The sequence below is a fragment of the Sciurus carolinensis genome, chromosome X, assembly GCF_902686445.1.
Source record: "Sciurus carolinensis chromosome X, mSciCar1.2, whole genome shotgun sequence".
Lineage (NCBI taxonomy): Eukaryota > Metazoa > Chordata > Mammalia > Rodentia > Sciuridae > Sciurus > Sciurus carolinensis.
Genome location: NC_062232.1, coordinates 113,069,204 through 113,203,042, shown reverse-complemented (window position 1 = coordinate 113,203,042; position 133,839 = coordinate 113,069,204). Strand labels below are relative to the sequence as shown.

Below are 133,839 nucleotides of genomic sequence, written 5' to 3'. Positions count from 1 at the left end.
GCACCACAACCAATTCCGGCTATGTTTCTGCTCCACAAGTTTCTTGATAAAGAACATGTTTTTATCATGCTGCTGTGCTCCTCCAAAATTTGTATTTCTACGAAAGTTATCACCATAAAAATACTTATCATATGTTGAATTTTAAAACTGAATTGACAATAGCTGTCTTAATAACGTCAGAGGTTTTACCTTCATCAGAATCAGTCTCCATAGCTTTGAAAAATAGAACCATTATTGGAATTAACTGAGATGATTCATTATGTGTGTCAACTTGGCTGACCACTGGTGCCCAGATATTTGGTGAAACATTATTGTGGATATTTCTGTGCACATGCTTTCTGGATAAGGTTAACATTGAAATCAGTGGACTTTGAGTAAAGCAGATTACTCTCCATGGTGTGGGTGGACCTCATCAGCACAGGGCCACTACAAGGACTGACCTCCCCTGAGTAAGATGGAATTCTGCCAGCAGACTGACTTTGGATTGGAATCTCCAGCCTGCTGCCTACCCCATCGAATTTAGGACTCGCCAAACCTCCACAACCAGGTGAGTCCATTTTTAAAAATCTCTCTCTCTCTCAATGTAGAAATAGATATATCTAGGTATGTATGCGTATCCATCGTGTTCTGTTTCTGTGGTAAACTTCAACTGATAGAACTGATTTTCTAAATGAAGTATCTAATGATATCAATATATAACTGGCACCATTTAACTGCTTGTAAAGTTCTTCTGCTAATAGAGCTACTCATTAAAAATATTGTTTCACTTTTGTCATGGGCAAGGATTATCACAGAAGTGATTCACAGAGCCATAGAGAAATGTCCTCTCTTGAAATCATCATCTTGGCTGGGTGTGGTGGTGAAGTCCTATAGTCCAAGCTACTTTAGAGGCTTTGGCAGGAGGATCACAGGTTTGAAGCCAGTCTCAGCAACTTAGTGAGACCCTGTCTCAAAAATAAAAAATAAAAAGGGCTGGAGATGTGACTCAGTGGTTAAGCACCTATGGGTTCAATACCCAATACCAAAAAAAAACACATCATCTTTGGGTATGGGTTTCTTAAAATAACTATAGACCTTTGAGATAGATGCTGATGCTTTCTTTTCTCTTGGAAGATTTATGTTTTCTGGTTTTCATGTGGTTGGTGACATCATTGTGCCCCAAGAGTAGATGATAATGCTGACAAATGTTTTATGCACATTACTCATCCATCACCAACTTTCTTAAGAAACAGATTCGGTGGTTAATATTTCATTAATTATGCACTTCAGTGTTTGAACTCATGTGCTGAAAGATTTGACTGCAAAATTAAAAAAAAAAACATTACCAAACAATCAAATATTGGAATGTAGGTTTGCACCATATAAATAAAGACATGACCATTGATTGAACTAAGAGCATTCAGACTCCCAGCTATATGTTCTATGGTCTGACTCTTCTGCCTGTATTTCCTGGTAATATTTTATGTACATGTAAAAATTATAATTTCCTGCATCCACTGGCCTACTGCCTAGTGGCCTGGCAGTTTTATCTTGCAGGCTTTGGCATGCGTACAATTGGCTGGTACAGCAGGTATTCAGCAAGGGCCACAGTGGGCAATATTCCCTCACTCCCTTCTGGAAATGGAATGAGTTACTTGTCCCTCACCCCTAGAGTCTTCAGTGTCCTTGTTCTGTTATCAGTGAACACCCAGCTGCTGTTCTTGAGAGGGAGGCATTACACTGTATTTGGAGATTAGGAAAAGGGAGAAGAATTATCACTATTGTCTTTGTTTAACCCTGTTGTGAGAACTCTGGTTCTCTGTCTATGTATCTCCCAAGCCAGCAGAGAAGACCAGACCAGAAACTGGAATTAAAACATTGTGATCCTCCAGACCCATCCTGGCTTATTTCAATATAACCATTATATTAATAGTTAAATTCTTTAGAAATCAAAAAATCTGTGACAAATGCTACATATGACAAAAGGCTGGAAAAAACAGATATAAACTGGGACCATCCCAGGAAAACTGGGATGCATAATCCTCCTACAGTGGTATAAGGTTGGGATGGGGGATGTTTTCCAATGCTGCTCATGGCTACTCTTAAAGTGCAGGATGCTAATCTGATCGCAATTTACTTCCTCTCCATTTCTTACTGACCACTCTAATTGTGCTTTAGAGTCATGGAGACCTCCAGTTCTATGGTCTACCACCCTGCTTCCAGTTTCCTTTACTTTAGAATTGTGTTTGGATCCCTCCTGAACCACTGTCTCCCCATCTCCTGGAAGTCCTTTGTACTCCTCTGAGTCTGCTCTGCCAAGATGGCTAAACCACACCCTGTCTTAACTCCACAGCCTGTTTTGTCTACTAGGCTACTGAGCAATGTTGGAGAAAATCCCACAAGCATGGACATTGGTAACCTCTACAGATTCATAGTCTTCAATCTTAACTGGGTCCTCAACACCCCTCCACAGTTCTTTCCAAGTCCCTGGTCAGCCCCCTCACTTACTCCCCTCAGTAATGCTCTGAGTCTTCATCCTCATTCACCCCACTCTCAGCACTTAAAAAGATCAGGACCATCAATGTCCAAAGAGATTGAAGAACTCGTCTTGAACCACATCCATTGGCGTCCACACTGCTTTTTTCCCTCTTTACTCCAGGCTCAGAGGCAAAGTGTTCATAAGGAGTAGTTGTCACTTTTGGGTTGGTTAGAGTTAATCTGGTTGGTAAAACAGGAGGTGATGGCATTTGGGGGCCACCACTGGGTTAAGTCAATTTTGTTTTTCCCCTGGTGCTGGGTCTCAAACCCAGGCCCGACATGTGCTTGATGCACTCTACCACTGATCTGTAGCTGCAGTCCTCTGAGAAGCTCCTTTTGATCACAGCTGAGTTCATGCTAATAGATGACTCAGGGTGGTGCCCCTAGATAACCTCAGGATGGGGCTAGTTACCAAAAAGACCAAGTTATTAGAAGGTTAGACAGTTGGAACTTTCGCAGCTCCCCAACCAACCAACCTCTGGCAAGTAGGGAGTTTGAGCTCTATGAAAACTTTTTTTAGGCAGTGCTTGGGATTGAACATGGGGCCTCACAAATGCTAGGCAAGCACTTTACCACTGAGCCACATCTCCAGTCCCTACAAAATCGCTTGAACAATAAGATTTGATGAGCTTCTGGGTTGCTGAACACTTGGAGGCACTGGGAGGGTAGTGTGCCCAGAGGGCATGAAAGTTCCATGTCCCCTCCCCTATCCTGCCCTGTACACCTCTTCCATCTGGCTGGCTGCATCCTCTGTAATATCCTTCATAATAAACTAGTAACGTAAATGTTTCCCTGAATTCTGTGAGATGTCCTAGCAAATTAATTGAACGTGAGGAGGGAATAATGGAAACTCCCCATTTGCTTTTGTTGCTGAGAAGTACAGGTTATAACCTGAGACTTGTAATTGGCATCTGAAGTGGGAGGGGGCAAGCTTGTGGGAACAAGCCCTTAATCTGTGGGGCCTGATGCTATCTCAAGTTATGGACCATCCAGCTGGTATCTGCTACAGAATCTCTTGATATATGTGGGAAAACCTGCATGTATCTGGCATCAAAAGTGTTCTATGTGCTATGTTGAGTGAGAAGGAGAAATTGTTTTTTTCCCAGTACAATATCTTACACTCAAACCATCTTTAGTGCTCTCCTAGATGGAAGCTAGTACCAAAGACTTGCTTCCTTTCTTTGTGACCCACATTATAGAATCACAAGCAAAAACCAAGGGATGGGTCATGGCTTAGGAATAATTAAGTATGGTCTAGGGATGTTAGCTCAGTGCTAGAGCACTTGTCTAGCACGTGCAAGACTCTAGGTTCCACCCTAGCACTGCAATAAAAAAAGAGAAGACTTAAGTATGGTAACTATGCTCCATATATTCTTAATGAACAGTAGACTTTACCTATATAAAACTAACCTATAGTTTTGTTTTTTGTTTTTTGTTTTTTTGTTTTTGGTACCAGGGATTGAACCCAAAGGGGCTTAACCACTGAGCCACATCCCAAGCCATTTTTATATTTTATTTAGAGACAGGGTTTCGCTGAGTTGCTTAGGGCCTCACTATGTTACTGAGGCTGACTTTGAACTTGCGATCCTCCTGCCTCAGCCTCCCAGGCTGCTGGGATTACAGGCATGCACCACGGCACCCAGCATTAACCTATAGTTTTAAAACAATAGTTTATTAACTATAATTTATTGTGTTCTTTTTTAAAACTATAGTGTTTTTTTTGAGGGGGGTTACTGGGGTTTCCACCCAGTGGCAATTGCCACTAAGCTACATCCCCAGCCCTTTTTATTCTTTCCTTATAACTTTTTTACACATTTTTAATGAGTGCATTATAGTTGTACATAATGATGGGGTTTGTTGTTACATATTTGTACATGCACAAGGTATAACAATATAATTTGGCCAATATCCCTCCCCAGCACTTCCCCTCTCGCTCCACTCTTCCAACCTCCTGGTCCCTTTCCTCTGCTGATCTCCCTTTGTTTTTCATGAGATCCCTGCCCTGCCACCTTTCTTTTCCTTTTTCCTCTTTAGCCTCCACATATGAGAGAAAACAGGACCCTTGACCTTCTGAGTTTGGTTTACTTCATTTCACATAATGGTCTCAAGTTCCATCCATTTTCCTACAAATGACATAATTTCATTCTTCTCTATGGCTGAATAAAACTCCCTTGTGTATATAGGCCACATTTTCTTTATCCATTCATCTGTTGAGAGACACCTAGGCTGGTTCCATAGTTTGGCTATTGTGAATTGTGCCCCAGTACTTCTTAATTTTTATTTTGAGACAGGATCTTACTAAGTTGCTTAAGCCCTCACTAAGTTGTTGAGGCTGGCCTTGAACTTGCAATCCTCCTGTCTCAGTCTCCTGAGCCACTGGGATTACAGGGGTGCCCCACAGTGCCTGACTACAGGTTAGTTTTATATAGGTAAACTGCTATTGTAATGAATTATATCTTTTCAAGCAGGGCAGTGACAAATTCATGTTCATGTGTAAGGGTTAACAAGGTAACAGTTAACAAAATGATTTGTAAGGAAGATTTTATTGCTATGTTTACAATACCTCTATTGTTTGACAGGCACTTATAGCATATACTGTACATGACAGATTTTAACACCCAGGAGATTTATGATGCCTTCTCTGTTGATAATATTTTCTAGCCCTCAGGGTTACCACACACTAAATAGTTACAGGCAGGGCCATTAACTCATGTACTATTTCCTAGTAGGGTATTCTACTTTCCTCCATTCTAATATTTTTGGTTATCATAATTAATGAGCCAGAACCATTTGGTCTTTTTTTTTTTTTTTTTTTTTGCGGTGTTGGGGATTAAACCCAGGGCCTTGTGCTTGCAAGGCAAGCACTCTACCAACTGAGCTATATCCCCAGCCCCCATTTGGTCTTTCTATAGGTGGCCTTTGCTCTCCCTTTACAATTGACTGAAGGTCCCAACTACAAATTAGATAGAGTTGTGCTGTCCAAGATAGTAGCCACTAACCACACAGGTGGCTATTTAAATTTAAGTGTGAATTAATTAAAATTAAATAAAATTTAAAATTTGGTACCTCAGTTCTACTAGCCACATTTCAAATGTTCAATAGCCACTTGTAGCTAGTGGCTACTGTACGGGACAGTGGTAAACAAAACATTTCCATCATCGCATAAAGTTCTGTACAGCTCTGGGTTAGAAAATTAGTCTTCTGGAAGGAATGACAAAGAACAAGCTCAGAGCCTCAGAAGGAAGGGTTATATTAGAATCAGGCTGCTCATTGTAAGCTGATCCTGTTGCCAGGTGCATAAAACTGACAGACTGCTTCAGACTGTTTCTTAGTGCACCTAAGACTAGGGATTTCCAGGACTGTTTTAGCCCAGAGGCAGATGGCTTTGTGAAGATAGACTGCTATTACACAAGGAAAACAAAACATGACTGAGAAAAATTGATTGATAGGAGGAAATCTAGTTGTGGTGATTTGTCTGAGAATCTTATGGGAATTATTTTTTATGTTCTATTTTCCAACAGTCATGGACAAAGCCCCATTTTTTTTTTTACTCCACTTCCAATCCTGGGTTTACCATTATATGTCAAAGCTATTATGGCTATTTATTTATATGTTTATTTATTTATTTGTGTTTTACAGTGCTGGGGATGGAACTCCAGGCCTCACTTAAGCTAGGCAAGTGTTCTGCCACTGAGCCCCAACCTCTCAAAGCCATTGTGAGAACAACATTCTCTCAAAAATTCATTACCAATGGACCTCCAGCCTAAACTTAAAACTTCTAACCCAGAAGCATGATTTAGTCCTTGGTCAGTATGTTTATTTTGTGGAGAGGGTGCTCTTAAAGAAAACTTCTAAGGGAGAAAGATAGGGAAGGGGAGAGAGCTGAGCAAGGTTATGGCTTCAGGTAAAGTTTAGTCTTGGCCTGATCCACAGTGGGACAATCTATAGTAGCACTGCCTTGAGGCAGGGACTGGGAATTTTGTAGCCTAGAATCATTGCCTAGCCAAGAAGAGGGGAAGTGTAGGAAGAGGGGGAGCATAGGAAGAGGGAGAGTATAGCCATTAGGCGAGTGGGAATACCCAAGTCAAAGGGTAAAGTGCACTTAAAGCAAATGTGGGCCAGGGACAGTAGCTGGTTCAGGGACCTGAGGAGGGCACCAACAGCATTTAGTACCCTCAGGTCCATAGGCTACATGAAAGAGATACCACTGCAAGTAAGTTATGGCATTACATTTGGGAATACCTTAATATAAGAAGCTAGTTTAGAGGAATAACATCAGCATGAATATAAATAATGCTAATAATGACTGTATGTACTGTATAATTGTGATTTGTCTAATTTCCACCATCTAATAGAAATTTAAAAAACAATCAACTAGGGCTAGGGATGTAGTTCAGTGGCAGTGTATGTGCTTCGCATACTTGAGGCCCTAGGTTCAATCCCCAGCGCCAAAAACAAAGAATACAATTGATTAGGCAACTCATGAACATTTGGCCTAATTCCTTTTAAAGTAACTCAATTGCCAAATAACTTGTTTAGCTAAATACAGATAAAATTTAAAAAACATGACACAGGAATGTTTCTACTTCTATTTTGTGTGTGTGTGTGTGTGTGGTGCTGAGGTTGGAACCCAGGTTCTTGTACGTGCTAGGCAAGTGCTCTAACACTAAGCTGCCCCAGCAATCCTATGTGTGGACTTTTAAAGGCATAATATCCGATCATTTTTCTAATAGTTTAGAAAATGTATTTTATTTCTATTGTTTTGGTTGTATTTTTCAATATTCTTAAGTGTTTTAGATATGATTACATTAGTATAAAACTACATTGATGAGTTGGGCCTGGTGGCACACACCTCTAATCCCAGTAACTTGAGAGGCTGAGGCAGGAGGATAACAAATTCTAGGTCAGCCTCAGCAACTTAGCGAGGGCCTAAACAATCTAGCAAGAATCTGTGTCAAAATAAAAAATAAAAAGGGCTGGAGATGTGCCACAGTGGTTAAGTGCCCCTGGGTTCAACCCCTGGTACCAGAAACAAACAAAAACAACAAAAACTCTCTAAAACACCCAGATTAATCAACATATTTGTTTTTAGACAGTCTATTAGAATTGCCTAAAATATATGCAGCATATAATATATAAATAGTAATTATATATAAAGTGCTTTGACCTCAAGATGATTTTCAACAAAGCCTCATGGATATGTATTTATGCTCTCCCATCTGTGCAAATTTAGTTAATAGCAAACAATTAATAGCATTTATCATTGCAGAAATTTAAACTCTGCATGTTTTAAAACAATCAGGGACTATTGTTAAAAATCAGAGGGCTCAATAATAGTATTGTGATTGTATTTTTTTAAAGTCTGTATTTTAGAGGTAAAGGATGAATGATATCTTCTGGGGATTGCTTCAAAGTATATCATGGTGTGTTGGGGAGGGATAAGCAGGGGTACATCTGAAACAGGATGGGAAAATAACTGATAATTGTTGAAATTGAGTAACATGTTCATGGTAAAAACTTTCTACAGAGCATTTAGCAACATGAAACAATGGGCTTTTTAAAAATGTGCATAAAACTCTCTGACTCAGGAATTTCTGTCCTAGAAATTTATCTTAAGGAAGTAAATAAGAGGAAGAAGCTGTAAGTACACCAATGGCCAACTCAGCATTATTTTTAGACACTTACTATCCATGTGTATGTCTCATAAGGGAAAAAAGTGTTGAGCCAATGCAGTGCACATACCCATAGCCTCAGCTGCTTGGGAGGCTGAGGTGGGAGGATCACTTGAGCCCAGGACTTTAGGGCCAGCCAGCCTGGGCAACATAGCAAGACCCCTGCCTCTTATTTAAAAAAAAAAAAGAAGAAGAAAAGAGGAATGTTATTTCAACAAAATAAAAAAGGAATCTATGATGCAGACATAAAATACAAAATAAAAGAGGCAGCTGAGGAGTAAAATAGCTCAGAAAGTCAATTTCCTCTATTTTGGGCACGTTTCTGTGGAAAAGGTAGAGAATAACCCTGAGAACTGAAGAGGGATAGAGTTTTCTCTGACCTTTCTGATCCCAAAATAGTAGTTTATACTCTTACCTCCAGATGTGGTTCTTTATATGTCCTGATGGCCACCCAAGGATTACTCCTGTTCCTTAAGTCTGCTGACCCTAGGTTTGGACCTTCTTCAGACACCCTGGGGAAGTACTGCTGTTTCTGCTGGTATATTTAACTTAAAAAAATTAGGATAACAGAAATAAAATATCCCTTTGTTCTCTCTTTTTTTTTTTTGTACCAGGGATTGGACCCAGGGACGCTTAACCACTGAGCCACATCCCCAGCCCTTTTTCATATTTTATTTAGAAATAGGGTCTTGCTAAATGGCTTAGGGCCTCACTCAGTTGCTGAGGCTGGCTTTGAATTCTCTATCCTCCTGCCTCAGCCTCCCAAGCCACTGGGATTACAGGTGTGGACCACCACACTTGGTCATCCCTTTGTTCTTAAACACTTTTGTATGTATTTTCTAAGAACAAGGACATAATTTTTTTTTCTTTTCTGTGCTGGGGATAGAACCCAGGGCCTTGCACGTGCTAGCCAAGTGCTCTCACTGAACTACACCCCTAGTCCAAGGATATTCTTTTATTTAACTACAGGACAGTGACTACAACCAGGAAACTAACACTGACACAATATTATCTAATATTCAGTCCACATTTACATTTAGCCAATAGTCCCCAGAACATCCTTCAGCAAAAAAAGAAATTTATTTCCTGAATCAGGATCCATTTCAGGATTGAGCATTACTTTTATTTGTTGTCTCTTTAGTCGCCTTTAATCTGGAACAGTTCCTCAGTCTTTCTTTATTTTTCAAGTCTTTTTTTTCTTTTTCTGAGGAGTTTAGGCCAGTCATTCTGAAGAATATACTTCAATTTGGGGGGGGGTCTCTGCTGTTTCTTCATGATTAGATCAGTATTACTTCCAACAGAAAAATAACAACATAAAACCTGGAAACTAACTGTCCAATGATAGGGAATAATTAAGTAAAGTATGATACATCCACAAAATGGACTATTATTCAGTCAATAAGAATGACAGAGTATATTTACTGACCTGGGAAGATAGTTCTGTTTTTTATAGTTAAATTTTTATAAATTTATAGTTAATTTTATGTGGAAAAAATTAATCTTTATAAGAGTCCACCTTTAAAAAAATTACATATAGTTATATATAGGTGGAGAAATGTAAGAAATATTCTACAAAATGTACAATAGTGACCTTTGGTAGTAGGATTATGGGAGCTTTACTTTTTTGTAAAAAACACTGTTATCTGCCGTGAACCAGCTAATTTCACTTATAATCACTTTATCTTCTATACTAGGTTAAGACAACCGAGTGGTTTACAGGATATTGCCCCCATTTTGACAGATGGTTGGGGACTGAGGCTGAGAGAAGAGGAAAGATGCCTTTCCAAGAGTTACTAGCTATTAGTATAAACAATAAAATTCAAACCCAGGTTTTTAGACCATAAAGTCCCTTTTTCCCGACCATACATTGCTCATGTGTACCCTTCCTGGAGGGCAGAACCAGGAGAACAGGTGAAATTTGCAAGGACACTTTTTTAGTTTTTGTTACTGGGTATTGAATCCAGGGGAGCTTTTATCACTGAGCCACATCCCCAGACCTTTTTATTTATTTTGAGACAGGGTCTTACCAAGTTGCTTAGGGCCTTGCTAAATTGCTGAGGCTGGTCTCAAACTTGTGATCCAAGGAGGACATTTTTTGAAAACTATACTGGCCAATCCTAAAGAGGTCGTGTTCTCTGTACCTAAAAGTGTTTGAGTAGAAGGCAGATGTCATTCAGGGATGTGGCAGAAGGGGGTCCTGGAGGAGAAAGATGATGGGGCTTGGAATGTTGAATACAACTCCCCAGCTTTTGGTCTCATTAATGTTTATTTGGTGATTTTCATAGGTTTTATACGTAGGTATGATTTTTATCTTTTTTTTTGACTAGGCAAGAATTACAAATGTATACATGTACATAAATACATTCTGCTTTCACATGTGCTTCACGCTTTGAGTTGTCTTTACCACAGAGTATTTTCCATAAACAATTTGGTTAATCAACTCCATTACTCCTTTCCATAACTGGCCTCAACTTCCCATTTCTCTATTTTCTTCCACCCTTTTACCACCTGGACACCTACAGTTCACCCTTGTCTTACATCTGGGAGGTCTTTCCTTTGCCAAGAAAGTATCAGATTGTGGGAAGATTCCTATTAAATCTCTGCTAGAGGTTAAGGGTATAGATAGATAGTCCATATAAAGTTCCATCTGAGGGGCCGGGATTGTGTCTTAGTGGTAGTGCGCTTGCCTAGCATGTGTGAGGCACTGGGTTTGATTCTTAGCACCACATACAAATAAAAAATAAAGGTTCATTGACAACTAATAAAAATATTTTTTAAAAAAGTCCCATCTGGGGCTGGGGAAATAGCTCAGTTTGTAGAGTGCTTGCCTTGCAAGCACAAAGCCCTGGGTTCCTTACCCAGCACCGCCAAAAAAAAAAAAAAAGTCCCATCTGAAAGAGGAACTCATCAGTATTGTTCCTATCATCTGATGTGTTCCTTCTATTCTTGGGTCACTTGTAAAAGCAGATAAGCAGAGGACCAAGTGACAGCACTTGGACCGTCAGGGTCATCAAAGAGAGTTCAAACGGAGACCTGTTGGGTTTTGTAATCTTCATGGCAAATTTTATTGGAGCAGTTTTAGTGTAGTTGAGAAGTGGAGGTGGCTGGATAGAAGCAAGAACAGAGGGTGAGGAACCAGCAATTAAAAAAAAAAGTGGAAATGTCAAGTGGGACAGGCTTTCAAGAAAATGAGAGAAATGGGGTAAAAGCTAGAACTGGGGACACAGGTACAAGGGAGAGTTTAGGGGATGGGAGAGTTCTGAGTCTGTGTTTTTTCCTCAGATCCTCATAAGTCTGAGTAAAGTCGGGTTTTTGTTTGTTTTTTTTTTTTTTTTGGTTGGTTGGTTGGTTTTTGTGGTACCAGAGATTGAACGGATGGTCTCATGCATGCTAGCAAATGCTCTACCACTGAGTTATATTTGCCCAGGATGAATTCTGTTAAGTCCAATTTTATCTGCATTTTATAAATGAGATAATGGAGGTAGAGAGGTTCAATAAATCAATAAAGCTATGTGGAATTTGAGCCCCAGTCATCAAATCTAGAGTCTACATACCTGTGTTTGTAATAGTTTCTAAGTACAGTGGGAAAGGCAAGTAAGTAAAGGACTAACGACCCATGTGGAGAACCTAAGACTAAACACCAATTACTTGTGGCATTAGTCTGCATTACTATTATTATTATTATTATTAGTCTGTGTTTCCCTAACAAGTTACCTTCCCCAGATGAAAAGGTAGGCTGAACGCTAGGAATAGGGGCGGTAGTGTAAAAGGGGAGAAGAAAATTGAGAAAAGTGAGAAGTTGAGGCCAGTAGTGTCAAGAGGTACTGGAGAGTCAGGTGTGGTGGCTCCCACCTGTAATCCCAGCTACTCAGGAAGCTGAGGCAGAAGGATTGCAAGATCAAGGCCATCCTGGGCAACCTAGTGAAACCCTGTATCAAAATAAAAAGAAAAGCTCTTCCAGTCTCAACAGCTCTGGGAGCAGCGGCTTACGGTGCAGACATGGCCAAGTCCAAGAACCACACCACACAGAACCAACCCAAAAATGGCACAGAAATGGCATCAAGAAACCCCAATCACAGAGATATCAATCTCTTAAGGGGGTAGACCCCAAGTTCCTGGGAAATATGCATTTTGCCAAGAAGCACAAGAAGGGCCTGAAAAAGATGCAGGCAAACAATGCCAAGGCCTTGAGTGCACGTGCTGAGGCTGTCAAGGCCCTGGTAAAAGCCTAAGGAGGTTAAGCCCAAGATGCCAAAGTGTGCCAGCTGCAAACTTGATTGCCTTGCCTCGCTTGCCCATCCCAAGCATGGGAAGCGTGCTCTTGCCCACATGGCCAGGGAGTGCAGGCTCTGCCGGCCAAAGGCCAAAGCCGAAACCAAGACCCAGGCTACAACTCCAGCTCCAGTATCAGCATCAGCTCCAGCTCCAGCTCTGACTCCCACACCGAAAGGTGCCCAGGTCCCCAAGGGTGCCCAGGTCCCTGCAAAGGCTCCATAATAAAAACCTCTGTGAATGTGAGAACAGAAGGACTGGCGTGACCTCTGAGCCCCTGTCTATGGGGATTTATAAATAAATCCAAAGGCAGGGGAAAAAAAAAAAGAAAAAAAAAAGACTGGGGACGTAGTTCAGTGGTTGAGTGTCCCTGGGTTCAATCCCTAGCACTGCCAAAAATAATAGCAAAAAAGTAATGGAGGTGATTTACCATTACATCCAGACTGAATAGATAAAGAAGGGAGTCCAAGAACTGCCCAATAAAGCAAAACAAAAAAACAAAAAAAAAAAGTGACTAAAATTCCAATGAACACGGGCCCTGAGAGAAATTAGGAAGTTAGGCCAAAGGTTAAAATAAGAAAGTAGAATCTACCCTCACTTATCAGCAGTAATAGAGAGGATAGATTCAATAGAATCTGAGAAACCTCACAGCAAGTGAATGTGGAGATCAAAGTAGACCAGTTGTAACCTTATTGACCAACAGTGTCACTACTGAATAGCTAAAACTCAGATCAGGAAAATTTAGTTTGGGACTCATGCTTAGGTAGCCAGTGGATTGGATAGAAATGTCCTGAAGGAGTTGAGACTTAGCTTTGGAGCTTCAGTAAGTGAAGAATATCCATGTGGAACACACAGATTACAGCTTGTAGCAGATCATGGTGATGGATGAGAATATAAGGCAAAGATCAGAATACCAATGCTATGGCCTGGCATTCCCTTAAGGGGCCACATGTTAAAGCTTGGTCTCCAGGGTGCTACTGTTGGGAAGTGGGGCCCAGTTGGACAAATTAAGTCACTGGGGGTGTGTCCTTGAAGGGGACTGTGGGACCCTGGTCTCTTCCTCTGCTTCCTGGCTGATTGGCTGGGCAGTTTTGCTCTATCATGTACTACCACTGTGGTTTGCTGCCTCATTAGATGCCCAAAGCAATGTGCCACTTGATCTTAGGTTTGACCCTCTGAGCTCTGAGCCACAATAAACTTTTTTTTTTTTTTGAGGCAGGGTCTTATAATGTTGTCCAGACTGGACTCAAATTCCTGGGCTCAAGTGATCCTCCCACCTCAGCTTCCCGAGTATCTGGGACTACAGGCATGCATCACCATGCCTGGTTACCTTTTCTTTTTATAATAGATGTAATTATCTTTGGTATTTTGCCATAGTGATAAAGATTGACTAACACAACCAAGGAACACTTAGATTAGGGGTAGGGACAAGTCAGAAAAAGGGGTGTTTTTTTTTGGGGGGGGGTAGTAGGGATTGTACTCAGGGGTATTTGACCACTGAGCCACATCCCCAGCCCTATTTTGTATTTGATTTAGAGACAGGGTCTCACTGAGTTGCTTAGAGTCTCACTTTTGCTGAGGCTGGCTTTGAACTCGTGATCCTCCTCCCTCAACCTCCCAAGCCACTGAGATGACAGGTGTGTGCCACAAGGAGTGGTCTTAAAGGGGTGGAAATTGATGTAACAGTTTCCAGGAGGGCATTGAAGAAAAAAAATGAATAAAGAAGTGATTGTTTCAAGTTTTGTGCTGATCTTTCTAGGAAGTGACCTATAAACTATTGGCTACATTTCCAAGTTTCATGGAATAGAGTGACCCAGCTATTAAAGGTGTTCCAAAGACCATAGTAAAAGTTCCTAAGGCCTGTCTTCTACCCTGCCTCTTCCCAAGGGAGAAAGAAAATCTGTTGAGCCTTCTTCCTAAGCAACATGTGTTTTCTTTAACAATCTCTCCTTGCGATCCCAGCACACTGGCTAGCTGCCCTAAGCCACTGGGGTACATGGGGTAGGTTGACATGCTTAAGAACCACTCTTCTAAGGGATGTTCAGAAAGAATGTTGTATTTGAGGATAATGCCAAAATTCCAGCTCTCTGATCTGTAAACTTTTCAGAAACCACTTATCTTTTGTGCTTGCTCTCTAATCAAGAACATATGAGACCAGAGTCCAAAGAATTATTACTTCCTGGTAATACTAAATCAATCCTAAATATAGAACATAAGCCTATTGGATTTAAGGATCAGGAACATTTGAAAATAAGCCTTTGTGTTAAATTGTCTAGCTGACTCCTAAAATGAAAATGATAGCAGTTCACATGACTACTGCAGTTCCAAGCTACAAAAAGAGCTCTCTAATGAAGTCACCCTACTTTGTTGCTCCTCCTTAAAGACTTAATCATTTATCAAACCTATGAAGAATCAGTGGAACAAAACACGATCAAAGGTTGGGTTACGAGTAAAACATTAAAAATTATTTTGTAATGTTATACATCTGTCTTTTTCAAAATAGTTTCACTAATGTTACAAATATTAATTAGCACAAATGTGATTTTGAGAATTAGGGAAAATTTTTCATGTGACATGATTCATCCTTGACTACATTCAACTTATTTTTTTAGAAACTTCCATGCTGACCAGCATAATTGAGTATCCATGTTATTTTTACCAGTGATTTCTTTTCAGACATGCAGGCAACTGTTGCTTGAAATTTCTACCTGAAAAAAAAAAACATTTCCTAGCAAATGAGCCAAAAGCATCAAATCAATTTTTCAGGTTAGTCTTAGACTTTATTCATGTAAGGCCAAAACAAGTAGTTGAAAAGAAAAGCAAAAAGTTCAAATGATTTTTTTTCTTGTTTCCCAGAATTGACCAGTTGTTAGACAAGGTCATAATTGTGGGGATAAGAGCCATTGCATGACAGATAAAGATCCATAGAAGTTCTGCAACAAAACAGTACATGACCCCTTCAGGTGTACTGACCTGAGCCATAGATGGCCCTGGACACAGAGAAGCAGGTTCACCTGGCATCAGTGGACAATGATGAGCAATCTCTTACTTTTCAGAAATCAAGAGGAAGGGAAATGATTGCCCATTGACTACTGTTCATCATACATATGAAACCAAATCTTTTTTTAAAAAAATTTAAACTTTTAAAAATGTTTTAATTTTTTAATATATATATTTTTAGATGTTGATGGACCTTTATTTTATTCATTTATTTATATGTGGTGCTGAGAATAGAAACCAATTCTTCACACATGCTAGGCAAGCAATCTACCACTGAGCCACAACCCCAGTCCCAGAACCAAATCTTTTGAGTGAACTTTTTTTTTTTAACAGATGAAAGATACTGCATAGTTTCCCAAAGATAGCTCATATATCACTTTGAGATAGAGTCTATATGAGTTTCACAATAAAATCAAAACCCCATGGAGTGTGTATGTTAAAAAGGGATCATACCTCTTTTCACTAAGAAGCACTCTTCTGAGGTGGAGGAGCAGACAAGCTTAATCCCTGTGGATGGACTGTTGACTTGGTACAAAATTTTGTGGATGGCGATTCTTACTAAAACTTTAACTGTACATACACTCGATTTAGCAGCTCCACTTCTGGAAGTTTAGCCTAAGAACTTACTTGCATAAGAACATAGGGACATATGTGAAATTAGACAGGCATATGTTAAAATACCACAGAGCTGCTTAAAAGAATGTGAGAAATCTAGATATACTGGCAGTTTGTAATGTGTTCAAGTAAAAAAGAAAAGGAACAGAACTTAATAGCATGGTAACATTAATTGCATGATCTTATTAATGTTAAAGAAAACTATGTTATAAATGTACAGAAACATGTAGAAAGATACATGTACAATACTCCTGGGGAGTAGGCTTGTGGAAAAGGGGGTGTATGAGTGTTTTCACATTTTGCTTTATATACCTTTGTGTATTTTTAATTTTGGGCAATGGCCATATATTAGTTTTTTTTTAAATTGAGGTGAAATTCATACAAGATAAAATGCACTCTTTTTTTTTTTTTTTTTGCAGTGCTGGGGATTGAACCCAGGGCTTTGGCTTACAAAGTAAGCACTCCACCAACCGAGCTATATCCCCAGCCCAAATGTACTCTCTTAAAAGTGTAAAATTCATGAATTTTAGTGTCCTCTCAAAGTTGTGTGACCATCCACAACTATCTAATTCCAGATAGTTTATCATTCCCCCATCTCTGTAGCCTCAGGCAACCATAATCTGCCTTCTCTCTCCATGGATTTGTTTCTTTGGAAATTTCAGAAAAATGGAATATCATATGTGATCTTTTGTGTCTGACTTCTTCAAGGTTCATTCGCATTGTGGCATTCATCAGTAAAATTCATCCCATTTAATGGCTATATACTACTTTTATAAATAAAATCCTGTGTATAGTTCTGATGTTAAAAAATACTCAGAAACATCTTCCCCTTATGTACAAATCACTTTATAAAAATTCAAAGACAAAAGCTCTACATCCAGCATCCATATTATAGTACAGTCTCATCACTTTTTTTTTTGCGGTACTGGTGATTGAACTCAGGGCCTTGTAGCTTGCGAGGCAAGCACTCTACCAACTGAGCAATATCCCCAGTCCTGTCTCATCACTCTTAACACTTTCTTAAATATCTAATCTTTGTGGTCCCATTTAAATGGTTACTCCCTCAAACAGCGTTTTTGTTTTCATGTATGTCTTTTTAGTAGAATATTTTCATTCACATAGTAGGCCTTGTTAGCTCTTTGCCCTACTGCCTTTTATTTTCCCTATCTCCTCACCACTGTCATAAAAAACCCAGTCATAGGAGAGGTATGGACAAAGGCACAATCTAGAAGTTTGAGGTTCAGCTGCCTTTTGACAAGGACCTAGGTCTGATTGATTGACTTTAGCATTGCCCATATGCAGAACATGTCTCATCTCCAAATATCTTCAATAACTTTCACAGACATTGGTACTTTAAAATTTTCATCTTCTGAATATAAATCAAGAATACATTTTTGCCTTACATTCTCAATGTCCAAAACTTCATTATCTGAACAAGGCTAAGCTATATAACATTAGTTGATATACAAAGTAATACTTTGTCTCCATTATGGAAAACTCTAATACATAAATATAAGAAGGACTGTAGGGACTTTTTTTCTCTTAAAAAAATGGACTGGCCATTTGCTGGCCATAGAATTTTCCTAGGAAGTTCTGCCAGGTTTATGCTTTGGAATGACCTTGGCAATTGCTAGGGACTGCAGCTGGAAAAACAAAACAATAAACAAGTTGTCAATAGTTTCAATTAACTGAAGAAAACCGCATAATTCCCCATCTCCATATTTTTTATTATGGTAATTAAAATGTGACTTAATTATAATTTTAAATGTACATACACATGTATGTGCCAGGTGCTACTAGGTAGCATTTTCAGTAAAGCATGCCATCCTATGTTCTATGTTCTAGCGTTAATCAGAACCTATTACTTGATTTTTCCCCTCGGCCGAGTAAGAATGCAGGTTAGGAATTGTGTATGCAATGAGCATATTCCACTAATTAAAACTTTGATTTCTACCTGGACATGACCAATCTCAACACAGGTGCACTGTACCAGCAGCAAGCTGCCCATGGTTCATGGGAGTAAGTGTAAGCCTTATGAGGTAGAATTCCTTTATGATGAGGATATTAATTCTTCACCCCTGCAACCTGTTGGATAAATTGTACTTGGAGTTTTGGTGTGTTTATTTTCAAAATCATCTTCTGACTAGGTTCCAGAGGACCTATTTTAAGCAGTAAGAATCTGAATCATGTACTAGAAGAACCGAGATGTAATGCAGTTGTATTGTACTTAAAAAATTGCTGTTTCTCTCCATGAAAAAAGCTCTATATTGTGAAAGTTTGAACTGAATTTGAATTCACTTTTTTTTTCTTCCCATATTTTTCCCCCACAACTGTTTTTTGAGGTAGGTGTTCTCTCTCTCTATTTTTTTTTGGTGGTACAGAGGATTGAACCAAGGGTCTCTGAGCTACATCCCCAGCCCCTATGGCATTTCACATTGAAATAAAGCAAGACTAAAAGGAACACAATATTATAGCTGTTATCAAATAAACTTCATGATACATGTTCACAAAAAAGACATACAAATATGAAAGTCATAACTCATTTATTGAATGAATAGTATATGCAAGAATACCAATAAAAGGAAACTAATACTACAAACTACAATTTTGAAAATAAAGCCAATATAACAGGAACAAAATATACATAACATGAGAGGAATGTTTGATTTTTGACCCATGATGCATTCCTTATCTTTACAATTAACCTAAATGTCTGTCAGAACAAAACTATACCTTGGTCTAACTTTAGTGCTTTTTAAAAAAGCAACAACACTCTAGAACACTTTTTCTTTTGCTTTGAGACATTTGTGATTCACACATTTGTTCAAGTACATAGATTCTGATTCAATAGTAGAACTACAGATCTTGGTTATTCTCTTAATATCTTGAGTAGCATGTACTTCTGAGCATTTACTATCTGAAAGTCTAAAACTGTTGATCCTTGAAATAAAATTTATTTCAGTTGTGGGTTTTTAATAAATTGAGATGAAAGTAAAATTCGCCCCCCACCCGCCTCCCCCCAGGAACAAAGAGCTCTTATTAAAGTATAGAAACTCAAGTCTATCTTTCTACTCTAAAGAACATTTCTTACTAACATTTCTGGTAAGGCAATAAATGCTCCAGAATAATCTTCAATATACGCTTGCAAAGATTACACTGTTTAATATCAATAACAAAAATAAAACAAAAAAAAAGAAAGAAAAAAGGAAAGAAAGAAAAAGATGCTTCAAAATTTCAGGCTAAAATATGCATAAAAGACAGTAATGGCAGTATTTTTGGAAATGATGTAAATGTCATATACTTATCAAATAATGTCATGCTTATTAAAACTACAGTTAAGGACTTAAGAGATGTACAGTAAATACACTGCTGAGGTCCATTTACCTAAATATTAATACCACAATGGAATTACTACCCAGAAGATGATGATGCTACTTGGGAACATAAGTACTGTACAATTTTTACATTGTAAGGCACTTTTACTCAGCATGTGATGAAAACATGGATAGAGAATCAAAATATTGGAGGTTCACAACCCAAGGTGATTTTTCATGTGACTGCAATTTACATTTCAATTTCTAATGAAAGATTATTTAGCCAATCACACCACAGTGAAAAAAACAGGTAGTCAGCCACTTATCTAGCCAACCAAAAGGTAAAGTGCTATTCTGGTTGCTAGTGGCAGAGAAAGGGCTGAAGAAACCCATACAAAGTCTTACATTTTACTACATAACAAATCCATCAACTGACAGCTATAGTATTTGAAGTCCTTTATATAATTATTGACTGGCCATGATTACCCCTGGCACCTTCCATTTTTCCTAAAAAAAAAAAAATCATTACAGTAGTTGTCCAAAAATGAAGGAGCTCTGTTTCTCCATGGGTAAGTTCTATGGCACACAATGTAAAAATGATCTAGACACAGTGATTTAAAGATTTAAAAAATAATGGTTTTCAAGCCGTTGTAAGGAAATAAAGTACAGATCCTTTGGGAAAAGTCACATAGCTTGGTAAACAAACATTTAGATCTGTCCTTGCACTTCAAGTCATGATGAACTTTGAAAATTAATCACATACACATGATGGCAGATTAAGAGCAAAAAGAGAAAACATGTAGGGCAATCCACTACTAAAGCTAGTTTCCTTCTAAAAATAACAAAGATGGTTAAAATAAAGCACGCGTAGAGTCCCTTGATTTAAGTAAATGTGTAAAGACACACTTGACAAACATGATCTTAAGGGACTAGCAGTTTAAAAAATTCAGTCATTAAGCACAGTGTAATTTTCCACCTGTTACATTTTCTTAAATGCTGATCTATCAGCTGCAGAATATCTCAATGTACAATCAAGTTAGCATGTTATTTCTTATTTGAAAATCTGCTTTATTGTGGTAAGTTAACTAATAATTCAGAAATCAGAATCCCTACCCTTGGTATTGAGGTGCTATGGTAATATCAGGCAGACCACAACTAAAGGTTTTTTTTTTTTTTGGTTTTGCCATAAAGAAATATATAAATGTGCTTCAGCAGAGAAGTGGAAGAAAATATCACTAGCTAGAAATGCCAGTGTAAAAATCCTTTCTAAAAAGCTGGGTTCTTAGGCTTTCATCAACAATTGTGATGATGAATAAAAGAACACTGAGCCCTGCCAGAAAAAATGCAGGGCCCAAAAGCCTATTTAATAGATAACAAAAGCAATGACTGAAAACATTACAAATATTAAATAAAGTTTCTAAAATAGTGGTCACAAAATTAAAAATAAATACTGTTTTATGCAAAGACTGTTTTTACTCTTACAACACACGAGACCTCCTTACATACTTTGGGCCAATATGTGAAGTGTTCACACAACAGGGCACTTGGGAGGAATGGGTTTCAGACATGGTGTCTAAAGTCCTTAGCGAGTAGTAACCCCTTAAATCTGAAAGAGGTTTAATTTGCTGTTGCCAAATATTAGTTTAAACGTGAAAGGATTCAATCACTTTGCCAGAAGCTCTTTGTATGACATGGAAAGAGAAGAAGTGTATTGTCGAGAGAATTTTGGCATAAGCACTGGAGCTCATAGCTTATAATCACCAGTTGCCCGAGTCCATGCTGGTCAGTGAGAACAACGTTAACAGGAACCAAATGAAAAGCTTCAGCACACTTCTTGGAAGAGATTTTTAGCATGTGCTGTCAAAGCCAAGAGAAAAAGAAGGTTCTCTTCATTTCTAGCCTCCATTACTTGAGTGTGAAAAAAAAAATCCACAAATTACCATGTGTTGCCACCAATGGCATGTTTGCATTGTAAAGTAAAATTTGCTTATAGTTTCCCTTGAGCATGAATTCACTAAACAAACTTAAACACTCTAAACAGTAGACCTTTGTTCAGTCCAGAAATATAACTTACTTCATTTCAATGTCTGCTTTAACTGTTGACACTATACACAGGGTTAATAGTGTTTCAATTGCTTCCCAGAGACTGCAAACTACATCTACGTAATACCAACATGTCAAACTCGCCGTCTAGTGAAGGCTCATAAAACAAACAAGATGTTTTTAGGCAGTTCAATGAAGGATCTAAGAGTTGGGCAGTAAAAAGTTACAAACCCTTTTTGATTTTAGAAAACATTGAAAAAAGAATAGTAGTTATAGATGTCTTATTCATTCCCAGTTTTCTAACTCTGTCCCATGAACCTGTTTAAAAGATGATAAAAATATGTAAAATATGATGCTTGAGGGGAATACAATCAACATAATGTTATTGAGGAGTGAGAATATCTTACTAATTTGACATTATAACTACATTTATTGATAAAGTAGATAGCTTGTTTTTATGGTTACAAAATTGGCTAGTTAAAAAAAAAAACAACTATGCAAGCCTACACAATCCTCAGCATTCCAGTAACATGCTCTTAACTAAACATAATAGGATTAAAATATCTTACTGCATACCATTACTTGTGTATTTATTTATCAAGTGTGTATTGTATCCTGACAACAGATCCCATATAATTAACATTCATACCTAGTTTCCATTAAGTTGCTGCTGAGTTAGTTGTTGCTGATCAGTTTCTACTTTTCCCCGGCTTTTACTCTCTCGTTCCTCATCTTCTTCATCTCTCTCATCATTTCCACTATGATTTTTACAATACAGTCTACAACGACAAAAGACAAAAATCTCAAAATTCTTGTCATTGTCAATGAGAATACACTCATGTCATTTTTAGCAGATAAGGTTTGCGCCCATATAAAGCACAAGTTTCCTCATTCACACTTAAAAATACCCCACTATTTACAGGTCTATTTCTATCTGCAAAGTAGGAAAGTACACTGTTATTGACATAACAAATTCATCTCAAAACCTTTAATTTATGATGACAGTTATCATAAGGCAATTCCTCATTTTGACCAATGAGATTAAAAGCAAGGTGTTTGATCAGCTCAAAAATACAACTTTTGGGTATGTATATAAGGAATAATCAAATTCTATGGGTATGTTTCATATATATAAGTTGCAGTCACATTTCAAGAAATATTCTATACTTACTGATATTTTCTGCTCACATATAATAAAACAATTTTTCTCAAAATCTTCAAATGCCTTTTTATCACTGGTGTCCTAGACTGCACTAGAATACTTTCATGGATCATCCAACAATTTTCCTCCATTGATTTAGGCTATGTCTCTCTTAATCTAGGCTGATCCCTCCAACTTCTTTTTGTCTCATGACATTGACTTTTCTGACAGGATCAGACCAGACAGCTTGTCAACTTCTCCACACTGATCTATACTATTTTACTTGGTTCTCTCACCCTATATTTCATATTAAAGTGGGAATCTTAGGATTTGGTTAGCTTTAGGTTTAACTTTTGTTTTTCAGTCAAGACACTTTGGGGGTGATTCCGAATACTGCAGGAGGCATGTAATTTCAAACTGTTCCACTATTAGTGATGCTAATGTTTGATCATTTGGTTAAGGTGGTGGTGAAGGCCAGATTTCTCCACTGTAAACCCTTCAGGTGATTCTTTGGTATCATGCTGTTGCAACAACCTTTTACTTGGATATAATATGCTATGTATTTGAAATTTTTATTTATTTATTGATTGATTGATTGATTGCACTGCTGGGGATTGAACCCAGGCCCTCATGTATGCTAGGTAAACTCATCACTGAGCTACATCTCCCAACTGAAATTCATTTAAGTTTTTATTAAAAACAGTAATATGGGGCTAGGGAGATAGCTCAGTCAGTAGAGTGCTTGCCTTGTAAGCACAAGGCCCTGGGTTCGATCCCCAGCACCACCACCCCCCAAAAAAAAACAGTAATATAAGTGTTGGATAATCAGAGAAATATGGGCTGATTTGAGCTCAGTTTTAGGTGAATTACACATAACATGACAATGGAATAATGGTTAGAAAATGTTCACTGGATGCCCTCTTGTGGTCAATAATGGATAAAAGATTATATTGGAATTCACATGTCAAATAGATGGTCTAAAGTAGGTCTAATATTTAAGTACAATGAAAGCCAAGAGTGGGGTTTGAAGTACAACATTAACAAATTATTTCAATCTATTTTCTTATTTTTGAGTCTTATGACATTTTCAGTAACTTTCAAAGAGCTATAGAATTTTTACTGTTCAAATAATGCACATTGGAATCTACCTCATTTATTTTTTAATCACAAGTTCAAATGTCAAGAATAAGATTCCTTATACAGTGCCCCTATGAAGCACCTTGCCTAAAATATAACCTGACTCAAATTAAACCTATAACTTATAATTTACACAAAATATGTAGGGAAAGGTTGGAGAAACAAGTTAAAGACAACATGAAATAGCAAGCAGACATCTAGAATGTGGGACTTTGGCAGGATAACTTATTGGGGTTCTTCAAGGAGATGGAGAAAAGTGGGAGTGGGTAGGGACTGCTCCATTTTAAGACAGATTTAGCAGACAGGTCAAATGCAGTGAATGGACCTTAAATGTATCCAAGAGTTGAACAAATCAAATCTAAAAAGACATTTGCAAGACAAGTGGGGAAATGTGAAGATGGACTAGGTATGAGATGATACTAATAACGAGTTGTTCATTTTATAATATGTGATACTGGAATACTGATTGTGTAAGAAATACCCATATTTTTAAGAAACGCATACTAAAGTATGTAGAGATCAGAATAAGAGAGCTGGTATTCTGCTTTAACATATTTTAGGAAAAAAACAATAGAAGAAACTGTGGTAATAACTTGATAATAACTGCTGATAGGAAAAGTTGTCATACTTTTCTATTTCTGTGTACATTTGAAAAATCTGTTTTTTTTTATTTTTTTAAAATTTTTTTGTTGTAATATGGACAGAATGCCTTTATTTTACTTGTTTATTTATTTATTTATTTTTATTTTTTATTTTTTGGTGCTGGGGATCGAACCCAGGGCCTTGTGCTTGCAAGGCAAGCACTCTGCCGACTGAGCTATCTCCCCAGCCCCTTACTTGTTTATTTATATGTGGTGCTGAGGATTGAACCCAGTGCCTCACACATGCTAGGCAAGCACTCTGCCACTGAGTTATAGCCCCAGCCCTGAAAAATCTTTTCAATAGAAAGTTTCATATAAAAGAACAAGTCCTTTGTTGTCAGAAAATTTTTAATCTTTTTTATGGAATTATTTTATATTTGTAGAGTATTGTCCATAGTCCCTTAAGTGTCCTTTACCAGTCTAGGCACCAGGGTAACAGGTGTCAACTGGTCAAACCAGAACCCTGCTGTCACAGAACTTACTTTTTTTATGGTGAGAGACTGACACTTTAAAAAATTTATATTAAATCATTTTAAAGACAAGACAACAAATATACTTCTCCTTTGCCTTTTTAATATGAATATATTGTCAGAATCCAGAAAGGGCTGGTAAAGGAAGGAAAGCCATATTTAAAAGTTAAGGAAGCCATTTATTCAGAAATATCCCTCTGCATTTCTTCCTATTTTCCCATTCCTTTCTCCCCAAACTACTTGCATATAGATTCTCATTTGAACTCAAGTCTCTGTCTGCAACCCATATTCAAGCAGATTTAAGAAATGCATTTTAATGTGAAAAATTCAAATCACCATGGATCTTTGTGCAAATACTTTCACTTAGAAATGGTCACTGAGACATAGTTTTCTAATAATTAAAAAGCTTTTAAAAAACCCTAAATGTCTAAAAAGGGAACCAATGAAACAAAATGATATACCCACACAATGGAATACTACACAACCATTAAAATACATATAAAACTCTTTAATGTCACAGTATATATAAGAATCTTGTTTTTTGGGCTGGGGATATAGCTCAGTTGGTAGAGTGCTTGCCTTGCAAGCACAAGGCCCCGGGTTCAATCCCTAGCACTCCAAAAAAATAAAAAAAAATTAAAAAAGAATCTTGTTTTTATAAATATGCACGTTTACACAATGACAGAAACTTCTAGAAGAAAATATTCCAAAAAATTTAAAATTGTTGTTTCTGGGTGGCAGAATTAAAGTTGATATTAATTCTGTTTTTCTTACCCAGTTTTCCATTTTTTAAAAAATGAAAATGGGTAATTATAATAAAAATAGCTTAATAAGGTCAAAATGTAAATGTAGTAATTTTTCATATATCGGATTTTAGATGTTTAAAATGGGCTTGTTCTTTTAAAATGTTAATGGCTGCAGGGCACAGTGGCACATGCTGATAATCCCAGCAGTTCACGAGGCTGAGGCAGGGGGATTTCAAGTTCAAAGCCAGCCTCAGCAACTTAGTAAGACCCTGTCTCAAAATAAAAAGAGGGCTGGGGATATAGCTCAGTTGGTAGAGTGCTTGCCTTGCAAGCACAAGGCCCTGGGTTCGATCCCTGGCACCACAAAAAAAAAATAAAAAAATAAAAATAAAAAATGAATAGGACAGGGGATGTGGCTCAGTGATTAAGTACCCCTGGGTTCAATCCTAGGTACCCAAAAATAAAAAAATATTAATGTCTACTTAATAGTGCACAGTTCATCATACACCACAGAATCAGACAGTGGAAAATGTAAAACCAGCCTCTTCTCCTCTATCTCTTTGCAATTAATGGTAGATAGTAACCATTAATTTTGCTGAATGTGTTCTAGAAATCTTCCTGTACATACAAAAATATATACACACATATGTGGAAGGACGTTCCAAGGATGAATAATAAGCAGAAAGACGATAGGTAACCTGGATCACTGATGAGACTGACAAACTGCTCCCAACATCTAGACTTCTTTCCTCTGCCCACCTAAGAAACAACTACCTTGTTGAAGCTGATATTTTTTTCCCGTTATATAATGTAAACCTAATGATTAAAAGTAGAAAATTTTAAGACACTTCTTCTAAATAAAACTGTCAAACATTTTGGATTTGGTTAAAATTAGATTACATGCCTTGATTAATTTGGTGAAAATAGGTATCTTTCAATGCTGTTCTATGAAGGAGCATAATATATTTTACCATTTATCTGAGTCCTTTGTAAAATGCATTTTTTTTTAAAGCTGGAAAAGTTAAGCTGGGACACATCTGTGATCTCAGCTACTCAGGCAGTGGAGGTAGGAGAATGGCAAGTTCCAGGCCACACTGGCCAACTTAGGAAGACCCTGTTTCAAAAGCTCAGTGATACAGTGCCTGCTTAGCATGCATGAGGTCCTGGGTTCAAGTCCCAAAAGAGGGAAAAGATACACCTTTAATTTGTGTCTACGGGTGATGAACATAATCCTTTGCATTTTCTAACTGGAATTGCTTTTAAAAGTCATTTCATATCATGCATTATTGAGCTCATTAATTTTAATAACTTCAGAATTAATTCCTTTGGATTTTCTTGGTATACATGAATAATTGATACTGATCATTTTACTTATTATACATTTTTCTTTCTTTTTTTGCAGTGCTAGAGACCAAACCCAGGGCCTCTTGAATGCTAAGCAAGCACTCTGTCACTGAGCTACACCTCCAGCCCCTCTTTCTTTTCTTGTTACATTAGCTTAATCCATGAGAAGAAAGTTGAATGTAATGGTGGTTAAGTAATTCCCTTGTCTCCTCCTAATCTGAATAAAAGTGCATTTAGTCTAACGGTTTTGTTAGAGATGAAGATAAGAATCACCCACAAAGGGCTGGGTTGTGACTCAGTGGTAAAGCACTTGCCTAGCATGTATGAGGCACTGGGTTTGATTCTCAGCACCACATACAAATAAATAAATTCAAGTCCATCGACAACTAGGAAAAATATTTTTTTAAAAAAGAATCACCTGGAAAGTTACCAAAATACAGGGTTTGTGCCTTAACACAGACCTAATGAACTTCAATCTCTGTGGGGTGGGGCCCAAGCATGGATGTTTTCAAAGAGAGCTCCATCCATCCCAGGCAATTCTGAGGATCACCCTTGCTCCTTATTTTAATTCTAAATTATTTAGGTTTTTTCCCTAATCACCCTATTAAGATTCATAGTTTGCCAAGAGCACTCTTTTCATGATACTTTTTTTTTCATACTTTAAAATTCATAAATTGGGCTGGGCATGGTGTTACATGCCTGTAATCCCAGCAGCTCGGGAGGCTGAGGTAGGAAGAGTGCAAATTCAAAGCCAGCCTCAGTAACTTAGTAAAGTCCTAAGCTACGCAGTGAGACCCTGTCTCTAAATAAAATATTTTAAAAAGACTGGGGATGTGGTTCAGTGGTTAAGCGCCCCTGGGTTTGATCCCCAGTACCAAAAAAGATTCATAAGTTGATACTGAATGTTATCAAATGTCTTTTCACCATCTATTGGGAAGGTCCAGGATTTTTCTTACCCTTAGTTATAATAGATCACATTGACATATATCCTAATTTTGCACATCTTTAAATTTGTAGATAAAGCTGCACTTGATTTACTAGTATTTTATTTAGATTTTTGTATATATATTTATAAAAAATTAAGTTTGGTCTACAGTTTGTTCTTTAATGTATCTTTGTCAGGTCAGGTCTGGTATCACAGTTAAGCATGCTTTACAAAATGAGCCAATCTCTTGCTATGTGTTAGGTCTTTTCAAATAACACTAAAAGTATCTGTTTCTTAAAGGCTTGATAGAACTCCTTTGAAAATATTCATGCCTTTATTAAACAAAATTTGGTCAATTTTATAATACAGCATTAGTACCTTATGGAGGCACCCAAAATGACCTGATGACTGCTTACTGCTTTTTACACATAATACCAGACCCTGAAGTTATTGGTTTATTGCATACTAGGCATGTGAGAATACAGAAGTGTTTTACAACTCTCAAAGGCAAATCAAAGGCTGGGGATATAGCTCAGTTGGTAGAGTGCTTGCCTTGCAAACATAAGGCCCTGGGCTCAATCCCCAGCACCGCGGAAAAAAAAAAAAAGGCAAATCAAAAGTTCAGGTATCCCTACCAAATTATTCTATTTGATTAATCAAATGGAATCATTATAGATACCACTAGCCCAAGGAAACACAGTGGAAGACTCATAAACAAGTTAGTGATATTGCAATCTCAAATCTCCAAATCCTACTTTTCTTCCCTAGCTGTGCTGGGGACTGAACCCAGGGTCTTGTACATGCTATACCACTGAGCTCCATCCCAGCACCCACTCATTCATCATCTTTTCAAGATAATCTTTTGGCTTCTATCTTCAATTACATCCTAGTCTAAGTTATCAACAATATCACCTGGATCATCAGCAATAGCTTTGTAACTCATCTCCCCATCTCTCCTTTGGCTTCTTTCCCACCCAAAAGTCTTGCACGCTTACTTTTCCCTCTGCCTAGAACACCATCCCTGTGTTCACCTTTATCCTTCATATCTCAGCTCAAGTGCTGTTTCCTTCAGACAATTCTTAAACACTCCCTACTTCAGACGATGTGAGCTCTCCTGTCTTATATGTTCTCATAGCACTCTGTAACTTTAGAGTGCTTACACAGTTTGTAATTGTGTACTTATTGTCTGATCATGTAATTAATAGGGTTCTTCCAATAGACTGTAAGCTTTATGAGGACATGGTCTGTGTCTGTCTTGATCACTAGTGTATGCCCAGCTCCCAGCACAATGCTTGGCACAGAGTAAGCATAATACTAGATGAATGAATGAATGCTAAACTAGGGATATATGGTCACAGGAAAAGGTCAGTTGCAATTCTCATTCCTTATATAATATGCTCAATATTCTATCCTTGACTAAATGCCACCAAAATCAGAGATAGAGGTAACTAGTATCATCTACTTAAGTGCAGTTACTTACTGACATGTTTAGGAAAATGGACAAACATTGCTTTCTTACTTGTAAATTCCTCGTGACATATTTTCAATGTATTTAGCTTTGTCTTGTACTCCACAGTGGTAATGGTAGGTCTTAACACAGGCTTTTATTTCACATCCAATAGTAGCACCGGGCTGACTACAAAGTGTACATTTCTGTTTCAAGAAAGAGAAAGAATGATCATCAGAATTTGAAAGTGTAGGCAATTTTATTTATTCTATTTTAGTCATATTTCAGTCAAATATTCCAGTTTACAAAGAAAATAGTAGCAATATTCTATTGAAGAAGAGAGCACATTGTACTTATTACACAATACATAATTAAAACAATGCTGTGGCCAGGTGCAATGGTGCACACCTGTAGTCCCAGCTACTCAAGAAGCTGAGGTGGGAGGATCACTTGTGCTCAGGAGACCCTGTCTCAAAACAAACAAAAAAACCAAAGAATAATACTGCTGCAACTTAAACCTTCTAATTAAGTCATCCCCTGATAGTTCCATTATTTAACAATTAAAAACTGCCTGCTTGTCAGAAAAACTACTAACCATGGTCTTTTGACACTCCTTGATATTGCCAAACACAAAAGAATAATACGGTATATTTCAGTGGCCTGACTTCTTTTCCTCCTTGAGATCAGACCCATTCCTATTACAACTGGGAGAAAGAATGAGGAAACAGGAAAGCAATCCTTTCAGAGATCACCACCAAGTAGACAAAAGGGCAGAGGGAAATTAAAGGGGCTGAAATCTTTCCAAAACTCCTTACCTAGATCAACCTCACCTAAAGAATGTTCTGAGATAAAGTGCTTCTTGCAAAAGAACTTTCATACTCAAATAAGTTTGAGAAACAGAGGGTTAAACAGATTGCTTTATTGCAGAACTTCTCATAGTGTTTTCTCCAGGAATGGGTATATAGTAGATGGTTTTCAAATTTACTGAACTCTAGATGCCGTTTTAGTTTCAGAGCAGTGAGGAGGAGCACCAGGGGGAAATGCTAGGATAGCATCTCCCCTACCTTTCAACAGTGCAGGAGTAAACAATAAGTTGATCAAGAGAATTGAACTGTTGTCCTACTCACTTATTTGGATTTTTTATGACACAACATTGCTGCATGATAGGATAAAGTGATTTTCTCTTATTTCTTTTTAGGTACTGTGAGTTCTCTTTATTACTAAACTGAACTGGATCTAAATGGAACAGATAACAACAGTTTTCACACCTCAAAAGAAACTCCACAAAGAAAGGGTCAATTCTAATGGAGTAAGACAAAGATGATAAATGTCTGAAACCATTACACAAAAGTCTAAAGGGGACCTTCACAGTAGAGGGATCAGACTCACCACCTGAATCTAAGGGTCATTCATTATGACCTGTCTGATATGATAGGATACGGATGATATAGTCCTACCTTTGAAGTATTCTCACCCCCCAAAAAAAGTTGAAACTGAATCTAATCAAGCCTTCAGATGCATCTCCTACTTTAAATGGAAATATGGAGGATAGAGACAAATATTATCATGAAAAGGCAAACACATAAAATATTAGGACAGTCTAAGGGACAATTAATTCATTTTCTTCAAGCCAATAGCATACAAGAAAACCCCAAAACAACAGTGAGAGGGAGGAGAGATTGCTGTATATTATGTAAAGGATATATAAGAACCAAGCGTAGAGCTGGGCATGGCGGTACACACCACCCTGCAACTCATAAGGCTGAGGCAGGAGGATCACAAGTTCAAGGCCAGCCTCCACAACTTAGTGAGACCCTGTCTCAAAATAAAAAATAAAAAAGGGCAGGGATATAATGCTCAGTGATAGAGCAACCCTGGGTTTAATCCCTAGTATCGCAGAAATAACAACAACAAAACAAGAAGAAGAAAACGTAATGCACGGACTTCCTTTGGAACCCAGTTCACATAAATCAACATTACAGAGAGTTTGGAGACAGGTGGGCAAATATAAATATGAAGTGGGTATTAAGTAACACCAAAGAATTAATTGTTAGTTTATAAGATGTAACGACATTGTTGTTAAGAAACTGTATAAATTAAGAGATTTATACTGCACTAGGTAGAGGTGAAATGATATGTGTTCTGATTTAAAATACTTCAAGCAACAAGAATTAAAGGCCCAGATGAAATGAGTACAGCAAATCCTTGATAACTGATGAATCAAGGTAATGGATGTTACTAGTCTTTCTAATTTTGATGTCTGAAAATTTTTCAAAACAAAAAATTGTCATTAATTCATTTTTGGAGATAACTGCCGTCTTAAAAGACCTCGTGTTCCACTGACATTCCACTTTCCAAAGTTTTAAAGGAATAAGTGATCAATAAAGATGCCAATATTTCTCAAAGTTCCTTATTAGTAATTCAGTAGGTTTAAAAACAGACTAGCCAGGCACAGTGGCACGCGCCTGTAATCCTAGTGGCACAGGAAGCTGAGGCAGGAGGATCTCGAGTTCAAAAGTCAGCCTCAGCAACTTAGTGAGGTCCTAAAGCAACTTAGTGAGACCTTGTCTCTAAATAAAATATAAAAAAGGGCTGGGGATGTGGCTCAGTGGTAAAGTGCTCCTGGGTTTAATCTCTGGTACCAAAAAACCGTTAAGACTAAAGCATACTTTTATAAAGGAAACTTTAAAGTTATCACAAACCTTTTAAGAGACATAACTGTTTATATGTACATTAAAGAAGGCCCTAAAAATCCTTTCATTAAAAAGAAAAGAAAAAGTTATTAACAACACAGGTAGGTTTTCAATGCTATATCAGGCTTATGGAATTTTTCATTAAGCAAGATTATACAATATAACATCTTAAACTTAATAAAGTTGTCACATTCATATCTTCATTTATTTTATTAAGGAAGAACTGAATACCCTGAAATGTAAACCTACTCCATGTAATCTTTGAAAAAATGAAGTTACATAGAAAGAGTAAGTTTCAGTAACATCAGCATCCTTTATTGTGTTACAAATAAAGTCAATATATACTGTGCTTTAACATATGAACTACTTTATATTAAATTTCTTGATGACTGGATAAATTTGAGGTGTGTTCTTAATTTAAAGCAGAGTCAAGAGTAATGTTGCATAACACAAATATAAAAATCACAGACCATTCTTTTTCCTCGCTTAATCTCCTGAAGTACAGTTTTAATATCAAAATCTCCAAATTCTGCTCTCGATGTTGTTGTGAGCTGGACTGTGCCAGAAGAAAACAACTAGAGAAGAAAAACGCAGGAACATTACCATTCAGAGTTTTTGTGACAAAGAAATTAGGTAGTAATAAATGTATTGCATTAATTTCCCAGAGAAAAAATTATTTTTCCATAATAATCAAATATCAACAAATATTTTAATATATTCATATATTTGATTAAAACACAATGCAAGGGTTGGGGATATAGCTTAGTTCATAGAGTGCTTGCCTATCAAGCACAAGGCCCTGCTGGGTTCAATCCCCAGCACTGCAAAAAAAAAAAAAAAAAAAAAACAACCCAAAATAAAGACATTGAAAAAAAAACCCTAAGACCCTAAGAGTGCCACTATGGAGCCAAGATTAAATACCCTGCTTCAAACAATGAAGATGTCAACAATATCACCCTGTCATCTCAACCTTTTTACGTTTTCACAGTTTTTTTTTTTCATGGACCAGTGATGCCTTATTTAGCAATGGAGGGTCACATCTTTGGTGGGGGATGGCCCATTTCCACAGTTTTAATAGTTTAAATTGATAAATTTTTATCAGTACAGATCCAATCACCAGGTTTTTTTTGTTATTGTTTTAAAACAGACATGTGTGGGATCTATTCCACAGGGGTCCAAGGTACACTTATTTGGAAAATGCTCTCCAGGTAAATCTGATATGCACTCTAGTCAAGAACTTCTGATATAAATAATATAATTTTTTAAAAAACTAATCATATAATGGGATGAATAATTCAACACAATCTAACTCACATTTGGGTGCACTAAAAGTCAGGCCTGGATCTAAGCACGTAAAGATAAAGACTTGTCCTCATCTTATTTTTATCTTCTAGACATTTCAAAGTTTATTAGGGAAGATAGGCTCATAAATAAATAGTTGCAATATAGTGTGTTAAGTATAACAGCAGTATTTATTAGGCTATAGTAAAGAACATGTTAATACAGGCGAAATTCTTATAGTTGTGAAATAATAATGGATTATCTTGCAATATAACTATAATTAGCATACTTCAACTCCTATTAAAACATAAAAACTACTTTTTAAAAATCTAAAGTTCATTAAGATTTGAGATTATAAGATATTACTATTCATAACTCTAAAACATAAATCTTGGGGGGAAAATATGCCGCATTTGGTTATTAGCTAAATTATTTTCACAAAAGCTTGGGCTTAAATTAGGCACTTAAAAAGAACCCCGCTTACCATGCACTTATAATGTGCAGCTGCCTTCTTGGCATTAAATATATGCAGTTTTCCTCTTGCTTCATTTTCTTCCTCCCCTACATGACAAAATCCACATTTAGGCCTGGTGTCACTAGGGCTGCTTCTGTGTGGAGACCTATCTCTCTGCAAATGTAAAAGAAAAAAAAAACCACTTAAGAAATGCTATCAGTATTTCAAGATTATTTAACATTTCAACTGATAAACCTTACCTATTTAAAAAGTTTAAATGAAATATTCATGGTGCAACATAAAGTAAAAATCCAACAAGTTTTCACTTACATAGGAACTACTTTCCATTTCATCTGTTCCATGGGAAGATGTGGACCTTGTATCTTCTGACAGCCCTTTAAAATTAGTTTTTCTTGGTCTTCCTTTGCGACTTTTCTTTTTACTTTTTGGGGATGAAGGCTCCAGTTCATGTTCATTAAAACTTTCTTCTAAATCAGCTGCTGAAAAATGAACAAAAGCTTTATATGGTCTGTCTTAAAATGAGCATAATTTGAAGGTCCTTAGGACACAAACTTTTCCTTAGACTAAAACTGTATCCAGAAATAAGGAGAAATGATTTATGCTATATTCAATATAGTAACCTACTGTTTCAGATAAATTCAACAAAAGAATCAAACACAAAATATAGTTTTATGATAATCACTATAACCTTATTTATTTCCTTTCAATCTGTAATCCTGCAAAAATGAGTTTTGTGATATTTATTGTATGGCTTTTAAATACTTTTAAGTTCATTTTAACAAAATTAAATTAAAAATTCCATTTCTTAGGTACACTGACTTCATTTGAAGAGCTTATCAGCTATATGTATCTAGTTGCCACAGTATTAGAGTGCACAGGTTTGGACTGTTTCTGTCACTACAGAAAAGTTCTACTGAATAGCACTGTTCTAGCTTTTCAACCATTATGAAACCAAAAGAACAAATTCAGCAAAGAAGTTCTCTATAATTGAACTAACAGATCAAGTAATTAAGTGAATATTAAGTACAAAAGAAATTTCTGACTAGCTATGTTGCAAGTTAATTGTGTATACTTTAATGGATTCAGCAAAACTTATGTAGAAATTTTAGAACTGCACTGCCCAGCAATTTGAAAAGAATTTCTACCACTAATAGAAGATGTTTCTCTTTCAGTTATTCACTATAAATATTTTATTAAGGACCTTCTGTATATAAAATAATGCATTTAGTGTTCGAGAAGATATAAAAACCAAATGTTAATTTATCTTAAGATCAAACTATATGTTTCAAGCAGCCTTCTAATTCCTGTATTGAATCTTCCTTTACCATGTTACTGGTTATTATTCTACAGACTAATTTCTCAATGACAAAGCACAACTGCTCCTACTCTCAGATGATGTCTTTCTAATACCTTAAAGGATTTTTGGTTTTCAGAAATAAAAGCACATTTATTTTAAGAAGAGGGCAATTCAATTATTATGCTTGAATATATATAAGCTCAGGAAAACTATAAGTATAAAATAATCAATAAAAATACATATGAATACAAATTGACATAACTGTGATTGGATTGGAAGGAGTAAAAGGGAAGAGGTACAAGTTAATAGGGAACAAATTCATGCAAATAACTTCCTGTGAAGACATAAAAGTCCATTTAAAATGTTTTCTGACCTTAACACTATATCAAATATCACATCAGAGCATATTGCCTACTTTATATATTCAAACTAACAATTTATAAGATATGGAATTTCATTAAAGCTGCTAGAATTACTTGTACTTGCCAAAAATTAAAATTCTTAAAATGAAAAATCATAACCAAATGTTCCAATCATAGATATATTTGTGTGTGTGTATATAAAACATTTGTCATGTGCATACATATATATACATACAACATATTCAGTTGTCTATAATGAAAATGAATATTACTAATATCATAATACTATATTATTAAACATCTACAAAGAAACTATTTAAGAAGTGATTCTTTTATCAGCCCAATATGACTAGTTTTCCAAATCCCGTATTTGTCTTAAATATGGAATATTCAGCAAAAAATTTAGGGAACTTTCTAACAGCAATATTAAAATCACAAAGGATTTATAGACGTAACTACATTAGGCTTTCAAATCTCTGGGGAGTAAAAAGAAGTGGTAAGTTAAAAGGCAAAGTTGGAAAAATATCTCCTGTATCTTTGACAAAGGATTAGCATCCTTATGATACAATCAGCTCATATGATTAAGACCCCAATGGAAAAAATGGATCAAGGAGCTGATGAAAAAATTCATAGAACATAGGAAGTTAATAAACATACTTTAAACATATTTATCTTCTCTAGAATCAAAGTACAAATTAAGTGACATATCATTTTCATCTATCAACACAGCAGACTTCAAATAGTTATAAAAATTAAAATGAACCAAAAATGTGTTTGAAATAAAAATATGAAAGTTCCCTTTAAATGGAGAGAATAGACCATGCTTCTGGATGAACAGGGTCAACATTAGAAAATCAGTTCTGGCTAAGCTAATTTAATGAAATTCCAATAAAATAGATCTTAAAGTTGATTTCTGTGATTTTTCTGGAAAAGTAAATAGACAAGAATACAGAAGGATATCCTTAAAAAGAAGATCTAAAAATATACTATAAAGCAACAGCACTTGAAAATACCAGTACGAGAACAGACATATATCAGTGAGAGAGAACAGAAAGTTTCAAAACAGGTCAGTATGCATAGTGAGAATGAGAATATGTTAAGAGTGGTGTCATTTCAGATGAGTGGGGAAAAACATGATAAAAAAAACTGCCTACCCATTTTTTTAAAAATGAGATTCCTTTCCTTATACAATATAAAAAATTACAAATGTATTAAAATATAATCATAAAATAAACTACAAATGTGAATAGAAGAAAACAGAATTTTTTTTTTCCTATGAGGGGCCAGGGATTCGAACGGCGGCCCTTGCGCATGCTAGGCAAGTGCTCTCCTAAGTAAGCTATTTTTTCAGCTCAAGAATTCTTGTTTATAAACTTGAGCTTGGGACACCTTAGAAGCCATAAAGGAAAAGATTGAGAGATGTGACTAAAAATTAACAACTTTTGTATAGCAAAAGGCACCATAAACTAAATTAAAAGACAAACTGTGCTGAGGGTGTAGCTCAGTGGTACAGTACTTGTCTAACACGCATGGGGCCCTGGGTTCCATCCCAAACATGGGAAAAAAAGACAAATAAATTGGTAAATCATTTGCATATAGTGATGGAGAATTAACACCTAGATTATAGAGTGCCTTCTATTCTATTCTATTCTATTCTATTCTATTCTATTCTATTCTATTCTATTCACAGTACTGAGGAGTCAAACACTGAGCTAAATCCCCAGTCCTTTTTCATTTTTTAATTTTGAGACAGGGTCTCACTAAAAATTGCCAAGGCAGGCCTCAAACTTGCAATCCTCCTGCCTCAACCTCCCTAATCACTGTGATTAGAGGCCAGTGCCACTACACCTGGCTATACAATTCAATTTAAACAAAAAAACAATCCCAAGAGAAAAATGCACAAAGACAGGAACAGGTCATTCACAGAAAGAATAAATAATGACTAAAAATTATGTACAAAAGTCCAACCTTAATAGTGATTACAGAAATGAAAATTAAATGAGATTATCAGGTTGACAAAAAGTACAGATTGATAATATCCAGGCAGGTATATGGCGTTAGACACTGCTAATGGGAGTATAAACTGGAAAAATGGTTTTAGAAGCAATGTAACTATACTTCTTTCAATGTTAAAAGCACAACTTTTGACCTGGTCACCCCATTTCTAGGACTATCCCACCACAGTCACTTGTATTAAGTACATAAGTATATTTGTACAAGGAAGATTGTTACAGTATTATTTATAATCATGAAAAAGTAGACAGCCTATTTTTATTAATAGAAAAATCTACAAACTATGGTTCCACTTATTCTGTGGAATATAACTATTAAAAAGAATGAGGTAGGACTGGGCACAGTGGTGCATGCCTGCAATCTCAGTGGCTAGGGAGGCTGAGGCAGGAGGACTGCAAGCTCACAGTCAGCCTTACCAACTTAGTGAGGCCCTAAGCAACTTAATGAGACCTTGTCTCAAAGTAAAATATAAAAAGAGCTGGGGATGTGGCTCAGTGATTAAGCACCCCTGGCGTCAATCCCCAGTACCAAAAAAAAAAAAAAAAAAAAAAGAAAAAAAAGAGACAGATCTGTATGCTGACAAGGAGGGAGGTCTGTAATGAATCACAGAATGAAAAGAGCAAGTTGTATAATATTATGTGCATATAACATAATGCCAATGTATTAAAAATGTGCAACTGCATGTATATGTAAGTTTGTATGTAAAAATCTCTGGGAAAATATGTATAAGCTATCATCACTAGCTACTCCTAGAGAATGTGATTTGAGGGCGAGAAGAGAGCTTTTGAAACTAATTTTAATAGTACTCTTTTATTATTTAATTTTTAAACAATAAGCACTGTGTTACTTTTCAAATTACAATAATTTTTAATACCCAATGTGGTAAGGAGGGGGAATGTTCATCCATCACTGATGAGACTATAACCCAGCACAATTTTTCTGTAAAGTGATATGGCAATGTGAGTCAGGAACCTGAAATAGTCTTCTTCCTCTGACCCAGTGATTCCAGTTGTAGGACTTTATCTTAAAAAGTAAATGAAAATTCACATGAAAATGTGAATAAAAAGGTAGTCACAACACCTCTTTTAAACTTTTTCATGGTTGCAACCTACTGCTTCTTTTGCTTTTCTCTCCACAATTCAAAATTGTTTAACTTTTTTAAACATTTAAACAAACTATTGTTTTCCTTTCATATTGCAAAAGATTTACCTGTATAAAAGAAGTCAAAATCCTCCTTCTACTTTCTACTTCCACCTGCTCTCTGCTTCCAGCTGACCCCCCTAGTCATCCTCTCTCTTTCCTTTTTTTTTTTATTTTTTTTTGGGTGCTGGGGATCAAACCCAGGACCTTGTGCTTGCAAGGCAAGCAGTCTACCAACTGAGCTATCTCCCCAGCCCCCATCCTCTCTCTTTCCTTCCCTCCCTGGGAGGCAACCACTGTTGGCAGCTCCCTTTCTCAGCCTAAGAAGTCAAGTGCCTTAGCTTGAACTTCATACCTGCAACATGAAATGTCCTTCAATCTGAGATTTACCTCAAAAGGTTCTGGAATAAACTGCATAAGTTAGTTCATGTCAAGTACTTAGAACAGTGCCTGGCACATAAGAAGCTCTCAATAAATGTTAGCTATTATTTTCTCTGAGTGCAAATGTTTTTTAAAAATATACAACAAATAGCCAGTCACCGTGGCACACACCTGTAATTCCAGCAACTTGAGAGGCTGAGGCAGGAGGATCACAAGTTGAAAGCCACCCTCAGCAATTTAGCAAGGCTTCCTAAGAAACTTAGTGAGACCCTGTCTCAAAAAATAAAAAAGGGGTCTGGGGATGTGACTCAGTGGTAAAGCACCCCGAGGTTCAATTCCCAGTACCACCCCAAACAGACATGCAATAAATGGCATCCCAAACATAGTATTCTACACCCTTCATTTTCTACTTAATGTAGCTTGATAACCTTTCATGTTAGTTTGTGCAAATTTACTTCTTTCCTTGCAAGAGCAAAGAATAATCCATTGTATTTAACCAGCCCCCATTATATGACCTGTGAGTTATTTTCATTAGTTTTGCTATTACATATGTTGTAATGAACATCTTTCTCCATTTATCTTTGTTCACTTGTACAATATCTTAACTTTCATTTGTAAAAAAATCTATACACACATGCTAGAAATACAATAAGCTTTTCAGTTCTTACTATGCCAGATGTGCTCTGCAGTTTACATGCATGAGGGTCATTCAAACCTCACAATCCTATAAAGTTCAATCAGTCATCTTCCATCCCCCCATTTTACAGATAAGAAAGTTCAGGAAGATTAAATAATTTTGGCCAAGGACACAAAGCTAGAGAGTGAAATAGATATATGTCAATGAGTAACTACAGATATACTTTTAAAATGGTAATACTCATCAAAGAACACATTTCAATATGCTCCTGAAATTAGAAAAATAACTGTTTATGAATGCTTATGTATGCATAGAATCTCTCTGGAAGGACATTGGAGAAACTGGAAGTACTGTTTGCCTATAGCAAAATAATTTGGAAACTGAATTTTAAGAGCCAGGGAGGGCAGAAGACTCCTTGAAGTATATAGTCATCTGTACAGGTGACCTTTGTTCAATGTTGATGTATTTATCTACTCAAACAAATGAATGTGACACAGCTGTAATTTCTAAAAATCCAAGTTGATAAGGTAGGTGACAAGATAAGACTGTTTCTCCTGTGTCATCCAACTTTCCCAGCCTCTTATGAGCACAGCTCTCAAATGTCTATGTGACTTTAGAATGGCCAGACCCCTTTCAGTTTCCCTTTGGTTTGCCTCTGGTATGGTGCAGAGGAGAGGCCAACTTACCAGGACACCAACTCCCTCCTCTTCCTAGTATTGTAAAGCTCTATATGTCCTTTTACTGATTTATCTTTTCCTCCTTTTTAAAAATTTTTTTGGGGCGATACCAGGGATTGAACTCAGGGGTACTCGGCCACCGAGTCATATCACCAGCCTGATTTTGTATTTTATTTAGAGAGAGGGTCTCACTGAGTTGCTTAGCACCTCACCATTGCTGAGGCTGGCTTTGAACTTGCAATCCTCCTGCCTCAGTTTCCCAAGCCACTGGGATTACAGTTTCTTTTCCTTCTTAATCAGTGTTTCCCTCATGTCCTTCCTGGTTTATGCTCCATTTCTGTCTTCTGTTCTCACATCAGTTAACAGTGTGGAGCAGAAAAGACCCCTGGACACAAAGTCTAACTGCCATATACTAGGTCTTAACTTGTTTAAGTTACTTACCATTTGCAAAGCAGTTTCCTCACATATCAGATGGGCCTAAAGCTAGTAACTTCCTCACAAAACTGCTTTAAGAAATTAAATGCAGGGCTGGGGTTGTGGCTCAGTGGTGGAGTGCTTGCCTAGCATGTGTGAAGCACTGGGTTTGAGTCTCAGCATGGCATATAAATAAATGAATAAAATAAAGGTCCATCGACAACTAAAAATATATATAAAAATAATTTTAAAAATTTACTTGCAAAAAATGTTTTTTAAACTACAAAGTTTTATTCATTTGTTACATATTACTCTTATTGTATAGTGCCTAGATACCAAGCTCTTTGCCCAAAAAAGGATTCTTTTCTAAATTCCCTAAGGTGCAGACACTCAATAAATGTTCACTGGGATTAGAAAAAAAGAACAAGGAAGGCATTAATTAATGGTTGGAGCATCACTACCTCTGCTGTAAATCTTCATGGCTACTACAAAAGGAAAACTAGTGGTCACTTGCCCTGCCTCTCCAGTGGAACTATGATATGCATTTACTCTGCATGCTCGGTTTGGCTAGTGAACTCAGCTTTCTGTTTTTTCAGGAAAGATATCAGATAAATTATGTGTCTTATGCAAATGCATTAGGTACCTACATATGCATATACAAATATGTAGCATATATCCAAAACATTATTCTTAATTAAGTATGCTAAAATGAAATATGATGTCTGAGATTTAATTCAGAATAATTCACATGGGAGGTAATGAAACAAGATTGGCCATGAGCTGAAGATTGCTAAAGCCAGGTGATGGGTACATGGGAGTTTGTTATGCTGCTCTCTCTACTTTCATGTACTTTGAAATTTCCTATAATGCAAGTCTGTAATGTACTAAATGAAAATGAACATATATAATGCCTAATAGTACTTTGCACATGGGTGGTCAATAAATCTGGTGAATACAAAAGAATATGGAGTGAGTTAGTTCTATGTGGTACAAAGATCATAATATGAACATGTTACTAAGATTTTCCAAGTTAAATCAGAAATACAATTTAAATTCTACTGTCTTTCAAGGAAGAACATATGAAAAGATGAGTGGTAATAAAAGTAGGCAGTTTTAAAGGAATAATAATGACAACGAAGATACAGAACATAGTATCTGGCACTATTAGGTGCTAGGAACACTGCTAAAAGCTTTATGAGATAGGTGGGGTTTGTTTTTACAGTGCTGGGGATTGAAATCTACCACTGATCTATATCCCCAGTCCTGTTTTTTTAATCTTCATTTTACAGATATAATATCTAAGGCTCTCTTTGAGAAACATCAATTAATGTGCCCAGGATCAAGTGACTAGGAAAAACAGAGCTAAAATTCAAATATAGATCTGATTTAAAAGCCCACACTGTTAATCAGTATGATACGTCTTCCCAGTACTTCATAAACATATTCAATGGTACTAAAGATTTTTTAAAATATTTTTATTTTTAACTGACACACAGTAATGACCCATATTTATGTAGCCCAGCGTGACATTTTAATACCTGTATTAAATTTTCCCTAAGTTTCCATTTAATAAAAGTACTAGGCACTAGAAATTACGGTGCATTCTAGAGAAAAAAGAAAAAAGAAAACACTAAGTGAATACTACAGCAGGCAAAGATTTCAAATTTATATAAATTATAACACTATTACAACTTAATTCTGATTTAACTACAGTGACCTATTTCCTGAAACATACATGTAGTTACAGGATTTAACAGGCAATCTCTAATATAAAGTTGCAGACCTGTCCGTCAGGAAATACACAAGTCCCTGAATAAAATCAAGACCACAGCCTCCAAGGTTAGACACCAAAGATTCCTTCACCCTGTCTCAGAAAGCATGGGGTTTTATGGTCATTGTAATTCTAGCACTTATTACTACTGTATCTTTTAATTTCGGACTTAATACCTTTCAGATTCCACAAATGTTAACATTTTACTACATCTGTTGTATCATTCATTCTCTATATACATATACCCTTTTTTATGAAAGCTTTAAAATACAGACATGATGCCCAATTTATCTCTAAATAGTTCCATGCACCACCACTTTATTGAGTGAATGACTGACTGATTATGGCACTTGGGATTGAAAATAGGGCCTCAGGCATGCCAGGCAAGTGCTCTATCACTGGGCTACATTCTGGCCCTTTTTATTTTGAGATAGGCTCTTACTAAGCTGCTTAGCCTGGTCTTGAACTTGTGATCTTCCTACCTTGGTCTCCCAGATTGCCAAGATTACAGGGATGCACCACTGTGCTAGCCAGTCATATGTCTGTCATTTAATTGTCTTTTTCCAAGCCCCCATAACGGAAATTATGTTTGGTTAATTCATCTTGTTTTACTAATGCCTGATGTAAGAGAAGAAATGTCACTCAAAAATAAGTGACGGGCTGGGGAGATAGCTCAGTTGGTAGAGTGCTTGCCTTGCAAGCACAAGGCCCTGGGTTCGATCCCCAGCACCGCAAAAAAAATAAATAAATAAATAAAATAAGTGACACATTAGATATTGTGTTTACTTTCAAGTCAAAGAAACCGAAGATGCTATGAACATTTTTTGAGTACCTATCCCATATAAGATATGCTATATTGGGTTAAGAAAAATAATATGCCAGTCATGGCAGTACATGCCTATAATTCCACTGAGGCAGGAGGATCACAAATTCAAGTTCAGCCCCAGCAACTTAACGAGATCTGTCTCAAAACAAAAAATAAGCACCCCCCCACCCCTGTCTTCTCTGCACTGGGAGCAGCTCTCTTGCCATGGTCCCTCACCCTCTGAAAATGTATGCCTGCTCCAAGTTCCTCTCCACCCACTCCCTGGTCAGAAGCACCTCTCAGCTGCTGAGTCGACCACTATGTGCAGTGGTGCTGAACCAATCAGAGACACTGACATGAGAGCTTCAGCAGCTTGGCAGTTCCATGTCCCCTGACTTCACTTATCCCTAGCTGCAGCTTCCAAACCAGCACCATTTCAAGGGACATCGACACAGCAACCAAGTTCATTGGGGCTGCGGCTGCCACAGTTGGGGTGGCTGGCTCTGGGGCTGGGATTGGGACTGTATTTGGAAGCCTTATCATTGGTTATGCCAGGAACCCCTCTCTGAAGCAATAGCTCTTCTCCTATGCCATTCTGGGCTTTGGCCTCTCAGAGGCCATGGGGCTCTTTTGCCTGATGGTGTTCCTTCTCATCCTCTTCGCCATGTGAAGGAGCAGTTTCCACCTCAAATTCTTTCTCCCGTATCTGGTCTGCCTTATATGTCCCTTTTCCTATACCTCCCCGGGCAGTCTGGGGCAAGTGGTTGGCTCAGGGTTTGACAGAGGGAAGACAAATAAATACTGTATTAATAAGAAAAAAAAAAAGGGCTGGGGATGTGGCTCAGTGGTTAAGTGCCCCTAGATTCAATCCCCAATACCAAAATAATGAAATTGATTTTAAATGAACCATTTTCATACCTAACCATGGTTCCTTGCAGGTGCTCAAATGTTTAGTGATGATAAGCTACCCTAATAAAATACTGGTACAAAACAAAGACTGGTGTAAGTAATAAGTTGGAACAATTTAGCAATTTGCTAATATCAATACTAGATCTTTTAAAATACTGCCTTAAAATGGTAAGTAATGTAGTTATTAACTACACATATATGGGGAAAAACACTTAAAATATAGGGGTTTTTGTTGTTTGTGGTGGTGGTGCTGGGGATGGAACCCAGGTTCTTGTGCATACTAGGCAAGCCACTGAGATACACCCAATCCCCAAATGCAGGATTTATTTCTGGTTATTCCTGCCCATTTTTAAAGTATAAATTTTCCATTAAGACTAGAATGGCATGACACCATTTAAGTCACAGTACTCAATAACCACATGTAGCTAGTGGCTACCACATTGGATGATGCAAATAAGGAACATTTCCATTTTCAAGGAAAGTTCTACAAGACAGTGTTGTCAAGCATTCATTCTCTACCTTCTTACAAAAAGCCCCACCTCTTTGAGGTCCATGCCATTCAGCTAAGCCACTGCTTCTCAAACTTTAAAGTGAATAAAAACCATCAGGGATCTAGTTAATATGGAGATTCCTATTTAGTTAGTAGGGGTAAGGCTTGGCATTTTTAGCACGCTCCCAGAGAATGTCAATTCTGCTGGTCCACAGACTGACTACACTCTTGAACAGAAAGAAGCTATGCTACTTATTTCCCCTCCTTGTTGCTAACAATTCTCCATCATTTGACCTTATGAATCAAATTTTCTTTAGCACAGCTCACAAATGTTTTCTGTCTCAAATCCTGTCTTCATCTAGGTGATTTTAACTGTCCGTATGGACAATCCAAGCCACACAAGTCACTCAGTTCCTTGATCTTCAGTGACATCTCCTGTCAATCACTCACTTACCATACTTACACCCTGATACCTTACAATCACCTTAAATGGTTCTACCTCTGAAATCCCTATATCACACTTTGGGACCAAAATGTTTGCTTTCAAAAGTATTTTTATTCTCATTGTTCTTTAATCTTATCAGGACCTCTTGTCAATTGATTCCTTCCTTTTTCTTCTTATTTCTTATCTCCACTTCCCTCCCTATCTAGCTCAGATTTCTCTCCATAAATATACTAAATTCCCTCATTCCTTTACTTCCTCGTTTGAACCCATTTGTCAAAATTCCAATTCTAAATTAACCAGCTAACCACTTTCTCTGTGCTACACCCAGGACCCTGAATTGCTGGAAGAAAAGTCACATGACCTAACTATTGGGTACCATTATTTAAATTCATGAATACCAGCCTCAACTGGGCCCCCAACTTAGTCTGGAAACATTAAGTTTCTCTAGGCAAACTTCCTCTCTTTGTATTCAAAGTTATTCTTTTACATTTTCTCTCCTTCAATTTTCAGATCTTATATCTCTGCCTACATTTCTCCAGAGAAAATCAACCAGATAGGAGCCACCTATCTTCTTCCTTCCCTCCTGTTACAATGGAAATGTCTTCATATCAGAAGTCAGTTGATTTACTTGTATGCTGAATCCTCTTTTCTGTCTTTCATCTCTCCCTCATAAAGGTAAACAATTAATTGTGCAATTATTTATTTAATGTACATCACTCAAATTAGACTTTAAGCTTTTGGGGTACAGAAACCCATCTACTTTATCTCTACATACTTGATCATATAACAGGCTTCACGCACTGTGGGTGAAATAAGTCTATCAACCTGGGCATAATCCCAGAGGGACCTTGTACTTAGTCACCTGTCACCATTTATAGGGGAACTATTTTAATCAGAAATGCTTTCTTGCACATTTCAAGTCATTTTACAGGCAGCCTATCTAAGGCCATCCCATTAAGAGGTAAATATATAGTTCTTCGGATTGGCATTTCAATAATCTAGTGACATAGTGATATCTCAAAACTCCATTCAAACAGCTAAGCACACTGGGCTATAGATTAAAGAAAAGAATTGCTTGTGCAAACTCACAATCCATTTTTTCCTGAATCATACTGATGACATGGGTTTTAAGTATTTAATAGTAAATAATCTTTTACTGAAGATGGGAAAATTAAATTGCCATATTATTCTTGAATTTAATATTTCAAAACAGTTCATATTATATAAAGTTAACATGGCAGACGAATTTATATAGCATTTATCTTATATTAAATATCAGCACTCTTGAGCCACAGATGGCATATAATCAAGAAATTTACCACAGGTATTGCTCTAGAGACTAGTGTAGTACAATTCTCAAAAATAGTCCCTGAAATACAATCCTATAAACCCCATCATAAATCACAATCATAAAGTAGAACATATGTTTCCCATCAGAACAACTAGAAGTTCTGTTTCTGACAAAACACTCAATATAAAATAAGTCTGAGGCAGACGAATGTGATAAAAGCCAAAAGACAATAAAAATACACTCTGTACTATTTTAAAAATATTAGATTACACTTCAAGTTCAACAGTACGAATATAAGCACACTTTATATGCCTATGATATAAGAAGTTCTAGTATTATACAGAAGTATACATTGAACCGTAAACTCAAATCAATTGTATCATGAGTTTGAAAATGTAGGTAATTCTTCCAGTTACATTAAAAGTTTTCTTGAAAAATATAAAATTAGATCTCTCTCACTAATAAGTTTGACAGAGCAAAAAGGTGGTCAAAATTATTCTACGTACTTTATATAGTCTGCAGTGATTTTTCTCTACCACTAGATGGTACTATCAGCTTCAGAAATCTAGGGAATAAAATGGGAGCCGGCTATATTAATCAGTATATATTAATCATCCTTCTTAAATATCTCAAATATCCTGTCCCAGTATGTTCATATATTTATATTAATTAAATCATGAGTCTTGATCTTCAGATGTTGACATATGGCCACTACAATCTCAAGAGTACTGAATAAATACACTTAAAATCTGAAGTAATGAAAGGTAGAAAGACTTGCTTACAACTTTTTTGTTGTTGTTGTGACAGGGATGGAACCCAGGGCCTGTTCATGCTTGACAAGCACTCTACCACTGACCTACAACCCCAGTCCCTACTTGTAACCATTCCCAAAAGATTTCTGGATTCAATTCTAGAATTAAGAAAAAACAGAAGGAAAGAACTATAAAGGTTTTTTTTTTTTTTTTCCAGTCACACTTTATGGTCTTAAAAGCATTTTGATCTTATTATTTATCCAGTCTATTTACCTTAGAGTAGCTTTTGCTAAAGACTTTAATTTTTATTTTTAAATAATTATTTTAATTGTACATATGTATTGGGTTCAGTAATAACTTGATACAAGTATGTTATGATCAAATCAGGGTAATTAGCATTTCTATCTCCTTAAACATTTCTTTTAAAAATGTTAGATTAACCCATAATATTTGTACATATGGAGTACAGCATGATATTTCAACACATGTATACAACATGATTGTATTTTTAACCAGAACTTTAAAGTATTCAGATTAATCTGGAGTTCAGATGTGAAATCAATACTATTTTGTATAATAAAAGACCTAAGAGATCAAAAAGGGTCATTTTAATATGACCCATTTAATATACTTTTAATGTTAACACCAATAATTAATTCTTTGTAAAAGAAACAACTTCCTAAAACAACAGTTCTCAATCCATTTTAAATTTAAGCAGTGTGTTCTCAGAAGCTAACAACAATTTTAAAGATCTCTAAATGAAGGAATAGAACAATCTCAGATTAAATCTAAGCCATTTTATACTGCTAGTAAAAGTATCAAAACCATCTGTTCAAAAACTTGAAACAAGTCAGAATTCAACCTAAGAACTTCTTCATGACTTTTAAAGAAAAGTACAACTTGGCTAACCATATTTTATTTACACACACACACACACACACACACACACACACACGTATGTATAAACATGGCTAACATGGTTTTGCACAAATTTAAGCGGAAACAAAGTATGGAATAACTTTAAAAGTTTCTATTTTAAAATTGGTTACTTATAAACATGTCTGTATTCTTTTTTAAAAAAGTACAGTAGTCATGTTCCAAGACTCTCAGTGTATGCCTAAAACTGTGGATAGTATATATGTACTATTTTTTCCTATATATACATACTTATAAATTTTAATTTATAAATTAGGCACAGTAAGAGGTTAACAATAATAACAAAATAGATCAATTATACTGATATAATAAAAGTTATCAAAAACTTATGAATCATTTATTTCTGTAATTTTCCATTCAATACTTCTGGACCAAGGTTGATCAGGTGTAAGTAAAACTATGGAAAGTGAAATCACGGATAAGGGTAACATAATGTGAGTAAAAATGTAATAGAAAGTCTATTTATCATAACATGTACTAGTATTCCTAAGATCACATTATCTGTAATATCTCATGGAAGCAAGTATTCTAATTATTACCCTTATAGAAATATGTCACTCCTAGCATTATTTCTTTCTAAAGAGAAAAAAAATTTCAGTGTATACTTTATAAGAACTTTGCAGTAAAAGTTTTCATAAAAATCTATTTTTCTAGCTGTGGTGGCACACAGTTCTAATTTCAGCAACTTGGGAGGCTGAGGCAGGAGGATCACGAGTTCAAAGCCAGCCTTAGCAACTCAGCGAGGCCCTAAATAACTTAGTGAAACCCTGTCTCAAAATAAAAAATAAAACGGGTTTGGGGATGTGACTCAGTGGTTACGTGACCGTGGGTCTGATTGTATCTTTTCCACTATTGTACATTAGTTTGTCCTAATGCTTTCCTCGATTCACCTAAATGTTATTTAATATTGATATACATCAACTGGCAAAAATTAATATGGGACCCGTTATGCATATTTTACTTGTATTCCTTCTTGAATTGGAAAATGGCTGAATGACGTACCTTCAGAGTTATGTGCGGTTTTCTTGTGTTTTCGACAATACACCCTATGAAAAAAATGAAATAATAAATTATCAAGTAAGCAAATTTTCCAGATTAAGAAAATGAACAGTACATTTCACTCCACTCACAAGCTGGATTCAAAAAATCTTATAAAACTTCCTACACCATTTCTCTAAGCATTCCTTATCAAAAACACCCTTATGAAGATGATGAAATGCTCTGAAACAGGAAAAGTTTTTTTACAAAAGTCTAAAAAAGAATGACTATGAAAACAACTTAAAGAAAAGTTAAATAATTACATGTAAATTCCTTGTGAAGGTTTCTCTCGAATCTGAGCTTTATCATGCAATGCACAGTGGTAGTGGTATGTCCTGTGACATGTTTTCACATCACAACCAATTGTTGCTCCAGGACAATGGCACAAAGAACACATCTACAGCAAAACAACAAGACAATATTATTAGTATATAATTTGGCTAAGATTATGATATCAGGTTAGAGGCATATCAATTTCTGTCAAGAAAAAGAAACTGGTTATTGAAAAATTTCATGATTAATATTATTTTTCTTATTATCTCTCCTAGAAATAAATTGAATAAAATAATTCTAGGGGTATTTTCCCCCATGTTAAAAACTGATGAAAAAATGAAATATTACATAAATAACTATTATTTTACTGTGATCAAAAAAATTTGAAATAATGTAAATCAGGGACAAGAGCTATATATATAGTATAAAAGAGACCTTTTTTGCATTTCAGATCTTCCTGGATAAGAATAACTGGGAAAAATGTCTCATATTGAAAAAATTTTTTCCTTAAAATTTCCACTGAGGGGCTGGGGAGATAGCTCAGTCAGTGCTTGCCTTGCAAGCACAAGGCCCTGGGTTTGATCCCCAGCACCAAAAAAAAAAAAAAAATTTCCACTAAATCAAATTGATGAGAAACTTTGGGGAACAAACCTCACGTGCTCTTTAGGAACATGGTAAAATCAATTTAAATTGAGGAAAGTAGAGAAGATAAAATAATTAAGTAGTTTTTTATATACCCCAAGCTCTGAGAATATTCTGTGATGCCAAGTTCATCATACTGTGAAAATATGTTCATCTACTTCAATTTAATCTGTTACTTACTTTTTGCATTATGAATTCAGGCAAACACAAAAGAACAGATTCTTTCAACATGTTTTAATACACCTTACCTGAATTTATTGGGTAATTCATACCGATTAACTACCTCATGCTCTATATTTAGAAAAAAATCTTTTTAAAAAGTACATAACAATGATTGTTAATGGTTTTGGTTCACATATCATAGTGTACTGTACCCAGTGGACTTTTAATGAGGCTATCTCCTAAGCTATAAATGCCGTACCTAAATAAATTCACAGTAAGGTAAATCTAAAGAAGTGTTAATTTGTTCACTGGTTGCTAGATACTTTGTTCTAAGCTGCTCTCATTCCCCTTTATTAATCTGAACATAAAGAACACTTACCATTCTAACTTTTGGATTACTTGGCCCTAAGCAATTTTGGTGCACCAAAGGCTAATATAAATTCCAATAAAAATTCTTACATTTCCCTAAGCAAGTCAAACACTCAAATTCTCTCAAGCTTTCATTTAAAAAATACTCACATACAAGGCGAAAACAGAAATATTCTCAAATACAGGTACTTCCCAGAATACATGAAAGCTAGTACCCATTATTAATACTCGACAAATACTCTACTTCCTCAAATAAAAATAGAAACTTCAAAATATTACTGTAAAAAGAAAAATTGTGCCAAAATACCAAGCACAGAAAGTTTTTGGATGGCTTAAAATTTCTTAAGGAGGTGAAACGTTTGTACTGCAGCTTAATTACAAAGCTTTTTTATTTTAGTAAATTACATTTCTGGTCTGAAAATATACTCATTACAAAAATTTTTGTAAAACACAAAACGGAACAAAGAAAACTTTAAAAATCACTCATACTCACCTCTCAGAAATACCTTACGGTGTTGCAATGCTTTTTGTGAATACTTTTTTCTACATCTACACATATTATTTTGCAACCTAATTTTTTAACTTAATAAATTAAACATTACCCCATTTCATTAAGAACTTTACCATAAGTAGCTTATCTTGAAAGTATATCCAAAATGGGTTTGAACTGATCCATTTTGAAAAAAATACTTATTTTAATTGGCGAGCAAAACTGAAAGGACAGGTGCTGTTAAAAATACTGTACTGGGCTCAACACTGTCAAAGATACAGTGAGATGGGCACTCTTGTAGACCGCTGGAAATTGATACTCTTTGGGAAGAAATTTGCCTTACTTAACATAGCTTTTTAAAAGTTTATATCCTCAGGGGGGAATTACTGGGGAATGAAATCTACCAAATTATGGTGTGTTCATGTGTGAATATACCACAGTGAATCCTATATATAATTATAATGCACTAAATGAAATAATAATAAGAGAAGGGAAATCAGTAGAGTAGAGCAAGGAGATCAGGGAGAGGGAGGAGAGGAGCAGAAAGGAAGGTACTGGGGAATGAATATGGCATAGTGAATTCTACCACTATGTATAATTATAATGCACCAATTAAAAAGTTTATGTCCTCTGATTCAATAATTTTACTTCTATAAATCTAGGAAATAAAGCAATCAGGTGCAAACAATTTGTATGTAAACATATTCATTACAGAATTATTTGAAATGAGCCCAAAATGTAAAACAGCCTATTGAAATAAATTACAAAATGTTTAAATAAATTATAGTACAACCACGAAAGAGTATTCTATAGTCACTCTTTTCAAAGAAATTTTAAAGGCATGGGAAAGGTTTATGTATAAGTGAAAAAAAAGGGACAGAGGTAATTGAAAAGCAGTTGAAATAAATATAGCAAAATGCTAAGTGGCTATTTCTGGGTGGTTAGTTTTAGTTTTCTTCACAATTTCCTGCATTTTGTGATTTTTCCACAACAGGAAAAGTACTTTGTTATGCAAAAAAATACTTTAAAAAAAAGCTGGGTGCAGTGAGTGGTGCACACCTGCAGTTCTAGCAACTGGAGAGGCTGAGGCAGGAGGATTGCCAAATTCAAAGCTGGCCTCAGCAATTTAGCACACTGTCTCAAAATAAAAAAATAAAAAAGGCTGGGAATGTAGCTTAATGGTAAAGCGCCCCTGGGTTCAATCCCCAATACAAACCCAAACCAAACACATTGGGGCTGGGCATATTGAGCTTAGTGGCAGAGTCCTTGCCTAGCATGTATGAGGCGCTGGGTTCAATTCCCAATATCATACACACACAAAAAAGCAAACAAACAAACCCATACTTGGAATACTCCAGTAAACGCTTTCAATACCTCTCTTTCAGTGTGGTGAGAATGAGAAGGAAACCAAAAGCCCAAAATATTTTCTTGGCAGGTTATAAAACCAGATCTGCCCAAAGCAACTGGTTTAAACTGCTATGGTGAAATAAACCCATTTTGTAAATAACCAGTTAACTACAACAACATGGGATAATTTTTTTTTAAAGTAAAAGCTCACTTTATTTTTATTGTCAGTTTCACTAGAGAAGAAAAAGGAAAACAGACCAAAAAAATATTTTCAGAGTATAAAAATCTTCTCAAGATTAGTAGTAAGAATTTTGCTGAATTAGAATTCACATGATCTACTTTATGCAGCATTCACATATAAGCAGTCAAATTTCTGGCAAAGTACTAACAAATAGCAAAAAATATGCATAATAAAATTATTATGCAAAATTTACATTTGCTTGCTTATCTATGAGTGAAAAAGGGAAAATAACTTATCTTTAAATCTACTATATTCTAACCCATGAAATAATGCTTTTCTCTTGAACTCCCATGGGACAAGATACAGTGAGTTCATTTTGGCTTTTACCATTTTACTCCTACAGATGGCTAATTATTTTTATAAACGTGTAGATTTTACCCATCAGTTCCTTGTAGACTGAATTATTTTGAAGACTAATGTTGTGCCATACAAAGTAGAGCTCAATAAATTGGTTGATTTTAAGTTTACTCTATTATTGAAGATTTTAATATCTTACAGCATATCTTTTTCATTCATGTTTCTAATAATTACAGATTTTACATAATTACCTTCAGGTACTTCTAAAAATACTCATAAACTGTCTGATCTGGGATTGGTAAATGTGAAATTGGGGAAAACAACCCAGTCAAAGGCCCACAGCATGAGTGGTGGCAAGAACATTTGGGGGGAAAATATTAGCTCTGCTAGAAACAAAACTGAGAACTAAGAGATTTAAAAAAATTAAAGAATCTAGGAAAGTAGGCAGCTGGCTAATAGAGGTTTTTTTAAATGATATAAGCCATTGAATGGTGGCTGGCACATGCCTGCAATCCCAGCAACCTGGGAGACTGAGGCAGGAGGATCACAAGTTCAAAGCCAGACTCAGCAACCCAGTGAGACCATCTCAAAACAAAATAAAAAGAAGGGCTGGGGATGTAGTTCAGTGGTAGAGTGCTTGAACGTGTGCAAGACCCTGAGTTTAATCTCCAGTACTACACATTCACACACACAAAAGTTACATGAAATAATACAAAAACAAAGAGTCCTTCCCTTGAAAAAAGAATTGGAAAATGGAGACCCCCACCAAACACCACCACTCTAGCAAGGCATCTGTTGTTTGCATCGAAGTAATGGTATCTAGTATTCCACTTTTCATAAAAAGGTTTGCTCTTCAATTTGCCATAGTCCCTATAGCCCCTCAGCAGAATCCCTGTCAGATGCCATTTATCATCATGCTTGCACTGTACCCATGGCTCCCTCAAATGTGAAAAAATGAAAGTTAACCTGACAGGAACATGTTTTTCAAGAACAATGGCAGACTTCCTCGCCTACCCCAGAAAGGTCTGACTGACCCATCTCTCAAATATTCTGTTCAGAGCTAATTTCCTTCACATAGATATAAACAGCTTATCTCAGCTTATCCTGCTCATATCCTAATTTCACATGTTTGTTTTAAAGAGAGGTGAAAACTTCTTCACTGATAATGATTTTCTATTATTTTTATTCCCTTATTTAGTTTGCTACCTAGTAGATCTAGTAAACCACAATAATTAATCACCAGCTCCAATCTCAGGAAATTAGGAAACAACAGGCCCATCCTGTTACAGATATTTGTGTGATATCTCTATAGTACTGTCAGAAGCTACACTAACTTAAGGTTAAGTTGTGCCACATAATCAGAATCTTAAGGAGCTGAACCACAGATGAAAGAGGAACTAAGTCACGCATGAGAGGGGACACAAGGAACTCAGAGGACTAAGACTTAGCTAAGTACAGTAGGAACAAAACACTGGGACATACCTCCTCCTCAGTCAACTGAACTAGGCCAACATTGAAATTCAGTTTGCAAAAAGTCTTAAGGAACAAAAGGAAGTATACTGCTTTCTCAGTAGCAATAGGGGAGTAAACAGAAAATGAGGCTGCCAACTTCTAATATAGGCAGAAAGAGAGGGCTTTGAGTTTGGAAAAGCTGAAATTTAGTGGCTAAATAGAGCCATATGGAACCCATGGAGGAAGGGCTCTCTACAGCTTAACTTATCCAGAAGTACTGCTCAATATGCACTATGCATGTCTGTAACTGACTACCAGGGTATAGGTTTAAATTTTCACAGCAAAGTACTGTACTTAACAACAACTCTGGAGACAGTTTGCTTCAAAACAATGTCTACAAATGCACATAACATGTAAAGGAGGGTACAAAAAGCAGTCATATTCCTGAGTCTGTAAGGCAAAGAAAAATAACACCAAAAGCACTTGGAGAAGGGGACAGAGTATCAAGGATATTTTCACAGAAGATACAAGTCAAAATAAGTAGATGCAGCTCACCTTACAGTTATTTGTCTTTCTGCTTTGTATTAAAGAAGCTATCTCTATTTCCAATAAGAACTAAAAAGCTGGACAGTGCACTAGGGGCAAGTTTTCAGAGAATGGCCCCCAAATGCTACATGACTCTAGGTTCACTGCTTTTATGTAAAGTCACACATGTCCAACATAGTGAGATAGCAGAGTAGCCTCTGCACTATCTGGTTGACAGACAGCTATCCAATTTATTTGTTAAAAATTCCTAAGATGAGTGCCACTACATGGGAGGGTGAAACATGAACTCCTAACACACTCTGATCCTGAAGCTACTATCATTTTTTTAAATGGCATTTTGTTAGGAGTTCTCCTGTAAACGCAAATTTAACGTGAATGAGGTCTAAATGGAAAGCCAGAAAACAAAGAAACCTGAAAGCTGTCAAAATCGTTGAAAAGTGAAAGGATGCTAGAAAAATAGATCAGGATCTTAAATTCCATGTGCTTCTAAAAATGAGGACCACTTGTTTTTACTGGAGAGTAACAGACTAAATCTAAGCAGTTACTGAAGAGATCACTTCCAAAGTTTTGGAAATTGGAGGGAAATGTTTTGTATCACATACTCCCCCTCCATTCAACTTTCTGAATCATGACTGATGTGGAAAACAAATTCTCTTATTAGAGGTGCTAGTGTTTCTTTTTATTTCACCTGAACGATTCAGACATTTTCTAAGCCAGGTGTTTTTGTTTCAGATCTTCACAGTCATGGGTCTTTCCAGTTGAGGGCACTGTACACTGTCATGCTGCTTGCTATAATCCGTGAAGAATACCAAATACATAGCCATGTTTAAATAAGGATCAGGACAATCCCCTAAACCAGACATAAATTATATTATTGGTTTTGGTTCTTCTCCATTAGCAAAGATAAATGAGTTATCACAAAGTTATAGTATTTCCAATTACAAAATAAGTAGTAAATGAAGGCAAAGAAAAAAATTGTGCATTTAAACAAGCAAACTTATTCACTAGTAGCCAAAGACTCAATTTCTCCATCATCAGACTTGAAGTTTCTCTTTGGTCTTACTTACATTCTGCTTAATCACCTCAAAAGTAAAGCAGAGTTTCCTTTAATACAAATGACAGGTAAAAATATCTATATACATCAAAATTAATGTTTGCCATAACTAGAGCCTTTTAATTTTATTTTTGGTACTGGGGATTGAACCCAGGGCCTTGCACATGCTAGGCAAGTATTATGCCACTAACCCTACTTGAAGCCTTTAAAAAATTACATTTATATAGATACATTTCCAACACACGTATGCTTGGTTACACAGGTAATGAACAAAATTTCAGGAAGAAAATGTACCTCTTTTCCTTCCAAATATCCTATGGCAGGTGTCTTTGGACCATTCCAGTATACCACTTGCTTTTGTAAATAAAGTTTTATTGGAACACAGTTGTGTTCACTTCTCTGTATATTGTCGGAATTATAACTGAAACCACAAGGTTCAAAAATCCTTATTATTTACTATCTGGTGCTTTACAGAAAATGTTTGCCAACCCTGTCCTAGGGCAATGGTGTATAACCAAGGACATACATCAAAAGTCACCTGAGAACCTTTTTCAAAAGATAACTGACTGCAAACTCCCCTTTGGCTCTCTTTCTGATTTAGCAGAGTTGATTAGGTACCACTGCTATAAGGATTTAGTAGCACTAATGGTCACCTGTTATCTTCTGCTTCTGTATATGTAGAAAGCAAATGGCAACACTCCCTACACTGTGGGCACCTCATTTTGCCCTGACTGAATGCTAAATGAGCCATACACACTATACTTTAAATAGCACTGGAATTTAGTACTTTTAAATATTTTTAGGAAAAAATAACAGAATGAATCAAACATCATTACCCTATGTAAATGTATGATTATGCAAATGGTATGCTGTTACTCCATGTACAAACAGAAACAACATGTATCCCATTTGTTTACAATAAAAATCAATTAAAATTTTAAAAAATTTAATTTGGGGAGTTACTGGGGATTGAACTTAGGAGCACTCAACCACTGATCCACATCCCCAGCCCTTTTTCATATTTTATTTACAGGCAGGGTCTCACTGAGTTATTTAGCACCTTGATGTTGCTGAGGCTGGCTTTGAACTTGAGATCCTCCTGCCTCAGCCTCCCAAGCAGCTGGGATTACAGGCGTGTGCCACTGTGCCTTGCATATTTTTAATGTTTTTAACCACTTCCTTCTCCTCAAAACTCTTACCCCTTTGACTTCTTTAATATCACTCTCCTGGTAGAACATGTTTAAAATGTCACTTGTTATGGACCCTCTGTCTTTTCAGGTAGAGTGAGTTCTGGTCCTCTTGAAGGAACATGTTTAAAATGTCACTTTCTATGGACCCTTCTGCCTTCTCAAGTAGAGTGAATTGTGCTCCTCTTTCTCAGTTCTCCTGTAGCATACTTTACTTTTAAGGCTAAACTGTATTTATTCATGTTTATATCCAATGTATCTAGCATGGTGCCCAGTGCACAGCAGCACTCAAGTATTTGATAAATAGATACATAAATTGGAACTGTTATATACAGAAGATTTGACAAATCTGCCTAAGGAAACAACAAAAATAACATCATACTTGGGGAGTGATGGGTAAAGAAACCTGAAACCCTCATAATTGATTCATATATAGCTCTCCACCATCCTGAAAAAATAACAAGCTAATTTTTCCACCTATATCTCTCTCCTCCCTTTTCAAACTGCTGAAAGCTGCAAACAACACTAAAACAGTGATTAACCAAAACAGGAATTTTATGCTATGCCATGACTTCCCCGGTCAATTTTCACCAAGCCCTTCATTAAGGCTTCACACTATTATGCAACTGAAGTCCTTTCTTTCTTGAAATTCAACCAACAATGAGTGGCCACTTACTTATTAGAATACTACTGAGCACAAAGGAGACATCAAGCACCACGCTAAGTGTTCCCCACAAATTACCCCCACATAATCCTATGGTAGGCAAAAAGAATACAGCCTTACTCTCCTGGAGTCCACAGCACACTGTGGAAGAAAGGCTTGTGCACGTGTACCAAATGCAATGCTTATTGTGTTGTACTTACTGTATGGCAGAGGCAAGTCTGATTCTGAGCTGAACCCCAGAAAACAGAACTTCTCCAAAGCAGCTAAGAGGAAAAGGGAACTATAAACTGAGATGCACATCAGTACATGCACAATAAGGGGCACAAGCACACAGAGGATGTTTGGAAAAAGAAGAGAGAATGAGATATAGATGGAAAAGGTGTACTAAGACAGGACTTATCACGGGCAGGCTGAAAGCTTTTGGATATTACTTTGTAGGTGGTAAGAAATCATTTAAGGCTTTAAGTTAGGGAGTGATAGTAGCGTTTAAAAGCAGAAATCAAGCAATAACCAGTAGTGTGTGTGTCAAGAATGGGAAGAGCAAGACTGGATATAGGGTCATATTAAGAAAGAAGGCAGAGTCATCCCCGAAATAGAATTGACTTGACCTCTGTGGAAGAAGGAAAAGCTGAAGGTAAAAGATTCAGAAAGAGAATCAGGTTTCAAGGCAGGAGGCTATGAATACTGGTTTAGACAGGTTAAGTTTAAGATGCCCGCAGGACATCTATGCAGAGCAGACAAATATGCTGCCATCATATTTCACTCTTTACACTGTCTATTGTATGTCACTTTTCTCCTGAAAAATCCTGTTTTGCCCTTCCCTATTCCCTCTTATCTGAGTTGAAATTCCTTTCTGATGACCCTGCAATCTTCTCACCTTACTACTCTAATCTATTACCATCTATCTCAATGACCTGTTTGGGATATGACTCACCTATTTCCTGCATTCATTCCACTTTTTTAAAAATCTTACTATCTCTAGGAAACAGTCTTAACTTCCTAAATAGGCCAGATCCCTTCCAAACAGAAGAATAAAAAGGTACATATTATGAACTATCTTACATGCAGACTCATGGACTGGGGATGTGGATCAGTAGTAGAGTGCTCGCCTGGCATGTGCAAAGCCCTGGGTTCAATCCCCAGCACCGCAAAAATAAAAAATATCTACCTCAAAGTCAGACACCCTATTAACCCTGTTACTCTGGAGTATTTCAATGTCCCTTGGTACTGGGTAAATAAAGAATGTGCAGAACTAAGTCTTTTCATTTTCAGAGGCTTCAAAAACAATCTTGAGATTAGGTATCAGAACAATCTTATATAGTGTTTGTATAGGGTTTTTGTTCTAAAAAATTAACAAGAAAATGCTATTAACAGAACATATTAATTAATTAATAGGAGTCTGAGTATGTCCTAAATTTGGCACTATTTCTGTTTTTTATTAGAAAACTGCTGAGCTCTAATCATTACATTTTCTTTTTTGGTGATGCAGGGAATTGAATCCAGAGCCTCCTGTAAACACTCTACCACTGAGCTGCATTCCCAACACTACTCATTACACTTTTTAAAAATGTGATTTTTGGTTGGGCAGCTTAAAAGACAAGTCAGTATAATATGGTGATTAGCAGTTCTGGCTTTAGAATTAACTAACCCTGGATCTAAATCCCAACTCTATACCACTAACTAGGTATATGACCACAGCCAGGTTACTTAACTTCTCTGAGCCTCAGTTTCCTTGTATAATGTGAGAATGAATACTTTCCTATCTCACAGTGTGATGGTGATAAAGAAATAGGATCATGTATTTAAAATACTTAGCCTAGTCCCTAGCACATATTAAGTATTCAATAAATATTAGCTATTTGTATTACCAGAAATAGAGAAAATGATCAGAGGATTTCATAAGATATGTGAGTGAAACCTAGATGCCCTTTAATAGATGAATGGATAAAGAAACTGTGAGATAGATAGATAGATAGATATATATAGATATATATATATATACACACACACACATACATACATACACACATACAATGGAATATTATTCAGTCATAAAGAAGAATAAAATTATGGCATTTGCAAGTAAATGGATGGAGCTAGAGAATATCATGCTAAGTGAAATAAGTCAATCCCAAAAAAACCAAAGGCCAAATGATTTCTCTGATAAGTGGATGATGATACATAACAGGGGTGGGGGTGAGCAAGAATGCAGGAAGGGTGGATTGTATATAGGAAAATGAGGGGTGGGGAGAGGGCGGGGGGGGGAAGGAAAGATAATAGAATGAGAAAAACATCACTACCCTATGTATATGTAGATCACACAAAAGGTGTGACTCTACTTCGTGTACAACCAGAGAAACGAAAGTTGTACCCCCATTTGTGTGCAATGAATCAAATTTTTAAAAATCAAAATTTAAAAAAAAAGATATGTGAGTGAAATCTACTTTGAAAAAGGGAAAGTTTAGGAGTGGCACAAGGATGATCATCAAGCATATCAAGAATTTTTAGTAAGAAAGAAAAAACCCCAACTATTTCTTTAATGGAAAGAAACAGACCTAGAATAAATGGCTTTAAATTAAGAGATATTTGAGTTATACACAGGGATGAATTTCTCAACTCTAAAGAATGTTATATATTACTGATCCTGTTTCAGATTACTTGGGTGGAATCACAATTTCCTGATGTATTTAAGAACAGGGCAGACAAAAATCTTATCTTGGATGGCTTGTAGATAAACTTGCCTAGGGGTAGGGAAGGCGAACTAAATGGCCTCCTGAACTCTCTGTTTTTGCAATCTGTGATATATCTGACACTGGTACCAATCAGTAAGAGTTGCTATCCAATGTCAATATTCTTAGTGCTTTCACCAAATAGCCTCATCCTCAAAGAGTTTATGTTCTTCAAATATAAGAATCTCCTTAGACAAATTTTAAAAAAGCAATGGTGGGGCTGGGCAGATAGCTCAGTTGGTAGAGTGCTTGCCTTGTATGTACAGGTCCTAGGTTCGATCCCCAGCACCCAAAAAAAAAAAAAAAAAAAAAAAAAGCAATGGTAACTCATAATTTAACTTGGAAATTTGCATTTCTTGGCTAGATGGCTAGAGAATAAGAATAGATGGTACAGATGTGGTATCGCCATATGGTTTCAGTATGAACTGGAAATCATTCTGGAAAAACATGTATTTGTCTAAACTCCAAAAACGCGACTTCAAATGATAAAAGCCTTATCCAAATTTTTCTTGGTCCATCTTGGTGCTATATATTTTAAAATGATGAATATGTTCCTGCAAAATACGTTTCCTCTTCTGATCCTTTTGGTTGACATGAAAACTTTGGAAAACTGCCTATGGCTGCAAGAACATAAGAACTACATACCTGTATCCCCTGCTTTACTGAGTGCTCCCCTCCTTACAAGGGTCTGATTCAACTGGCTGCCTAGACCCTTTCACCTGTAAGCCCTCACCTCTTCTCTCTGTCCTTATCTTTGGGGCAAGTAAGCACCTTTGGAACCAACACCAGGTACAAACTGGAATCTGTCTCAAAAGTATTCAGGAACCAATGTTCCTGTTTTTGATTATTTTCAATGGGTATTCATGACCTACTTTTCACCTAGAAATCCAGATGAACAGGAACCAGGGCAAACAGGCTCACAGGATAAAATGCCTTAAAAAGTCAATTAGGGAAGTTGCTTGTCTAGTTTATATGTAGTTCATCTAGATACAAAAAGCTCTTCATTTTTCTCTCTTCCTATTTGATTTGAAGCCCTTCTATTGCTTAGATGAGTCTATATAGGGAAAAGTAAAGTACGAAACTAAATGTGGGGCTGGGGAGATAGCTCAGTTGGTACAGTGCTTGCCTTGCAAGCACAAGGCCCTGGGTTCGATCCCCAGCACCGCAAAAAAAAAAAAAAAAAACTAAATGTGGACTTTTGGTTACTTGGTATCACTTTTTTTAAATAAACAATATAATGGAAGGAGCAAAACTGAAGGCTAAAATGAGTCTTAAAAACTATTTCAAGGTGAAATACATGCTGGGTGTTGGGGTGTATGCTTGTAATCCCAGTGACTCGGGAAGCTAAGACAGGAGGATCACAAGTTCGAGGCCAGTCTCTGCATCTTAGTAAGACCTTGTCTCAAAATTAAAAATAAAAAAGGCTGAGGTTGTAACTCAGTGACAGAGTGCCCCTGAGCTTAATCCCACAGAAAAATAAGTACAACATATATAAATGCTGTCCTCCTATCCCCTAAATAAGTTATTTAAATTCTGACATTTGGGGGGTAGGAAAGGAAACAAACTGATATGCCCAGGTTCAGTAGTGCTCCCCTTCTTCTGTGTTTCTCAGTGCTACATGCCAGTGATGTCAAAGGGCTTCTGAAACAGTTTTTCTAAGGTAACATATAACATCACTGTGTAGTGAACAGTGATATAGCATTATCTATTTACAGTTGGTGAAAAGACAAATAAGTTAATGGCTTGTATAAGGTTATATAATATGTTCTTAGTAGTTATTTTAAAAATAGGCCCCGGGGCTGGCGGTGTTGCTCAGTGGTAATGTGCATGCCTAGCATTGATGAGGCCCTGGTTTCAATCCCCAGTACCAATTTAAAAAAAAAATAGGCCTCATGACTTGTCAGAATACCATGTTTCTCATTAGCCTACAATGATAGTAACAGGATTTTATTTTTAATTACAAGCAGTAACTACAGTGGTAGTCACCATTTACCAAGTTCTAACTATGTGCCAAGCACCATATTCGGTCCTATATATTCTGTCCTTTAATCCTGGCAATAATTCTATGAGGTAAGTACTGTCATTATCTCTTTTTTTGCAGGTAAGAAAAACATGATGGAAAGAAAGAAATAACCTTCTCAGGTCACCCAGCTTGTAAATGACAGAGCTGGGATTCAAACCCAAGTCTTTACCTGTGCTCTTAACCTTCAACATTGTTTCACTCTCTAGATCAAGGAACAAGTTATTTCTAAAACTCTATGCTTGGGGGAAAAATTAACAGCCTACACTATAACATTAAGATTTAATCAAAAATTTTTGATAGACTTTTATGAAGTACTGATATTTGACTTTACAAACAGATTCAAATAAATTAAATCTCCACTGAATTTTGCAATATTGCCAGATGTATGCTGCTGCATCATGTAACATACAAAACCAGGCATTGCATTTGTTAATAATATTTCAACATAAGAGACCAAAACTGTTCCTGTTCTAAGGAGCCACATTAAGTGACCAAAATGCTAACAAGTCAAGATAAAGTAGCATTTTCCAGGGATATTCATAATGTCAAGGAATAAATAACCAGGTAATAAGGTTTACAGTACTAATTCAAGTTAATAGTGTTCTTTCTTTAACCTGAATTTGTTTTAAAGTCCAAGAAATAAAACATGGTGTTCTGGTTCTTAAAAAACAGCATATAATGGTAACATGAAGAAACAGAAAACTATCAATTAAAAATCACATATAAAAATGGAACTTTCTATTACTATTTACAGTTTTAGGGGTAGGGAAGATAAAGGTTTTCAGTTAAGGTCTCACTACAACAATAATGGTATGACCCCAGTATTGGTATTTGTACCAATACTGATACTAGGACCTGAGACTACTTATCCTAAAGAAAATGTTTTCTTTGAACTTATATTTCTTCATATTGATTTTACCCCAATATTAAAGGCTACTTTTCAAAACACATTATTCCTACCATCAAACTCTTCCCATAACCATTTCATTTGAATATCTCAGATTCTTTGTGAATTAGATTATCAGTGACTAAGAACACAGATATATGCTCTGCCAAAACCATCTTTAAAATAATAAAACACTTAACAGTGAAGATCCGGAAGGTACATTTATGGATGTAATTTCAATAAAGAGCTTAACTAAGAAAAATAATCAAATGAAAATAAATCTTTCAATTAATTAAATGTTTTAAAATAAACCATGTGTCATAAACACCAATTGAGATAACAGTACTTTTCCAATACAGTGAAACAAATCCTTGCCCATCTGGTTACTGATAGTAAAGACAACTACAGGAGCATTAGTCTAGCGCAGTCTAGAAAATCTGTGAATTTCACCAAGTTATCCAAAGCAATAAATGCTGTGTCATATAGCAGAGCCACAGTAAAATACTTTGTTCAGCAAGTGCCAACATTTCCCTGTTGAGGGGACACTGTCATCTTCATTTGTAATGACCACAATAATTTTAATGAGGGAAAAGGAAAACATACCAGAATTATGAAAAATATACTTGAATGATGACTTTAATACAAGATACGTGCAAATTAAGCAAACTGCTTGTTTTCTAAGTAAACAAAGCCTCTGAGAAGATTTTAATTTCTTTAGAAAAGAAAAAAATAATTGAATAATATAAATGTTGATTCATTCTTTTTTGTTGAGTGGTAAATAAATTAAACCCAGCATTGGATTCTGCTGGCTCAGAAAAAAAATCTGCAATTTAAAATTATACTCAGTTAATAATGCAATACACTCTAAAAGAAGCAATTTCCTCCTTAATGAGTTTAAAGTAATTTTTATACTCAAGAGGCAGAAATACCAACTTACCAGCTTTGTGCCTCTTTTAATTTCCTTTTGGACATCTTCAATAGAAAATCCACCAAGACTTTCATTATCAGAGTGTGATGATACCAAAGCAGATGAAAAGAGCTATAAATCACATTTAAAATAAAGTTAAGGTTCATATATGAATTAATTATAGTAAAACAATGAAAAAAGCTGTTAAATTTAAAAAGAAATTTTCTAATAAAAATGGCATACCATTAGGGTTAAGTCATCTCTTAAAAATTTAACTGAGTGTTTTTTAAAAGTACTCAGGAATATGCATGTGTTAATAAGATTCTCTCATGAATGGTTTCAAGGTCTCTTGGTTGGCTGCCTGTATACTTACCATGCACTTATGGTGTGCTGCCACCTTCTGGTTTTCAGATATTAGCAACTGTCCACATTCCTTGTCTCTATTTGACTTACAAAAGCCACATTTGCGCTGTCTTGTAGGCCCTTTTTTCTGTTCAATTGAGCTTGACATGATTTTTAAATTGCCTTTAGAATGCCACTTTAAGTCTCAAGAAATGCTACAGAGGATAAAAATGGCAACAAAATAGTTAATTTCATTTTAATACCAGTTTATACATATTTGTGTAAGTAGTTTAATGTTTCAATACATACTTAGAGTTACTTAGTAGAGATAAATTAATATTAAAACCCAAGATGCCTGCATTTTATACACACACAGAGACAGATGGAACTAAATAAAGTCTAGTCTAATGAGAAAAATCAAACTTCTCCCAAATGTGGGGATATGTGAAATAATTAGAACGATTTCTGTGTGGAAAAAAAATTGTACAATATTAAATCATCATTTGCTTTTGTAATTAATGAAAAATATTTTTCAAGTATGGCTCAGTGCCCCTTCAAGGAGACAAAGAATTATATATATAAGAACAGAGCAAAAACTACTGAGAAAAGTACAAAATATTCAGAGGAAACAGAATTCTATAACTGAACAATTTTTTCAAGTCCACATATTGATAAAACAATAAAAGTAATATAAATTTATTTAACCATAACTGTGGAACATTATTTTTAAAACCTGAATTATTTCCAAGTTAAAAAAATGTATATGATCTTTAATAAATTGATTTTTGCTATTCTATTTCTTTTTTCAAGAAAAAGTTAAGTTTCTAATAACATATATCAAAAAATGCAGTCTGTAGGACCCCAATGTTTATAAAACCACTTATATGATTGTAATTTACTACAGTCTGCTTATTAATTAAAGTCACAAACTGACACTGGTAATCTAAGTGCAGTAACTTCCATATGTAAATTAGGAGTATTGTGTAATGGAAGGAAAAATTTCTGAATGAGCCTTAAATTTGATTAAGTTATAATAATAGGTAGTATAGTCAAACAGAAAAAGGGAAGAAAAGCTCTAACACAGTAAGTTTCAGATTTAGGTCGTCATTTTCAACATGGATTTTTTAGAACAATACTAAACAAATTTAAAAATCAGTTATTTGATTTGTGTTTTCCCAAGTCAATAGGACTAAGCAGTTCAGGACCCCCTGGTTGCCATAACATACATCATCACAATCAATAAAATCTCACACTGCTGTCTTTATCAAATTAATTTATCAAATTCTTTCCATTTTCTATACATTCAAACATTTTAATAACACCATTAAAAAAACTGACTCACTACACTGTAGTTTTCTGAGAAGCATCTGTTCACCAACAAGAATAGTAGTAGCAGCAGCAACACTGTATCTACAAATCATTTGGCACTATTCAATATAAAAATTCAGATACTTAATCAAAATTTAACATAAAGCCACAAAGAAAACATGTCATCCCACTCATTTGTATCTAGGGTTTCCTTTTTAACAAAACTTCAAAGGCCCTGAAAATCTTTGCTTTGATGGATTTATTAAACTCTTAATGCTATCTATAATTTTAAATACCTCAGTCTTCCAAGTGGCATCAGATACTTTACAATAGTACGGAATTCATAGCACTGCCTATAAACCGTGAAACTGATTGAAAACAGGCAGCAAATACTTTCAGGATTAAAGGGAAAAAAGGACATAACAGAAACAAAAGAAACAAAAGGGGAAGTGTGTTTCATTTGCTCAGGCAAGTATGTGTTCAATTGCTTTATCAAGAATATAGCTGCCCAAATCTTTAGAATTAGCTATACAAAATGTCAAGATTCATAAACAGCATCAAAATATGCTGTTTGGGTTCTAAATTATTATTTTTTTACTACCATGCAATGAATAATAGGCACTCTGAAGTCACTGTAATGTATTCAGCATTTCTCCCGGTCATCCAGGCTAGTTGAAAGGATGGCACATTATAAATCTAATCTGTACAGACATCTTTAATGTGTAATTTCTATACAATCCTAGCACTGGCTATAAAACTGGCTTAGGATAAAGGAAATTCCTAGAGTGGAAAATCACTTTTTATTCTCAAAATTGGGAAATGGAATCCCCCCAAATTCCATCCATGTTAAATTCTGCCTTTTTGACTTTATAAACAGGTACATTTTTCATCCTAATTTTGAGAACCTGAGTTTCTTGATATTAAAGACTTTAAGATCTAAAAGAGAAAAATGGTACACTTTATTTTCCCTTAAAAAGTATTCTAGTGTATTTTTCATGTAATCAGTTTAAATTTAATTTGTAAAGTGAACAGAACCACACAAAAAGTGCAACAAACCAATTAAAAACTTTCCCCAATGTGCAATGACTAAATGGATTTTTCCACTATAATTCAAATAATGCATCTGTGCATATCTTGCTAATTTTTGTACAGCCTCCTTATAAAACATGAAGTGGAAAACATCATGGAAACAATGACTTCTGGCAAAAATGTCTTTATCATAAAAATACAGATTTTTATCTAATGCTGTCATCACATTTGTGGTCTCTAGTTAGGTAGAAGAAGGGCATTCCAAGGATCAATACGGGGGGGGGGTGTTTCATCATAATCCACAGCTATAGGGCATTTTAATTTTAGTCTAAAAGGTTTTTCATGGCATGCAGAGATCAAAGTTTGATATGTTCACCCAACAATGAAACCTTTTCCGTAAAAGAAAACATCATTATGTTTACAATGCAGAAATAAAGAAGCAATAATAACTGTGTGAAAAACACAATTTAAATATCTGAAAAATATAAAAGCCAGACTCATTCGACGGAAGCAATCATGTTTCTGATTTTACAAGATGCCGTGAAGCACCAAGGTAGAAATAACCTGAAACCTCAAGGAGAGCGTTCAAGAACCAACTCGAGAGCTCATCCAAAGCCTATCTGAAAAAGCATTTTCGCAGAAAAACAAACAAAACAAAACAAAAACTGCAGTTCCAGAAGATTGAAACATTCCACACGCAAGCAAGTTGAAATATACAGGTTAAAATATATAAAGGCGATCCTCAAAAGATGCAGTATTTCTATCAGGAAAGTTACAGTGCAGAGAAATAAACGAATAAGAGATGTACCGGAAGGGCACCTGAATTTGGTTGCACGATATTGTTACATGCTTCGCACTGCTTTTTGCGGTTATTCAAAAGGAAACTAAAGGAATTTTCCAGTTGTTTCAAACCCAAGGGTAGAGAAAGAATTTGAACTGTATGAATAAGACCTGATATTACGTAGTAAGCAGATGAAAATAAAAGGTTATTCAAAAACAAAAGATTTTTTTTTTAACTTCCACGCAGAACATCGAAGCGAATGGAAATTGCAAAAAGAATACCGGGCTGGTTCATCCATATAATAAAAAATGGTACACATAACATACCGGATCCTCTCCGTTATTTAGTCCCCAGTTCACACTAGACTCCCAGATCTCCCTCTAATCAAGCGCTAGATAAACTCGCAAAACTATCTTCCTCTAAAACACTTTGGCAGGTTCCTTTCAGTCGTAAAGTCAGGGTCCCCTAATCGTCCTTCTCCAATCCTCACGAATCCAGGAAAATATCATCCTATCACTTTCTTGACGCCCCCTCCCCCAGGAGATCTTCCTCTAACAGTCTTCGCTGCAAGCTTCGCCTTATACATCAGTTTCACCCCTAATTCCCCCACCCCGGAGTTTTTCCTCATTCCGTAAGGTTAACCCTCTTCCCATCCTAACAATTCTTCCTCTCACTCTTCCCAAACTGGGAGTCTCCCTTCTTCCCAAATATGTCCTAAGCAACAGCAAAGACTAAAAATTCCCAGTTTTTTCCCTCCTCTAATGTTGCGCCCCCTCCCCCGAAGTCAAGGCTTAAGCTTACCCTCTCCCTTCGCACCTCCAAAGCACTTTCTCAGCAGCCTCTCTGCCAAGTGCCTACAATGAACGGCGCTTCTGGGGTCCCTGACAATAAAGCGAGACCACCAAGAGTCCCCCCCTTAACAACGGGCAGGGGCGGCGGCCTGGCCACCGCCATCCTCCTTGTCTTCTCCCGCCGAGCAGAGAATGGGGGGCCCCTGGGTTCCGTGGGTACTCACCAGCCGGGCCCAGAGGCGGACGGCAGGAGGGAAGCGCCAATGAGGGGAAAGAGAAAGAAGTCGGTCTCGGTTCTCCAGCAGTGCCTAAGAGCGGGGCTCTGTCGCCGGAGGTTGTTTCCTTTCATTCGAGGAGAGACGGGCTCGCGGAGCGCCCTTACGTCGCCCCCCTTCCACGCACACGACCCACACAGCGTTGATACGTCCCGAGCGCGCCGCGGGCCCTGATTGGTCGCAGAGACGGGGCAGCTGAAGCCGCAGGGCCATGGCGCATGTGCATGGGCACCCCCTGTACGGATCGGGGTGGCAGGCTCCGCCTCCTGCTCGCGCGCGTACCTTCTATTCTCCGCTCTGCCGCTCCGCCAAGTGTTTGGGGGCAGGATCGAGGAGATAGAGAAAGAGATTCAAAGATATCGCTGTGTGTTGGGCGAAGAAGGGGCAGGGTTGGGACTAGAAACCGTTGGACAGGGGCCCTGTGTAACCGGTTTTCAACAGAGATTGATGTGGGTAGGCCTTATCCCTTGCACTTGTTCACCGAGGCCTTTTCACATCCATTATTTCATTGTACTCTCGTGGCATCCCTTTGAGGTCCTCCGTTCGCCTCATTTTGTGGCTAGGAAAGACTGAGAAGCTCGTAGGGAATCAGCCTGCCTGCATTTCAATCCTTGGGCGAATCATTTTAACTTCTGAACCTTAAATCTTTTTTTTTTTTTTTTTGTCTTTAAAATGGGGATAAAATAGTACCTGAGGGGCGTATTGTGAGAAAGGATGAGAGAATGCAACTAAAGCGCATATTAGCATCCCTGGCATGTAACAGGCTCTGCATAAATGCTGGGATCACCATAGTCAGAAAAGATAAGTGTTTTTTTCTTTATAACTCACACAGGTGAACCAAACGCTTAAACCAGTGCTTTCCTTTTAGGTGTGTAGGAGCCAGACTGGGTTTGAATCTCAGCTCCCGTCACTTCTAGCTTTGTGACCTTGATCATGTTATTTATTACCTCTCTGTCCCTCAGATTCGTCTTGTCCAAAATGGAGATCATACTGGTATCCATCTCAAAAGGTGGTTGTGAGAAATGAGTTAACATGTAATTTACATAGACTAATGCCAGGGCACATAGTATGCTGTAGGTAAGGGTCAGCTTTTGTTATTTTCTATTGGCCTCACAGCCTGCAAGCCAGTCTTATTTAAAAAAAGGAGAAAGCCCTAACCAGTGAACATTTAAAGATACCCTTCAAGTTACCTGTTTTTCCTGCAGTGAATGTGGATTTCCAGTTTTGATTCAGTGCTGTTTCTACATTGTTTCACCAATCTTTCAATTTGTCTCTGCAATATCAACCTTAAATTGTAATCTACAAGAAAACAGTGGCCATAGTAGGGTAACATTGATTCCATTCAAATAGGTACACAATAAGGGTGGACAAATCAGTTATTGAGCTGCAAGGAACCCTCAGCCCTTTTACCCAAGCTCTGTGCAGTAAAAGGGAGTGTCCGGATTTGCATAAGAAGATCTGGAATGTGTATTCCAAACATTTGCAGTGTATGTGAAAACAGGTCCCCCAGCATCATTTCCCACCAGCTTCACAGGCTTACTGATGTCAGGGTGAGAGAGGTGATTATGTAAGCGACAAAAATGCAGTGCCTGTGCAGTGTGTCATCTTTTTGGGTTACTCCCAGATCTTCACATTTTTCTCTCTTATTCATTCTTTCATCCATGCAGTCATTTTGACAAAATTGGAATCAACAAACATTTGCAAAACTAAGCTCTAAACACAAGGGAGATGTAAACCAATATAACTTTCCTTGCCCTTGAACTCAGTTTTAAAGGGGAGACCGACAAGAAAACAGATATAGTATAATGTGATAAGTACTGTATTAGAGATGAGTGCCCCATACAGAATCTTCTGCCTATTATGTACAAAGCACTATGCTAAGGTACAACACAAAAATGAGTAAATTATAGCCCTTGTTTTCAACTATTTACAGTTTAGTAAGAAAGAGACAAATAGCTACAATAGTAGATTCACTGCAGTGAGTTTCTTAAACTTAGATGTGAAAGAAAAGTGCAGAAAATTCAGGAGAGGGACAGATCAGTGCCTTCAATTACTTTCAGACCCCAGGTATGGTAACCATTCCCAATCAGCATGAGTTACAGATGTAGCCTGCTAGTTCACAGGCTACAGACAGAAGTCTGATTGTGATAACATGCTCTTAGTGCCCAGGAATACAGCAGGGGATCTATTAATCTCTTATTGATTCACCAGTACACTTCAACCAATACTCCTGTCGTCTTTTTCTTTAGGCTCTAGATTCCACTTTTGTACCTTATTCTCAGCAAAGGCCTTAACTTCATGACTTATTGGAAAAGGGCTACTTCATCTTGTACCCCACCCTCTCATGTTTTCTCCAAAACTCAAGAGAAAGAGTTGTCCTTCCTTCTTTCTAAGTCTAAACCTGTTTTTAATTGCATCTTTCCTTGCTCTGAAAGAACAGATTCCCTATTATTCCCTGATCCAGCAGCATCAATTGCTGTGCTTTCATTTTACTTCAAACGTAAGATTCATCTACTTTGACTGCTAGACTGTGCCCTTTGCCTCCAATGGCTTTCCAGCCATTCATTCCCTAGGCATTAACAGATATCTCCTGTATTATGCCAGACTCTGGAGATTTGAAAAGCAATGAGATATGGCTATTTATCAAAACATCAAGTTGTAGAACTTAAATATATACAGTTTTTACTTATCACTGATATCTCAGTAAGACTGGAAAAAAAGATGAAAATAGCTCTTAACTTCAAGAAATTCTCAGTCTAAATGAGGAAGAGAAACAGGCAAAAAATAATTTCAGTACAATAGATGAATTGCAAATTTATATACCCCAACAATTGATGGACTCTGTCCACCTCAAGTATTGATGGACTCTGTGGAGATCTAGGGGTAACCCAAAAAGATGAAATATAAAAAATGTGGAGATCTGGTGGAAACCCAAACCTCTGGGATCATGAGGTTTCTGGCATTGTTTCAAGTTGACTGGTCAGTGTCCCCAAAAATCTGAATTCTGTCATCATGATTATACTAAAAATATGCTGAAAGGCCACTATTATGGTTAAGATAATAGATGTCCCCCAAAAGCTCATGTGTGAAACAATGCAAGAACATTCAGAGGTAAAATGATTGGGTTATGAGAGTCTTAACCCAATTAGAGAATTAATACCCTGATAGGGATTAACTGAGTGGTAACTGAAGGCAGGTAGGGTATGACTAGAAGAGGTAGATCATTGCGGGCATGACTTTGGAGTGTATTTTTTGTATCTGGTGAGTGGAGTCTCCCTCCCTTTTTGATCATCATGTGAGCCCCTCCCTCCACCACACTATTCTACCATGATGTTCTACTCCACCTCCTGCCCTGAGGAATAGAACTTGCTTCTCTAGACTCAGACCTCTGAAACCATGAGGCCCCAAAGAAACTTTTCCTCCTCTAAAATTGTACTTGTCAGATCTTTTAGTCACAGGAGTGAAAAAGCTGACTAAAACAGAAATTGGTACTGAGAAGTGGGATCATTGCTGTGACTAACCCAATCATGTGATTCAGAAGCATTTGAAATTTTTTTGAATTTGTGGGAGGAATTTTGGAAAGTTTAGCAATGTAAATTAGAAAAGCTGTAAATTGTTGTAAGTGGAACTTAATGGGCAATTCTGGTGTGAGTTCAGAAGACTAGAATGCATGTAGGACCGTGTTCAGTGATAGAACTCATGAGGTTTCAAGAAGGAGAACTCAATTGGAAATTGGACTGGAGGCCATTCATGTTACATCCTGGCTAAGAAGTTGTCTGCATTTTGCCCATGTCTTGAGACTCTGTGAGGCCGATTTTAAAAGTGATGGACTTCTTAATCTGTTGGAAGAAATTTCTAGGCAGCATAGCATTGGATATTGCTGGTGGCCTTTAGCCAATTTTATTGTTATACTCAGAAGCAGAAAGCAGAGCAGAAAGATTTGGACTTGAAAGGCCAGTGTAAAACTGGGGCTAAGGAAGTTGCCGATTAAAAACATCAGTGTAACTAAAGAAATGCTAAAGACTTTGCCCGGAGACAATAAGAAAGATGGCTTGAGGACATCTCAGGAATTGGCAAGACCATACCCATCTCAGGCTCAAGGGAGTAACAATTCCTTTGAGAAGAAAACAGTGGGGCACCCTGCGTGCACAGGGCAGCCTAGCAAGTTTTTGCAACAGGCTCAACCACCCAGGCTCTCTGCTGCAGCCAGTGTCCCTGGAGGCTTGGCTACTGCTCAGGATGGTGGCACACCTGGGCACCAACCATGTGGTGCAGAATTGCAGGATGCTGGAGTTAGGGGGTCATGGAGACTTCCACCGAGATTTCAAAGGAAGGCCTGGGAGGCCAGGCAGAGTGCAGCAGGGTCTGAGTCCCTGCAGGCAGCCCCTGAGCCGGCAATGCATGGACATGTGAGGAGGAAGCCGAAAATGCAGTGGAAACCCCCAAGGTTAAGAAATGCCAGTAACATGGAGGATCATTGTAGGAAAACTGCAGGAATTGAGGAGAGACGAGCCAACGGAAAGGCCATGTGGGTTGCAAGCAGCAAAGACAGAGAGGCAGAGCTACACAGACCTTTTGGAGAGAGTATCATGATGCCATGTGCTCACACCAGGGACTCAATTAGAGTTTGCCTTGAGTCAGTGGAGACTTTGGATCTGGACTCTTTTGGGCAATCTTGAAACTGTTGAGACTATGGGGACTGTTGGAAATGGACTGAATGTATTTTGGATTGTGAGATGAGCATGAACTTTGGGGGGTTGGGGTGCAATATTATGGCTTAGATATTAGGTGTCCCCCAAAAGCTCATGTGTGAGACAATGCAAGAGCATTCAGAGGTGAAATGTTTGGGTTATGAGAATCTTAACCCAATTAGTGAACTGATCCCCTGATAGGGTTTAGTTGAGTGCTAACAGAAGGCAGGTAGGGTGTGGTTGGAGGAGTTGGGTCTTTGGGGGCATGCCTTTGGGGTATATCTTTTATATCTTTTGTATCTAGTGAGTGGAGTGTCCCTTTTGTTTCCTGATCATCATGTCTTCAGCCCTGAGGAATGGAGCCAGCTGTCTATCGATTGAGACTTGACTGAGACCTCTAAAACTGTGAGCCAAATAAACTTTTCCTCCTCTAAAATTGTTCTTGTCAGGCCTTTTAGTCACTGCAGTGATAAAGCTGACATTAAAAAAAAAAAAACAGCCTCACTGGATCTTTTTTACAATATTCAAAAACTTTTCTCCATCTTCTTCTTTTTTTTTTTTTTGGTACCAGGGATTAAACCCAGGGACATTCAACCACTGAGCCACATCCTCAGCTCCAGCAGTTCTTAAACCTTGGAAGTGAGTATTACCTGGGGAGTTTGTTAAAAATACAATTTTTTGCATCCTCTCCTGGCATCCCTTCCTGGGGTCCAGGAATATGTCTCCTTAAACTACCCAGGTATCTGTTGAGGACCACAGAAAAGGAACTCACGGTTAAGAAATTGTCCTTCATTCTTGTTTTGAAAATTGACACAATCTCTTGACTTTCACTACTCTATAAACAACTGCTTAGTTACTGCATTTGCTCTTTTTATATCACACCTACCCTTGACCTTAAATCACCAAGTCCAGTACAAACAAATTCATCCTCTCTGACAACTGAGTAACCTGTTCACCCATTTTCAGTATCTTTGTACAAGACACCACTAGTGTTTTTACTACTTCTGCCTAAACCAAGGGCTAAATTCACCTACGTGCCTATGACCTTGTGGCTATAATCAACACCAGTGGATCAACCATTCATTCATCAAATATGTATTGATCTCCAACTATGTAGTAGGTAAAAATGGATATGGTTTATTTTGATGTAGTAGGGGAGACAGAATAATCATATAAACAAATGTAAAATTGTAACCATGACAAGTTCAAAAAGAAGTGTTTCAAAAAGGAGTGTTACTACATAATTGAAACAATTAAAATCTACTCGCATTTTGTATAATGAACACAACCTCTATTTTCTATTTTTATTTTTAAAGTTGACAGATTAGTATTTTAAATACTTTTGTGGGGAAAATGGCATTTATTTGTATGTAATACAGCGCAAGAAAAAAGACTGGTTTTGAATTGTTGACCTAACACTAGCAGAATAACCTTGGGCTATTTTTTTTTTTTTTTTTTTTGCAGTGCTGGGGATTGAACCCAGGGCCTTGTGCAGGGCAAGCACTCTACCAACTGAGCTATATCCCCGGCCCTGGGCTATTCATTTGAGTATTCTGAGTCTTAATTTACACATTGGTCAATAACAATATTTCCCAAGGTTGTTATGGGGCATGAAGACAGAAAATGATGTATGTGAATGTTTTTGCCCTAACAAATATGAACTGTTATTTTTGTTTGTATCCTTATTTCATATCATCTAGTTGACCTCTCCACTAGAGTTGGCTCTCATCATTTGACCCTATGTTATTCTCCTTAGTTTTGGTTATTTTCAATCTTTCACTGGATATTGGTGAGGCTTTAGCATTCCTAACTCTATCCAGGCTATGGAGCTACTCAGATGCCTGATTGAGGAGGTAGGAGTCCCAGTAGACATTGTTGAGATCTTTTCTGTGTCTGGCAATTTGAGGTTGGGTATATATAGCTTGCTGCCCAGGAAACAAGCATCTCTGATGGAAGAATAATTTTTATTTATTTATTTATTTTGGTACTGGGAATTGAACCTAGTGGTGCTTATACACTGAGCCACATGCCACATTCCCAACCCTTTTTAAATATTTTTTTTTATTAAGAAATGGGGTCTGGAGGCTGGGGAGATAGCTCAGTTGGTAGAGTGCTTGCCTCGCATGCACAAGGCCCTGGGTTCAATCCCCAGCACCGCAAAAAAAAAAAAAAAAAAAAAAAAAAAAAAAAAAGAGAGAGAGAGAGAGAGAGAGAGAAATAGGGTCTGGCTAAGTTGCTTAGGGCCTTACCAAATTGATGAGGCTGGCTTTCCCCCACCACCCCCCCATGGCTGGCTTTGAACTCAGGATCCTCCTGCCTCAGCTTCCCCAGCCTCTGGGATTATAGGTAGAGAAGTGATTTACAGATCCATAGACATCCCCCTAACATTGTCTGTTCAATGTTGAATAAACATAGAAACTGAGCTTAATTTGATATACTGATGGACAATAGTAGAGAAGTAAATAAACCTCATAGCGTTAGTGCTTACAAAATTATGAGTTAGCCCAGACTGTGGACAATTACTGTACTGCGCTACTTTTTGTACATTATCTTGTCAGATCCTTCGAAAGTATGTTACCTTGTCAGATCCTACGACAGCCCTGAGGGGATTAGGAGGGAATGCTTAGTTCCATTTCACAGAGGAAGAAATTGTTGAGCAATTAAGTAACTTGCCTAAGGTTAGACAGTTACGAAAAGGAAGAACCATGTTTCAAGTCTACACAATTTGTTTTATCACCAGGACCCAGGCTCTTAAATACAATGTTGTACCACCTCTTACTTATTTGTTTGTGATTTTCATCCATCTCCTGACTGGAAAGAAGTGTTACCAGGGCAGGAGCTTTGTTTTGTCATTCACTGTTCTATCCCCAGCCCCTAGAACTTTTTGCCTGGTTCATAGTAGGTACTGAATAAATGTTTAATGGCATAAGACCATGGAGAATGGGTAAAAGTGGAACTTTAATGGAATTGAATAATTTCAGGACTTTATCTTATTTGGTATTACTGGGGACTGAGACCAGGGCCTCATGCATGCTGTGGAAGCACACTCTCACTGACCTACATCCCTACCTGTTTTAATTTTATTTTGAGACAGGGTCTCGATAAGTTGCCCAAGCAGTATCTGAGATTTGATTTTCCTGCCTCAGCCTCCAGAGTAGCTGGCACTATAGCATGTGCCACCATTCCCAAGTAGAAATTTGTTAATAATGTAACAACCCAAGCCTTTACCCCAGAGATTCTAGTGTAAGTGTGAAATGGGGCTCAGTAACTGTATATTTAACAAACTTCCCTAGGTAAGAATGTGGTTCACACTACACAAAAGTTTGAGATCCAATGACCTACAGTTAATAAGTGTAAAAAGTAAAAAAAAAAAAAATTATAACTTTGGTGTCTCATCACTTACATTGGATTGCCTAAGACCACATTCTGATTAACATCATTCCTAGACATATACTTTAGTGAGGACATATACTAATAAGTGGCTTTGCTATTGTGTCCCTGGTGATCTTGATCGTCTTTTTTTGGGGGGGCACTATTTTGGCTATTGGTTAAATAATATGATCAGACAGATCTATAGTACTTTCAAGTATTATAATCATAATATGAAAAGCTAAAGAGATTACATATGGATAAAATTTGTGGGGAGCTAATATTCACAATAACATAATCTAGACTGGGATGCAAAGAACCAAATGACTTGTGCACAAACCTGAGTTTCAGATCAAATTCTCAGGGTCTCAATTTCCTCATCTGTAAACTGAGAATGATGGGAGTATCTTTCTCAAGGATATTTATGAGGATGATGTGAGAAAATCCAGATAAAGCACTTAACACAGTACCTGACCCATAGATCTCAATAAATATTAGCTGCTAAAGAGCTAGCTTTATATATCGTCAGTGATATGGAGTAGTTTTTATCTTATTCCACTTAAGGAGTACTTATTTGTCTACAGCTACTCTGACAAGTGGAGTAGATGAAAGGCCTTTGTTTCTTTATTCATGCTTTTCTTGCTTCTTAAAATTCTGCTTGGGCTTGGGTTGTGTCTCAGTGGTAGCGTGCCTGCCTAGCACACAAGAGGCCATGGGTTCAATACTTGGCACCACATTAAAAAAATAAAATAAAGGTATTGTGTACACCTACAACTAAAAAATATATTTAAAAAACTCTGCTTTACAACTTTTTGGACTACGTAAGACCTAGCAACTTTTCAATATTCAGTTCAGGTGTTAGCCTTGAGTTTCAAATTAGTCTTCCCTTATCCTTTTGGGTAAAGCTCTCTTCTTTGTTTCTATACCATCCTGACCAGACCAATATCTCATTATTTACCATATTATACAAAAATTATATGTACTTCATTCTCTCTTCTAGACAGTGAGCTCTTTGGGAGAGGGATCCACATCTTATTCTTTTTTATATCAATGCACCTAGCCCAGTGCCTGCCCAATAAATGTTTGCTGAACTTTCTCATGTAAACATGGGATAGTTATTGCTTTGGAAGACTCTTTCCTATCTAAGTTTGCTATCTTGTACTCTGAGTCTTGGATCTTGTACCACCTTGTTGCACTTATACTCAGGCAATGCAATTTAGTATTTAATTATATGCTGTATACTATATTATTCTCTAATTGCTTCATATGTTAATCTACCACTTATTTCCTCTTCCTTCAGGCACTAAGAGAAGAAATGATTATAAATTGAAAGTGGATGATCCAGCTGGAAGCCACACCCAACTGTGAACTCTACTTACTAAATATGAAGGGCATTGTGAATGCTATTAGTCACCAGAAGTGAATGCCAATGAAAAAGTAGGAAGATTTATCACAAGTGCCTGGAAAAGTACCTTTATATAATAGGAACTCAAGAAATATTTTTTGAGGGGATGATCGATTTAGCGAAAAAAAGCAGTGCACTTACTTAGACTAGACATCAGAAGCCCTGGATTCTAATCTGATCTCTTTCACTTCATTTTGAACTTGGAAAGTCACTTCACTTTTCAGAGGCACAATTTTCTATTCTGTAAAACACAAAAGAATCAGACTAAGTGATCTTTAAGGTGTCTTCCAATTTTAACAGATCATTCTTCCATTGAATGTTTTGAAATTTCTTCAAGAGAAAGCATGATATATATCTCATATTCTTCATAGCACCTAGCACAGTGCTGAGTACACAGGAGAATTTAATAAATATCTAAAACTCAGAACTATCCCCCTCCATAATCACCCTTAATCAAAATTAAAAAAAAAACAAAACTAAAAAACCAATGGACACCCAACTCTGCCATGAAACATGCATCTTTAAAGATGGGAAAATATTTCCTAAGGAAAAATTGGAGAATACCTGGAAATCTCTTCTAATTATTATGCTTAAAATATTTGCAATTTAAAATTCTAACTTAGGCTCCAGTTTACAATCAAGTAATTTCAGTAATTTGAGTGATTAAGTATGTGCAAAGTAACAGTTGGAGCATAATCTTAGGCCTTTCTCCTCTTTCTTCATTGGTAATCATCAATAGTCATCACTTTATTTGCCACCTACTGAGACTGATGATACACATTTGTCTCTCCAGCCACTATCTCTCTAGCTAACATCTCTCTGAATTCTAGGATCAGATATCCAACTGCTTTTTTTTTTTTGCTACTGCTGATTTGAAATTGCTTAGTCATCTCAAACAATATGTCTGAAAAAGAATTCACGATCTTCTCCCTGTAAATCTGGTACTGATCTACTGTTTTCTTACTGAAGAGCACCTTGGTCCACCCAGTTCTGCAGGTTAAGATCTTCTACTTCACTCTCCTCACTAATCTCTCCTCCATCATTAATCTTGGGAATTTTGCTTCCTAACTGTCTCTTGAATAAGTCCATGTTTCATTATTTCCAGCACCTCTCCCATCACTAATCTAGAGCACTCCACTAGCTTACTAACTAGACTATCCCAATTCAATATTTCCAGCCTCCAATCTATTTTCCACACTCCTTCAGAAGGGATTAATTCATTTATTCATCAAAAATATTTATTGAATGCCTCCTATATGTCAAGCATAGGGAATACAGAAGTGAACAAAACAGACAAACCCCCTATTGTCATGGGGTTTACATTTTAGTGAGACAGAAAGATACATTATGAGTGATATGTAATATGTATAGTATCAGAGATTAAAATTAAGAAAGTTAATCAGGGGTTGGGGATATAGCTCAGTTGGTAGAGTGCTTGCCTCACAAGTACAAGCCCCTGGGTTCAAATCCCCAGTACCCAAAAAAAAAGAAAAGTTAATCAATCTTCTCCTCCAAAAGCAACCTTAAATTTGAACAAAACTGTCAAAACTAATCCTTTCAGTGCTCTGGATAGAGTATTCTGAGGGATGCAACCTGAATGTGCAACTGAAGTGCTTCATAATCATGAGCTTTAACTTGGTCTTTGACTTTGTCTGTGGATTAACTATTAAGATTTGTTTACAGATAGTGCTACTTTACTTCTTAACATAATGAATATGATGACCATGTGTTTTAAATGTTCAGATAAAGAAAAAGAGAACGATTACCATACCAACTCCAGCTTGACCCAGAAATCACACAAAAGAGAAAGCTAAATGACTGTGTTGTTTTAATGACAGATGGAAGGATACCTAAAACTAAAGTAGAGAGGTAAAAAAATAGAATATACTGAACAATAAGCAGAAAACAATTTTGGACTTAGTATGGCAGGAAAGGGATATGAAAGAACCTACAGAAACCAAATTTCACAGTTCCAAGATGACACAGATAAATACTTATAAAGCCATCAAAATCTTTGGTTTTACAAAAGAAAGAATCAACAACTATTCATTAGAAATTGGTAGCCACTAATTTAGCCTTGGCATGCCACGTGAACAAACATGCATTATTGTCTAATTCCCTTGCCTGCTTTATGAAACCAAATAAAGTTACATTTCCTGATTGAGAATTTACAACTAAGATGTCCAGTGAGTGAACAAAGGGGAAAATTTTGATTCAAGATGTGCTGACCTCTTGTGCATAGAGCTGATTCTGTCAGATCTTATCAAGGCATATTTTCTATGGTGTATAAATTGGTGTATGAAATCACTTTCACCTATATCTTAGGTACATTGATTTGAAAAGTAAGTTTCAAGTCATCTTGATTTTTATGAAAATAATAATTAAACTACAAAAAATATGAAACAAGAATGATTGTTGATATCTTGCCTAAGTACAACTAAACTTTGCTCATCTATTTGCATATTCAGCAGAGAGTGAAAATGTAAAATTCGGAAATCAGACAACTTTAGAACTCAAAAAAATGTCAACAGAAAAGGGCAGTCAAGTTAAATAGGACTTTCTTAATTTCTTTACTGAAAATCTAACTTAACTGAAATCCAGTTTGATCTCACAATTTCAAGTTCTGTACTTTAAAATCATTTTTCTCTAGGAGAGAGTTAACTTATAATGACATCCAATGTGCTCTGTAGTCTTTAAAAACAATGGACATTCCAGATATGAACAAACCTATCTGATGAATTTACATATGAAAAGGATCCAATTGGCAAACAACTGGTCTACCAAAAGTAGCCCGAATATATCAAGTAAATGGACCTTTTTCAAAAGCTGGAAACTAATTCCTACAAATCTAAAAACCTGATATTTATTTGTTTGTGGTAATGAGGATCAAATGTAGGGCCTCATATATGTGAGACATAAACTCCACCACTTGAGCTGCACCCTAGCCCCTAAAAACCTGGTTTTTTTACTTGGTAAAATCCATGCTCAGATACTTTTGAAAGGATATTTCAAAATCAGTTATAGTTTGTGTCTTTCTTTCCTTTTTTTTTTATTTTTTTTTTTTTTTGCGGTGCTGGGGATTGAACCCAGGGCCCTGTGCTTGTAAGGCAAGCACTCTACCAACTGAGCTATCTCCCCAGCCCTAGTTTGTGTCTTTCTAATAATTTCTCCATTTCATCTGTTTTATCTAATTTGTTGACATATAGTTGTTCATAGTATTCCCCTATAATCTTTTTTGTATCTGCAAGACTGGTAGTAATGTCCTTTCTTTCATTCTTTTTTTTTTTTTATTAAGTTGAGTTTTTCCCCCCTTGGCCAATCTAACTAAATGTTTTTCAATTTTCTTGATCTTCTCAAAATGTCAAATTTCGTTTGCACTGATGTCCTCTATTCTTTCTTTCTTTTTTTATTACAGCATTATAATTATACATAGTATTTGGTTCATTTTGACAAAATAATACATGCAGGGAATTTGATTTCAATCCCCATTCCTGGCTTCCCTCCTTCCTTCCCCTGTTTTCTGTCCTCTCCTCTATTGATCTTTCTTTTACTCCCTTATTTAGTTATTTTTTATGGTAATTTCCATATATATATATATATATATACATACATGCATATATATTCTTTTTGGTACATTTATATATGGATGTAAGAAGCTATTGTTGAATTCATTCCATATTTCTACCTCTTTCCCTTCTCCCCCCTGCCCTGTTGTTCTCCTTCTAATCCACTGATCTTCTCTATATCTTTATAATATCCTATCCTCTCCCCTACCAACTTCTTTCCCTTATTTCACTCTAGCTTCCACATATAAGTGAAAACATTTGGTTCTTGATTTTTTTTTTAGTCTAGCTTATTTCACTTAGCATGATGGTCTCCAGTTCCATTCATATACTAGCAAATGCCATAATTTCATTCTTCTTTATGGCTAAATATAACTCCATCGTGTGTGTGTGTGTGTGTGTGTGTGTGTGTGTGTGTAAATCACATTTTCTTGATCTGTTCATCTATTGATAAGCATCAGGATTGATTCCATAAATTGGCTCTTATGAATTGTGCTGAAATTGTAAATACTGAAGTAGCTGTATTGCTATAGTGTACTGATTTTAGTTCTTTTGGATAAATACTGAGGAGCGGGGTACCTGGGTCACATTCTATTTTTTCCTATTCTCTATGTTATTAACATTTTACTCTAATATTTACTATTTCCTTCTACTTTCTTTGGGTTTTCTTTGCTTTCCTTTTCTAGTTTCTTAAGGTGGAAAGTTATGTTATTCATTTGAATCTTCTTTTTTATTTTTATTTTTTGCAGTGTTAGAAACTGAACCCAGGACCTCATGCATGCTAAGCAAGAACTATAGCCCCAGCTGAATCTTCTTTTTAATATAGGTGTTTTATAGCTATAAATTTCCCTGTAAATGCTACTTTAGCTGTATCACATAAATTTCTATATGTTGTATCTAATATTTTCATTCCTCCCAAAATACTTTATAATTTCTTTTGAGATTTCTTATTTGACCCATTGTTTATGTAGGAATGTGGCATTTAATTTCTACATATTTGTGTATTTTCCAATTTATCTTATTTATTTGTAATTTCACTTCCTTTTGAGCAAAGAACATACATTGTATGGTTTCACTCCTTTTACACGTATTAAGTCTTGTTTTGTGGCTTAATATATGGTGTATTTTAGAAAATACTACATTTGCACTTGAAAAGAATGTATATTATACTTTTTGCTGTTAGTTGTAGTTGGTTTATAGTGTTATTTAAGATTACTATTTCCAGCTTGGTGTAGTGGCACATGCCTATAATCCCAGTAGCTTGGGAGGTTGAGAAATAAGGATTGAAAGTTCAAAATCAGCCTCATCAATTTAGCAAGACCCTAAGTAACTTAGTGAGATCCTGTCTCAGAATAAAAAAAAATTTAAAAAAGGTGGCCAGGTGCAATGACAGACACCTGTAATCCCAGTAGCTTGGGAGGCTGAGGCAGGAGGATCATAAGTTCAAAGTCAGCCTCAGCAACAGTGAGACACTAAGCAACTCAGTGAGACCCTGTCTCTAAATAAAATACAAAATAGGGCTGGAGATGTGACTTAGTGGTTGAGTGCCCTTGAGTTCAATACTGGGTACCAAAAAAATAAAAATAAAAAAATAAAATAAAAAGGACCAGGGATGTGCCTCAGTGGTTAAGCTCCCCTGGGTTCAATCCCTGGCACCAAAAAATAAAATAAAAAATAAAAAATTAAAAAGCTTTCTATTTCCTTTTTACATTTCATCTAACTTTTCTATCCATTATTGAAAATGGGGTATTGAAGTCTTCAACTATTATTGTTGAATCATCTAATTTCTCCCTGTACTTGTGTCAGTTTTAAAATATATTTATCTCATTTTTTATTAACATGCATTAATTGTATGCATTAATACAATCCGGTGCAACATTTCAACACATCACTTCTTTAGTTTTAATTAGTGCATTTAAATTATATAGAATATTGGGTTGCATTGTGGCATATTCACACATGTATACAACATACTTTGATCATATCCACCCCTCATCTCCTCTTACCTCTCTCCCCACTTCATCCCCTGCCTCTTCTTTGTCTACCTGTTAATTTCATGTCATCCTCCCCCAACCCTAGATTTCCTAGATTCCAGGAAAAACATGTGATACTTGTCTTTCTGAATCTGTCTTACTTCAGTTTAGTTTGTGTTCTCTGGTTTTATCCATTTTCCTGGAAATTACATGATTTCATTCTTCCTTATGGCAGAATAATTCCCTATTGTGTATATATACTACATTTTCTTTATTCATTCATCTGTTCAGGAGCACCTAGGCTGATTCCATAGCTTGGCTCTTGTGAATTGTGCCACAATCAATATGGACATGCAGGTATGTTTATGGTATGCTGATTTTAATTCCTTTGAGTATATGAACATGAGTGGAATAACTGGATCACATGGTAGTTCTATTTTTAGTTTTTTTTGATTTCCATGGGGGCTGTACCAGTTTACATTTACAGTAGTAGTATGTAAGTGCTTGTTTTTCCCCACATCTTCACCAGAATTTCTTGGTTTTTGTATTCTTGATGACTGCCATTTTGCCTGAGGTTAAATGGAACCTCAGTATAATTTTGATTTGCATTTCCCTGATTGCTAAAAGTGTTGAACATATTTTTCATATAATTGTGGGCTATTTGTACTTCTTTTGAGAAATACCTGTTTAGTTAATTTGCTCACTATTGATTGGATTCTTTTTTGGTGCTCAGTTTTTAAAAATTCTTTATGTATTCTGGATATTAACCCTCCATTGGAAGAGTAGCCAGCCAAGATTTTCTCCCCCTATATAGGCTGTTTCTTCACTCTGTTGTTTCCTTTGCTGTACAGAAGTTTTGAAATTGTGTGCATACATTCATGTGTGTTCTGGTCCTTTTTTGCTTTGCTAATGTATTTGTCTTTCTGTGCACAAATCCCACACCATTTTTCTATGTGTTTGTCTATCCCATTCTTAATTATTTGTAGGAATTTTTATATATTTTAGATACAAGCAAACCTTTGTCAATTATGTAATTTACAATATAGTTTCTGACTCTGTGCATTGCTTCTTATTTCCTCTCCCTTTTTCTCTTTCTCTGGAGTATTTGGGGTTTGAACTCATGATCTCATGCATGCTAGGCAAGTGCACTACTACTGAGCTACATCCCCAGTTGCTTTTTCTTCCCTTAGTGTTTCTTAATTAACAGAACTAATTGAATTCAATGCAGTATAGTTTGTCAACTTTTTTCTCCTATGGTTAGTGTCTTCTGGTCTTTTAAAAGAAATCATTGCTCTTCTTCAGTGCTTCCTGTGAAGGTGGCAGTCATCTCCTATTCAGAATCAAGGCTGCCATCAGTCCTCTTGTGAAGCCCAAGATTGTCAAAAACCAGATCAAGAAGTTAATCCAGCTGTGCATGGTGGTACACACTGGCAATCCGAGCAGCTTGGGAGGCCAAGGCAGGAGGATCATAAGTTCAAAGCTGGCCTCAGCAATTCAGTGGGGCCTTAAGGAACTTAGTGAGACCCTGTCTCAAAATAAAAAGTAAAAGAGGGCTGGGGATGCAGCTCAGTGGTTAAGTGCCCCTGGGTTCAATACCTGGTACAAAAAAAGTTTAATTTAGCACCAGTCAGATCCATATGTCAAAATTAAGTGTAACTAGTGGAAAGCTGGAGATATTAACAACCTGGTGCAGAGAAGATTTAAGGACCAGATTTTGAGGCTACACATTGGTTATGGGAGAAACAAGAAAACAGAGCATATGCTTCCCAGTGACTTCTGGAAATTCCTGGTCCACAATATCCAGGAGCTGGAATTGCTAATGATGCACAATAAATCTTACTGTGCTGAGAGATTGCTCAGTGTTTTCTTCAAGATCAGTGAAGCTATCATGGAAAAAGCAGCCAGAGTTACTAATACTAATGGCAGATTGCACAGTGAAGAAAAAAATATAAAGATGGCTCATGCATACATTTAATTTATACTTAAAACCACAAAACTGGGGGCTGGGGAGATAGCTCAGTTGGTAGAGTGCTTGCCTTGTAAGCACAAGGCCCTGAGTTCGATCCCCAGCACCAAAAAAAAAAAAACAAAAAACAAAAAACACAAAACTGCCATCTGGAAAAAAAGAAATAACTTTTGCTGGGGTCATAAAATATTCTTTGCTTTTTTATAGAAGTTTTATTGATTTACCATTTTCATTTAGATTCACAATACATCTGCATGGTGTGAGGTAAGGTATCAAGAGTCATTTGTTTTATGTAGAGAGGAATATCCAAAATATCTAGTACCATTTGCTAAAATGAGCTTCTTTTTTCCCATTTTAGTTCACTAGCACCTTTATCATAAACCAGATGGCCATAGATATGTGAATGAGTTTATGGTCCTTTACTGTTTTTTTAATCTATTTGTTTTTCTGTCACACTGTTTAATCACTAAAGATTTATAATAGGTATTGGTATATTATAATGTAAGTCCTTCAATATTGTTCTTCTTCAAGATCATCTGGGCTATTCTTTTTTTCTTTTCTTCTTTTCTTTGGTGGTGCTCGGGATAGAACCCAGAGCCTTGTGCATGCTAGGTGAGCACTCTACCACTTGAGCTATATCCCCAGTCCCCTGATCTATTCTTGACTCTTTGCATTTTCATATAGATGTTAGAATCAATGTGTCAAAAAATATTTTTTGTACTAGGGATTGAAACTAGGGGCACTTAACTACTGAGCCACATCCTCAGCCCTTTTTATTTTGTAATTTGAGAGTCTCACTAAGTTGTTTAATTCCTGAGGCTGTCTTTGAACTTGTGATTCTCCTTTCTCAGCCTCCTGAGCTGCTGAGATTACAGGCATGTGCCACTGTGCCTGGCAACGTGTCATTTTAAAATGGCATAAAAACAATCTATTGAGATTTTGACGATATTGCAATGTGTTTATAAATCAACTTGGGGAGAATTCACATATTTACCATACTAACTTTTTAAGAGTATTATAGTTAGACATAGTAGTTGGGTTCATTTTGACAAAGTCGTACATGCATGGGATTTCATGTAGTTCCAGTCCCCATTCTCATACTTTCCTCCTCTCTTCCCTCTCCTTATTCTTCTTCCTCTACTCTGCTGATCTTCCTTTCACTCATTTATTTGGTTGATGCTTTTTATATATTCATAAAGATGGAATTCCCTGTGGCATATTTATATATGCTGTGTGCATATAATGGATTTTGTTAAATTCATTCCACATTTCCTCCCCTTTCCCATCCCTCCTTTCTCCTTCTCAACCTCCTTCTTCACTGATCTTCCCTGTGTCTGTAATATCTGGTTTCTCCCTTTCTCATCCTTTTTTGCTCTAGCTTCTACATATGAGAGAAAACATTTGATCAGATTTTCTGCACCACATTGAATTTTTAAAAATATTTTTAGTTGTTGATAAACCTTTATTTTATTCATTTATTGATATGTGGTGTTGAGAATTGAACCCAGTACCTCACACATGCTAAGCAAGCGCTCTACCACTGAGCCACAACTCCAGCCCCACCACGTTGATTTTTGCAATCAATAAACATGGTATTTATTTTTGTCTTAATTGACTTTTTAAATTCTTTTAAAATGAATTTTCTCAGTATTTTGTAGTTTTGAGTATAAAGCTCTTAGGCATCTTTTGTTGTATTTGTTCCTAATTATTTGATGTTTGTGATACCATTGCAAATAGTATCCTTAAAATTTCTATTTCATGTTTATTTGATGCTGATATATAAAAATTAACTTGATTTTTTACATACACCTTCTATGAAGCAGCTTCAATAAATTTGATCATTAATTCTGTTTGATTTTCTGTACAGTCTTCTGGATTTTCTTTGTGCACGATTACACTGTTGACAAATAGGAAGAGTTTTGGTTCTTCCTTTCCTACCATATGCTCTTTACTACTTTTTTTCCTGAGTTATTGCATTGGCTAGGACACTGAGTATAATATTCGGTAAAAATAGTGATAACACTTTCCAGATCCCAGGAAAGAAGTTTTTCAATAATTTATCATTAATCATGATGTTTAATGTCAAATTTTGTAAAAAAATCATTTTGACCTTATAAAAGGAGTTTGTATGTATTCACTTTTTCTATTCTCTGGAACTATTTGCAAAGACTATTTTTTTTCCTTAGATGTCTAGAAGCATTCATGAATACAGTCACCTGGATCCTGGGTTTTCTTTGGGGAGGTGCTTAATAAGTACTTCAATTTCTATAATGGATGACTAGATTTTCTATTTCTTTTTGTACCACTGTCTTTGTCCATTTTTGTTGCTATAACAAAATACCTCAGAGTGGGTAATATATAAGTGTAAATTTATTTCTCACAGTTCTGGATGCTGGGAAGCCCAGCATCAAAATGCTGGTAGATTCAGTGTCTGATGAAATTTTACTTTCTGCTTTCAACATGGCATCTTCTGCTGTGTTCTTACACGGAAGAAGGCAGAAGGACAAAAAGAAACAAACATTATAGGCTCACATGGGAGAAAATATGGAAGGGCCAGGCAGCTCTCTGAAGCTTTTTTTTAATAAGGTCACTAATCCCATTCATGAAAGCTCAGTCCTCATGAGTTAATCACCTCTTAAGGCCACACATCCTAATACTATCATATTGGTGATTAAGTTTCAACATGTGAATTTGGTGGGATATATTCAGGCTACAGCAGACACTTTTTGTTAAGTTGTGTTTCTTGAACAATTAATCATTTTATATGAATTGTCTAGTTCAGGACTGGTGTGGTGGCTCAGTGGTAGAGTGCTTGCCTAGCATGTGTGGGGCACTGGGTTTGATTCTCAGTACCACATGTAAATAAATAAATAAATAAATATTCAACAACAACTAAAAAAAATAATGTCTTGTTCATTGGTCTGAATTTTTGTTCACTATATTCTGATATTATTTTTTCATGTTTTAGGACCTACAGTGATATAAACTTTTAAATTTCCATATTGATAACTGATATTTTCTCTCTTTTTTGTTAATCTTTCTAGGGGGATACACATTTATTTTTTTTTCAGAAAAACAATTTTTGTCTTTGTTGGTTTTTCTATTGCATTTGGACACTTAGTTAATTAATTTTTGGTCTCATTTTTATTATTTCCTTCCATTGGTTTTCAGTTTTTCTTCTTTTCTATACTATGCAGTTAAGGCTATAAATATCATTGTGAACATTACATGATTCTGGAAATTTTGAAATATTGAATGCTTGTTATCATTCAGTTAAAATGTTCTCTAATTTCTATTGAGTTTTTTCTTTGATTTATTAGTTATTTAGAAATATGTTGCTTACTTTCCAAGTTCAGTCATGCACTGCATAATGATATTTTAGTTAATGACACACCACATATACAATGGAGGTCCCATGAGGTTTTATTGACTAGTGGTGTCATAGCTGTCTCAGTTTGTGTAATTACACTCTATAGTGTTGACACAGTGATGAAATTGCTTAATAACACATTTCTCAGAAATATCCCCATTGTTAAGTTATGCATGATTGCATTTGAGAGTTTTCTAATCATCATTGTGTTATGGATTTCTGGCTTACCTTTATTATGGTGAGAACATAATCTAAATGATTTGAATCCTTTGAAATTTTTAGAGGCTGACTTTATGATCCAGTATATGGTCAATTTTTTTGTAAATGTTACATTTGCATTTGAAAAGAATATATATTCTGTTGCTGGGTAGAGTGTTCTAAGCAGAATTAAGGAGGGGAGGGAGTGTGTTAATTTCGTTATTTGGATCTTCCATCTTCTAAATGATTTTTTGTTTTCTTGATCTATTCATTATTAATAGAATTATGTTCAAACTCTTACTATAAGTTGTGGATGTGCCTATTTCTCCTTTGAATTTTATCAATTTTTGTTTTATATCTGTAATGGATATACATAGCTTTAGAATTTGTTATATTTTCCTTGTTGATTGATTCTTTTATTATTATGAAATATTCTTCTCTATCTCTAGTCATGTTTTGACTGATATTAGTGCAGCTACATTAGCTCTCTTGTGGTCAGTGTTAACAGGATATATCTTTCTCTATTCTCTTGTAAATTTTATGTAGTTGAGCGTTATTTTTTTCTGACAATTTAGTACATTTAGTCTATTCATATTTTGCTTTTTTATTGTTTGTTCTATTTAGTTATACATGACAGCAGAATGCATTTTGAATCATTGTACACAAATGAAGTACAACTTTTCATTTCTCTGGTTATACACAATGTAGTCATACCATTTGTGTAATCGTACATGTACATAGGGTAATGATAGTCTATTCACTTTTTAAAAGTACTTTATTGAGATATAATTCACATACCACCCAATTCACTCTCTTAAAGTATACAATTCAATGACTTTTAGTATATTCACAGAATTATGTGACCATTATCACAATATCTTAGAACATTTTCATCACCAGTCCATTTACATTTAATGAAATTAGCAATATGTGGATTTTTAACTCCTACTTTTTTATATTTGACTGGCCTGTCTTATTTTTCTCTTTTTCTTTTGTTTAGATCAATATTTTCTTGTTATTCAATTTTTCTGTTGTATTATCTTGGATGGTTGTACATTCTTTAGTTATTCTAGTGGTTACCTTAAAGATTACACATGCATTCTTTTTAAAAAATTTTTATGGACAATGCCAAATGTAAGTTTTGTTTTAATTTTATTTATTTACTTGTTTTTTGCGGTGCCAAGGATCAAACCCAGGACCTCACACATGCTAGCAAACACTCTACCACTGAACCACATCCTCAGCCCTACACATGCCTTCTTATTACAGTCTAAGACAAATTACTTCTTTTCCACTTTCTTGATAATGTTATAATTCTAAAGCTCTTTAACTCTTTTAATTGAACATTCCCATGTTGTCTTATTATAGTCATACTTTAATGTTTAAAAAAGGAAATGTTCATTGACATGCAAACTTGCAAATACCAGAGACACGACTAGTTCTGGATTTGACTGGTTCTAGGAGTTTAAACCCAACATCTCTCTCCATTTATCATCTCTGCTTCCTTCTGTTTTGGATTAGTTTCAGATAAGATGGCCTTTGGAATCTCAAGACTTAAACCCAATGCTAAGAAACTCTTGTGAAACAAGAGTGCCTGTATCATAACACTTCAGCCAAAGTTTCAGAGCTGGAGTTTGCTGATTCTTATGGATCCATTTTTGGTCATAGACCCCACTTAACCAATCATGATATTTTATTGGTCAGGTGTATATTACATGCTCAACCCTGAAGTTGGAGACTGGGCAAGCCTACCCAAACTCCATAGTGCTGTCATGTATTTTATTGATTTGTTTTTAAATTTTCAGTGAAGTTTTATTTTTTGGAAAGATATGGGACTGAAATTAATACGTATGAACTTTTCCTTCTGTAATGTACTTTACCTTCCAAAAGTTTTTCTGAATCAGTAAATTCAAGCATTTTAATCCTATGTATATTTTAAACCATAGTAAATTTTATTATTATTGTTTTCTACAATCAAATTAATCTGCCTCTTTCCATATATTTACCTCTTCATTAGTCTTCATTCCTTTTTACATCTTTTAGTATCCATATGGGATTATTTCCCTACTGTCTGAAGAATTCCCTTCAATACAGGCTTATTGACTAAATTCATTCAGATTTTGTTGTCTGATGTGCTTTTATGGTGCTTCATCTTTAAGGGCATTTTTACTGATTATGGCTGTCTTCTTTTGTGGTCATTTTTTTCATAGTATGACAATGCCATTCCTTTGTGTTTCAGCTTTTATTGTATCTGTTGAAAAGTCAGTTCTTTTTTTTTTTGGTACTGGGGATTGGTTTTTTTGGTACCAGGGATTGAACTCAGGGGCATTCGACCACTGAGTCACATCCCCAGTCCTATTTTGTATTGTATTTAGAGACGGTCTCACTGAGTTGCTTAGTGCCTCAATTTTGCTGAAGTTGGCTTTGAACTTGAAATCCTCCTGCCTCAGCCTCCCAAGCTGCTGGGATTACAGGCGTGCACCATCACACCTGGCAAATCCTTTTTTTTTTTTTTTTGCATCCACCTATTTTAATTGTATCAGAAAACAAAGAAACTAGGCAACAGGAATGGATCTGGAGAATGATACATTTCAACTATTTATTTTGAAGTGTAAAGAATTGAACTACATGGTAAAGCAAACTTGAGGTAAAATATCATTATAAATCCATATTTTGAATAGTTTTCTTGATAATTAGAAAAACTTGGACTGACTTTTTTCATATGTGATTGAAGTGATTCAATCTTTACTGTGAAATAAAGATGAAGAAGTACTTGTACTGAGGGAATGAGAAACACATGCTCTGCCATTTTCTTTGTCTTTGCATTACTGACATTTACTTCAATCCATGGATTCTTTGCATAGAACCTATAAGATAATTTTTACATTATGTCAGTGTTGATTAGCCAAAATCAGATTATGCATAAATACATTTAACCTGTGTCTTAGTTCATTTGAGACATTATTAAAAATACCCCAAATTGTATAATATATAAAGAAAAGAAATTTACTTATCACAGTTCTCAAGGCTGAGAGTCCAAGATCAAAGCACTGGCAGTTTTGCTGTTTGGTAAGGACCTTGTCTTTACTTTCAAGATCATGCTTCATGGCTTGCTGCATCCTCTGGGGGGAGGAATGTTGTGCTTTCACAAAGCAGAAGGGGGATGGGAAAGAAAATGATTCATTCTACCTTGAGAACTTTTACTTTTTCCATATTTTTCTTGGTATATTATCCTTTTGCATAATTATGGGATTCATTTTTATATGCTTATTTGTGAACACAAAAATAATAGTATCATTTGGCCAATATTCCTCCCCAGCATGTCCCCTCTCCCTCCCCTTCTCCCACTCCCTGGTCCCCTTCCTCTTCAACTAATTTCCCTTTGATTTTCATGCATCACCCCACCTTGCTTTTCTCTTTTCCTCTCTAACTTCCTCATATGAGAGAAAACATATGATCCTTGATCTTTTGAGTTTGGCTTATTTCCCTCAACATTATGTTCTCATGTTCCACTCATTTTTCTGAAAATGCCATCATTTCATTCTTTATGGCTGAATGAAACTCCATTTTGTATATATACCACATTTTCCTTATTCATTCATTCACTGACAGACAGCTAGCCTGGTTCCATAGTTTGGCTCTTGTGAATTGTGCTGCTATAAACATGGGTAAACACATATCACTGTGGTAAAATGACTTTAGTTCTTTAAGAGAAATACTCAGAAGTGGTACAGCTCGTCATTCCTAGTGTTTGGAGGAACTTTCATACTGATTTCTATAGTGGTTGTACTAATTTACAATTTGAGCACTTTTATTAAAGCTGCTAATCCCATTCACGAGTGCTCTGCTTTTGTGATTTATTCATCACCCAAGGGCCATATCTCTTAATTTGGTTGCATTGGGACTTAAGCTTCAGCATGAATTTTGGAGGAGATACTGTCATTCAAGACATGGCAACTCTCCACAGGCAAATTGGAAAACTAAAAGCCAAGGAGTGTGGGTGAGTACTAATGGTATGCCATTTGCTTTGTAGAACCCTCCCACTTACCTAAGAATTCCCCTAAGCCTTTTGTGTAACCACTTGATATATGAATCCTGGAAGGGTTCTGATGTCAATTTGTACATTAAACATCAGTGAAGCTGACTCTTAAATTTTTCTTTGGATCAGAAAAAGTTAAAGGTAGAAGTTCCAATATTTTCTTACAGCTTCCAGTGGATCATCTTGCACCTCCCCTGGGTGTATATAGCCCATTTTGGGAATCATTATTATGGACTCTACTATAATTATGACCCATAAGTAGGGGAAAGAAACCTTCCATGGATAGAGAAAATGACAGTTCACTTTCCTCTTCCTATTTCCTATCCCAACTTGAAAGGCCTCAGTGCAGTGAAGAGGGAAGGGAGAACAAGGGAGAAGGAAACTCCCAACTGTGCTTTAGGCCCATGCTGAGAACTTTTCACTGTCCAGACAGCAGAGAACTTTGGATATAATCAAAGATCAAACTGAGAAATCAGCCCAAACGAATGTTAAGTACTCAAATGAAACTGTGACTCGCTGAAGAAGATGGAGAACTGGTGAGAACAAACTGAGACATCATGCAGCAAACACAAAGTGGGAAAGGGAAATTCAGCAAGTAGAATGGTAACTGCACTGAAAAACAAAATCACAGGGAAAAGTCTTATTTTGAGATTTCAGAGGCATCAATGTACAAATTACAAAGAAGAGAGTGAAGAAAGCACAGGGAAAACTGTCAGGCTAATGGAGAGAGGCATGGAAGTAGTGTCACTAAGGTGTGTAACACAAATCTTCCAGATGAAGTGTGTGAACAAGTTTGCTAAGGACAATGGCCAACCTGGCATAAACAAGTGGTGGTGGGGTCATCTAAGAACCCAAACACAAAGTTCAAAGCCAGATACATATTGTTTGTATCTGGGCTCTGTCACTTTAAGCATGCCTGACCTCCTTATTCCTCAGTTTCCCTAATTGTTAAATGAGAATGATAATAGAACTTATTTTACAGGGTAACGTTAGGGGTAAATGAAGGAAAACAGGCACATAGTGAGTGCTCCAAATAATTGATAAGTCATTATCAGCACCATTACCCTCTTTGTCATCAGTTGATGGAACTTGTTTCCCTTTCTACTTTAGCGAAAAGAATTAGATAAACTCTACTTGGTCTGTGGATACTGGGAGGTTGTGCATGCATGAGGGCAGGTAGGCCGCATATGGGAAATCTCTGGACTTTCCTCTCAAATTTGCTGTGAAACGTAAAATGGCATTTTAAACAAGTCTTTAAGAAACAAAACATGGGGAAGAGGTGGGGGAAGGAAAAATAACAGAATGAGACAAACATCATTACCTTATGTACACGTATGATTACACAAATGGTGCCACTCTACTTCGTGTACAACCAGAGGAAAGACAGTTGTACCCCCATTTATGTACAATGAATCAAAATAAATAAATTTTTAAAAACCATAAAAAAAGAAACAAAACAAAGCAAACAAAAAGAAGATATTGCCTGCTTTTTACAGAACTCCTATACCACAATGTATATTGTACTAAAAGCAATTTTCACATAATTACCATACTAACCCCACAAAGTGGACACTAATTTTACAGAAGAGTAATGTCACTAAAGTCTACAGAGGTTAACTAAACTGCTCAAGGTCACACAGCTTGTTAGAGACAGAACTGTGCTATCTCCACCGTACTGTAATGGCTGTCCATTTTGGAGAAACCCTTGATAATATGGTAATGGTGATAGCACTGAAAGAAAGTGATTGTATTAACAGTAAATCAGAATTGTAATGAAAAGAGCTGAAGGCATCATTAAAAATGTGTCCTTGGGCTGGGGAGATAGCTCAGTTGGTAGAGTGCTTGCCTTGCAAGCACAAGGCCCTGGGTTCGATCCTCAGCACAGCCAAAAAAAAAAGAAAAAAAAATGTGTCCTTCATTTTAGGTTAGTAGATTTCAAAATGTTTGGAGGGAGAGTGGACAAATTCGTTTTAAGACCTACTTTACTTTTTTGAAGATAATTTGTCCTTTTGCCTCTGACTGCTCTTAAGAATTTGTCTTTGATGTGTGTGTATTTACCATAATCTCTCTCTTTTTTTTTTTCTTGCAGTGCTGGGGATTGAACCCAGGGCCTTGTGCTTGGGAGGCAAAAGCACTCTATCAACTGAGCCCTGATAATCTCTTTCAATACCACTTCCACCCATTTGTTCTCTCCTTTCTGAGATTTAATTACATATATATTAGATATTTTCCACATGTCTGTTTTTTCTCTGTGTACTTTGGTTTGGAGGCTGTGTATTTACCTGTCTTCCGATTCATTGATCCTGGCTTCTACCAGGTCTATTTTGTTTAGTGCTTATATTTAGTTCTTAATTTCAGACATTGGTTTTCAGTTTAGAATTTCTATTTGATGATTTTTTATGGATTCAAATTCTCTGATAAAATTCTCCATCTTATTATATATTTTCTACATTTCTTCAACACATAAATCACTCCTCTGTATATTTGTACATACATATAGTTTTAAGTATATACAGTTTTATATAGAGTTTTAAGTATGTAAGTATATAAGATATATATGTAGAAGAGTGAAAAGAGATGAGAGACTCTGTGGGATCTCACTAAGTTTCCCAGGCTTGTCTCAAAACTTCTTGATTCATGTGATCCTTCTACCTTAGCCTCCCAAGTGCTGGGATGACAGGCATGTGCCACTAAACCCATCTAATCATCAATATTTTCAAGTCTTTGTTAACTCAAATTTCTGGATCCCCTGTTTGTTTTTTCCTTGTAGAACACCTAGTAATTTTTAATTGAACATGGAACATCACATATAAAAATATAGAGAATCTGACTCCTGCAGTTGTTTTCTGTTTTCCTTCTGGAAGTATTTATTTTTTCTTAGAACTTTTATCTGCCAGGCAGATGGAAAGGGTCATCAATTAGAACAGCCATCTTGGCCCAGTCAGTCTGAGCCAATGAAGGGTGGGTTGCAGTTGGGTTCTGTTTGCATGATTGGGTTCTCCCTTGTTTTCGAGCAAAGCCCCCCAGGGTATGCAACATTTGCCAAGGCCCATCCCCTGGGGAGTTCTTAATGCTGCTCTTTGATTCCTCAGCACTAGGAAACTGGAAAACCCTGCTTTGATTTTCTAAGTTTTTCCCTTAGGCTTTCAGATGCACACCCCATGTAGCTTCCTCTTCACTGACCCTCACACTTTAATTTTTCATAGCCTCACCCAGTTTATTCTCCACTTTCCTTCCAGAATATCTAGAAAATAAGACATTTATCTTACCACATACTGCCCTGCTTAAAATCAAGCAAACACTTCTTAGAACTTTCAGGATAAAGTGTAATCGCCTTAGCAGAGTTTACAAGGTGCTGCATGGCCATGATCCAGCTAGCGATTTCCACCTCCAACCAGAGCGCTCCTCTGCTTTCATCTTAAAGTTCAACCACACCACATTATTCATATTCTTTGAAGCCATCGAGCTCTTTTCCTTCCTGGGATTTGAACATACTGGTTCCTGTGCTGTGATCCTTTCCCTGTCCTCTTCTCCAGACCTACTATTAATCCTTTCAAATTCAGTTCATGTGTCATTTCCAGGAAGATTCTATGGCCCTGTTTTCTCTCTTACCACTTGTCCCATCATGCACCCTTGGTTTTCCCTCCTCTGAACTTTCACAGAACTCAGTGCTTCACCTTTATCTAGTACTTTCCACATTGCAATATCTTGCCTTCTCAATTCCCTTTCTCACTTGACTACAAACTCCATAAGGACAGGAACCACGTTCATACTTACCACCATACCCTCAATGCCTAACCCATATGGTACTCAGTTACAATTTTCTGATTGAATGAATAATTGAAAAGGAGAAGGCAAGAATATAAGACCAAGGACAAATACATAGCAGAGGACACAGGTAATCATGAATAGTGATGATAAAGACCTCTAAATGATCAGAGGCTTGCAATAAATGCTGAAAACCAAAAAAGATTCTTAGGGAATCTATATTCAGAGCAGCTAGAGGGAGGAGATTAAGAAAGATATATACATAGAGTTTAGGACTAATGATGCTATTTGATGGATGACATAGAGAAGGCAAAATTCTAAGTCTGATTGTGCTCCTTTATTTCTCTGATTGGAGAAAAGAGATGTCCTGCAAGAGTAGAAGTGCACAAAGAAGCTTGGAGGAATAACAAGGACGTTAGAACTAGATAGTGTTGTGATGAATCCCGGATCTGACACTTACTAATGTGTGGCTTCAGTTAAGTCACATAAATAATTCTCTAAGCCTCACTTTTTCCAATGTATAAAATGAAGATATATTTAACATGGAAGGAAAGGCTTTGAATAATGATTAATATTCATTATTATCATGTATTAATTCATGATAGAGGTTTTTTTCCCCCAAAGACAAAAAGGTAGATTTCTTAAAAAATTAACCTGTTGATACAAAATAAAATTCTAGCATGGATTATTAAAAATGCTTTTACATACTTGGGTAAAGATGGTACCAACTGGAATTATATACTTATAGATAAATAGATCTAGCTATCAGACTAATTTCTTTTCTTTCATGAATGAAGTCATTTAGGAAGATTGGACTACCAAACTTGTTAATCATAAAATATAGACATTGTGTCTCTGGACTTAGGAAAAGAATTTGACAGAGTTGTTTTACAAATAGTGAAATATGAGATGCTTTTTAAAATTATACTTAAATATATAGAACATAACAAAACATGTACAATTTAGTGTCATTAAATACACTAATGGTGCTCTGAAACCATCAAAACTATCCCTTTTCAGAACGTTTTCATCATCCTAAATATAAAATCTGCACCCATTAAACAATAGCTCATTATTTTATTCTCCTTCCAGTACCTGATAACATCTACTGTACTTTGTATGTTTATGAATCTGACTAACCTTAGAAATTATGTAAGTGGAATCATACAGTATGTGTTCTTTTGTTGCTGCTTTATTTCACTTAGCATGTTTGCCAGACTCATCCATATTGCAGTATATATTGAAATTTCATTCCATTTTAAAGCTGAAAAATATTCCACTGTATGCACATATCACATTTTGCTTATCCATTCATTTTTTGATGGACATTTGTGTAGTTTCTACCTTTCAAGTAGGAATGGACTGACTGTTTAACCAATTTGATGAACTGGCAACTGGCTGAATGATTGTGCTTGTGCTCAAAGGGTGCTGATAAGTGAAATTATGGCATCCTTGAAGGAAGGTTCTAGTGGTTTTTCACAGGTGTCTTTCTGCAATGTTCTCCTGATCATCAATCTTCTCAAGAAGATATAGAAAGTATTATTGACTCATTTGTATTGCAGTTGACACAAACATGGAGGAATGATGGCTTTATTAGATAGCAAGATTAGAATTCAAAAAGATTGACAAGTCAGAAAGATGAACTGAATCAAAAAAGATGAAATTTCACAGGGGCAAAATGTAAGGTCATACATTTGAGTTAAAATTCCTAACTGCACGAGTATAGGTCACTTTAAAAGAGGAAGCCCAAAGTGTGTTAAAAATGTTAATTGTCTCCCCAAATATTAAATTGATGTTAAGGCTATGTTTGTGGAAGTAACATCTAAAAAGGTAAAGGTAGTCTTGCTTTACTCTGTTCTACACCTAAGATATTGGTGCTCTTTTCTGAGCTACAGTTTTAAGAATGCAGAATAGTGTAATGTGAACTTTGTTGCTACACTTTTTTAAAAAATATTTTTTAGTTGTAGACAGATGCAATGTCTTTATTTTACTTATTTATTTTTATGTGGTGCTGAGGATTGAACCCAGTGCCTCACATGTGCTAGGCAAGTGCTTCACCACTGAGCTACACCCCCAGCCCCTATTGCTACACTTTTAATTCCAGTTTCTTATTTCTACATCTATGATTTTGGACAAGTAACATAGCCTCTACATGTATCAATTTCCTTAAAAATAAGCATAATAAATAGTGAAGATTAAAGGAAGTAACACGTAAGTAACTATTTTACAAATATTAATTTTTAAAATGATGTAGAAAACTAATATTTCAGAGAAGAGTAACTACTCATCCTTTCATTTCACAAATATTATTAAGCACCTCCACTGTCACAGGAGGAGCACTTGGAACAAGAGATATTCAGCCTAGAGATGCTTATCATGTGGAGGATACGAGAGGTGACTTCAAATATTTGTGGAAAAGACATTAGATATTTTGTGAATGGCTTCACAGAATAGAAGTAGAAATAATGGGTGCAAGCTGCAGATTTTGGATCAATGTAAGAAAAATGGAATTGTGTTCACTAACTGTCATTGCAGATATTTAAGCAAAAATTCAGTGACAGTGTTGTAAAGGAGATTCTAGCATCATGTGGGTGATTTTATATATATATATATATACATATACATATGTATATATATATATACACACTATATATATATTATGTTATATATATAAAATATTAGTTGTGGATAGAAACAATACCTCTATTCTATTTATATGTGGTGCTGAGGATCGAACCCAGTGCCTCACACATGCTAGGCAATTGCTCTACCACTGAGCTACAACCCCAGCCCCATAAGGGCTGATTTTAGATGACCATTAAGTCTTCTTAATTCTTCCAAGATGTGAAGTCTATGATGATATTAAATGCTTTTTCTTTTTCTTACCCAAGAGATTATGTGAAGACTACACACCTCCCACCTACTTCCAATTTCTTCATCAAGTCACATTTGGACCCAAACAGAATTAATTGAAATCAAATGCAGATTTATCTGGAAGACTTTGTTTCCTTTTCAGCTATTAAGTTTACAAGTGATTGTAACAACCTCATCATTCAGATACACCAACTGTACTCCAATTCTTTTGTATAAAAACTGAGCAAAACAGTGGTCTAGACTTCCTGGGATATAGAGGCTAAAGGAAGTCTAATGCATTATTAAAGAAAACTTTGAAATATTCCAAAGTACTTTTTAAATAGATGACATTTGGTTCAGGGAAGTTAACTCGAAATTTTTTAGATTTAAGAGTGGTACCTGAGAACAAAATGTAAGGTTTGGTAGAGTTTTTGAAAGAGTTCAGAATGAATAATAAAATTTTCTGTTTTTATCATTTTTATAGGCTAGTGCTTAGGAATTCATATGTTATAACTGCCATAAGGAGAAAACTTGAGTCAGGAAGGTTTTACATAGTGAATGACCCAAATGTCCTGTTTTTTTTTTTTTTTTCATTTGGAATAAAATGTGAAACAGAATTAACCCAACATAAAGCTTCAAGAAAAAGGTACCATTACTTTCTGAAAAAGTAAGGATGCTCTAGAGAACAAAGTCACTATGTGAATCTAGTAAATAAATAAATAAATAAATTGTAATTGTACTCTATCCTTAAGAGAGGGAACCCCAACTGTTCACAAAAAAATTGCAAATAACCAGGCAATTTAAATGAGTCTTTGACATACACTAGTCTCACACACATAAAAAAAGAGGTTGAGGGGCAATGAAGTTACTCAGCTTTTGTTTGTCGTGAAAAGTATTTCTCTCTCCTTCATTTCTCAAGGACAGTTTTTAAAAATTTTTCAGAAAAAATGAAGCAGGTGGAACATTTTCAAACTCATTTTACAAGGCCAACCTTATTAAAGCCAGAAAAGAGGAAAATTACAGGTCAATATCCCTAGTGAACATAATTGCAAAAACCTGTCAATAAAACAGTAGTAATTTGAATACAACAACACATTTAAAAATCATATTCTGTGATCAAGTTGAATTTATCCCTGGGATGCAAGGATAGTTCAATATATGAAAATCAATAAATGTGATTCACCACATTAACAAAATGAAGGACATAAAACATGATAATCTCCATAGATGCCAAAAAAGCATTTGACAAAACTCAACATCTTCTTAAGATAAAGCTCTCAACAAATCAGGCATAGAGTAACGCACTTCAATACAATAAAGATCACATATGACAAGCTCACGGTTAACATCATAATGGGGAAAAAAATGAATGCTTTTTCTCTAAGATCAGGAACAAGACAAGGATACACACATTCACCACTCCATTTTCTATAGTTTTGGGATTCCTAACCAGAGCAATTAGGCCAGAAAAAAGAGGCATCCAAATTGTAATGGAGGATGTTAAATTGTCCCTGTTTGCGGATGACATAATCATATATATAGAAAACCATGAAGACTCCACCAAAAAAATTAGAACTAATAAATTCAGTAAATTTTAGAATATAAAATCAACCTACAAAAATCAGGGGCATTCCTATACACTAACAAGGAACTGTCCAAAAAAGAAATTGTAAAGAAACCTTATTTATAATAGCTACAAAAAAGTTTTAGGAATAAATATTACCAAAAAAGTAAAAGATCTGCATGGTGAAAGCAATAAAACATTGATGAAATAAATCAGAGGACAAAAATAAATGAAAAAGTATCTTGAATTTACAGAATGGAAGAATTAATATTGTTAAAATGTCCATACTACCCAAAGCAATCTACTGAGTCAATGGCACTTTTTCACTGAAATAGAAAATAAATCCTAAAATTTGTAGGAAACCACCAAAGATTTCAAACAACCAATGCAACCTTGTATGTGTTGGGGGTGGGGAACAGAGCTGAAGGTATCTCACTACTTGACTTCAAAATATACTACAAGGGAGATCCAAGATGGCGGACTAGAGGGAGGCTGCGTTCCTTGTCGCTCCATAACTCCGGTTTCAAGCAGAGGATATCTGTTTCTCCGTGAGGCAGTTTTTGCTGCTTATTGATCCCCTGCTGTTTACCCCATTTGTCTGCTGTGATCACCTGCAGTCTGCCAGCATATCGACGCCTTTTTTGAGTGCAGATTGCTCACTGTCAGGCGCCTATCATCCGCCATTTGCCTGCCTCTCACCTGTCCATCGCCTGCCTTACACCAATCCATCACCCAACGCACAAGGTTCACCTCCTGATCATCCGACAACAGTCAGCAAACTGATCGCCAACCGCCAGTGGAGCACCAGCTGCCTGCTGTTGCCTGGAAGTTCACTGTCACAGTACCTGCAGGTTTGATTACACGTGGCTGCTGTCGATTACACGAGACAACAGCCAGGCCCCATAGGACCCCTGGCCGGACTGACTGAGCCCCATCTCCAGGATCCCTCAGCCCGACCGATCACTCCCTGCCTTTGGGGCCCTCACATTGACTGACTGCTCCCTGCCGCCAGGACCCCCAGACCAACTGACTGCACCCTATCACTGGGACCCCAGACCGACTGATTGTACCCGACCTCCAGGATCCCACAACCACACCAAACACACCAGACCTCCAGGACCCCTGCTGGACCAACCACATCCCGTCTCCAGGACCTCCAGCTGACCACATCCACCCTTGAGCTGCAGCTCCCCATTTGCCAACACATTTGGAAGCCAGAGCGGACATCTTGGATAATCCTGGAAGCCAGAGCTCCGATCTTTGGGTGGGGCAAATCCCATCCTGCAACCCGTACTGGAGGCTTGAAGTTCATTGTCAGGTACCTCTCATGCATCAGGCTACTGAACACTGGGAGGTTTCATTAGTATATAAGTGTTATACAGTAGATTTTCTTTTTTCTCCTTTTTAAAAAATTTAAGTTTTTATTTCTTTACTTTTCTTGCTCTCTTTTCCTTTTGTTTACCTGTTCCCTCAGAGTCTCTTTCTCCCGTTTTTGCATGCTAACATCCAATTTCTTTGATTACACTCTCACCCTTTCTATTTTCTAGAACTTCTGTATATTCTTTTGTTATCCCATTAACAGCCACATTCCACATACCTCTGCATCCTCTTTGTCCTCCATTAGAAACTGCAGACCTTATTGCAAACCTGTTTGTTTTACCAAAGATAATATTTGAACTCATTTTGTTTACTATGACAATTTTGTTATTGTCCCCCTAGGGGCTATTTGGTTTAGGATTGCATAGTGTCTGAATTGGGCACTGCTAATATTGATCTCGCCTTAAAGAAAGGGTTTTGGAAACCTATAGGGCCACTATAAGCCTATAGGGGGAAATCTGCAATACCCCAGATCTGCACTGCTAGAGGAGAAGATACATGAACAACATGAAAAAACAAGGGAAGAAAATGATCCAAACAAATCTAGATTCTATATTAATAGAATCCAATGACAGTATGTTAGAAGAAATGTCAGAAAAGAACTTCAGATTATACATGATTAAGATGATTCGCGAAGCAAAGGATGAGATAAGAGAGCAAATGCAGGCAATGAATGATAATACCAATAAGCTGAAAGAGCACCTGCAGGAAGCAAAAGATCATTTCAACAAAGAGATAGAGATTCTCAAACAAAAAAAACAAATGGAAATCCTTGAAATGAAGGAGACAATAAACCAAATAAAAAACTCAATGGAAAGCATCACCAAAAGACTAGACCACTTGGAAGACAGAACCTCAGACAATGAAGACAAAATATTTAATCTTGAAAATAAAGTTGCCCAAACAGAGAAGATGGTAAGAAATCATGAACAGAATCTCCAAGAACTATGGGACATCATGAAAAGACCAAATTTAAGAATTATTGGGATTGAGGAAGGCACAGAGATACAAACCAAAGGAATGAACAACCTATTCAATGAAATAATATCACAAAATTTCCCAAACCTGAAGAATGAAATGGAAAATCAAATACAAGAGGCTTACAGAACACCAAATGCACAGAATCACAACAGATCTACACCAAGGCACATTATAATGAAAATGCCTAACATTCAAAATAAAGATAGGATTTTGAAGGCCACGAGAGAAAAGCATCAGATTACATATAGGGGGAGACCAATACGGATAGCAGCCAACTTCTCAACCCAGACTCTAAAAGCTAGAAGGGCCTGGAACAACATATTTCAAGCTCTGAAAGAACATGGTTGTCAACCAAGAATCCTATAACCAGCAAAACTAACCTTCAGATTTGAAGATGAAATAAAATCCTTCCATGATAAACAAAAGTTAAAAGAATTTACAAATAGAAAGCTTGCACTACAGAATGTTCTCAACAAAATATTCCATGAGGAGGAAATGAAAAACAACAATGGAGGTCAGCAAAGGGAGGAACTACCGTAGAGAAAAACCACTCCAAGGAGAAACCAAGCCAACTTAAAAACCAAAAATAAGCCAAATGACTTGGAATGCAAATCATATCTCAATAATAACCCTGAATGTTAATGGCCTAAACTCATCGATTAAAAGACTGGAAGAATGGATTGAAAAGAAAGACCCAACAATATGTTGCCTCAAGAGACTCATCTCACAGAAAAAGACATCCACAGACTAAAGGTGAAAGGATGGGAAAAAACCTACCACACACATGGACTCAGTAAAAAAGCAGGGGTTTCCATCCTTATATCAGATAAAGTGGACTTCAAGCCAAAGTTAGTCAGAAGGGATAAAGAAGGACATTTCATACTGCTTAAGGGAACCATAAATCAGGAAGACATAACGATAGTAAATATTTATGCCCCAAACAATAGTGCATCCCTGTACATCAAACAAATCCTTCTCAATTTCAGGAATCACATAGACCACAACACAATAATTCTGGGTGACTTTAACGCACCGCTGTCACCACTAGATAGATCTTCCAAACAAAATCAAACCAAAGAAACCATAGAACTCAATAACACAATCAATAACCTAGACTTAATAGACATATATAGAATATTCCATCCATCAACGAGCAAATTCACTTTCTTCTCAGCAGTACATGGAACCTTCTCGAAAATAGACCATATGTTATGCCACAAAGCAACCCTTGGGAAATGCAGAAAAATAGAGATACTGCCTTGTGTTCTATCAGATCATAATGGACTGACAGTAGAAATCAATGACAAAATAAAAAAGGGAAATTACTCCAACACCTGGAGACTAAATAATATGCTATTGAATGAAACATGGATAACAAAAAACATCAGGGAGGAGATTAAAAAATTCTTAGAGGTCAATGAGAATGACGATACAACATATCAAAATCTCTGGGACACTATGAAAGCAGTATTAAGAGGAAAATGCATTGCATGGAGCGCATTCCAGAAAAGAATGAAAAGTCAACAACTAAATGACCTAACATTACAGCTCAAAGCCCTAGAAAAAGAGGAACAGAATAACAGCAAAAGTAGTAGAAGACAGGAAATAATTAAAATCAGAGCTGAAATCAATGAAATCGATACAAAAGAAACTATTCAAAAAATTGACAAAACAAAAAGTTGGTTCTTTGAGAAAGTAAGCAAAATAGACAAACCCTTAGCCACACTAACAAAGAGAAGGAGAGAGAAGACTCAAATTACTAAAATACATGATGAAAAAGGAAATATCACGACAGACACCACTGAGATACAGAACATAATGAGAAGCTACTTTGAAAATCTGTATTCCAACACAATAGAAACTACCAAAGACATTGACAAATTTCTAGAGACATATGCTTCTCCCAAACTGAACCAGGAGGACATACACGATTTAAACAGATCAATATCAAGCAATGAAATAGAAGAAGCCATTAAAAATCTACCATCCAAGAAAAGCCCAGGACCAGATGGACTCTCAGCTGAGTTCTACAAGACCTTCAAAGAAGAACTCATTCCAATACTTATCAAAGTATTCCAGGAAATAGAAAAGGAGGGTACCCTACCAAACTCATTCTATGAAGCTAATATCACCCTCATACCCAAACCAGGAAAAGACACATCAAGGAAAGAAAATTTTAGACCAATATCCTTGATGAATATAGATGTAAAGATCCTTAACAAAATATTGGCAAACCGTATCCAAAAACATATTAAGAAAATTGTGCACCACAATCAAGTGGGGTTTACCCCTGGAATGCAAGGATGGTTCAACATCCATAAATCAATAAACGTAACCCATCATGTCAATAGACTTAAGGATAAGAATCATATGGTTATTTCAACTGATGCAGAAAAAGCATCTGACAAAATAAAACACCCCTTCATGCTCAAAACACTAGAAAAATAGGGATAGTAGGAACATACCTGAACATTGTAAAGGCTATTTATGCTAAACCCATGGCCAACATCATTCTTAATGGAGAAAAACTGAAACCATTCCCTTTAAAAACGGGAACAAGACAGGGATGTCCTCTTTCACCACTTCTATTCAACATTGTCCTCGAAACTCTAGCCAGAGCAATTAGGCAGACCAAAGAAATTAAAGGGATACGAATAGGAAAAGGGGAACTTAAGCTGTCACTATTTGCTGATGACATGATTCTATATTTAGAGGATCCAAAAACCTCCTCCAGAAAACTTCTAGACCTCATCAATGAATTCAGCAAAATAGCAGGCTATAAAATCAACACGCATAAATCTAAAGCATTTTTATATGCAAGCAACGAAACAGCTGAAAGGGAAATGAGGAAAATAATTTCATTTGCAGTAGCCTCAAAAAAAATAAAATACTTGGGAATCAATCTAACCAAAGAGGTAAAAGATCTCTACAGTGAAAAACTACAAAACATTGAAGAAAGAAATTGAGGAAGACCTTAGAAGATGGAAAGATCTCCCATGATCTTGGATAGGCAGAATTAATATTGTCAAAATGACCATACTACCAAAAGTGCTATACAGATTCAATGCAATTCCAATTAAAATCCCAATGATGTACCTTACAGAAATAGAGCAAGCAATCATGAAATTCATCTGGAAGAATAAGAAACCCAGACTAGCTAAAGCAATCCTTAGCAGGAAGAATGAAACAGGGGGTATCACAATACCAGAACTTCAACTATACTACAAAGCAATAGTAACAAAATAGCATGGTATTGGCACCAAAATAGACAGGTAGATCAATGGTACAGAATAGAGGACACGGACACAAACCCAAATAAATACAATTTTCTCATACTAGACAAAGGTGCCAAAAATATGCAATGGAGAAAAGATAGCCTCTTCAACAAATGGTGCTGGGAAAACTGGATATCCATATGCAACAGAATGAAACTAAACCCCTATCTCTCACCCTGCACAAAACTCAACTCAAAATGGATCAAGGACCTCAGAATCAGACCAGAGATCCTGCATCTTATAGAAGAAAAAGTAGGTCCAAATCTTCACCTTGTTGGCTTAGGATCAGACTTCCTTAACAGGACTCCCATAACACAAGAAATAAAAGCAAGAATCAATAACTGGGATAGATTCAAACTAAATAGCTTTCTCTCAGCAAAGGAAACTATCATCAATGTGAAGAGAGAGCCTACAGAGTGGGAGAATATCTTTGCCAACCATACCTCAGATAGAACACTAATTTCCAGAATATATAAAGAACTCAAAAAACTCTACACGAAGAATACAAATAACCCAATCAACAAATGGGCTAAAGATATGAACAGATACTTCACAGAAGAAGATCTACAAGCAATCAACAAACATATGAAAAATGTTCACCATCTTTAGTAATAAGAGAAATGCAAATCAAAACTACACTAAGATTCCATCTCACCCCAATTAGAATGGCGATTATCAAGAATACAAGTAACAATAGGTGTTGGAGAGGATGTGTGGAAAAAGGTACACTCATACATTGCTAGTGGGGCTGCAAATTAGTGCAGCCACTCTGGAAAGCAGTATGGAGATTCCTTAGAAAATTTGGAATGGACCTACCATTTGACCCAGCTATCCCACTCCTTGGTCTATACCCAAAGGACTTAAAATCAGCATACTACAGAGATACAGCCACATCAATGTTCATAGCTCCTCAATTCACAATAGCCAGACTGTGGAACCAACCTAGATGCCCTTCAATTGATGAATGGATAAAGAAAATGTGGTATATATATATATATACAATGGAATATTACTCAGCTATAAAGAATAATAAAATTATGGCATTTGCAGGCAAGTGGATGAAATTGGAGAATATCATGTTGAGTGAGATAAGCCAATCTCAAAAATCCAAAAGACAAATGATCTCACTGTTAAGTGGATGATTACACATAATGGGGGGTGGGAGGGGGGCAAGAATGGAGGAAGGAGGGACTGTATAGAGGGAAAAGAGAGGTGGGAGGGGTGGGGGGGGAAGGAAAAAAATAATGGAATGAATCAAACATCATTACCCTATATAAATGTATGAATATGCAAATGGTGTGCTATTACTCCATGTACAAACAGAAACAACATTTAACCCATTTGTTTACAATAAAAATAAATAAAAAAAATATACTACAAGGACTGGGGAGATAGCTCAGTTGGTAGATAGCTTGCCTTGCAAGCACAAGGCCCTGGGTTTGATCCCCAGCACCACACACACAAAAGAAATACTACAAAACTATAGTAATCAGGCTGGGTATGGTGGTGAATGCCTGTCATCCCAGTGGCTTGGGAAGCTGATACAGGAGGATCACGAGTTCAAAACCAGCCTCAGCAATTTAGCAAGGCCCTAACCAACTCAGTGAGACCCTGTCTCCAAATAAAATTTAAAAAGACTGGGGATGTTGCTCTGTTATTAAGCGCCCTTGGGTTCAATTCCTGGTACAAAAAAAAATACAGTAATCAAAACACACGGTATGGGGCTGGGGTTGTGACTCAGGGGTCAAGCAGTTGCCTAGCACATGTGAGGCACTGGGTTCCATCCTCAGCACCACATAAGAAATAAACAAATAAAATAAAGATATTGTGTTCATCTACAACTAAAAAATTTTAAAAATAGAAAGACAGCATGGTACTTGTGAGGCTGTGAAGAAAGTTGTTAGCAAGCATGTGTGGAAATATAAATTAGTGTAGCCATTATGGGGAACAGTATGGATATTTCTCAAAATAACTTAGAGCTATCACATGATCCAGCAATTCCATTTCTTTGTATGTATTAAAAATAATGGAAATCAATATTTTGAAGAGATAGATGTCTGCATTCCCCTGTTTATTGCAGTGTTATTCACAATAGCCAAGCCATGAAATCAACCTAAGTGAGTATCAACAGATGAGTAGGTAAATAAAATGTAGGATATATGCACAATGGAGTAGTACTCAGCCCTAAATAATAAAATCCTGTCCTTTGCAACAATGTGGATGAAAGTAGAGGACATTATATTAAGTTAAATAACGCAGGCACAGAGACACAAATATTCCGTGATGTCATCCCATATATGGAATCTAAAAAAGTGAAGCTCATAGGAACAGAGAGTAGAATGGTGGTTATCAGAGGCTACAGGTGAATTGGAAAATGAAGAGATGTGACCAAAGGGTACTAAGTTTCAGTTAGACAGGAGGAATAAATGTTTGCAATCTATCACATAGCATAATGATCATGGTTGAAAATAATACGTCACTTGTTTCAAAATTGCTAAAAGAATAAATTTTAAATGTCATTACAAAAATGACTTATGTGAAGTGGAAAATGCATTAGTTAGTTTGATATAAACATTCCACAATGTATACATGTATCACAACATCACATTGTACCCCATAGATATATACAATTGTTTGGGAATTAAAAATAAAAATTTAGCCTCTTGTTTCAAAATGGTGAGCAAGCCTACTGTTGCATTGTCAGACTGGTAGTCTGATGATATTGAAAATGGTATTACAATACTGTGGTATTTCATAAATGAGTTTAATGTGAAAAAAACACAACAGGTGAGGATAAAGATATAAAAGAAGTCATAAGAAGGCTTTCTGAGACTTTTATAATGATAGGATGTTTCACACTAAGACAGCACTGGATCTGACCATGAGGCAGCATATCTTGCTTTTAGAGCAGAGAACAAACTAGCAGGAGGTCAAGTTCTACATTGAACTCTATCTGAAAGAAGTAAGAAATGAAAGAAAAACAGGCAAAGTAGGAATCTTGTAGTTGAAATCTGCATGTAGCAGTTCGCAAAGAATTGTTATGAAATTGATTAAATCTGAAACATACAATTTAAGAATTACTTGGTCTGCAGATATATGTTGACATATTTATTGTAATTATTGAAATAGTAATTTAATTTTTAAAAAGGAATGAAGGACTGACACATGCTCCAATGTGGATTAACCTGGAAAACATCAAGCTAAGTAAAAGAAGCCAGACACAAAAGGTCACATGTTATTTGAAATACCCAGAATAGGGAAATTCATAAAGAGAGAAAATAGATTAGTGTTTACCAGAGGTTGGGGTGGGGTGGTGGGGTGATGAAGGAATGGAGAAAGACTGCTTAATGGACACGGAATTCCTTTCTGTAGTGATGAAATTATTTTGGAACTACATACAGATATGGTTGCACAACACTGAATGTACTAAATGACACTGAATTGTATACTTCAAAATGGTTGATTTTAAAGAAAAAGAAAATGAGTCATAAGAAAACAAATAATAAGATTGAAGACTTAAGCCCCAGGGTATTAATGTTATTAAATGTAAATTTAAGCACATCTATTGATAGATTGGCAGAGTAGAAAAATTAATATGGCCCCACTATATATTCTACAAAAACTCACTTTAAATATACCAATATAGGAAGACTGAAAGTAAAAGGAAGGAAAAGATATATCATGTAATCATTAGTCAAACAAAGCAGTAGTGTCTATATTAAAACCAGATAAAGTAGATCACAGAGCAAATATTACCAGAGATAAAGAGGGATATTGCATAATGACAAAAGGTTCAATACACCAAGAAGACACAGTCATTCTAAGTTTTTACACCAAAGAGCAGAGCTTCAAAATAAATGAAGCAAAAACTGATAGAAATGAAAGGAGAAATAGACAAATCCACAATGATAGTTGGAGATTTTAGCAATCTCCATTTCAGCTATTGATAGAAATACTAGATAGAATATCAGCATGAATACATTAAGAACCAAAAACCACCTTGTGGTCAGCAGAAAAACAGCTCCCCAAAGACACTCATGCTTCAATTTTCAGGACCTGTGAATATTTTATATTACCTGGCAAAGAGAAAATAAAGTAACCAATGGAGTTAAGGTTGCTTACCACTTGGTCATAAAATAGGGAGATAATTTTTTATAATCTGAGCAGGCTAAATGTAATCACAGTGGTCCTTAATTGTAGAAGAAGCAGACAGAAGTGAAGGTTAAGAGTGACGTGAAGTGGAGAGAACTCAATCCACAGCAGATTTTGAAGATGGAGCAAGAGGACCATGAGCCAAACAACAAGGGCGGCCTCTGACGGCTGGAAAGGGTAGCATATGGGCTTTCCCCTAGAGTCTCCAGAAAGGAATGCAGCCCTGTTATTTTTAGCTTAGTGAGATCCATTTTAGATGTCTGAATAACAGAACTGTAAGATGATAAATTTGTGTTGTTTTAAGCTATTAAGTATGTGGTTATTTTTTATAGTTGCCATAGAAAGCTAGTACAACCATTAACCACTGAATCTAATGCTCTGCCCAACAATAGTAGAACATATGTTCTTTCCCGAAAACACATGACACATTGACCAAAGTGGACCATATCCTAGGTCATGGTAATTTTTAAAAACCTCAAACATTTTAAATGAATTAAAGTCACAGTAGATTGTTCTCTGACCATAATGGTGTCATACTAGGAATCCACAATGGAGAGCCAAAGGAAAAATCTCCTAATGCTTGGCAATTAAATAGTACACATTTAAATAATCTAATGACTAAAAAAGGAAGTCTCAGAGAACATCAAAACTATGCTGAATGGAATAATAATGAAAAGGCAACATTTTGCCAGGCACGGAGGTGCATACCTATAATCCCACAGACTCAGGAGGCTGAGGCAGGAGGATCACGAAGCCAGCCTCAGCAAAAGCGAGGCACTAAGCAACTCAATGAGACCATTTCTCTAAATAAAACACAAAATAGGGCTGGGGATGTTGGCTCAGTGTTTGTAATGAGACGAGGAAATAATAGGAGTTGATATAGTTGCATGTTATGTGGTAATAATAAGCTGTATTTGGTATTTGCCTGGACTTGTAAAACTAAAATCATAAAAGGCACCTGATGACAAACGCACTGGGTGGCAGGATGACACTCCTGAACAATGCTGATGTGAACCTTGATCTATGATTTGAGTGGGGGCTCCTAGTCTAGTCGTGTTCTGGTCTTTATCAATGAAGACCCGAGCATGACTGGCTGAAAATCACGACTTAAACCCCTGGACTTTTGGAGCAAACTGTCAGCAGCACCGTGACCAGAGGACTCCATGTCGCTCTGTCTCTTGACTGCCCTGGCTGCTGTCCACTCCATCACTGATTGCTGATGGACCATTGTCACCGAGGCCAGACGACTGACCACCTCTCCCGTGGCAACGACTCTCACCCAGCCTCCAGCTTATCGGACAGCCGAGGACATCCAAAGACATCCGAGGACCTAAGAGAGGCTACGGTTAAGAATCCCCTCGGTCTTGCTGACTGACTTCTTGGCTAAGAGATGTTGCATTGAGTAAGTCCATGGGGATTGACTCTAGGTGAACGACAGAGTGAATCTTCAATGTATTTGTGACTTGCTATTATTAGGAATGTTAAGTTGAGTGTGCATTGCATGAATAAAATCCACTTGTTGGAACCAAGCTTGATTTGTCTCTTACTCACTGCTTGCGACAGTGTTCGAGAGTCCATAAGTTCAATATCCAGTATCAAAGAAAAAAGGCAACATATTAAAATTTGTGGGATGCAGCTAATGTTCAGCTGCATGAAATGTATAGCAATAAATAGAGCTCTCAGTCCATGTCTCATCTCAAAAATTTAGGAAAAAGCCAGGAGTGCTGATGCACACCTATAATCCCAGTGGCTCTGGAGGCTGAGGCAGGAGGATCATGAGTTTTAAACTAGCCTCAGCAATTTAGCGAGGCCCTAAACAACTCAGTGAGACTGTCTCTAATAAAATATAAAAAAAGGACTAGGAATGTGGCCCAGTGGTTAAGTGCCCCTGGGTTCAATCCCCAGTGCCAAACAAACAAACAAAAAACTAGAAAAAGAAGAGAAAAATTAACTCAGAGTATACAGAACAAAGGAAATAGTAAAGATAAAAGCAGATGTCAATGAAATTGAACATAGAAAATCAACAGAGAAAAATCAATGAATGAAAAAGCTGGTTATGTGGAAAGACCAATAGAATTGGTAAATCTCTCTCTCTCTTTTTTTTTGGTGGTCCTGGGGATTGAACCCAGGGCCTTGTGCATGCTAGGCAAGCATTCTACCAACTGAGCTATATCCCCAACCCTAAAATTGATAAATCTCTTGGTATGCTGAAGAAAAAGAAAGATGACACAAATTATTAACATGAGAAATTAAAGAAGGTGTATCACTACCAATACTGTAGACATTAACAAGATAAGAGATTATTGTGAATAACTCTATACACAGAAATTTGACAGTATAGATGAAATTGATCAATTGCTCAAACCCTGCAAAATACCAACATTCACCCAGAGTGAAATACATAAATTTAATAATTTTATAACTATTAAAGAATATGAATTTGTAATTTTAAACTTTCATAAAAGATATTTGAAATTTCAAAGCATGAGGTAGCAAATTATATTAAACATTTAGAGAACTGACATCAGTTTTACATAATTTCTTCCAGAAGACAGAAGTAGAAGGAACATTTCCCAACACATTTTGTGAGACCAGTGGTACTCTGAGACCAACAATAGGCAAAGGTAGTAAAAAATAATAATGAAATAAGGATACTGTAAACCTGTATATCATATGAACGAAGGAACAAAAATCCTCAAGAAAATATTAGTAAATTAATCCAGCAACCTTTTAAAAGAATTATATACCACAATCAAGTGGAGCTTACTCCAGAAATGCAAGAATGGTTCAATATCAAAAATCCATTAATTTACTATATTAATAGGCTAAAGAAAACATATATATTAACTGATTCACAAAAAAGTATTTGACAAAATTGAATACCAATTCATTATAAAAACCCTCACTGAACTAAGAATAAAGAAGAATGCCCTCAACTTGATAAAGAACATTTACAAAAATCTATAGATAATTTCTTTTTTTTTAAATAGATAACTTCTTAATTAATGGTAAAATACCAAATGCTTTCTCCCTAGAACAAGACCAAGACGAAGGCAAGGATGTCTACCTTCACCACCTATTCATCATAGTACTTGAAGTCCTTCCTGGACAGTACAAAAGGGCAAGAGAAAAATGAAATGCACAGAGATTAAAAAGGAGGGAATAAAATTTTTCCTATTTGAAGATGTCATGTTGCATAAATACAAGATTCCACAGAATCTATAAGAAAGTACCAAGAACGTATAAGTGAATCATCTTACAAGATTCAAGATCACTGGACATAAGATAAATATATAAACATCAATTTTTTTGGTACTGGGGATTGAACCCAGGGGCACTTTACCACTGTGTCAGAGTCACATCCCCATCCCGATTTTGTATTTTATTTAGAGAAATAGTCTCACTGAGTTGCTTAGTGCCTCGCTTTTGCTGAGGCTGGCTTTGAACTTGCCATCCTCCCATCTCAGACTCCCAAGCCATTGGGATTACAGGCAAGTGACACCGTGCCCAGCTTAAATATCAATATTTGTATGTGCTAGTAATGAATAAGTGGAAACTAGAATGAGAAACAATACTATTTATGATCATCAAATAAAATGAAATAATTAGGTATAATTCTAACAGAGCATAAAAGATCTGTGTGCTAAAAACTACCAATAAGCATCTTCAAGGACATTAAACATCATCATCCATTTTGGAAATGCAAATTAAAACCATAATGAAATATTATTACACACCTATCAGAATGGATAAAACAAAAATACTGGTGTTAGTAAATGCTGTTGAGGATGTGGAGAAGGTAGATCTTTTGTACATTGCTGGCAGGAATCTAAAATGGTAGACAATCTGGAAAATAGTTTGACAGTTTCTTATAAAACTAAACATGCACCTGGCTGAGCACTCAAGACGTGTGATTTTACAGAGGACCAGACTGCAGAATTCAAGGAGGCCTCCCAGCTGTTGGACCAAATGTACGATGACAAGGTCCTGTAGAGTCAGGGTGGGGATGTGGCAAGTGCCAACAATGCTCCAGTGCTCAATGTCCTGGGGAACCCCAAGAATGATGAGAGGAATGTGAAGGTGCTGGACTCTGAGCACTTCCTGCCCATCCTGCAGACTGTGACCAAGAACAAGCACCAGGGAATCTATAAGGATTATGCCAGAGGTCTTCAGGGGTTTGGCAAGGAAGGAATGGTACTATCATGGGTACTGAAATCCACCATGTCCTTGTCACACTGGATGATAATATGACAGAGGAGGAAGTAGAGACACTGGTGTCAGGGCACGAGGACACCCACGGTTGTATCACCTATGATGAGCTCATCCAGATGGCAGTGAATGACAGGACATTCCTGGTAGCCCCTGAGCCTGTACCTTTCACTGTGTGAGATTTTTTTTTTTTTTTTTTTTGGTACCAGGGATTGAACCCAGGGGTGCTTAACCACTGAGCCACATCCCCAACCCTTTAAAATTTTTACTTAGAGATAGAGTCTTGCTAAGTTGCTAAGTGCCTTGCCAAGTTGCTGAGGCTGGCTTTAAACTCGAGATACTTCTGCCTTGACCTCCCTAGCCTCTGGGATTATAGGTGTTTGCCACCTCGCCCAGCCTGTGTAGCTCTGAATGCTTCTGAAGCTCCCTGTCAAAGCACCTTTCCTATCTGGTCTTTCTTGGATCATGTTTGATGTCAGCATTCACCAAACAAACTTGCTTTCTTTGCACGCAAACACACACACACACACACACACACACACTTAAACATATACTTACCATACAACCCAGCAATTGCATGGGGCATATATAACAAATAAATGAAAATATATTATTTTCACACACACACACAAAACTGCACAGAAATATTTGTAGATGCTTTGTTTATAATCTTTAAAACTGAAAACAGGGGCTGGGGAGATAGCTCAGTTGGTAGAGTGCTTGCCTTGTAAGCACAAGGCCCTGGGTTCGATCCCCAGTACCCCCCACCGAAAAAAAAAAAACTGAAAACAACCCATAAGCTCTTCAGTGGATGAATGGTTAAATAAACTGGTATATTCATACCATGGAATACTCCTTAAAAATAAAAAAGAAGGGCTGGGGAGATAGCTCAGTTGGTAGAGTGCTTACGTCCTAAGCACAAGGCCCTGGGTTCAATCCCCAGCACCACAAAAATAAATAAGTAAATAAATAAATAAGAATTTTTCATATGCACAATAAACTTGGATATATATCAAGCATATTAGGCTGGGTGAAAAATCAAATCCTAAAAGGTTAAATGTTGTATAATTCAATTTATTTACATTCTTAAAAGGACAAAATTATAACTATGGGGAATAGATTATTATAGTGCTTTTGAACCTTTTTTGTGATAAGCCTCACAAAAAGACTTTATAGACATTTATTTCTAATTGCTCTCTCTAGAAAATTAAATGCCAAGGAATAAGATTTTGCTGGGTAAGGTTGAGTTTTGTCAGGATGCAAACCATGTATTATCTAAGTTTTTTTTCCGAGGTGAGGGTACAGATTGGAAGGCATGAGGGAGGGAGTAATACATCTCTGAATATACATTTTTGTGGTTTTTATTTTCTTCCATACTTTTATTGATGCATTATAATTGTGCATACTGGTGGGATTTATTGGTACATATTCATACCTGCACAAAATATAACAATATAATTTGGCCAATATCATTCTCCAGTTGTTATAGTTTAGACATGAGGTGTCCCCCAGAAGCTCATGTGTGGGACAATGCAAGAAGGTTCAAAGGTAAAATGATTGGGTTGTGAGAACTGTACCCCAATCAGATTTGTCAACTGATTCAGGTTAACTAGGTAGTAACTATAGGTAGGTAGGATGTGGCTGGAGGAAGTAGGTCATTGAGGGAAGTAGGTGACTTTCAGATTTTTATTTTGTCCCTTGTAAGCAGAGCTCTCTCTCTCTCTCTCTTTCTGCTTCCTGGTTGTCATTTCCTGAGCTGCTTGTCTCTGCCGAGCTCCTCTAACATAATGTTCTGCTTCATCTTGGGCCCAGAACTATGGAGTCAGCAGACACTGGACTGAGACCTCTGATACTGTGAGCCAAAATAAACTTTTCCTCCTTTAAATTGTTCTTATCAGGTCTTTTTGTCACAGTGACATAAAGCTGACTAAAACACCAGTATTTCCCCTTTCCCTCTCCTCTTCCCTCCCCCAGTCTCTTTCCTCTACAGATCTTCCTTTGATTTTCACAAGATTCCCTCCTCCCCATGACCTTTCTTTTCCTTTTTCCTCTCTAGTTTCCACATATGAGAGAAAAAATTACTACCCTTGACCTTCTGAGTTTGACTTATTTTACTTAACATAATGTTCTCAAGTTCTACCCATTTTCCTGCAAATGACATAATTTCATTTTTCCTTATGGCTGAATGAAACTCCATCATGTATATAGGCCACATTTTCTTCATCCATACATCTGTTGATGGACACCTAGGTTGTTTGCATTTTATAGTTTTAACTTTAGGAATCATGCCAATGTTTTTCATTTCCATTAATAAAGTTGAATGAACAAAGATGGCAGGGGTGGAGGTGGAGGTAGACCAAAAACTTAATGAAAACAAACAAATGAACCCAACTGTATTTCAAATGAATAACCCAACTACATTGAAAATACCTAACCCATGTAACTTTTGAACACAACACCTTATCTATACATCCTCAATCTAGACATAGAAAGAACTGTACCCAAATCTTTAACTTTTTAACCTGGTTGTTTTATGTAGTAGGATAAATGCAGAATTTCTCAAATTATTTTATTTGTAATGGAGTAAATGAGTTAATGTCAGAAACCAAGCTTTTCACTGGAAAAAGGGAGAGAAAATTATACAATGGGTGAAGGCAGGAAGTACTCTGTAGGGTTGAATTGCAATTGGAAGTATCAGTTATGTACTTACAATTTCTTCAAAATTAAAAAAAATGAATATGAACTAGAAAGTATTCAATATACATACATGCATGTACCTATATACATGCATAGATATAAATATATTCTTTTTTTAACTGGGGGGTTGTACCCAGGGCTTTGTGAATGCAAGGCAGATGCTTTGCTGCTGAGCTATATCCCAGCCTGTAAATATATTCTTGTCTACTGCGAAGTGTACATATGTGAAAGTTAGACCAAGAATAAGCATGGGGCTGAGGTTGTGGCTCAGTGTTAGAGCACTTGCCTAGCATGTGTGAGGCACTGAGTTCAATTCTCAGCACCACATAAAGAAATAAATAAAGATATTGTGTTCATCTACAGCTGAAAATATTTTTTAAGAAGAGTAAGCAAAAGACAGAGAGATAAAGAAAATTCTATAAAACTACCTATTGGGAAATGATCCTTATAAAGTTGTTTTCAAAATAACTGGCAATTTGACTAAATGTTCCTGTTTTTATTCTTGTTTTATTTTATGTTTTAAATTTCTCCTTTCATTTTTGAAATGAAAATGCTCCCCTTATGCTAGAATCAGTATAGCATCTTGGTTAATAAAATTTATTTTAAAGTCAGATAGGCTATGTTTAAATTCCAGTTTTTCCATATACTACTTACGCAGTCTCAAGTTAGTTATTTAATCTCTCTGGACCCTGAATATTTGATCTCTAAAGCGAGAGTAATAGTGAGTTACTCATAGGAAGATACACATTCTGATATCTGCCTATCAGTTATTGAACTTCTACACTTCCTCATGGAATCCTCTGTAAGTTATACCTTGTATATAGTGTGTTCAGCAGAGTCTAGGCATACTGTAGATGCTCAATATCTGATAAGCAATATCATTATTGCATACAATTATTACTATGTAATGACACAAATCATATATTTATGATATATTGCTTCTTCCACAAATAAAACACTTACAGGGCTTAATGCCTAATTTATTTACCTAGACCAGACAACCACATAACTGATCTGTTCTTATTCACACATTCTGAATACACATTCAGAATACACATTCTGAGACATCATAACTAAAATTTCAAAATATTTTTAAATTGTCACGCTTACTATACTTCTTTCCACTGGAGAGAAATTCAGCATAAGAAATATCTCATTTGAGCTTGGTATGGTGGCACACACCTGTAGTCTTAGCTACTTAGGAAGCTGAGGCAGGAGGATCCCTTGAAGCCACAGGTTTGAGAAAAACCTGGGCAATATAGGAAGACCCTATATTAAAAAAAGAATAGAAAAAGAAATAAAGGAAGGGAAGAAGAAAGAAATATCTCATTCGGACTTTTAATAGGGATGGTTTAGTTATTAATGGAGCAATAGGCTGTTGCTACAAGGTTGTCTTTAGGAAATAATGGACAACAGCTCTGGGGTGGTAAAGAGACCACAGCTGGGGCTGGGCTCAGTTGGTAGAGTGCCTGCCTCGCAAGCACAAGGCCCTGGGTTCAATCCCCAGCACCGCAAAAAAAAAAAAAAAAAAAAAAAAAAAAAGAGACCACAGCAAACTTATATTTAAGTCTTGGAACTGCCTTTTTTCCTAGTGTGATAAATGGGCAACTCATATAAATTCTTTATATATCAGTTTCCTTAACTGTGATATCTGGATAGTATTATCTATTCATAGGATTGTTGTGAGGATCAAAAGAGAAGCAGAGTGAATACATTTTTCTAAACAATGAGGTTTACATAAGCATATCAGATGGTATCATATATTTTGTGGCACAAATCTAAAAGGCGATAGGGGAAGTGGTTTTGGTGTACTTTGCCATGGTTTTCTCAGCTATGATTTTGTTACTGCCTGCCAATTTTATTCTCCATAGCTATTCAAATATCGAGTTGTAAAAGAGAAAATTTTCATTTATGAACTGTTCAGTAATTTGCCATCTACTATGTATGTGCCCATGTACCTTTTCCTGAGAAGCATGTTGAAAATGAATTATATTTTGGCAAAAAGATAATCAATGTGAATGAAAAAAATCCCATAACAAAATCTACTGAAATGTTTGTCAATCAGTTGAATAGCAATTTACTTACAAATGAAAATGAGGTTAGCCCAATTGGTATGCATTTTTTCAGGCCCCAGAATTATTGATACTATTATCAGGTAATCCAGAAATGAGAATAAAGTCCAGATTGTTGGCTTCCATTTCAAAATTTTCTCTGCATTTTTAAAGACTCTATCTCACAGTGCGAAAACATCTGGTTGTAAAACTTAAAAATGTACATATCCATCTCTTTAAAATAATTTTTATTATGGTAGGAACATTTAACAGAAGATCTACTCTCTTAAATTTCTAGCAGGCAATAGAGTATTGTTAACTCTAGGCATGGTGTTGTACAGATCTCTAGAAATTAATCATCTTGCATAACTGAAATTTTATACCTATTAACCACTAACTCCCCATTTCCCCATTCACTAGCCCTTGGCAATCACCATTCTGTTCCCTGCTTCTATGTGCATAATTATCTTAGATAACTCATATACATGGAATCATGCATAAAAATTATAGATAAAAATTGTACATAAAATTGTATATATTAATTGTGCACAATGTATTGTGAAATATGTATATGTTGTGGAATGACTAAATCAAGCTAATTGACCTACATATTACCTCACATACCTTTTTTGTGATAAGAGCACTTAAAAATTCACTCTTTTAGAGATTTTCAAGAGTATAAGAGCTGGGGTGGTAACTCAGCAGTAGAGCACTTGCCTAGTATGTGTGGGGGACTGGGTTTGATTATCAGCACCAAATGCAAATAAATAAATAAATAAAATAAAGTTCCATCAACAATTAAAAACATGTTTGTTTGTTTTTTAAAAAAGAGTATACAGCCGGGTGCAGTGGCTCACACCTATAATCCCAGCAGCTCGGGAGGTTGAAACAGGAGGATCATGAGTTCAAAGTCAACCTCAGAAACTTTGCAAGGCTCTAAGCAACTTAGCAAGACCCTGTTTCTAAATTAAAAATAAAAAGGGCTGGGGATGTAGTTCAGTGAATAGACACTCCTGGGTTTAATCCCTGATACCACAGAAAACAAGATTATACTATATTGTACTATAATCACCAGGTAGTATACTAGATCTCTTGAATTTGCTCTTCCTACTGAATATAAGCAATTTAAAAAGTATAGTACATAACAAAAGTGCTGATGTGGATGTGGAAAAAGGGGGACTCTCATACATTGTTTTTTTACCTTTATTTTTTTTATTTAGGTTTTTTTTATGTGGTGCTGGGGAACAAACCCAGGTCCGCACATGTGCTAGGCAAGTGCTCTACCACTGAGCCACAACCCCAGCCCTCATACACTGTTAGTGGGAATGTAAATTGGTACAGTCATGGAAAACAGTGTGGAGGTTTCTTAAAAAAATTTTTTTGAATAGAACTACCATATGATCCAGCAATCCCACTATTGGGAAAGGAAAAGAAATCAGTATGTCAAAAGAGATATCTGTGCTCTCATGTTTATTATAGCACCATTCACAATAGCCAAGATATGGAATCAACCTGTCTATGAACAGATGAATGGGCAAAGAAAATGTGGTATATATACAGAATGGAATAATATTCATTCATAAAAAAAAGAACGAAATCCTGCAATTTGTGATAATACAGATGATCCGGAGGATATTAGGTTAAGTGAAATAAGGCAGGCACAGAGTGATAATCCCCATATGATTTCACTCATATGTAGAATCTAAAGAAATTTATCTCACAGAAGTAGATAGTGGAACATGGTTACCAGAGGCAAGGAGGGTGGGGGAATTAAAGAGATTGGTTAAGGGTATGAAGTTACATGTAGATAAAAGCAAGCAATAAGTTTGAATGTTCTATTACACAGTAGGGTCACTATGGTTAACAATATTATATTGAGATTTCAAAATAGCTAGAAGAGAGAATTTTGAATGTTTTTAAAAAATAAGCTGACTAAAACTAAAAGAGCCTGCCACCTGCCTCTTTTCCCTAGGATGGTGCTGAAATGCCAGTATATTGGGTGGATGTTCCATTTTTTTACTTTCCTGCTAAAAGAGAAATCTCATAATTGTGAGCCTTCTCTTAATCCCACAGTACCTTGCCGTCTGCTGAGATTCATCCACCCTCTTTTCTTGAGGGAGTACAGTGGAATTCTGAGAGACTGGGTTCAAGCTCTAATTCTCTCCCTTTCTCTTGAAGAGAAGTCTCAGGATTATGTGCCTGCTTTCAATCTTTCAGAGCCCCTCTGGCTGGTCAGAGCCTTCTACTTCCTTTCATTTTTCTTAACTGCTCCCAGACATTTTAACTATGCTAGTTGCTTCAGCACTCTGAAGTAAGACAGAAATTGGTTTCTTGGGTAGTACCTTTAAAGCCTGGGAATGCTGGATACATGCTTCACTCATTCTTTCCCAGAGACAGAAATCATGGGCCAGATGGATTTCTTGTGGCACGGAGATGTGCTGGCTTGGGAAAGGGATCAACATGGATAAGGTAAAACTGCTCCTTTTGCCCATTTCAAAGCAATTTTGCTCAGTTTTGTGCTCATCGGAGATATTTCAACTTCTAACCTGGATTGTGGAATTCTCAAAGGTATTTTGGCTCAACAGTCACAGTTTTTCATTGTTTCTGTGGGTAGACATGCAGTAGGACTTATTATTCTGTCATTTTGTTGATGCTACTGATCCAAAATTGGCCTACTTTTGAATCCCTCATCTGCCACAAGCTAGCGATATAAACTTCTACACGTATTGTGTCCTGAGTTTCATGTCCTTCAACATTAAAAATGGACTATTAATACCTATCTTGTAGGGTTCTATGTTAAGTGACAAGTGCCTAGTGTCCATGAGTAAGTGGTACTCATCATTTTTTTATCATCACTATTAGGTGTAGAGGCTTTCCCAGTTGGAATTAAGGGTATAGCTGTTCTGCAGGTGGAGGAAGGGAGTTGGGACGGGATCTATCATCCCAAATCACTTCTTTTCTTGAATAATACCTATGATGATAGTTGTATGTCAGCCAGCATGGAAATCTCATGACTATAATGCTTATAAACCACTCATGGCACAAACAAGGTCCACAGAAAAAGACTTGATGCCAAGTATGCCTAAGAGCAGACTTAGACTTTAAGATGAAAAAAAGTTATATCAAAACTTGGTAGTGGGGCTGGGGAGATAGCTCAGTCGGTAGAGTGCTTGCCTTGTAAGCACAAGGCCCTGGGTTCGATCCCCAGCACCAAAAAAAAAAAACAACAACTTGGTAGTGCAAGTGACTGAGAACCAGATCATACTGTGTAGTAGATGATAAAGATCCACACAAGGCTCCAAATTCAGGTGAGAAATTTAGATGGCAGGAAGACTGTGGCAAGAATGATTTGAACCTGGCACAAAGACTATCCAGTAACTCCATGGGTAGTTGTTAGGAGTAGGCACCATTGTCTAATCGTCAGTTGTGAAAAACAGGGCTGACAAAGTCTAGGAAATAATGTAAGACAAAGTAGCCAGGGCAAGAAGCTCAATAGTCCAAACCACTACTATCCTCAAGAAATCAATAAATAAAACTTCCAGATTTAAAAGTGACCCTTCCCTGCTCACCAACTGCTAAGTTTGCTAAGCAGTTACTTAGAAACACCGTTGCTAAGAGTCTTCAACTTCTCATTATTTTATCTTTGTCTTTTTAAAATTGTATCTCTTGAAGTTGTTTCCTGCTTCCTTTATCAGGAAATTCATGTTGCAATCGCTGGGTCCATCCACAAGGGGCAACAGAGAGTAATAACTGAGGCTTCTTTAAGGAACTACTCCAACTCAGTATGAAGACATTATTTAGGAAATGGCATTAAGTGGAGGTTAATTGTTTGGAGGCGGAAATAAAGAGAATGAGCACAAGACCTACTACCTCTTATGGTCTAACCCTCACTCTTGCCTGGTTCTTTGGTCTAGACCCTATGTCCCATGCTCTTGGCTAGTAACAAAGATGATTCATGTTCATATGAGCCCCCATTCATACTACTGTTCATCTGTAACTTAGCATCTGACTTATCATTTAAATGATGATGGATCTAATTTCTTGATGATTGAGCCATGATATACTTATTCATGATTTTCTACTTTCCCTGAAAAAAAGACAAGAAAAACACATCATTCATGCATGCAGTAAACATTTGTCCATAATCTGCCATAAGCAGGATTCTTTCAGATGACAATGTGTGGTAATTGTGTTGAATTGGCAGGAAGCCCATCAGCATTCACAATAGATAAGTAAGAATTTTCTACTGACTGACTGGCGAAATAGTAGGCCAAATCATTACACAGAAACCTAAGTACTCATATTCCTATCTCAGTGTAAAAATAAATGCTACAATCACAAGTCTATGGAATTTAAATCAAACTAGAGCACCTCACTAAACTGACATTGCATCAATCCTCTTCTTTCATAAACTAGCAATTTGTGTGAGATTCAGCTTCTTGCCAAAGATATGGTAAACTCATTGCCATAGCTAAAGCCTAGCTGGAGATTAAAATGTCTTTCTAGAACAACCTATACATTGATAACTTTTGGCCAAAACATGGAACATAAAATGCCTTTGTTCTTTTAAGAAAAAATATTGGGAAAAAATGTACTGCATAAGTTTCTGGAAAAATTACTAGACTACCTATTAGAGGAGTGTTATTAAAACTTGTCCTACAGGGTCCTGGAGAACTGCCATTCTCAATTAAATGTTGCTATAATATGTAGTTACAATAATTTGTTAGTAGATATATAACATAAAAAGGCATAGATTGTGACATCAAAAACATAAAATTGCGTGTGGGGGTAAAAGAGTGGGGTTTTTGTATGTGATTAAAGTTATAGCTTAAAATATCCTTGTTATAACTGTATTATGTTTTATGTAAACCTTATGGTAATAACAAAAGGGAAAAATGTAGTAGATATGCAGAGATAAAAAGAAAAGAATCAAAGTATTCCGTTACAGAAGCTCATCAAATCACAAAGGAAGAAAGTGACAAAGTTATCTGCAAAAAGACCAGAAAAACAATGAACAAAATTGCAATGGTAAATCCTTCCCTATCAATTATTACCTTGAATGTAAATTTACTAAATTCTCTAATCAAAAGACATGAAGTGTATGAATAGATTTTTTTTAAAAAGACCTACCTATATGCTTTCTACAAGATCTCACTTCATTTTTTTTTATACTGGGGATCCCCAGATCTTTTTTTCAAGTATTGCATAATTTTCTTCTGTTTTAATATTGAACAATATGCCATTGAATGTATACACAACCTTTCAAAATCCATTCATATATCTATGTATATCTAACAATGAATTATCTGAAAGTTAGGGAAACAACTCCATTACAATAGTACAAAAAAGGATAGTATATCTAGGAATAAACTTAACTGTGGAGATGACAGATGAATGCATTAAAAATGCGGTATATATACACAATGGAATATTACTTGACCTTAAATAAGAATGAAATTATGGCATTTGCTGGTAAATAGATGGAGCTGAAGAATACTGTGCTAAGTAAAATAAAGCAATACCAGCTCTTTTTTATTTTTTATTTTAAGAAGGGTCTCACTAAGATACTGAGATTGGCCTCGAAGTTGCCATCCTCCTGCCTCAGGCTCCTGAGTTCGCTTCACTTTTAAAGCCACACACAGACTGAAAATGAAAGAATGGAAAAAGATATTCTGAGTAAGTGGCAACCAAAAGAGTGCAGGAATGACAAGACTTGTATGAGACAAAGTTAACTTCAATACTGCACTTTCAACATTGGATAGATTTCCCAGACAGAAAATCAATAGGAAAGCACTGGACTTGAGCTCCATTATTCTCCAGATCATATGTTAGGGTCACAAAACAAGTCTTAACAATTTTTTTTTTGTGGTGCTGGGGATTGAACCCAGGGCCTTGTGCTTACAAGGCAAGCACTCTACCAACTGAGCTATCTCCCCAGGCCCCAGTCTTAACAATTTTAAGAAAAAAAATATGGAAAAAAGATGTTAAGAAGACTGAAATTATGCCAGGTATCTTTTGTGACCACAATGCTATAAAACTAGAAGTCAATTAACAGGTAGAAAACTAGAGAATCCACAAGTGGAAATTAAACAATACACTCCTGAACGACCAATGGGTCAAAGAAGAAATCAAAAGTTTAATTAAAATATATTGAGACTAGTGAAAATGGAATCAAAACTTACCAAAACTCATGGGGTTTAGCAAAAACACTGAGAGAAGTTTGCAGCAACAAATACCTACATTAAACAGGAAGAAAGATCTCCAATCAACAATCTAACACTACAATCTAACATGCCAATCAACAACCTAACATTTTTTCTAGAGGAACTAGAAAAAGATCATCAAACTAAGCACAAAGCTAGCAGAAGGAAATAATAAAAATTAGAGCAGAATAGAAAGACAATAGAAAAAAATGTATGAAACTAAGATTTTATCTTTTCTGAATAGATAAGAAGAGTGGATAAAACTTTAGGACTAGGAAAAAAGAGGGAAGAATCAAATGAATAAAATAAGGAAGAAAGAGACATTACAACTGATGCTACAGGAATAAAAATGATCATTAGATACTATGAATAATTATAAAATTAGTAACCTGGAAGAAATGGATAAATTCCTAGATATGTGCAACTTATTTATTATTGAGGGCTCTCCAGAGAAATAGAACCAATAGAAGAGAGGTGTGTGTGTATCTCAGGAAATGTTATGAGGAATGGACTCACATGATTATGGAGGCTTAGAAGTGTCACAATCTGCCAACTGAAATCTGGAGACTCATGCCCAGTAAATTCCAGTGCTGTAATTCCAGTAGTGTCCAAAGACCTGAAAACCAGGGGATCCAATGATGATCCCAATTCAATGGCAGAAGACATGACCAGCTCAAGCAGGAAAGCAGGAAGAAAGGGGTGAATCCCTCCTTCTTCCAGGCCCTCATTTTGTTCCATTTTGTTATTCTGCTCAGGCTCTCAATGTATTGGATGATGCCCACCCCCATTGGAGAGGGTAATGTACTAAATCCAGCAATTCAAATGCTCACCTCATCCAGAAACACCCTCAGAGACAAGACCAGAAATAATGTTACATTTGGAAATCCCAGGGTGAAATCAAGTTGACAAATATAAACTTTCATAAGTCTACCCCTTGTCAATTTGGCACCCATATGAATCTCCTTAAACCTATCTAATCTCCAAATAAAGACAATAAAAGGGTTATAATTTCACCCAATATGATAAAAAGGTTATAATTTCACCCAGTATGATAAAACTATAATGTGTACAACCATAAAATGCAGTAACTCCTTTCCCAGAATCATAACCTAAATACTATGAAGTAAAAATACCAACACCAAAATATTATTATAAGGTCAGTATATCTTATGCCACCAGAGGAGGGAGTAAGAGAGGAAAGAAAACAAAAATATGCCTAGATATAGATACTGATTTGCACAAATGTTTTCATCAGAAAATTCATGATTTGTGGTATTTACAGTCTTCTTTTCTAAGTGATCATATAGTCACAGCTAGTATTTATCTGTCTTCTACTATCCATTATGTATTCCTTTTGCCTTCAGATGCTCCCACCAGGAGACACAGTGATTCTATTGAACTAGAAATTAGAATTGCCATCTAACCACCCTGGGCTCCTCATACCTCTGAACAAACAGGCTAAGGAGGGGTTACAGTGTTGGTTAAGGTGATTGGTCCTGGCTACCTAGGAGAAATTGACTACTACTCTACAATGAAGGCAAGGAAGAGTATTTCTAGAATGCAGGTAACACCTTAGTGCATTTCTTAGTATTCCCATGCCCTGTGATAAGGTCAATGGAAGACTAAAACAACCCCATCCCAACAGGACTTCTAGTGTGACATACTCTTCAAGAAGGAAGGTGGAAAACCATGTACAACTGAGGGGTTTTCTGCAAAGCTTGCAAGCTATTGCTACTTAGCTAACTGTTGAGTCTTCAAAAGGCCATTCTGCCATTCTGTGAGATCAGCTGCTTCAGGATGATGAGAAACATGGTAAGACCAGTGAATTCCATGAGCATGGGCCCATGACTGCACTTCTTTTGCGTGAAGAGAGTTTCTTGGAGTTCAGGTGTATATCTCAGAAGCAATACTCTGTAGAATATTATGATGGTCATTAAGAAATTCTGTTAAGTCCAAAGGTGGTAATTTGGGCAGATATGTGGCATGCAGGGAAGACAAATCTGTATCTAGAGTGCCTGTTCCAGTAAGAACAGAATTCTGTTCCTTCTATAACAGAAGTGGTCCAATGTAATCAATTACCATCAAGCAACTGACTGATCATCCTGGGGAATGGTGTTATATTGGGAATTCATTGTTGGTCTCTGCTGCTGCAAATTGGATACTCGACAGTGACTGCAGCCAAGTCAGACTTGGCGAGAGGAAGTCCATGTTTCTGAGCTCATGTATAACCTCTGCTATGGTTTGGATTTGGTTTGTCCCTGCCAAAACTGCAGTTGAAATTTGGTTGCCAATGTAGCAGGGTTTGGATGTGGGGCCTTTGAGAAAGATTAAGGTCCTTCTCTTGAGACTGAATTAGTTCTTGTGAGAGTGGGTTGTTATGAAGCATCTGATCCCATTTGTCCCCTTGTCTCTGCACACACCCACTTCCCCTTCTACTTTTCTTGCATGCATGGAGTAGTACAAGATGCTCACCAGAAACTCAAGTCAATGCAGCCACCCAATCTTTGACTTTCAGCTTCCAGAGTTCAAATGAATAAACTATCTTCCTTTATAAATTACCCAGTCTCAAGTATTTGGTTATAGAACAGAAAGGAGGCCAGGACCATCTATGCCACCATGGCCACTTTGCTTATGATCACACTGGACCATGGCAGGAGTGGCTGGGGAAAGACGCTGACTGGTGTATACAGAATAGGTCTTCCTACCCACTGGTGATTAAAATCCTCCCCTGCTGAGGTTATACTTTGGTGAACATTTATGTGGGACACAAATACCTTCATGATTTTTTGCCCATTCAGAGGTCCAGCTACATATCTCTTCCCAGAATTTCCTTGTCACCCGTTTCCCAATCATGTTCCTTCCAAGTTCCTGGCCATTTAGTCAAAGCATTGGCCACAGCCAATGAATCAGAAAATAATCATACATTAGGCCATTTCTCCTTTCAAACAAAGGGCACAACTAGATGCACTGCTCCAAGTTCTGCCCACTGGGAGGATTTCCCTTTACCACTGTCCTTCAGGGATGCCTCAGAGAGGCCAGAGAGGGACTCAAGTGCTAGAGCTGTCCACTTTCAGGTGGTGCCTGAATATGGTGCACCATGATCTGTAAACACATCCTGAGACTTCTGAGTCTTGTTCTGGTTATGGGGAGCTCTCCATGAGGCCATAGGAAGAGAGACAGAGAGAGAGTGGGGGGAGAGAAGGAGAGAGAAGGGGAGAGAGAGACACACACACACACACACACACACAGAGAGAGAGAGAGAGAGAGAGAGAGAGAGAGAGAGAGAGAGGGAGAGAGAGAGAGGCAGGAGTGGAGGCCATGAACATCTGGGCTACTTCATGTGACTTTAATTGTGCCTTCAGGGACTTTAGGGCCTAATCATATATATATACCACTTTCATTTGGAAGTCTTGGGATGCTTCTGTGTACATGCAACTTTATGGTTTGGTGGGTCAGATAACACCCAGTTCGTCATGGGCAACTCAGATTGCATGGTAATGGGATGGTCCATGGTTAAATGTTTGGTTTCCACTAAGACCTATTAGACAAGGAACTGTTTTTTCAAAGGAGGATAGTTATCTGTGGAGGGCGACAGGGCTTTGTTCAAATCTGAATGGTCTGTGCTGAGACTCACTTACAAGTGTCCTGCCAAATATAGCAAACATCTTCCCTATCTGCCACTGACTCTTTGAGCACCATTGAATCTGCCAGATCAAATGGCACAAGTGGCAGAGTTGCTTGTACAGCAGCTTGGACCTTGTTTAGGGATTTACTCAAAACTATCAACTTTTGGGGTCATTTAGTAAATGGACTGGGGTAATACACCCACATGATGAATATGTTGCCTCTAAACCCCCAAGAGGCCTAGTAGACATTGTTCCTTTTTTCTAGTTGTACAAGGCACCAGATGCAAAAAATTATCCTTAACCTTAGAAGGGATATCTCAAAATGCCTCATAACACTGGACCCCTAGAAATTTCACAGAGGCAGAGCTAATGAAATTTCATCAGATTTTTTCCCAACCCCAGGTATGCAAATGTCTTACCAATAAATCTAGAGCAGTTGCTATTTCTTTCTCATTAGGTCCAATGAGCATACTGTTATCAAGGTAATGGACAGGTGTGATATCTTACAGAAGGGAAAGGCAATCAGGATTCTTGCAAATTAAATTATGACATAGGGCTTGAAGAGTTGAAAAATCCCTGAGGTTGAACAGTGAAGGTGTATTGCTGGCCTCACTAGATGAGGCCAAACTATTTCTCATGGCCTTATGAACAGGAATGGAGGAAACAGCATTTGTCAGATGAATAGCTGCATAGCAGATATGTTAATTTGCCCAAGTAATAAAAGCACAATTACAGCAACTGTGATCAACATCCCACCTGGTTAAGCTTATGATAGTTCACTGTCATTCTTTAAAATTCATCTGTCTTCTGCATGGGCCAAAGAGGAGAGTTGAATGGGGATGTATGGACATCAACTTCCCTCCATCTTTTAAGTCCTTGGTGGATGTGCTGATATCTGAAATCCCTCCAGAAATGTGGTATTGCTTTTGGTTTACTGCTTTCTCTGATAGAGGCAATTCTAGTAATGTCTACTTGGCCTTCCCCACCATTATAGCTCTCACCTCACAGGTCAGGGAACCAATGTGGTAATTATGCCAGCTGCTGAGTGTGTCTCTTCCAATTATGGGTTCTGGAACTGGGAAAATAATCACAGGATTGGCTCAGGGATGCCTCTGTACCCACTGTGAGATGCAACTGAGCTAAAAATTCATTGATTACCTATGTAAGCCCCTGCTTTGACTGCTGGACCATAGTAATGTTTTAGGTTGCCTGGAATTAGTGTCAGTTTAGAACCAGTGTTCATTAGCCCCCCAATTTTAATTATTTCCTTTTCCCCAATGTACAGTTACTCTGATAAAAGACCATAGGTCCTTTAGTAGAAGACTGGGAGGTGGGAAGAAAAAGGGGTAAATTGGTCTTTATCTTTTTGTTCTATTTGGACCCCTAAAGGATTTGATGATGCCCACCCACACTGGGAGGGGCAATCTTCTTTACTAAGACCACTGGTTCAAATGTCAATCTCATCCAAAACTCTTTAACATAAACACCCAGAAATAATATATAACCTGAGCGCCCTGTGCACCACCATGTTAATGCATAAAATCAACCATCGCACCTATTAAGACCACATCATGAAAATGGGATGGAAGACTGGTAGAAAGACTAACAATACAAACTGTCAGTCCTGTACCAGGGTCCTTTCTCCAGGGGAGTCCTGATCATTCAAGGGGTTTTGAGTCTGTAAACTGGCTGAATAAGTGGGAGAAAGTTTCATGAAATTGGTCTTGGCAATGATTTATTGGATATGACATCAAAAGCACAGGAAACAAAAGCAAAGATAGACAAAGGGGCTACATAATACTAAAAAGTTTCCTTGTGGCAAATGAAACAAGAGTAAAAGGGTAACCTTTGGATGAAGGAAAAAAATTTTTTTCCAAATCATATTCCACCTGATTAAAAAAAAAACTTGAATTTCTTTTTTTTTTTTTTTTTTTTTTTTTGTGGTGCTGGGAATCGAACCCAGGGCCTTGTGCTTGCAAGGCAAGCACTCTACCGACTGAGCTATCTCCCCAGCCCTGAATTTCTTGAAAGAGGACAAGTGTTCAAAGTTACATGAAAAGATGGTCAATGTCACCAATCATAAGGTAAATGCAAGTCTAAACCACAATGAATTATCACTCCACACCTGTTAGGAGAGTTATTATTTTAAAAAAACGGTAACAAGTGTTGGCAAGGACATGAAAAAATTGGAACGTTTGTACACTTTTGGTGGCAATGTAAAATGGTACAGCTGCTATGAAAAACAGAATAGAGGTTCCTCCAAAATTAAACAGAAATACAATCCAGCCATCCACCTCCTGCATATTTATCCAAAATAGCTGAAATCAGGATTCCCAAGAGCTATTTGAACTCTTCTTCATCACAGCATTTTTCAGAATATTCCAGATATGGAAATAAGCTAAATGTCTATCCACGAATGAATGCATAAAGCAAATGTGGTATATACATAAAATGGACTATTATTCAACCTTTAATAGAAGGAATATGTGACAATATGGATGACACTTGAGAACATTATGATAAATGAAACGATACAGGCACAGACAAGACAAAACTGTGATTTCATTTATGTGGAATCTAAAATAGTCAAACTCATAGAAGCAGAGAGTTGCATGGTGGTCACCATGGTTAAGGGGTGAAAAATTTCTTTATATAAAATGAGCAAGTTTTAGAGATCATCTTTAAACATGGTGCTTATAATTAATAACTATACTGTATACTTGAAAAATTTAAAGGGTAAATCACATTATGTGTTTTACCACAATTTTTGAAAATCTTGAATTGAGCACCTAAATCATATGATGTGTAAATTATTTCTCAATAAAGTGTTTAAAAATCTTTGCAGTCAGAAAGTAGATTAGAGGTTGCTGGGACTGAGGACAAGAACAAATTATGAACTCTAAATGATCACAAGAAATCTTATTGGGGTGATGAGAATATTTCTACAACTGAATTGTAGCAATAATTGCTCAATCCATTAAAAAAATCATTTACTTGTACACTTAGAGTTGGTGAATTTTGTGAGATTAAAATTAAATGTTAACGAAGTTTGTTTAAAAAAAGAAAGCAGTCAGGAGTGCCAGGACACTCTGGAATCCATGAGGAGGAACTAGATTTCCCCACATCATACTGGACCTTTTGTCTCCGTCTCATCTCCTCTAACCTTGTTAAAAAAGTGACAATGAAAACTTGGTGTTCTTCACCATGGTGCTGCATCATACTTGGTCCCAAACTCACAGAAGTTGAAGGACGATATCTTTCTGCAGTTAGGGGACATGTTGACCTATGTGCTTTCTCTTCCCAACAACATGAGTCAGCATATTAGTGACAATGCCATTGAGAAATTACAGTGCTTGGCACCCTGCTCTGATCTTCACAGTATAAAAATGAATGCTCTTTCAATTTGCTTTTCAATTCTCGTGCAACTTCCTTTCTGACCAATCCTAACCCATAACCATATAGGGGAAGAAAATCTGGGAAATATAATTACAGAAAATCTAAGGTGACACAGTACAAAACCATGGCAGTATTCCATCTTATGACAATCTCATAATGTATACATTCTGTTTTAGATCAACATTTGTGTTGTCTCCAGGTTTTGATTCCTAGAAAGATTGCTACAA

The 133,839-nt window shown here is 36.6% G+C and overlaps 1 protein-coding gene, 1 non-coding gene and 2 pseudogenes across 5 annotated transcripts; 3 read left to right on the top strand and 1 right to left on the bottom strand.

The window, feature by feature from the left end:
* Positions 1 to 20,537: 20,537 nt before the first annotated feature.
* Phf6 (PHD finger protein 6) lies at positions 20,538 to 68,988 on the bottom strand. 4 transcript variants are annotated; one of them, XM_047537042.1, is made up of 11 exons: positions 68,836 to 68,988; positions 64,734 to 64,917; positions 64,391 to 64,492; positions 49,355 to 49,488; positions 49,056 to 49,099; positions 34,043 to 34,212; positions 33,743 to 33,886; positions 32,448 to 32,552; positions 29,357 to 29,490; positions 22,083 to 22,212; positions 20,538 to 21,751 (listed from the first exon to the last, which is right to left on the bottom strand). In XM_047537042.1, the coding sequence occupies exons 2-10, from the start codon at positions 64,869 to 64,871 to the stop codon at positions 22,083 to 22,085; spliced, it is 1,101 nt and encodes a 366-aa protein (XP_047392998.1). In that variant the 5' UTR covers positions 64,872 to 64,917; positions 68,836 to 68,988; the 3' UTR covers positions 20,538 to 21,751. The 4 variants fall into 4 exon arrangements, with proteins under 4 accessions (XP_047392998.1, XP_047393000.1, XP_047393001.1 ...); XM_047537044.1 differs by having other exon boundaries at positions 20,538 to 21,298; XM_047537045.1 differs by having other exon boundaries at positions 20,538 to 21,247.
* On the top strand, positions 43,429 to 43,900 carry LOC124972569 (ATP synthase F(0) complex subunit C2, mitochondrial-like; annotated as a pseudogene).
* A 116-nt stretch (positions 68,989 to 69,104) lies between the features above and the next one.
* Positions 69,105 to 115,818, top strand: LOC124971660 (myosin light polypeptide 6-like; annotated as a pseudogene).
* Positions 115,819 to 116,332: 514 nt separating this feature from the next.
* Positions 116,333 to 116,406, top strand: Trnat-ugu (transfer RNA threonine (anticodon UGU)). Its single transcript has one exon. It is a non-coding gene; the product is annotated as a tRNA-Thr (tRNA).
* Positions 116,407 to 133,839: the final 17,433 nt, after the last annotated feature.

What these genes read in the sequence shown, in the direction of transcription:
- Phf6 (XM_047537042.1), bottom strand. Translation starts at nt 64,871, where the DNA reads ATGTCAAGCTCAATTGAACAGAAAAAAGGGCCTACAAGACAGCGCAAA. An exon ending in CAGCACACCATAAGTGCATG is followed by an intron (nt 64,493 to 64,733) that starts GTAAGTATACAG and finishes TGTGATTTATAG; the next exon opens with CTCTTTTCATCTGCTTTGGT. An exon ending in CTGCACATTATAAGTGCATG is followed by an intron (nt 32,553 to 33,742) that starts GTAAGCGGGGTT and finishes TTTCTTCTCTAG; the next exon opens with TTGTTTTCTTCTGGCACAGT.